Source organism: Carassius auratus, chromosome 27 (genome assembly GCF_003368295.1).
Source record: "Carassius auratus strain Wakin chromosome 27, ASM336829v1, whole genome shotgun sequence".
NCBI lineage: Eukaryota > Metazoa > Chordata > Actinopteri > Cypriniformes > Cyprinidae > Carassius > Carassius auratus.
This window is the reverse complement of record NC_039269.1, coordinates 17,887,393-18,025,547: the sequence shown is the minus strand read 5'-3', so window position 1 is coordinate 18,025,547 and position 138,155 is coordinate 17,887,393. Positions and strand designations below refer to the sequence as shown.

The 138,155-nt window shown below is 36.0% G+C and overlaps 8 protein-coding genes and 1 pseudogene across 12 annotated transcripts in view; 6 read left to right on the top strand and 3 right to left on the bottom strand.

Annotated features, from left to right (window-relative positions):
• Window positions 1-23,311: 23,311 nt before the first annotated feature.
• LOC113046329 (probable G-protein coupled receptor 141) lies at window positions 23,312-24,696 on the bottom strand. Its single transcript, XM_026207219.1, has 2 exons — window positions 23,946-24,696; window positions 23,312-23,353 (listed from the first exon to the last, which is right to left on the bottom strand). The coding sequence occupies exons 1-2, from the start codon at window positions 24,591-24,593 to the stop codon at window positions 23,312-23,314; spliced, it is 690 nt and encodes a 229-aa protein (XP_026063004.1). The 5' UTR covers window positions 24,594-24,696.
• A 799-nt stretch (window positions 24,697-25,495) lies between these two features.
• On the top strand, window positions 25,496-35,702 carry LOC113045734 (retinol dehydrogenase 12-like). The gene is made up of 8 exons (XM_026206339.1): window positions 25,496-25,777; window positions 33,588-33,679; window positions 34,092-34,207; window positions 34,368-34,523; window positions 34,660-34,764; window positions 34,961-35,170; window positions 35,262-35,454; window positions 35,571-35,702. The coding sequence occupies exons 2-8, from the start codon at window positions 33,657-33,659 to the stop codon at window positions 35,671-35,673; spliced, it is 906 nt and encodes a 301-aa protein (XP_026062124.1). The 5' UTR covers window positions 25,496-25,777; window positions 33,588-33,656; the 3' UTR covers window positions 35,674-35,702.
• A 2,484-nt stretch (window positions 35,703-38,186) lies between these two features.
• Window positions 38,187-47,160, bottom strand: LOC113045733 (oxygen-regulated protein 1-like). Its single transcript, XM_026206338.1, is given in 5 exon segments — window positions 38,187-40,289; window positions 40,291-43,649; window positions 43,786-43,942; window positions 45,280-45,959; window positions 46,975-47,160. Coding segments are annotated over 4 exon segments (6,288 nt in total). The 5' UTR covers window positions 45,949-45,959; window positions 46,975-47,160.
• Window positions 47,161-48,962: 1,802 nt separating this feature from the next.
• LOC113045732 (transcription elongation factor A protein 1-like) lies at window positions 48,963-53,374 on the top strand. The gene is made up of 10 exons (XM_026206336.1): window positions 48,963-49,171; window positions 49,695-49,757; window positions 49,855-49,960; window positions 51,644-51,743; window positions 51,886-52,031; window positions 52,299-52,355; window positions 52,475-52,629; window positions 52,709-52,855; window positions 52,939-53,010; window positions 53,111-53,374. The coding sequence occupies exons 1-10, from the start codon at window positions 49,097-49,099 to the stop codon at window positions 53,117-53,119; spliced, it is 930 nt and encodes a 309-aa protein (XP_026062121.1). The 5' UTR covers window positions 48,963-49,096; the 3' UTR covers window positions 53,120-53,374.
• A 3,402-nt stretch (window positions 53,375-56,776) lies between these two features.
• LOC113046415 (regulator of G-protein signaling 20-like) lies at window positions 56,777-65,773 on the bottom strand. 4 transcript variants are annotated; one of them, XM_026207268.1, is made up of 5 exons: window positions 65,386-65,773; window positions 59,482-59,645; window positions 58,984-59,073; window positions 57,471-57,705; window positions 56,777-57,375 (listed from the first exon to the last, which is right to left on the bottom strand). In XM_026207268.1, exons 1-5 carry the CDS (start codon window positions 65,590-65,592, stop codon window positions 57,187-57,189), a joined length of 885 nt encoding a protein of 294 aa, XP_026063053.1. In that variant the 5' UTR covers window positions 65,593-65,773; the 3' UTR covers window positions 56,777-57,186. The 4 variants fall into 4 exon arrangements, with proteins under 4 accessions (XP_026063053.1, XP_026063054.1, XP_026063057.1 ...); XM_026207269.1 differs by having other exon boundaries at window positions 58,984-59,061; XM_026207272.1 differs by lacking the exon at window positions 65,386-65,773 and adding an exon at window positions 61,131-61,230.
• Window positions 65,774-71,206: 5,433 nt separating this feature from the next.
• Window positions 71,207-111,247, top strand: LOC113045731 (V-type proton ATPase subunit H-like). Of its 2 annotated transcripts, XM_026206334.1 has the most exons (14): window positions 71,207-71,313; window positions 71,892-72,025; window positions 78,501-78,600; window positions 78,792-78,881; window positions 79,725-79,838; window positions 84,012-84,116; window positions 91,300-91,353; window positions 92,380-92,477; window positions 93,758-93,950; window positions 100,819-100,997; window positions 101,076-101,201; window positions 103,207-103,308; window positions 104,828-104,941; window positions 111,053-111,247. In XM_026206334.1, exons 2-14 carry the CDS (start codon window positions 71,922-71,924, stop codon window positions 111,117-111,119), a joined length of 1,446 nt encoding a protein of 481 aa, XP_026062119.1. In that variant the 5' UTR covers window positions 71,207-71,313; window positions 71,892-71,921; the 3' UTR covers window positions 111,120-111,247. The 2 variants fall into 2 exon arrangements, with proteins under 2 accessions (XP_026062119.1, XP_026062120.1); XM_026206335.1 differs by lacking the exon at window positions 91,300-91,353.
• An 11,588-nt stretch (window positions 111,248-122,835) lies between these two features.
• Window positions 122,836-125,564, top strand: LOC113046414 (kappa-type opioid receptor-like; annotated as a pseudogene).
• A 5,680-nt stretch (window positions 125,565-131,244) lies between these two features.
• Window positions 131,245-136,023, top strand: LOC113045730 (charged multivesicular body protein 5-like). Its single transcript, XM_026206333.1, has 8 exons — window positions 131,245-131,377; window positions 131,497-131,601; window positions 133,003-133,049; window positions 133,161-133,254; window positions 134,443-134,514; window positions 134,621-134,729; window positions 134,801-134,916; window positions 135,028-136,023. The coding sequence occupies exons 1-8, from the start codon at window positions 131,312-131,314 to the stop codon at window positions 135,076-135,078; spliced, it is 660 nt and encodes a 219-aa protein (XP_026062118.1). The 5' UTR covers window positions 131,245-131,311; the 3' UTR covers window positions 135,079-136,023.
• Window positions 136,024-137,295: 1,272 nt separating this feature from the next.
• Window positions 137,296-138,155, top strand: part of LOC113046413 (BAG family molecular chaperone regulator 1-like) — a 2,951-nt gene continuing 2,091 nt past the window's right edge. Inside the window, exons 1-3 of the mRNA XM_026207267.1 lie at window positions 137,296-137,387; window positions 137,719-137,844; window positions 138,080-138,155. The exon at window positions 138,080-138,155 is cut by the window's right edge and continues 7 nt beyond it. Coding sequence (XP_026063052.1) covers window positions 137,351-137,387; window positions 137,719-137,844; window positions 138,080-138,155 — 239 coding nt within the window. The 5' untranslated portion in view covers window positions 137,296-137,350. The remainder of the gene's footprint in view (window positions 137,388-137,718; window positions 137,845-138,079) is intronic.

The following is a 138,155-nucleotide window of genomic DNA, read 5'->3' as shown; positions in this document are numbered from 1 at the left end:
ACCGAGACTTGCTACTGCCAATGCATCCACAACATGCTGTTGTGAGCAAATAAGAAATATTATTGCTGAACATATAACATATATGAATAACCTCCATAACTTGATCACACCGTAGCAGATCTATACAGGTGGAGCTGGGGAAGGTGGAGGTTTTCTGAAGTGCGCTGCTACTGCTACAGCAAACACTAGCCAAGTATTTGAATGTTAAGCAGCGAGCTTATTGGCTACCGATACAAGAGTCATTATGTCATATTGAGTTAGACCTATCGGACTATCTAGAGTTTTATGCCAGAACTTTGTGTATGACCGAAACTGAAATGTATTTTTATTATACCCACAATTTCATTATTGAAACTGCCCTTTTGAAGAGGATAAGTCAACGAATGTAGGGGGTTAGGAAATGTACAAGCTGGTAATCTATATTTAGGAAATTCAGCATGTGAAAGCAACAATACTTTTGCAATTTTTTGCAGATTTTACACGCACATTATTACAAATTGCAGTAATATCATTCAAACTAAAAAAATATGCACACACACACACAAACACACACACACACACACACACACATATATATATACAGTAAATATATATATACATATATATATATTCAATTCAATTCAATTCAAGTTTATTTGTATAGCGCTTTTTACAAAACAAATCGTTACAAAGCAACTTTACAGAAAAATTATGTTTTTACTATATTTAGTAGTAGCTAGTAGTTTGTGCACATTTGACAGGATTTTAGAAAAAAATAAAAATAATAATAATACAAGACGTAGTCAGCTAGACGATGAACTATCAATATTATTAATTAAGTTATTATATGATTCAGTCACACATTTAGCAATAATTGTTAGTTCTGTTTGTTGATTCAGGGTTAGCATCATCTGGGGTCCTCTGAGGGTCAGGATCATCTCTTCTCGGGTGTTCTGGATCCAGACTGGAGCTTGTGTAAATCCTAGTTACCACGGGATGTAAATCCCGTGGCGAAACATAGAAACAGAATACAGACATCATTAGCATAGCTGCTGATCCATCAAAGTAAGATTAGTTTAACCCAAGCTAATGAATAAAAATGCACCTTTGATCAGATGCAACTACACTCACAATTAAAAAGATACATTATTCGAATGCTTGGCGAAAGAGATGTGTTTTTAATCTAGATTTAAACAGAGAGAGTGTGTCTGAACCCCGAACATTATCAGGAAGGCTATTCCAGAGTTTGGGAGCCAAATGTGAGAAAGCTCTACCTCCTTTAGTGGACTTTGCTATCCTAGGAACGACCAAAAGTCCAGCGTTTGTGATCTTAGGGTGCGTGATGGGTTGTAGCGTGGTAGAAGGCTAGTTAGGTACGCAGGAGCTAAACCATTTAGGGCCTTATAGGTAAGTAGTGATAATTTGTAACTGATACGGAACTTAATAGGTAGCCAGTGCAGAGACTGTAAAATTGGGGTAATATGATCATATTTTCTTGACCTGGTAAGGACTCTAGCTGCTGCATTTTGGACTACCTGTAGCTTGTTTATTGAAGAAGCAGGACAACCACCTAGAAGTGCATTACAATAGTCCAGTCTAGAGGTCATGAATGCATGAACTAGCTTTTCTGCATCAGAAACAGATAACATGTTTCGTAGCTTGGCAATGTTTCTAAGATGGAAAAATGCAGTTTTTGTAACATTGGAAATATGATTTTCAAAAGACAAATTGCTGTCTAATATAACACCCAGATTTCTGACTGTAGAGGAGGTAACAGTACATCCGTCTAGTTGCAGATTGTAATCTACAAGATTCTGTGTAGTGTTTTTTGGTCCAATAATTAGTATCTCTGTCTTATCTGAATTTAATTGGAGAAAATTATTTGTCATCCAATCTTTTACATTTTTAACACACTTTGTTAGCTTAGATAATTGGGAAGTTTCATCTGGTCTCGTTGAGATATATAGCTGAGTATCATCAGCATAACAGTGGAAGCTAATTCCGTATTTTCTAATAATATTACCAAGGGGCAACATGTATATTGAAAATAGAAGGGGACCTAGGACGGATCCTTGTGGCACTCCATATTTTACTGATGATAAATGAGATGACTCCCCATTTAAGTAAACAAAATGGTAGCGATCGGACAGGTAGGATCTAAACCATCTTAGAGCCTGCCCTTGAATACCTGTATAGTTTTGTAATCGATCTATGAGTATGTCATGATCTATGGTGTCGAACGCAGCACTAAGATCAAGTAAGACTAGAAATGAGATGCAGCCTTGGTCTGACGCAAGGAGCAGGTCATTTGTAATTTTAACAAGTGCAGTTTCTGTGCTATGGTGGGGCCTAAAACCTGACTGAAATTCTTCATACAGATCATTTTTATGCAGGAAGGTGCTCAATTGAGCAGACACAACTTTTTCTAAAATTTTAGACATAAATGGAAGATTTGAAATAGGCCTATAATTTGCCAGTACACTAGGATCTAGTTTTGGTTTCTTAATAAGAGGCTTGATAACCGCCAGCTTGAATGGTTTTGGGACGTGACCTAAAGATAACGACGAGTTAATGATATTGAGAAGCGGTTCTTCAGCTACAGGTAAAAGCTCTTTCAGTAATTTAGTGGGTACAGGATCTAATAAACATGTTGTTGGTTTAGATACAGTGATAAGTTTATTTAGCTCTTCCTGTCCTATATTTGTAAAGCACTGCAGTTTATCTTTGGGTGCGATGGATGAAACTGAAGTGTTAGACGCTGTAGAATCTACATTCACTATTGTATTTCTAATGTTATCTATTTTATCAGTGAAGAAATTCATAAAGTCATTACTATTCACCGTTGGTGGAATATTTGAATCAGGTGGCATCTGGTAATTTGTTAACTTAGCCACTGTGCTAAATAAAACCTTGGATTGTTTTGGTTGTTTTCAATGAGTTTGTGTATATGCTCTGCCCTAGCAGTTTTTAGAGCCTGTCTATAGCTGGACATACTGTTTTTCCATGCAATTCTAAAAACTTCTAAGTTAGTTTTTCTCCATTTGCGTTCAAGACTACGAGTTACTTTCTTGAGAGAGTGAGTATTACTGTTATACCATGGTACAGTACGTTTTTCTCTAACTTTTTTCAATTTGATCGGGGCAACAGCTTCTAATGTATTAGAGAAAATAGTGCCCATGTTGTCAGTAGTTTCGTCTAATTCATGTGTATTTTTGGGTACAAATAGCAGTTGAGATAGATCAGGCAGGTTATTTGCGAATCTTTCTTTAGTGGCTGGAACAATAGTTCTGCCCAGACGGCATCGCTGCGACATATAGTTAATATCAGTGATACGCAGCATGCACGATACAAGGAAATGGTCTGTAATATCATCACTTTGAGGTACAAGATCTATAGCAGTAAGATCGATTCCATGCGATATATTTAAATCTAGTGTATGATTAAAACGATGAGTGGGCCCGGTGACATTTTGCTTGACTCCAAAGGAGTTTATTAGGTCAGTAAACGCAAGTCCTAATGTATCATTTGTATTATCAACGTGAATATTAAAATCTCCCATGATTAGCGCCTTATCAACTGTAACTAGAAGGTCTGAGAGGAAATCTGCAAATTCTTTTAGGAATTCTGTATACGGCCCTGGTGGTCTATACACAGTAGCCAGAGCAAGAGATACATTAGATTTCTTTTGCATGTCTGACAGAGTAACATTTAGCAGAAGTATTTCAAAAGAGTTAAACCTGTATCCTGTTTTCTGGGTAACATTAAGAATATCACTATATATTGTTGCAACACCCCCGCCACGACCAGTCTGACGGGGCTCATGCTTATAACAGTAGTTTGGTGGAGTAGACTCATTTAGACCTATATTATAGTGCTTCTGGAAAACTGACAAATCCAGTTATTACTTATTTCTCAAAAAGTATTGCTTATTGTATCTTTTGAATATTGCCTTATTTCCAGATGGACTGAAAATTTTTTTTTCAATATTATTCCTGAAAGCTGCATAAAGTCAGCCAATCAGATTACAGTTTACCAGACCAAGAAAGTGCTTTCCAGCCAGTCATTTAACAGAATATGGGTTGTCAGTGGACATGCTGTCTGAGGCGAACGTCCACAAATTTTTTTAAGAAACATTTTTTTGAGAAAGATTTGCCATAAAATTTGTGGAATAGCATATTTGTAAAAATATGAATCGTTTTGGGATGATGGTTTCTCTTTTCAGGCATGGTAAAGGACATTTTCTGTTTGATCAGTTTAGATAGCTGCTGCCTTTGTCTGTAAAAGTATTCAGTGCAGACGAAAATGTTGGCATGATGTTATGTGAGAGGCACCACTGTATGAAAACACTGTTAATCCCATTTCTGCCAGCCATCAGCCAAAGCAACACACATAGAGACAGCGTGTCTGGAGGGGGGCTTCCGCTGTGGAGCAGCGGACACAGGCGTTCATTCACTCCGGTGGCAATGAGAAGCATTGGAAGTTTAGTGAATGAAAAGGCAAACACTTATTTCCCTATACTCACAATTAACTCCCATCCCATTATAATTCATGATCTGGAGATAAATCTTTCTTTGGTTTAGAGTAATGATTAGTAATGATTTTATGCTGTCACGGTAAATAAAACATACTCTGGGACCACGAGACGGGCACTGGCACCACTTCTGTTATACGTAATACAGTCAAATACTTTAAGCAGTGATAGTCTGAAGTGTTAGTCCAAAATTATAAACCGCTTATAATTTGAAGAAGATCAACTACAGCAAATCTAAACTTTAAAAGTAGCCTATTTAGCTACATATCCAGCTCCTAACAAAAAGCAGCTACACTGACAATATAACTTTATTTTATAGAGAAGACCAATCGCATTGTGGGTTTTAATGGGAATCCAAATCAAAGTACAACAAGCAGGGAAGGAACATGAATAAATAACAAACAGGGAAGGAACAGGAATGGGAACAGGAACAGGAACTAGGAAGGCGAGGAAACTGGGTGACGGAAAGAAAGGACTCCATACAAACAATTGGAAACAGACCGGATTATATAGGCAGGGTAACGACTATCAAGTGAAGACACCTGAGTGCAATTAACAGGAGCGCAATTACTGTGATGAAGGGACAAGGCTTTGTGGGAATTGTAGTGCCTGCGGTGAGGTGCTTATGGGGAAGTGAGACCACTAGTGGACACCCAGGGAAACAGAGACCAGACAGAGTTGAAAACATTGTGACAAACAGCAGCATTTCCCTAATATGTCATACAAAAATGCATTTCCCACTGCCACTCACAAGAAGACATTTTGCAACACATTTTAAGACATTTCAGCTCAGTTGGGCATTAGGCTGAGTGCACAATAAAATGTGACAAGATTACTCCTCCTTTTGGCAGGAGAGATGAATGTCTGTTTGTTTTTTAAATGAAGTTAGATGGTTTAATATCTGCAATGAAACACATTAGCTCAGAAAACACTTAACATTGTCAGGTGTATTGCCGCTCAAACCATGTATTAAAAGTTTTAGAGAAAACCTTTCATATTCAGTGCTTATTAAACAGCTGCATACATCATTTATGCTGTATGCTGACCAATATAGAACATGAGTTTTTTTGTGAAAATAACAGCAATTTTATATAATCTAATAAAATAAAAAAGACAGGCTGCTAAGACAACTTCCTTGAGACTTTTCTTAAATTGTCATGCATTCTCTTTACACAACACTTTTCTTGTCGTATCCATGGTGACTAGGCAATTATATTATATTATTATATAGATATAGACATAGGACATTACGGTCTAGCAAAAAAGCAATGAAAATGTGGCATCTGTTATCTAGTCAACGTTTATTATAGCTAGTTTTTAGCTTTCCAGTCCTTTGCAGCGATATCAGAAGACAGTTATTTCAGTGGCAAGTTTTACTTAAGGGAGCACTAATATTTTCTGCATACTCTTAAAACAATCTATGAAGCAATTGTTGCAGTGATGCAGTTTCCTTCACATTAATTCACTTTATGTTGCAGGGGGTTTTATGAACACACAAAAGTCTTTTTTCAACCACTTGGGTGTAGGGCTAAATAAAACCTCTATCAGCTGGGGTTACTGGTTTTTACACTTTATGGCGGGTGCTGACTGGTACCACATGATGATATTTTTATTACATTATATAATTAGTCATAGTTTACTGGAAATGGCTTCAACATACCAGTGCAGGGATGTAATTGTAGTCGTCAACCAACATCGACTTAAGGACATCATGTGTTATTTATATATTTTTATAGCAGACAAAATGAACTTCGTATTTACATCAGAAACATTCCCATTCACTATAAAAGGAACAATATAAAGGTGGGGCCAAGATAGCACTGTTCCGAGCAGACATTCTGTGCTCTTAATCCTCAGACATCAAGATTTGCATGCAATAAAGAAAACTACTTTAGGTTTATTTTATGTCAATAATGTTTTGGGACTGATATTCACTTTATTTGAAATCTCTGTCATATGGGCAAATGCAAAGCAAAACATCATTCTGAGGCGAGCATGGAGAAAAAAATATTGTGCCATCCCAACTATTCCATGACAGATTTAACCTGTGACTCAGCTGACACTGTCGATCCAGAGAAAACACTGATCAGGTCATCACGCCGAATCGAGGCAGTAATTAAAGGTACAGGTTGTAGGACCTGCCACTAGAGGACGCACTACCAAAACAATAACAACTGCCTGGTTTGATGACGCTAAGAAGGAGTGTGGAATGATGGTATTTGTTGTCTTCTACCCAACCGCTGACAGCCATCAATCAGACGGAAAGATAAATTATGTATTTATCGCGAGTTCAATGATTTGCGTGAGTAGATTACATACAAAGTCAATGCAAAGACGCGATCAGACTATGAATCAGACACGTCCTCACGCGGGTCTAGAGACTCAATGCCCGCGTTTGGCGTGTATGCCCCATAATACTAATCTGCCCCATAATACTAATCTTGTTGATCGTTATAATAGCATACCTTTTCTGTAAAGATACAAATCAAAACAACTCACCTGTCTAATAAAACACAAGCAAGATCGACATCTCTTTCTAGTTGAAGTTTCTCGCGAAGCTACTTCCATATTTGTCCACGATACTACTGTCATGTGATTTCTACATCAGTAAACATCAGGCGGTAACAAAGGTTAACTAACGTCACTGACAGGCGACTGCATTGCCCCGTGTCATTGTTTAGAATGGGATTTTTCTCATGTTTAACAAGTGGTTGAAAACATTAGAGATATTGTTAGTAATCAGCTGGACAAAATATATAACACTAGTTTAGTGGTTTTTGGATATTTTACTGCAAATATCTTACAAATTGTACAATTAAAGCAAAAGGAGCCCCTACCAAGTATTGACTACATGTACAGTAAATGAACATACTTTCCTTCTGGAGTCGATTCACATGTATATGCTTAATGAGGTATTTTCTCCTTATAACCCCGAAAAGATCTTAAATTACACTTTCAGTTTTTATCGTACAGATAAGAGCAATATATCAATCGAATCTGTAAAGGGTCGACTTTTATTTGTATACATACATAATAACAACAAAACTTTGTGCATTTATAAAATAAAGATAACAAACAAGGTGTGGTGTCTGCAGCCTTGGTCTGCGGTGACCTTCATTTAGAAACGCGTCATTAAAATTAACTGTAACTCAGTGAATACTCAATGGAGAGACATTAGAGATATATCTATAGCCATTCTGTCCCAAGGCCGTTACACCTGGAGGCATAACCAAGTCCTACCCCAATTGGCAGTCATTCTGAATGGAAGGCGATCTTTTATCAATGCCCTCCCTCACCCAACATCCGGACACTCACCCACTATCCCCTTCGTGAGAGCAGGGCAGTGTCCAGCAAAACCAGCCGCAAGATTGGATAGCACCCTCTTGGACACCGCACGGACCGGAAGATACAAGTGGCCCTAGATCAGCAACTCAAGTTTCCACCTGAGATTTTAAACACCAATCTCAGGCCGGATATTGTTTTGTGGTCAACTTCACAATATAAGTCCCTGTTCATCGTGGAACTAACTGTACCAAATGAGGCTGCAGTGGGAGAAGCGTATGAACGGAAAAAGCTGAAGTACACTGATATGGCTTTTGAGGCAAAACAACTAGGTTGGCGTACACAGGTACTTCCGGTAGAGGTTGGCTGCAGAGGATTTGTGGCCACATCCATAGTCAGGCTCATGAATGGGTTGGGAGTTCGGGGACAGCCCTTCAGGAAAGCTATTAGATCACTGTCGGAGGCAGCAGAGCGAAGCAGCAGGTGGATCTGGATAAAGAGGAAGGACCCCAACTGGGCTGCAAAAAACAATAAGGAGGGGTAAAAGCAGAAGGGGGCTCACCTGGGAGGCCAGGTGTTGCCGTTGAGCCCTCTGGAGGTGTCGTGGGCCTATCAACGAAACACTGGTGAAAGAGGGTGCCCACCTGAAGACCCTGATGATGTTCTTACCCCTCTCCCCACTTAAAATTAGGAAGTGCTGATTACTAGGGATATTAACATTAAGTCCTATGAGCTGAACTATAGAAAGCTTGATATGTCTTTTAAACTAAACAAGTGCTGCCAAAAACAAATATTTTGCGATAAAGTAATCCATATGAAAACAACGCAATGTCCATCTTTCACGTACCCCTTCGTTATATCTGCGACCACGCCCACGCGCTGAATGCCCTATTGAGATTATAATGTTTCACTGAAGCGCGCGGCTTATAAACGCCCATATAGCAGCAAGACTGTTCTTCAAGTTACCATATACTTATTTTACTGTTTGCTTTGCGATGAGAGGAATAAGGCATGATTCGCCCTAAGAATATGTGATGAGGATAACATCAGAATTTGAGTTTTGGATTTCCTCAGAAAAAGAAAGAAAGAAAGAATTAAGCACTTTATTCAGCAGAGATCATAAACTTGAGTAAGTCTCTTTTTATTGATTGATATACTTGTATTAGCTTTCACATAATGTGTAAACATTTTAGTTAGACTTTTTCCAAACTATAATTCCTGACTAAATGTATAATCAAGTGAAACATTATGAAGTTTCAATAACAATATACACTATACCATACAAAAGCTTGATGTAAATAATATAAATGTAACAAATAAATGTAACTGTAACAAATGTAACAGACAATGCTGTTTTTTCAATTTATCAAAAAAAAAAAAAAAACCTGAAGAAAAATATTCTCAGCTCTTTTCCATTGCAATGTGACGTCACTTAACACCAAGTATGTGTCTGTCATTGATTGTGTATTGTTTAAGTGTTGATCCTGTTCTCACCTTTTTTTTTTTAGTTTAACACTTTGTGAGTCATTAATTTTATTATGTTGATTTGTGTATTGTTAAGAATACAAACAAGACTGGTTACCATGTTAAATGTTTATTGCTTTCAATCACCCACTTACATAAAATAAACAGTCATACTTACATACTGGAACATTTTCTCATATTAAACAGAAGAAACCCGGGCATCACACTGACACCATTTTTAAATACCTGTTTCCCACCAATAGAAGGCAGACTTAATTGGTCTCATGCCAGAGGGGGAGATTGGTGTTTGTTTGATTCTTGGGTAGGATACTATAAATATTCAAATTAATCCTGATATCAAAGGGTTGAACATTTTTTGACCATGGGATTAGAGTTTCACAACTTGCAGATGATACAACCCTGTTTTTAGAAAACACAAATCAGGTTGCAAAAGTCATTGAAATCATTAACACCTTTTCAGAGGCTTCTGTTTTAAAGTTAAATATTCCTAAATGTGACTTTGTTTTTTTGAAAACCTTGTAACCTCTGTGAATAATATACCTATACCTAAAGGTAATGTGAAATATCATGGCATATTTCCAAGAATATCTCTCTTATGCAAGAAATTAATTTTATTACTAAGATTAAAAAAGCAAAATTAATATTCAACAATTGGCTTCAAAGAGATCTATCCTTCCTTGATAGAAATCTTTTAATAAAAGCAGAAGGTCTGCCACTTTTTTTCAGTATTTGTTCATGACAATACATTTAAACAAATGAATAGTTTATTATTTAACTTTTTTTGGAAAGACAAGTTCTCTGTGGTAAGGAATACCAAACAATATTTATAAAAACGTGCGAGGTCTTACATTTCTGTTAACTTTTTTTTCTGTTAACCTTTCCCCTTCTAAACTCCTAATTAAACTTTCTAAATTGAACAGGCACTTTTGGCATGGAAGCTTTGTTTTGTTCACAATTTCTCCCTGCATAAAGTGAAGCTATGGAACAATGATAGTATTTTAGTAAAAATTGGCATGAAAAAGGTATTAATTATCTTTGTGATATACTAGATCCTCAAGGGAATGTTTACTCTTACCGTGGTTTCATGTTTAAATACAATTTCCCTGGTGTTCATAAGGAGTTTCTAACAATTGTTAAAGCTATACCAAATGTTCTTGTTCACTTCATGAAATGCCAAATCATTTGAAGTGATTGTTAAAAGGAAGCAGAACTTTTTGGTTGATCACAAGCATATATATGACCCAAAATGTGATAATAAACTTATAAGAAATGTGTTTCAGTCAAGGAAAGGGAAATTCTAAAATAGATAAGATTATTGGGAAAAAAACACGGCTCTTACCTTATAAATTCTGTGTCTCCAACAAAGTAAAATATTAAAATGTATGGATTTTACATAATTTATACCCCACTAATGTAATTATATCCAAATTTGGTAATCCACATTTGAATTGTAATTTCTGTAATTTCAGTATTGAGTCTATTTTTTTTTAATGCCCCCTTGTGAAGGAATTCTGGTCTGAGTCAAAATTATTTTCTTCTAAATCCAGTGAAGACATTGACTACATGTGATCTATTTTATTTTTCTCACTGTAAACATAACAGAACATATATAGGAAATGTCTTTATTTTATTGGGAAAATATTATATTCATAAAAGTACATTTTCTTCAACATTCCCAAAATGACATAATTTTCTTGGTGATTTGAACTACCTAATTATAACAGAAAATATTAGAAAATATTAATACCAAAAAAAATGTCAAATTCCTGAAACTGTATAAAGATCTGATGAATGCCACATAATTTTGATTTACTACCTCTGGTATTTCTTATTTTATTTATGTATTCTCATTTATTTTGATTATTTTTCTTTGTGTTCTTATATTATTTCTGTATCCATAATGTCATCCAATGTTGTACTAAATTGTTGAAGTTAATGGTTTATACTTGCAATAAAAAATAGAAAAGAAACAATATAAAGATAAGAGAAATAAGTGCTGATATTATAAAAGTCAATTTATAGTTAGCATTTAGCTGCTCTGAAGTAAATATTTCACAAGTCTTTGTAAAAGCCGATTGAGGATAATTTCAACGCCTCTAGATGGAGCTAAAATACAAAAAAAGTATTCTCCCTTTGCAGAAATTAGTACGTAACCATGGTTCCCTGAGAATAGGGAATGAGACGCTGCGTCATCTAGAGGGAGCTATGGGAACGCTGTCAGCGTAACCGATGTCTGAAGCATGAATGAAATAACGACAATGAATTTGACATTGGCAGGCGGAAACCTAAGACATAAGCAAATGAGCGACTGCAGATATAAAAGGGCACTTGTACACGGGCATGATTCCGAAGCATGGCACAGAGACGCAGTGTCTCGTTCCCTGTTCTCAGGGAATCATGATTACAGGCGTAACCTGAGACGTTCCCTTTCAAAAGGGAACTCCACTCTGTGTCCGCTAGAGGGCGCTATTGGAACTCAACGCCAGAGACAGGTAGTGAGGCTCAAATAAAAAGAGCCTACTACTCACATTACTGCCTAAGTGGAGCTCTGGGGAGCGGAGGTTTGAGCAAGATGACTCTCTTAACCTGGGTAGGGGAGCTCTTAAGAATGGAGGTCTCAGCATAATGACTCTCTAGAACGAGAGGGGACCTGACTACACTCAGCGCTAAAGACAGTTAGTGAGGCTCACAAAAAAGGAGCCTACATACCTAAAGTACTGCGCAAGTGGAGCGGAGGCTTCAGCAGGATCACTCTGTTAAACGAGAGAAAGCCTTGCACTCCACCCTCTTAAGGGCTCCAGCGGAGCTCTGGGAAGCAGAGTACACTGCCAATGACTCAGAAGCTAGAGTAGTAAGCTAGGAGTACTAACCATACTCCTAAGTGTCGTAATTGGCACAAAGGCCCTCAGATTAGGGGAGTACTCGAAAGCTCGCCTGAAGAGCGGCTCATAAAGGAGGCCCACAAGAGCCTAACAACCTAGCAGCCACAGAGCTCTGTTGAGAGAGTACTAGGAACTGTGATCTCAGCACAGCAACCCTCAAGGGAGGGGAGCTACCAGGCTCAAGAACAGCTGAGAGGATGAGGAGGCTCAGAGGAAATTTATATATATATATATATATATATATATATATATATATATATACATTTTTATTTTTTTACCAAGTCAGGAGCCTCCTTCACCAATACTGTAGATAACCCACATTATACACCTGAGTTGTGTGTGTGTGTATGTGACAACTTAAAAAGTCTTTCTGTTGACAGTGATGGGTCTGTTGTAACTTTATGATTAACACTACTGATGTCATGATAAATTCACACCCACAGCTTATCAGTCACTGAATTAGCTGTATCACTGGTGGTTTGACAGTTTTGTTCCAGATAAAAATAAACAAAAATGTGTTTGTAAGTAAACAACAGATATCATTACAGAATTAAACATATGCATTTAACTTTTTTTCCCCTGCAAATATATATATGCACGGGCACGCTATGTCTTTACACATAAAAATAAATGTGGAAAGGATTTCTCTGAAAAGGAAATAAAAACCAAAGGAATAAAGACCAAATATGTCATTTAAATCCATCCGACGTAAATACTGTAAATTATTTAATGCATTGTAGACAATAAAACACCAGGTTATTTCCAAACATTCTGTCATGCAGAACAATTGTTATTAGCTTATAAGGTGCAAAAGCATCAAAAAATTTAAACCATTTGGAAACCAATTCACAATATCAAAAACAATATACAATATAGATGCTATAAACAGTTAAACCATCCCCTTGAATTTATAAGTTTGCATACATCTCTACCAGCAAAAACAATCATATCAAAGCAGCTGAAAGCAGTGACAGCAATAAATACTTCATTTATATGATGAATTTCCTCAGTATTCCGTATTCCTTTGGTATTTGGTATGTCTCTGGTATTTGGTATTCCTGTGGTATTGTCATATACACTCACATAATATACTCTGAATCCTTGATAAGGCACAAAACTAAAAAACATGACCAACAGGAAAACACAATTTTTCAATTGTGCCCAGAACTCTTGACGTTGACATGTGGCCTTTCCAAATGTCTTACTCACTTTGATTAGAAAATAAACTTGGAAAAATGCTAGCACACTCCAAACCAGTATTACTAGTGTAGAAAGAATATAGTTAAATGTCTTCGCTCTATGATCGTCGAGAGCCTTACTGAAATGAAAGCACGGAGTTGTATCAGTGTGTTTGTCTCCAAAGTTAGAAAAAGCTGGGAACACAGAGCCGAATATGATCAACCAGACGGTTGCGCTTGCAATCGTGGCATGAAGGGTGCGATGAAACTCTAGCTTGTGCCGCTGATTAGAGAGCTCCACATAACGCACAATTAGAAGGGAGACATAGAAGAAGAATGCAAGATACATGTGGGCATGGATCATAAGACTGACAAATCTGCAGAGATCACTGCCTATAGTCCAGTTTATATCAGAAGCATAATAGTAAATGCGAAAAGGCACCGTGAGAAGGAAAAAGGAGTGCACTGATATCAGATTGATCACAGACACTTTGGTGAAAGAGAGATGTCTTTGAGACTGTAGCATACAGGACATTAGTACAACATTCAGAGTCCCAAAGATAAAGATGAATATGTATAAGACCAGAAGAGCAGTTTTGAAGTCCTTCGGCAGGCCATTTGGGTTTGCCATGTTGTTTCTGACACTTTGGAGAAAAACATTTTGGTTTTTACTTGCTCTCAAAAAACAAAAAAAAATAAATAAAAACATAAACTCACATTTATCCCAAACTCCTTTCCTGGTGAAATGTTTTGGCCCTGAAATATTCAAGATCAATTAATCACATTTCTTCTTTTGAATGTTTATCAAAATTGATGCTTCAAAAAATAAGGAATAAATACATACCAAATCTATGTAGGCTACTGTAACTGTCTGTATTAGTCGGGACAACCTGCATATGTATTTGTAGAGGTTGTTTTTTTTTTTTTTTTACGATGCTAACGTTAAGGTTAGTTTGAAGAATAATACTGAAACAACTATTTTAAGCATTTTTTCCCCTTTTTTTCCATGAGAAAATGAATGCTGGTACTTACTAATTTACGAGTAGTATCAATCATACAGTGAATGTCAATATTCCTTCAGCAACAGCATGCAGACAGTTTGATGTGACAGAGACAGTTCATAAATTTGCTTTTGGTGCCAAAAGAGTTGAATACGAATGTGATGTCAGCTTGTCAGTTCATGTGTTAATCTTCTGTAAGTGTCAAACGGCCAGCCTCCAGAGTCTTTAGGAAACACCTCCTGACTGTTATTTGTCACAGTAGAGATTAAAGTTCTACAAATCTCTTGCAAAAGGAAGTCAGTGAGTTTTATAACATGTTTCCTTTCTGAATCTGACCTTCCTGCTCTATTTCACTCACTATACCCAGACAGCATATGACTCCGCACAGGCAAATCTTACAGTCTCGTCCGTTTCAGTGCTGTAACACGCAGCCAGCTCGGGCGGGGTTTCAGGGGGCGGGAACTGCGGTCTCAGTGCGGATCCAGACGGGTGTTCTTGGATCCAGGCAGCGTCCGTGGAAACGAGCGCGCGTTTTTTCTGGAGTTCAGAACAGAAGACGACAAGACGGTCGAGAAAAATACAGACTGCTCGCTGTTATCCTCAAAAACCTCACTAAGGTATGTCACACGTGCGATCAAACTGTTCTACTGATAAATAAATCAATAATTATGCTGTGTACTCGATAACCTAAATATTTGGTTTTTTTATTGATCCTTAGATCTGTGTTGGACTGTAATGTTGGTTAACACTAAGGTCTATGTTATCAGAGGACTTCCAGACAGTAGCGTAGCCAGAAAAGAGACTCTGGGTGTGCATATGAAAAGCTGGGTGTGCCACATTTATTGTCAGATTTCTGTGCAAAATTATGGGATAGTATTTTTGTCGCACTGCTTCCGTCCAACCATACTCCTATGGTAATTTGCAGGTCGTGTCAAAATGTAGTTAATTGTTAAATGTAATAATTTTCTTCCAAGTACGAAAATTCTGAACTTCTGGTACAATACTTGGACATTTCCAATCTGGCAACACTGTCTGTTGATGTCAGGCGGCAAGGAAGTCGACCGGAAGTTGAAGTCGGCTGCGTGCTGCCATCTTGTAGCAGAACTTCACTTGCGTTAGCATTCTCATTGACTCCCATTCATTTTGGCGTCACTTTGACAGCGAATAACTTTACATCTGAGGCGTTTAAAAACTCTGCTTGTCCATTATTTATTTCTAAAGATACACGACAATGTATAAAGCGCTCCATTACCTTCTATGTTACATTATTGCCCCGTAGAAACAGTTTTTGTAAAAAATAGGCTAACGATTGCGTCATAACCACTCGACTCTCTGTCGCATTACCGTACAGACAGGAGGAGAAGCTCGCAGGCAATTAACTTAATATGGCGTACTGGCGTTACATTTTAAAATACTATACAAAATAATTAATCAGAATACTTACTCCTGCTCACTCACACCAAAGAACTCCCCACTCAAGCTCGCAACGATGGCAGTTTTCACGCACAGCTAGAACATTTACATCTGTCAGACAGGTTGCTGACGTCGTCAAGCTTCATTTGAGTCTGCGCGTCAGAAACGGAAGTGCTAAAAAACGCTAAAAATGGGCTTCAATTGTCTCAGTTGAGTTCCACTGGAGTCGCTGTGTCCATTTCTTTTAATGTGTATGGTTGATGTTGGGCCTGGGGAGGGAGAAACATCCTCATCAGGTGTAAGGTTAGGCCTTGTGTCCAGCTGTCCATCATGCCAAGGTTTTTTTTTGCTAAAAATAAAATTAAGAAAGGAGCTCTGCGACATATCGCTAGCTAGCAATGTGCAATCAAAAATGATCTGTTTATATCATAGACTGCTGGGGTCACAGTCAGCTGCTGTTTGCTGATTGGCTGGCAGTCCAAATGTCGGCAGATATATTTTAACAAAAATAATTTAAAATAACATTTTAGCATTTTTAGCATTATTGCACCATATATTGGATTCTTATTTCTGTGCCCCTGAGAGTATGATTTAGAATGTTCAGTGGCGTCACAGAACTGCCAGATTCAAACAGCTTTCGCGCGTCGGCTGGGACGCGCTCAGCGCTTGTCATCACAATTAATATGCAGTGTTTTCAACCACATAATGTTTATTTTATGTTTCATACATTTGAATATACATAATCACTAGTAAAACAATACATTGGTAGTTTGTAAAATACACACTGATGTCTATGGAAGCAGCAAAAACTATCTAATCAAATGTAATTTGCCGACGTGTTTTATTCATATATCAGACACACATAGCAGAACAATAAAGTTTACTCTATTCTTCATCCAGTTCAACAGCCACTTACTTTCATGTATTTCGCGAGAAACTGGGGAATTCAAGTGCTGTATGTTAAATCCGGCTGACTGAACTGCAGAGCTCATCTCGTTATAGATCAAGATAACTTATAAAGGTGTTTAAACGAAGAATCGGAATATTCAGATAGTTGACATGGTAAGCAAGTTTGTGTATATATTTTAATAAAAAAAGAAAAATTAAATAAAACGAATACCGATACATCTGTTAGTGGCTGCGGTGTGTCACGTGACAATCATGACGCGTCGCCATGGAAACAAGGGGTCAGTTAAAATATTTGTAATTTACGCGTGACAGGGTTGATTTAAAAAAAAATATATATTCTAAGTAAACAACAATAGCCCAAGTTTAGTAAAAAAAATATATTGAGACAATAAAAAATATTTCTGCATCTATTTTTAGGTGTATTTTTCAGAGGTTATTAATATAGAATTTGTCAACTGTTCGCCAAGCTTTACGCCAATTCAAATACAAAAAGACCAGAAAAAGCTAGCTGGAGGATAAACAATGTCATTAAGTATAATCCTAATATAGTTATTTGAGACTCTGTTGTGTATAATATTTGTATTACCGATAAATATACTTGTAAATACTCTTGATGTCTTCAAAATTCAAATCTTTCTCCTGTGATGCATTTCTGAGAAGGATCAAATCTTTTTGAGGGATTGCATCCATTACAACTGCAAATTCCTTAGGTTTAACTGTTATTATCAAGCATTCTTTATATGTTAATAGAACTCCATCATTGTTTAGGAGCTGGATAACTGTTTTCAAACCAGTAATCAAAATATAAAGATTTATTTGCTTTGTTGTTCCAAATATAATCCTTGGTGAGAAATTATGTTTGTAGGCCAGAGTCCATGCCATAAGAGCTTGTTTATGAAATTTAGCATGCTTCACCAGTATTTTTTCAATTGAATAATTGCACTTATGTAAAAAATTCTAGGTCACCCAATTGCTTGAACAAATAGTTGGGAAAGGAGTTCCAAATATAATATTATTACTAATGTGGATTCTATGAGCACTGCTAGAAAAATACATTCTATAACTTCCTCCAATTTTAAATCATCATCACAAAACAACTTGTAATCATCATCAATAATTTTGGCTTTATCTTTGACACTATTTAGAAAGTTATTCAAATCAGAAGTATATAAATCTTTATACAACTGAGCAACAAACTGAGATCATTTTTTGATCTTCTATAACTGTATTATTAATTGGCAATTTATTTAAAGAAGTCAATTCACCATTCAGTTTTTCCAAATTAAAAAAATATTTAGTATTATATTTAGTAATACTCTGCTTTTTCTTCGTAAATGTAATGCAGTTGTTCTTGTAATGATGATAAATCTATTAATTATTGCATATTTAAATCACCTTTACTGGACAATCGCATTATTTCTTTAATGACCTTATATTAATTTTGTCTATACCATTAAAGTTCCTAATTTCATATTTTAATATCTCCCAATATGGTCCATAAACATTTATTATTTTAGCCTGAGTCCAGTGTTTGTCAATTTTGAAGCCATTATTTAAATATTATGATCATCTAATAACTTTTTATTCAATTTCCAATAACCTCTTTTGAATTTCGGTTTAACTGGTCCATGTACATTAATAAAGATTGATGTACCCTATATGGTCTGTTAAAACTGATGGCTCTATACACACAGACTGGACACAACAGTCCAGTTCATGCGATATTAGGAAAAAAAGCAATACATGATTGTTTAGAATAATCTTCGTTATTCCATGTATACATCCTTGTGTCTGGATTTTTGAGATGCCAGGTTTCAACTAAACTCAAATGGGTACACACATATTTGATTTCACAATGAGTTTCATTGCTTCTTGATGGCCATCGATCTAAATTTTCATCAAATACACTATTAAAATCACCTCCCCATACAATATTGACAAGGGGAAATTTATTTTTAATTTGTTTCAATATTTGTTAAAAAAAAAAAAAAAAACTCATTGTTAAATTGTCTATTATTGGTGGCATATGAATTCTCAAGAGTGTAATGAGTTTGATCAATGTTAACATGTACTATTACCATTCTACCTAAAAATTCAATTTCATGGCTTAGGACTTGACCTTTGAAGTTTCCTTTTAATATAGCGACCCCTGCAGATTTAGTGGTGAAATGTGAAACCATATGTCATTTCCCCATTGACTTCAACACATTTTTTCATCTTCTTCACATGCATGCGTTTCTTGCACGAATTAAAAATCAACACCCTTTCCTTAACAAAATAAAAATAAAGATTTCCTTTTCAAAACTGAAATAGACATTTTACACTCATCCTCTTTTAAACTAAATTATTAGACAAGGGTCCATGTTGAGTATTGTTAGTTATATAGCATATCTTATACTTAATGTTCTGCTGTGTATAAACAAAATGTTACAACCTGTAAACATAGTTTTGCTTGAATCTGAATATTAATATAACAATTTTTTTTCCCAAGTACAGCACCTTGTAATTCTAACATAAAAACTTTCGCTTTCCCTCTTTGAATGCCTTTTCAACAAGAGGCCATAACTTGGTGCATGCTTCTTTATCTGCAGTGGTCAGATTCTCTTTGAAACGTAGACGTTTCTTTTGCAGATATTCATTCGTTTTCGCATTTCTCCACACCAAGTCTCTTGTCATCCGAGAAAGAAACCTGATGATCACTGGTCACGGAGTTACATTCTTCTTCAGCTCTGGAAGTTTACCAATCCTGTGAAAAACCAAGTCTTGTGCATTATAAGGAATAATATTCTGAAAGTTTTACAGTATGTTTGATTCCTTTATCTCAATTAGTGTCAATTAATTGAGATAAATTAGAGTTCAATTAAAGTGGATACAGTAAATAAAACATCAAAAATATGGATTAAGTACTATATATAAAACCAATAAAGGCATAAGTCTAGTGCATTATAGGGAATATTATTCTGAATATTTTACAGTTGGTTTGATACATTTATCTCAAATGGTGTCAGAGTTGAATTAATTTAAGTTGGTACAGCATATAAAACATATAAAAAACATGGTTTCACTATTGTTTTTAATAACAATAAAGGCATAATTTGAAAAAAAAAAGTATTGTGCATTATATGGAATAATATTCTGAATATTTTACAGTTGGTTTGATTCCTTTATCTCAAATAGTGTTAGAGTTTAATTGAAGTGAGTACAGTATATAAAGCAAATGAAAAATATGGATTCAGTACTGTATATGAAAAAAACAATTGTCTTATTTTTTTTGTGGTCAAACAGAATAGTTAGCAAAAAAATAATTATACTTCTGCACATAAATGTATTTCTGTCATGACAGCTTTTGGAGGGAATGGCATGGTAATGTACATGACAATGTTTAATGTATTTGGTCTTGGCTAAATAGATCTGCTACGCTGTTGCTGCGACAGAGCAAGTACCGAGACTTGCTACTGCCAATGCATTCACGACATGCTGCTGTGAGCAAGTAAGAAATATTTTTGCCGAACATATAACATATATGAATAATCCCCATAGCATAACTTGTTCACACAGTAGCAGACCTATACAGGTGGAGCTGGGGAAGGTGTAGGGTTTCTGAAGTGTGCTGCTGTCACCAATAACTAGACAGGATTCAAGAGCAGATGCTAAACAAACAGTTTATTGGACAATGCCAAAAAATTAAATGAAAAAACAAAGAACAACAACTTCGCTGAGGGGTTTGTGGTCTCTGTAGCACAGGGACGAAATGGGCAGCCACCTAGACGAATCCCCACGGAGGAAAAGGTAGGAAACCCGAAGATCCAGACACTGGAGGAACCAACGACCAGGAGCAAGAGGACAAACACCAAGGATCTAACACTAGGGGTGACCCCGAATAGTCAACGAATCTATGCTTTAATTCGAGGAACCTGATACGACTACCAATCTAATAGTTGAATATTCGCTGGGTGTTACTGATTATGCCATTTTGACTATATGGGGGAGCTCAATGTCTGATTTCACATGGAACTACAGATTTACTCCCAATAAGTTAATATACAGCCTATTATGATAAAGCTGTAAGAATCTGAAGAGAAAGAAGCTTCAAATTAATATTTTAAAAGTGCGCAAACAAATCCAGCCACCTCTATAGATATATGTTTCACTTTCCATAATCTGTGACTGACAGAGGAGCATCTTTGCAGCTCAAACTACAATGCAGAATATTAATAACTATGACTGGGACTGTTATATACATACTATTATAATGAGAAGACCATTATACTAAAACGCTGTGAATTTTTAGAATTTAGCTGCCATGTTTCTGCACATTGTTTCATGAAAAACGCTTCCACAAAAGGAGTTCGCATTCAGAGCCCCGCAGATATGCTAATGTGCATTCGGGCCCTTTTTGCAAATAGCCTATAAGTCTTAATATTAACGTAATGTTGTATAAAACTTGCGATCAAATGCATCACTCCTACTGGTCATCTTCAGCGCACATAGCTCAAAACAGAAGTGCAGAACATTAACTACTAACGTTTTAGGCTAACAAGAGCACTATTGTGAAAAAAAATTGTTTATTGTTATGGTTTCGCCGAAAGTGTTAGCTATCTGTTCATCAAAACACAAAACATTATTTACCTCGTTTATATCTGCAAGGTGTTCGTTACACATTTTCCGTGTGTTAACATCAGTAATTATGTTAGTCCAATGTCTGACTTGACTCTTGTTAATGTATTTTGCCTCGCCCCCAAACATTTAATTCGACTATCGGTCGAATATCGGCAAGATTCTAAAATTCCAATTTGACTATGAAAATCCTTAGTCGGGGACACCCCTACTGACAACACAAGATGGGGTAATGCACATTATATAGCATGGCAAATGAGCCACAGCTGGAGCTGATCGCTTGTGATGATAATTAGCCATACCCACTTACCACACTCACGCACAAAAACAGAAAACAAACCACAGATGAGATCATGATCCCATGAACTGCGACAGTACCCCTCCTCTTAAGAGCTCCTCCTGGCGCTACCCATTGATCTTACCTGTAGATTGTAATCCGCAATAAGGTAATGATCCAATAGGTCTCTGGCAGGAATACCATAACCCATAACCATAACCCTCCCAGTCCACCAAGAACTGGAACCCACGTCCCATCTGCCTCGAGATCAGGATACGATTTACCAAATAAGTAGTTTCCCCATCTACGAGACGCGGTGGTGGAGGAACGGGAACAGGTGGATTAAGAGGTCTAGGGGGTTTTGGGAGCCTGGAGAAGTTTTGACATACCCTGACTTTTGTGCTTTTTTCAGTTGCTCTTAAAACTTATACATGGCTAGAGTCTGACAACACTGTATTCACAACAAACTGTTAATAATATGTAAATAGCATGCATGTATGTGATTTTGTTTTTGAGAAAACAATGTTTATGCGTGGTTAGTGAAAAACTAAAATTTTGAAGTAACTGTAATTGTATAATATATTCAAATAGAAAGCAGTCATTTTAAATAGTAAAAATATTACTGCTTTAGCAAACTGGTAATGACTAGTATTGTGAAATGTTGAAATTTGACTTACTCATGTTAATGATCTCTGCTGGATTAAGCAATTCATTCTTTTTTTCTGAGGAAATCCTAAACTCAAATCCTGAGGTAATCCTCAGTTCATGTTCTTGTGAATTATGTCTTACTCCTCTCAGCGCGACACAAACAGTAAAATAATAAAAATAAAAATAAACTTGAACAGTCTTGTTTTCTGTATGGGCGTTTACACACTACAAGCTGACACTGACGTGACATTCAGCCAAATATGGTGACCCATACTCAGAATTCATGCTCTGCATTTAACCCATCCAAAGTGGACACACACAGAGCAGTGAACACACACACTGTGAACACACACCCGGAGCAGTGGGCAGCCATTCATGCTGGGGCGCCCAGGGAGCAGTTTACTCATTGTGAACATAACATAGCATATATAGGTAATGTCATTTTTTATTGGGAAAATATTATATTCATAAATTTACATTTTCTTCAACATTTCCAAAACAACATAATTGTCTTGGTGACTTGAACTAATTATAACACTAGAAAATATTAATACAAAAAAATTGTCAAATTACTTAATCTGTTCAAAGATCTGATTATTATTATTTTTTTATGTATTCTTATTTATTTTGATTATTTTTTCTGTCTTCTTATATTATTTCTGTATCCATAATGTCATCCAATGTTGTACTAAATTGTTGAAGTTAATGGTTTATACTTGCAATAAAAAAGGAACAGTTTAAAGGTAAGAGAAAGAAGTGCTGATACCATAAAATAAGTCAGGTTATTGTTAGCATGAAGCAGTTCTGAAGTAAAGTAAATATTTCACAATTCTTTGTAAAAGCCAGTCGAGGATAATTTCAGCGCCTCTACATGGTGATAAATTAAAATATATATATATATTCTCCCTTTGCAGAAATTATTATAAAAATAAGTTATTAAACTGTTTGCATTGCTTTGAAATGACTTGTTTTGAATAGCATTTTGTGTGTGTGTGTGTGTGTGTGTGTGACAACTTAAAAAGTCTTTCTGTTGGCAGTAATGGGTCTGTTGTAAACTTTATAATTAACACTACTGATGTCATGATAAATTCATACCCACAGCTTATCAGTCACTGAATTAGCTGTATCACTGGTGGTTTGACAGTTTTGTTCTAGATAAAAATAAACAAAAAAGTTTTTATAAGTAAACAACAGATATCATTATAGAATTAAACATATGCATTTAACTTTTTTTTCCCTGCAAATATATATATATGCACGGGCACGCTATGTCTTTACACATAAAAATAAATGTGGAAAGGATTTCTCTGAAAAGGAAATAAAAACCAAAGGAATAAAGACCAAATATGTCATTTAAATCCATCCAATGTAAATACTGTACATTATTTAATGCATTGTAGACAGTAAAACACCAGGTTATTTCCAAACATTCTGTCATGCAGAACAATTGTTATTAGCTTATAAGGTGCAAAAGCATAAAAAAATTTTAACCGTTTGGAAACCAATTCACAATATCAAAAACATTATACAATATAGATGCTATAAACAGTTAAACCATCCCCTTGAATTTATAAGTTTGCATACATCTCTACCAGCAAAAACAATCATATCAAAGCAGCTGAAAGCAGTGACAGCAAGAAATACTTCATTTATATGATGAATTTCTTCAGTATTCCATATTTCTTTGGTATTTGGTATGTCTGTGGTATTTGGTATTCCTGTGGTATTGTCATGTACACTCACATAATATACTCTGAATCCTTGATAAGGCACAAAACAAAAAAACACGACCAACAGCAAAACAAAATTTTTCAATTGTGCCCAGAACTCTTGACGTTGACATGTGACCTTTCCAAATGCCTTAATCACTTTGATTAGAAAATAAACTTGGAAAAATGCTAGCACACTCCAAACCAGTATTACTAGTGTACAAAGAACATAGTTTAATGTCTTCACTCTATGATCGTCCAGAGCCTTACTGAAATGAAAGCACGGAGTTGAATCAGTGTGTTTGTCTCTGTTATTCTGATTATTTCCGTAGTTAGAAATAGTTGGGAACACAGAGCCAAATATGATCAACCAGACGGTTGCGCTTGCAATCGTGGCATGAAGGGTGCGATGAAACTCTAGCTTGTGCCGCTGATTAGAGAGCTCCACATAACGCACAATTAGAAGGGAGACATAGAAGATGAATGCAAGATATATGTGGGCATGGATCATAAGACTGACAAATTTACAGAAATCACTGCCCAGAGGCCAGCCTGTGTTAGAAGCATAATAGTAAATGCGAAAAGGCACCGTGAGAAGGAAAAAGGAGTGCACTGCTATCAGATTGATCACAGACACTTTGGTGAAAGAGAGATGTCTTTGAGACTGTAGCATACAGGACATTAGTACAACATTCAGAGTCCCAAAGATAAAGATGAATATGTATAAGACCAGAAGAGCAGTTTTGAAGTCCTTCGGCAGGCCATTTGGGTTTGCCATGTTGTTTCTGACACTTGACACTTTGGAGAAAAACATTTTTGTTTTAACTTGGTCTCAAAAATGAATATATATATATATATATATATAGAGAGAGAGAGAGAGAGAGAGAGAGAGAGAGAAAGAGAGAGAAAGAGAGAGAGAATTATACAGTATGTTCATTCGATGCTGTTACAAAACAGTGTGTAAAAAAATGACTTTCAGATTTAAGATGTAACTTAAATATAAGACATAAACTCACATTTTCCCCAAACTCCTTTCCTGGTAAAATGTTTTGGCCCTGAAATATTCAATATCAATTAATCACATTTCTTCTTTTGAATGTTTTGAATGTTTATCGTAATTGATGCTTCAACTTTTGTTGTTGTTTGTTTTTCACGATGCTAACATTAGGGTTATAATAGGGAATTAGGGAATAATACTGATACAACTATTTTAAGCTTTTTATTTCCGTATACAGAGTTTGGCAAGAGAAAATGAATGCTGATACTTACTAATTTACGAGTAGTATCAATCATACAGTGAATGTCAATATTCCTTCAGCAACAGCATGCAGACAGTTTGATGTGACAGAGACAGTTCGTAAATTTGCTTTTGGTGCCAAAAGAGTTGAAGACGAATGTGATGTCAGCTTGTCAGTTCATGTGTTTATCTTCTGTAAGTGTCAAACGGCCAGCCTCTAGAGTCTTTAGGAAACACCTCCTGACTGTTATTTGTCACAGTAGAGATTAAAGTTCTACAAATCTCTTGCATAAGGAAGTCAGTTTGTTTTATAACATGTCAGTGTTTCATTTCTCAATCTGACCTTCCTTCTCTATTTCTCTCACTATACCCAGACAGCATATGACTCCGCGCCGGATCGGTTTTCAAACCTGCAAATCTTTACAGTCTCGTCCGTTTCAGTGCTGTAACACGCATCCAGCCCGGGCGCGGTTTCAGGGGGCGGGAACTGCGGTCTCAGAGCGGATCCAGACGGGTGTTCTTGGATCCAGGCCGCGTCCGTGGAAGCGAGCGCGCGTTTTTTTTCTGGAGTTCAGAACAGAAGACGACAAGACGGTCGAGGCAGATACATCCTCAAAAACCTCACCAAGGTATGTCACACCGTGCAATTAAACTGTTCTACTAATAAATAAAATAAAGTTTCATTAAAAAGATTCGAGAGGAGCGCACACTTTAGATAATCAATACTAGGGTATAAATACAGCTGACTTACCGGTCTCCGTTGACGGTTTATCAGCATAACCCCATCTCCACCCCATCTCCTCCACTAGAGTTCACTTTACACTTTTATATGGGGGGGTTACTCTAGGTTCGGGGCGGGCCATTCCCGAGCTCGGAAGATGACACTCTGATTGGTTTATTGCACGTTAAGCCCAAAAAAACACCCATTAGTCATTAAGAGAATAGGGACAACCGGTTTAGAACATGCGCCCGGGCGCGCCAACCGTTTTTCTGTCGTTAAAATAGCAAAAGTGGATTTGTACACGTCCTGAGTGCACCTGCGCTGTGCGCTTTACACTGCGTTTAGATCGTCAAATTAAAATAGAAGACTGAAATAAGAGGTTAAAATCAGATCAGACCCAGAAGAATTAAGCTCTGATTAAGAATTCCTGTTCATTTTTGTTACGTTTTTGTAGCATTGTAATGTTTTGTGTAACCAAGTGCTTTCTGTTTTTAGGGTTTGAATGTAGAAATAGGCCTAATAATAATAATAATAATAAAAATCCACACACAACCTCTCACAGGCCTCTCTATTTCGGATTTTAAAGGCCTAGTCTCTATTTGAATCTAAAATAGAAAACATGTAAATAAAAATGAGAAAAAAGTACTATTTTCAATCTGAAAAATGGGAGTTTTTCGACCTACCGTTTCAAAAGGAACAGACTACGCATGCGCATTGCAGAGCTACACAAGACGAGAGTTTGAGATTAAAAAGTATATTATTTTTATTCTTTCTTTTTTTATTCTTTTTTTTTTATATATTATTACAATGTTAAATAACTATTTTCTATTTGAATATATTTTAAGATGTAGTTTATTCCTGTAAATTTTCAGCATCATTACGGCAGTCTTCAATTCATGATCCTTATGAAATTATTCTAACATGCAGATTTAATGCTGGATTTTTTTTGGTACTCAGTTATCAATAATGGTTCTTATTGAAATAAAAATTGTTTGGTATTTTTATATATGGTATAATATATATATAAAATCTTTGCCAAAAGATTATTTCTGTTCACGGTATTAATTGAGTAAATTCATTGAGAAATTGTCCATCAACACTATGTAACAATCTGTTTAAATTTCAGGTTCCACCCAAGAGCCGGTACTGTCAAATAGTAAGGAGAGTCCTTTTTTTTTTTTTTTTTTAGTGTTCAGTGGAGGTTCAGTTATTCAAGATATTTGAATGCCAGAATGTAGCCTATAATTGAATATTGATAATAAAGAGTGCCTGATAATGTTACAGCTAGTGCTGTTCAAAACATACTGTTTGTTAGGGCCGATTGTATCTTGCAGCTTTCTGGAGAAAAGCTCAAAATACTCCTTCAAATAACTTCATACTCAGCATCCTGAAAAATATACCTTTTATGAGTCATAGTCCTATAGCAATGCTATAACAAGTCTGTGTGTCATTTCGCCACAAACTATTTTTCATCTCAAGTCGGTGGTTAAAGGAAGTGTGTGACACTGATGTCATGTGCACTAATTTTAAACTGAGACTCTTATGTGTAAGGCTTAAACATTGCCTTCCTTGCTTTCTAATACTAAATTAAACAAATGCATTCATGACATATTTGTGTAATATGCAATTAGTTGTGTATATTTTATTATATACAACAGGTGGCACCTTTCCCCCTTTCTTTTCTTCTTATATTAGTTATTATACTTCACACCTATGGGCAGTAAGCAGAATGAACATTATCTTCGTTACACACAAAGCAGGACAAAATTACTTGATTACAGGAAAATAAAAAATGCTTACCATGGAAAACATTTATGATGTGGAAAAGCATATACATTGTATGCAGAATTATTAGGCGAGTCAATATTTTGATCATATTTTTTAACCACTTTTACCAATTCCAAACAACATAAATCACTTTTAATTTAGTTTACAATCATATAACTTATAATTACATAATCAATATGAACTGGAAGTGAAAAATGCTCACTGTTGCTCCAGAAAGAAACACAGTGCATTAAGGAGGTGTAAACTTTTGAACAGAATGAAGATGTGTACATTTATCTTATTTTGTCTGCGTTTGAATAAATAAGAAGATAATATTAATTAACTTACAGACACAATAGGCTCTTTAAACTAAATTGCCACTAAATTGGAAAAAAATGCCCCTGCGCAAACAAATTAATTCTATTACGTCTGTTGCTAACAAAGTGTAAATTAATCAAAAGTTTACACTTTAGGCGCTTTTACAGTACTGCATTATAACCAATCCCACACAATTCTGTTGAGTTTAGGATTACAATAGCCAATCAGAGTCGGTCCCTTTAAACATATTTTACATGACAACCGTGTCTGGTTCTTTCCTAAAAAGACAGGTTTCTGTTGTTTCTATTTAATAGATTTGTCTGCTTTTAGCCTTACCCTTATTTTAAAGATCGTGTTTATGCATTAATTTAGCAAATTTATGTATGTGTGTACAGCTGTCTGTGTGTTTTTATTTTAGGGTGCTTTCGCTTTGGTTTGGGGGTGCTTGGCATACTCAAGATTGAACAAAACTATACTTTACAATACAATACTCTACAATACTACAATTTCTTTATAGAGAAATCCTAATACTGTACACGAGTCATGTTTTTCCCTTACAAAAATTAACCATGCTTTTATTAGCCTATATAAAAGTAAAATAACCTTGTTTTGTTTTGTTTTTTGCAAATGGATTTGTATTTATTTTTAAATTAATACATTTGTAAAATAATTTTATATTTTTGGTTACCACAGTTAAACAATAGTAACAATTTTCTCTGGATTTATAGTTAAATATTAAAATGTTAATTTTCATAAGGGTTGTGTTGTTGTCTGTCGTAGCTCCCCCTAAACCTATAAAAAAAAAAGATTTTTTTTCAGCTAAATTACTACTGTAACATTACAACAGATAATAATGATGTCCTTTATATAGACGGTTTCAACGGCAACAATATAAACAAACGTTACTGCGCGTGCCCGTATTGTGGACCTAACTGATCTTCCGGTAGACTTCCAAATAGAATAAATAACAACAGCCAAGTCCCTCTAGAGTAGATATTTTTAATAACAAACAAAATATGTTTGCTGCGTGGATCAGGCGGACTTAATGAATATGCAAATTCATTATTTGCCAGCAGGAGATGTTTTAAAGCATAGACATAAAGCGCGAGAAATAGAGGTTTCCCCAGTAACAGCTGTAAACGAAGCAGAGCTACGCTGACACGCTGCTTTATCAGGCATATAACATGCAAGTCCTCCTCCAGAAATACAGCGATATAAAAACACCTGTGCCTCGCTTTGATATTTAAACATATAAATGTAAGGAATTATTATTAATAAAAGTGCAGTACGTATAACGTTACTCATGTTTATTCAAAGAAGCCTTTTTGAAAATTGATCAGTTTTAAAATTGTGGCGAGTCTCCAAAAATAAAATAAATGTATGGGAAACACATCCCACAGTACAACCACCTGAGCCCAACTTCAGTCTACTCATCACCTTAACTTTAACTGCGTTTGTAGAAGGCAAGGCACTGCAGCCAACAGACCGGAAGTTAACTTAGGTCCAGGCGCGTGGGCCCGATGAAACCGTCTATAGTATTTTGAGTGATGACTGATGAGCAACGTGCTGCTGCTTAATTAAATAAAAAAACTAAGACAAAAAAGCATCTTTACAGATGAAACTGATCTGAAACCCTGGACAGTAGTTCTGCTTCTCTGCTCCAGCTGTGCGCTTCCACAGTCCACTCTATTCTCTCTCTCTCTCTCTCTAGCATTGATTACTCTGGTCCAAACCGTTTGGCGGAGGCGCGGAGAGCGCGCGAGTCATGACTAACACTTCATGATTTATTAGAGATTTAATTATCAAATGGCGGATTCGTACATAGTACATTCGGCAAGCAATTATACAATAATGATATTAAATAGTGGGGCAAAATCGGCTGCCAGGCCACAGGGAATTGTCCCGGTACTCCCGGTGTCCTGTCCGCGCCTGATTTCCACATATATTGCATTTTTGGGGCTTAATATTCACAGACACTAGTCCATGTTATGTTTTGATTCAAGTGTACTGACCTACTTTTGATTTAGTCATCCAAAATGTGGCATATTCCGTCCGCGTTAGGCATTCCGTTTTTATGACTGGATTCTGCGAACCAGACTGGATTTCTAATCCCCTTTGTAATTGTTAAAAATTTCATAACTAACTGTAATTTAATTACTAATATTTTCATAGTAACTGTAACTAATTACAGTTACAATAATTTTGTAATTAAATTACGTAACGCCGTTACATGTAACTAGTTACTCCCCAACACTGCTAACAACACAGTATTAATAACCAAGTCTATTTAAACTATATAAACTGGGTCATGTGTGTCTATATACAGTATGTGTTTGTGTATGTACAGTAGCTATGCATGCATGTGTATATATATATAACAATAACATTTTAGTCCACATTTAATGTTTGTTTTTTGTTTTTTTTAGAGAGAATGAAAAGGTAGGAAGCATCTGTAAGCTGTGGAGTCAGATGGAGCCTCACATTTACACCAGAAACGCCATTGCAGATGAGTCTATTACAACTAACCAACTCAAGAACACAATGGTGACACACATTTATAAGAGCTTCCCCTGTGATATAAACATTAAATAAATAAGCAGCACAACTGTTTCGAACACAGAGCTTCGATCAAAGCAATAAATAATGTTTTGAAGTATGTTAAAATAGAAAACCGTTATTTTAAATTTGATCAAATAAATGCTGGCTTCATAAGCAAGAGACATATTTCAAAAATAGTAATGTGACCAAACTTTTGAGCAGCTCAGTCCCCTTATTAAGCAGGCAGAATGCTCTCAGGTGCATCCTGAATGATAGAAACAGAGAGGGGCACTGAAGAGAGAGACATGTATCACATTATATTGTTTGGTATGTTTATATATATTCTTTGCCAAAAGATGCTTTTATTTCTGTTCACGGTATGCTCCATGTTAATTAAGTAAATTCATTGAGAAATTCTCCAACAACACTATATAACATATATAGTATAACATATATAATAATCCGTCATGATCTCAGTGGGGTCTGAGGCTTTTGTTGTCCTGGAACACATGGTTTTGTTTGGTGGCTCGCCAGGTGTTTCACCATCACCGCTATGTTTTCTCCGCCCCTCTTGTTATACCTGTTAACGTATTCTCTCTCACCTCCACCATGTTTTACGCTGATTATCTTCCCTTTATCATGCCCTTGTGTTTGCCGTCTTGTGTCAGTCCATGTTAAGAGCTCAGCTTTCTTCTTGCTAGTCAAAGTTTTCTGACTCAGCCTTGTTCATTTTATTTTTCTCTATCTAAGTCGGTCTGGTGTTCCTGTTTTTTGTGCTTTTTTTCTCTGCCTTGCCTCTCGTTACTCAGAAGCTCGCACCTACCAGGTGGCCTACTCTACTCACCTTGCTCTCAGCATTGCCTTTGGATTCCAGCAACGGCTTTCCAGCACTGACTCGCCACCGTTCCCCCCGCTGCTGTGTGGCTGATGCCGGAGAAGTCTCCACGCTTGTCTCTCTTACAAATTGCTGGTGGTTTCGTGATCCAGCCGATTAAGTCCTCTGAGTTTTTGTCAATAAACATCTATTATTCATTCAACCCCAGTTGGATCCTGGTCTTGCTTCTGACACAACCTGTTTAAATTTCAGGTTCCACCTGAGAGTCGGGACTGTCAAATAGTAAGGAGAGTCCTTGATTTTTATTTTTTTTTAGTGTTCTGGAGGTTCAGTTATTCAAGCTATTTGAATACCAGAATGTATAATTGAGTATTGACAAAATATTGAGTGCCTGATAATGTTACAGCTAGTGCTGTTCAAAACATACTGTTTGTTAGGGCCAATTGTAGCTTGCAGCTTTCTGGAGAAATGCTCAAAATAATCCTGAAAAATATAAATTTTATGAGTCATAGTCCTATAGCAATGCTTTAACAAGTCTGTGTGTCATTTTGCCACAAACTATTTTTCATCTCAAGTCGGTGGTTAAAGGAAGTGTGTGACACCGATGTTATTTGTACTAATTTCCACAGTAGAGCATGTTAATAAACATGTTTTGTTTTTGTTTTTTAGAGACAATGAAAAGGAGGGAAGTGTCTGTAAGCTGCAAATGAGTCTATTACAACTAGAATCAACTCAAGGACACAATGGTGACACACATTTATAAGAACTTTCCCTGTGATATAAACATTTCCCTGTGGTAATTATTCTCATTGTGTAGCACTGATTTAAAGTTAACCCAAAAATTAAAATTCTGTCATTAATTGCTCACCCTTATGTCATTCTATACCCGTAAGACCTCAGTTCATCTTCGGAATACAAATAAAGATATTTTTGAAGAATTCTGAGACCTCTCGGCATATCTGCAGATGCAGATGACACAGAATAGCATACGCTGTTTACGTTCAGTGCATGGATATTCTACAAAATGGCACAAGGGTAAAATCAAGGAGACAAATATTGTTATTTTATTTGCCGACAGAAAGTATTATTATTGTTGAACCCATGATGTCACATGGATTATTTTACTAAACTCCTTGCCATGTTTCTGGATCTTGATCATAGTAATTACATTGCTGTCTATGGGAGGATCAGAGAGGTCTCAGAATTCATAAAAAAATATCTTAATTTGTGTTCCAAAGATGACTGAAGGGCTTATGGGTTTGGAAAGACATGAGGGTGTGTAATTAAGGAAAGAATTTTCATTTTTGGGTGAACTAACCCTGTAAGCTTAGTGAATAATATGTACAGGAAGTACTAGAAGTAGAGATTTGTACTACTTGGGGTAGTGTTTTAAATAAACTTTAATTTAGCTTTTTTGTGCAACAATTATTAAAAGGAAATAAAAGATGCACACTGCCACATCCTTTGCATTTTTTTGTTGTTGTAGTAATTCAATTGTTTTTATATGAATATTGTTTTAATAGATAGTTCAGTACAATAACTGTCTATGCATCTAAATCAGTACTTTAAACTTTTTGTTTCTAAGAGCTTTGTATAACAACTTAACAAAAAAATAATAATTCCAGTGGCATAAGACAGTAAAATATTTCATGATCTATTATGTAAGATGCTTGTAATGATTGCTTTAATGGTATTAATGATTTCTGCTTAAAAATAGTAATAATCTACTTATATGATTTGTATTATCCGGGAACTGTACAAATACTGTGGCATATGGACATTACTTTTTTATATGCATTTTCTGGAAATCTGTACTGAAATATGTATTGTGGAAAGCACTATACAAATAAACTAAATCTATCTATCTATCTGTCTGTCTGTCTGTACAGTACTTGTGGTCACCTTTATATTTCATGATTTTTTTTAGAGGAGAGAATCTCATACTAATTAAATTTTTCTAAATGATTTACTCCATGAATTAGTATTCCATTGTACTGCTCATATACACACAGATTGTACTACTCGTATACAGACTGGTTTGTCACCTATATCAGTTTTATATGGTTATGTTTTTTTTTTAGGCTATGCATATACTTAGGTTAAAAACCTGCAACAAGCTTCCAGAATCCACAAGGAATGCATTCACGCTGAGTTAACAGTAGATCGGTGCTTTAAACCGATTAGCTGTGGATTAGTCTGTTCAATTTCTAATCCACACCAATGCACTGTGGCTCATGTTAAACAATGCACCGTCTTTCAGTGCAGTATCTGCAAACAACTCCAGAGGGAAGTCATGTGTTGTCTGTAGTGCATCTATGCATTGAGCAAGATGTCCAACATATACACTCTGAGGTAGGTTTATAATTTCTGTCTTTTGATGTAAACTTACAATTGAAATAAGCAACATTTCTCACTTTTCTTTATTGCTGCTACAGTAATTTATGTTTTAGTTCAGTTCAGAAATGTTATAGCCTATCATGATTATTGTACATGCATGCAGATAGTTTAAATCTGTCACTGTTTATAAACTGTTTTCCCCCCATTTATTTATTTATTCATTCTCTTGTTTAGATTTTATTATCGTTCACCATGGACTTTATAATGGAATAACCCAGTAGCTCAAAGTGTATCTTTTAAAAGGCCTGGCCCATTTGTTGTATCTCTTTGTTAAGAATTGCTTGTCAAAAGAAGATCGCCATTAAAATTTAAATTCTGTCATTTGCGCACTGTTCCTTTAACTTACATTTATGATGCAATTGCACAGAGAAATGTTTGGTGGCCAGTGGTCATCTAGCAAACGACTCGATGGCAAAACAGTCATTATAACTGGAGCAAATACTGGCATTGGAAAAGAAACCGCAAGAGACCTGGCAGGACGCGGTATCTCATTTATCTTATTCTTGTGTGAAGTTATGAGCCTTTGTAATGTATATCAGATTATAGAAACTAACCACAACTAAAAAAAACATGAAATGTATGTTACCTAAATTTATTTAGGATACCAATTATAAAAGTCATGGTTTTTGGAGTTGTTTCACAGGGGCCAGGATAATAATGGCTTGCAGAGACCTTGACAAAGCAGAAGGAGCACAGAAAGAGATCATGGAGGACTCAGGGAACCAAAACATAGTGATCAGGAAACTAGATTTATCTGACACTAAGTCAATTAGAGAATTTGCTGAGGCAATCAACAACGGTAAGTGATTTATATAAGAGTTTTACACCAAAATCTGTGTATTTGATCTAACAAATCTTGATAATAGCAATTCCCTCAGAAAATACCTCTCTCCAACAGTAAACCAAAATAATTACTAAAACGCTCTTGTTTTCAGAGGAAAGAGCTGTTCACGTACTCATTAACAATGCTGGGATCATGATGTGTCCCTACTCTAAGACAGCGGATGGTTTTGAGATGCAGTTTGGTGTCAACCACTTAGGTAAAGTGTTTTTCTTGTTCATTCAAAGGCAATGTGTCAGAGACCGCTTCGTTAATGCCTCTCTTAACATAATGCACGTTACCAATAATATCCCTTTGCATATCTTTACCTTTGACTTGCTGCATGTTTAATGGTGCATACTTATTGTATATGAAGTGTGCTGTTGAATAATAGCTTAAACTTTTATGTCAATTAGGTCACTTCCTGTTAACCTTCCTGCTGATTGATCTGCTGAAGAGGTCTGCCCCGTCAAGAATCATCATCCTTTCCTCCATGGCACATGGTTGGGGCACAATAGCTCTTGATGATATCAATAGTGAGAGGAATTACCACAGTAGGAGGGCATATGGTCAGAGTAAATTGGCCAATATCCTTTTCACTCGTTCCTTGGCCAAAAAACTCAAGGGTAAGTAATCTGGAAAATTAAATAAATTGGAAAATTAATGGGTACTTTGCCGGGGAGTACTTTTTTTATCTATCATGAATTGTAATTTCAGACACAGGTGTTACAGCTTATGCAGTCCATCCAGGAATTGTGCGAACAAAACTTAAAAGACATATGAATCTCGGACTTCTGATCATGTGGAAGATTGTCAGACCTTTCACAAAGACCCCAGTGCAGGGAGCACAAACTACCATCTTCTGCGCAGTGGAACCAGAGTTAGACAAAGAGAGTGGTGGTTACTACAGGTATTGAATTGTGTCATACTAAATTAAATACAGTGGCAGAGGCAACTGATATAAACTGACTGGATCCCATAATGGATTTTTGTTTTGTTTGTATTTTTCTTTCCCATTTTCTACAGCAACTGCAGACCTTCGAGATGCACCAGAGCTGCTAGAGATGATGAAATGGCTGAGAAACTTTGGGAGCTCAGCTGCAAAATGCTGGGAATAGTCTGGAACTAAATGCAGTGTTTTCCGTACACAATTCAGTATATAAATTCAGTATTATTTACAATTAATTCCAACATGAACACCCAAGAAAAAATGCCATGACACAAACTCTTACCAACAAATGCTTATTTCTGAGTAGGTTGTTTTATTTTAAAGTTAGAATTAGAATAATAGATTTTCCCCCATTCATAAACCTCCATTTGCATTATCAAATGTTCTAGACTCTTGATATAAGTACATTAAACGGTGAGCATGTAACAATTATACACTGCACTTAAAGTCAATTTTAGCTGTTTGACCTTCCACAAGGAATATTTCCTTAAACCCAACACTGTTTAACAACAGAGTTTTTTTTTTTTTTTTTGACAGAATCAATTTGACAGAATCAATTACACAAATACTTTAGTGTTTGTTTAATCTCTTTTCAATGTTTTGGTGATTTCCCAGACTTTTTTTTTTTTTTTTTTTGTAAAATGCAATCTGTGTTAAGTTTAATGATGCAAATCAATTCGGGATAATGAATGTTACAACATGTATGCATGTATATTACAACATCTTTTGTGCTGTAGGAAATAATAATATAACACTATCATAAATGTATACAGTTAATCTATACAGTTTAATAAACTTGATCATTTGTAGAGGTGATGCAATTTTATTTGATATTAGCACAATAAAAATAATCACATTTAATGTAATAATGATGACAGCTGCCTTTTGATACACATATCCATTGTTGTACACCATATTTTTAAATTGTGTTCTTCCTCAATGATATTGTGCTATTATATTAATACTGCATTAAAAATGTATTTTTTAAAATGTAAAAGATACCCTCAAAATAATCAACCAATTCAAATAATAAATATTTTCATTTTAACATGTAACACACTGCTAAATGGGCTTATAGATCTACTGTTTGTCAGTGTTTCATGTGATCTAATTAAAACATGAGTCTACAGGACCAACAATGGCACAAAAATGTCAGAAAACAGCACATTGTTCACTCTTCTCCTATTCTCACAAAATTAAATAAATAATAGGTAGTACCACATTAACACTGCCGTTAGTAATAGCAAATTTAGGACAATAGTAGTTCCTTTCTTAGGTATTCAGTAGTTACTAAATAAAATATGCGCATTGAATACTACTTCTTAACTGTGATCAATTAATAAAGAAACCAATTAATTATTAACCACAACAGTAAAGTGTCTAAAAGTAAACTATTGACTTGTTTAAGACAATTATTTAGACATTATTATATACAACTTATTTATGATTATTATATCCCCCCAAATAAGTTGGCTATGCAGGTTGAGATTGTCACTACTATACACTTACCAAAGAGTAGTTTATATCAAACTTAAACACAGAATAATAATGATAATGATAAAAAAATTATGAAGGGAAAATGACAAGCCCATGATTGGATTAGTTCACTATTATGAGCTGTATTCACTGTCAGTTCAATACTTCTCCGACTCCAAAACACCTGCATTTGGTGACAGTATCTTAGGAAAGAGTTCTCTTTAGGATATGAATATAAACAACATCTTCCAGATTACAGTGTCTGTTAGAATATCACTAGGGCCTCACAGAAATGTATGGCTGTACAGTATGTGTCAGATATAAAATATATTAAATAACTTAATTAATTACTTTTGAAATCAATGTCAACCCCTCATTATTTACTCAAGCATTGAGTATGACAAGGTATGACTTGAGTAATTAGTGAGCGGTTGATATCAATGCTACAAGTCATTTAATAAGTGTTTAAAAATGTTACTGTTCTGTTTAGTAATTCATTGGTAATACTTTATTAACTGGTCATAGTTAGCAAGTTCTTAATGAGGATATTTTTATTTAGTAATTACTCAATATCTACAAAGGAACTACATTTGTCCTAAATTTGCTATTAGTTCCCACTCAGTTAATCTTGCTTCCATATTAGTTAGTAGTATTTAAGCTCAGTGTTGATGTACTGTAGTACTATTACTTTTTATAGTTACTTGTTAACAACGGACTGCTCAAAGAGTGAGGCAACACATCTTGAAAAAAATCAAGATGTGTGTGTGTGGGGTTTGGGGGGGGGAGGGGGGGGGGGTTGTCAACCATATTTTAGGGCTATGCGTTATGTTTTTTTTTTTTTTTACCCAATAAGAGACAGGTCCACATTAGGAAACAAATGCAAAAATGAAGTTCATTTATTTTTCTTTATGAGAAATACCACTTAGGTTGTTCAATAGATTCAAGTAAAACAGATGTGCAATATAGCCCTTGTGAAATGAAAATACATGTCTGAAATAACCCCAAACTGTTTAAAACAGGCAAATGTTAATGACCGAAAGCTTAAATACCAGCAGGCACCAAAGTGAGAAAATTAAAGTCTTTTCACTGCGGTTAAAGACAGTATGCCTTTACATTTTGCTGTTCAAACAGTTTAAGCAAATAAGCTACTACCAATAAATTAATCTGACAATACTTTAAATAGAAGTGCTGGTGGCTGGTTTATTTTCCCTTTAGATCTATAGAATTGGGCAGTGTTGCCCACATCTGAGATTTAGACCCTCCCTCGACTCCTCCTCTTGTACTCTCCGACTGTCTTGACTTTGAGATCTGTTAGTACCAGATCCCGATCCCTCCTGAGGATGAACTTTACCATCAGGCAGTTTGAACTCAACAGATGCAAATGAAGACATACTTCCATTTTTCTTTGCCCACATTTTAGAGGACTCACCCATCGGAGAAACCTTAAGTTCCTTGTTTCTTCTAGCGTTCCCTCCACTGCTGCCATTATTGACACTTTGGGCATCTAAGAGAGGATCAGAGTCACTGCTATGTGCCATATTGAAGTATGTACACTTTGGTGTAGGGGGTTTAGCCATGTCCTCCAGCTCAGAAGAGGATATTACAGCCAGAGGCGATGCTTGGTTCTCACAATATGGGTAGGCTGAATCCTCACTTTTGTTGTCCTGAGCCGTGTCAGCTGATGTTGTGTCTCCATTTCCATACATCCCCATAGTTGCAGGAGGAGAGTTACGGATGAGGTGGTTTTCCTTGAGAAGCCACCTGCCTTTATCAATCAGCACTCCCTCTCCAGAGTCCACATTGTCTTTTAAAGCCATGCACTGTACTGATTTATAGTCTTCGTCAAGTGAACTTTTATCGCTTGGTGATCTACTGTGGGATACTGTCTCTTGGATTGCGCTTTTTGTATCCTGAAAAGAAGCAAGACTGCTGCTTTTTAAACTTGGACTGGGAGTGGGTTTTGATGTCATCCATGTGGACGATTTCATCAAGCCACTTTCTTTTACATGGTTTATTATTTTTGGCTTCTCTGAACTTCGTTTTATGATTTCTTGAAAGATACGTAATCTCTCCGCCTCCTCTTCTCCACTCTCTGTAAAAAGCTCCTGCGACTGGTACCCACCATTGTCGGATGTCTCAGGCCTATAATCAGACAAATCTGATGTATTTGGGCTCGGGAGACAGTTTTGACCATACTGATTATCTATCTTTTGGCAAGCCATAAACATATCCCTCATTTTGTGTTTGTCTGGCTCTATTCTGAGGTTGCCATTTGAATCACATTTGACAGTCAGGGTAGAAGACAACAAAGCCGAATTAATTAGGTCTAGCAGCTCTTGTGAGATCTCAGTTGGATGTAGTAGATAATGATAGCCATGCTCCATACCTAAACTCTCAGCTTTCTCAAACTGGTGCTCACTTTTACTCATACTGCCATATGACTCCCCTTCCACAGAATCGTTATTATCAGTACAAGAGTCTCTAACACTATTCACACTATTATGAGAATCAAGAGAAACCGAGTCTTCTTCTTCTACATCACACTCTTCAGCAGAACTGTCCTTTTTAGTCAGACTACCTTTCTCTAATGTCTGGACTTTGCAGGGTTTGGAATCACTTGTGTTTGGCTTTGTTTCTGTGACATCCTCATCCGCAACCTCAGGATCAGAGATTGTAGAAGAGTCTGGTTCAGCATCTGGATCTACTCGTTCACAAACTTCAGAGTTCTCATGGTCCACTTCATTAATGTCATGATCTTCCACAAGCCCATTTTCAATCTGTTGTGTTTTCACGTATTCAGCTTCATTAGTCATACTATTTTCATCATTACTACCATATTGAGTACTGCTGTTGCAGTGTGGATCATGATCCTCACCTTCTGAGATCTCTGGCACATCTTCTTGTTGATTTTCATCTTTGACATCAGGAGACATCATGTAATCATCTTCTTGGCTGGATGACTCTAATGTTTGCTCTCTACTTTCACCCTCTGTATCACAATGAGGTGATGTTGTCTCTGAGTGAATGGAAATACATTCTGATGAGATGGACTTGTTTTCTTGTTCATGTCCTCCATCACTAATTGTTTCCTCAAAATCAGAAAGTTCAGCTTCCTCTCTGACGCAGTCCTCAATTGTATTGTGCTGACTGTCCTCATTTAGCTCAGCTGCCTCTCTGTCTGAAAATGGCACACACTCAGTTTCTGATGCTGGACATGAGCATTTGGCATTTGTGTCTTCGGGTTCTGAAGCATCTGATTGCTTGCTATTTACCCTGATGTTCTGAATGCTGTCCTCCTCCTCTACATCAGTGTCTCGTTCTTTCTATGATCTCTGGCATTCCATTGTCCTCTCTGTCACAAATATTGTCTTGGTGATCAGAGAGCTCAGAAACGTCTTCTACATCTACATCTGTTATTTTTTGTTCTGATGTTGGAGAACGATTTCCATCACCATCTTTGTTTTCAGATTCAGAGTCTTCATGCATTACCCTTTCTTGCATGTTCTCTGCATTCATCTGGTTGTTATCAGATGTTTCTAAAACCTCTTCTTTACTTGAATCACTACCATTACCCTCAGGTGACTGAATGGGCACTGCTATACCAGAATCTTCATTGCCCATGTCCTCATCTATAGTTTCGGAGTCAGGGGAATGAGCTTGGATTAAACACAATTCCTGAGATTCTTGTTCCATTTGATCATTGGTTTTGTCATTGTCTTGGTCAATATTCTCCTTTTCCTCTTCCATGTCAGCAGCTTTCTCTAAACTACCACTTAAGGAGCCATCTTCATTTTCCTTTTCTTTACCTGAAATTTCACTGATGGTATCATCATGTTTGATTGGGTCTTCTTGATTAAAATACTGTAGTTCTCCTTCAACAAGAGATGAAATCTCTCTGTGAATATCTTCAGGCATGTTCAGTTCATCCAGTAACTGTTCTATACTAAAACTGCACTGTTTGTCCTGATCTTCTGTTTCTCCTTCTAAGTCCACTTCTACGGCAAACTCCTGCTCTGAGAATCTTGGTGACAGCGGAGGACTCTCTTCAAAGACATTTTGGTCCTGGAAATCTCTCCAACTTTGTTTTAGTTTGGATGAAGTAGAACTTTGAAGACTGGTCAAGCTGGCCTTTACCTCATCTTCATCTTTAATACTGGATATTTTTTCCAAGGACTGCATTACCTGCAGGGCCTCAGGACAGACATTCGAGTTGCTGGCTTGTGATTCATTTTTGTAGAGGACTGAAAGTCCATCTCTCAAAGTCATCAGTGACAAGAAAGACAGAAGAGCTCTTGAGGGAGACCCAAAGGCAGAGGCCACCTGAGAGGAAAAATCCGGGAGGCTACTCGACTTTTCCCTTTCCAGAGCTGTTAAGCGGGTTGGACTCAACGCCTGCTTGATGGACTGAACAGACAAACACAACTGCTGCAAAACTGGTTTCATGCCTGACTTAACTCTGACCTCTGTATTTTGTGATGTCCCAGAAGAGTCAGGAGGGGCCAAGTTCTCAGATGACTTGTGCATTCTTACAAGACCTTCCTGTTCAGAATGTAACCTCAAAATTGGCATCGATTTACAAAATCCTCTCTGCCTCTGTGGTTCGGTTGGCTCTCCCTCACACATTATTTGTACAGGTGGGCGAGAAGTTGGCCTCTCATCAGCATTATCTTCGAGAGCAGGGCCTTCAACATCTACGCGATCTATTTCAGGGTTATTTTTAATCTCAGAGCCATCAGTGGAGTCACTCCCTATCTGGAAAACTGCTCTTGGTACAATCTCTGGATAGCTTGTCTCATCATGGTAGGGCAAAGATTCTGGTTCAATTTTATTTAGCCAGCTTTCAACGTATTGATTTACACTGGAGGAGGATAATTGTAGCACAGGCAATGATACACTTTCACTCAACTCCTGTTTTTGTTTAGAGGACTTTTTTGATCTGACACCATTCATTGACCTTTGTTTCGGTAGCCTCTTTATTGGGGCTGGCGACTGAATGTCTAAACTGTTCCTCTTTAGTTTAGGCCCATGAGAATCATGGTCATTTGTTTTCACTTTGTGGGAAATGTCTTTAATAGTTTTATCTTTTAACTTGAGATCTTCATCTGACCGACTTTGATTCCTTGTACTGAGATTAACGTCTCTAATCTTTGGAGAACTTTCAAATGTTTTTGTCTTCTTATTTTTGTCTCTTACAGCTTTGGGTTCACGTCTGTCACTTTCTGCTGAGCTAGTCTTTTTCTCTGATACTGTGTGGCTTAGTGTGTCTGACGTCAATTGTAGGTCTTTTGAAGACCCCGGAGCACTGCCCCTTATTTTTCTCACAAATCCAGATGATTCAGAAGAAGTACTTTTCTTAGATTTTTTGGACTTTGGTGCATTATTTTTATTATTACTAACAATGCTTTTATCTTCAGAGACTTGTTCCATCGCTGCTGCTGGATGGATAATTTCCTTTTCAGTCCTTTCAGACATACCCTCAACCAATGTTTGTTTTTCATCATCGGTGAGGATGGATGGATTGTTGTTTGTCTTTTTTGGAGGTGTTGAACAGGCAGATGATAATGATAGCATATTGGATTTTGCACCATCCTGGGAGTTGGAACTTGTGGACTGCCTAGTGAGATCTACATCGCAATCGTTACTTGACGAACGGGGTCCTGAGTCTGTTGAGCCTGGCTTGATTTGAGGCAAAGCTTTTGTGTGATATCCAGGCTTGTTGTCCATATACACCTGTGTATTTGCATTGTAATTGTCACACGTACCTTGTGATTCATATATGTGCATCACAGTCTCTGTTATTCCCATCGTCGCATTGTTTTGTAGCTGAAGAATCTGTGCAACACCTGATGATCTAAAGGAAGTGTCAGACTTTTTCTGCTTAGCCTCCCCCAATTCACTCTTCCCAGATTTTGACACAGTTCTTGTGCTGCTGCTACTGTTGTGACTGACCACACAATAACCCTCCGTCAACTCTCCTTGTCCAGTTCGCTCCATGTATGAGTATGCACCTACGGTACTCTCCTGAACTTCAGTCTCTGAAACAGTTTTGATGTTTTCGACTGAGGCCTCTTTTCTTTTTTGTCTGGGACCTGGAGTGGGTAGCCTTCTATAGATGGACTTGGGCATTTCAGATGATGTATCACTGCCATAATGTTCCTTTTCTTCATTGATGAATCCTACAGATTTGTTAGCGAGTGTATTGATTTCTTTAGAATCTAGGCTGTGAGGTCCATTCGACTCTTTGCCTGAGTCATTGGTTACTTCTAATGAGTTTACACCTGATTGTGGCTTGGAATTGCACCTCTGCTGGTTATTAACGGAAATGCGACTCAGTGTAGTTGTCCAGTGGATCATTTCCTCTTGTTTTATAGTAAGATGCACCTTCATCTCCACTGTCATGCTGCCATCTTCATTGACCCGAAAAGATTTTTCAATGTCGTCTTCAGTAGGCATAATGGGGCAATTCCTCTGCTCCACACCATTCGTACAGTCACAGGTCTCCATCTCATCTGATCCCAATGGCTGACTGCCTTCGGTTTCCATTGATTCATTATTTGTCCTGTTGTGCTCTGTCAGATTTCCATTTAGTGACTTATTGATCTGCTCTACAAGGAACCTCTCAGAAGATAAAGAGAAATTCCTTGATCTTGAAATAGTCCCAGATGGAATCTTTTTTTCTTCTTATGGGTGAATGATCCGATATTATTAGAAGACAGAAGATGGAAAATGACAAGTGGGAAAAAAACATAATTAAACTTGAAAAGCAAAGCAAAGTGCTAAACAAAAATTATTAAAAATAAAAAAAATTTGGCTCACGTAGTAGTGTCTCAGTTTGTGTTGGATGAAAAGATTCAGATATCCTTGACTGGACTTTAGTAGAAGCTTGGAGATCATAGATTCCTGTTCTGAAGGGTTCATTACCAGCTGCAACAACAATCCCAGAGCACAAGATGAGGGCAGGAAGTCCTTCAACCTATAAACAGAACATAAACTTATGTGCATACAAGTAAATAACATTATTCATTTTTCAGAAACTTTAGGACATTAGTTTGACAGCTAACTTGAGTTTATAAGTCCGTCATGTGTGTGACATTACTCAAGACACCATTGGGACATGAGTTATTATAGTATACTCTCTCTCACAGCTGGGGGTAAGAATTTAAACATCATGGCTTAGTACATCAAGGACTGACGGAATGACAGTAACGAACAGTGTTAGGTAACGATGTTATTTTTTCAGTAACGGGGTAATCTAACTAATTACTTTCCCCATTGTTACAACGCCCTTAACATTACTGGACGTTAAATGTGGTACATTACTATGCATTGATTTAATAAACTATGTAATCCGAACACACCCCTGGCTCACACAGCTAGTGAGGAGGTGGCACATGCGTCAGGAGCAATCCGATGAAAAGTTGCCATTTTCAAGGTGGAGATATAAGCACTACTTCAAATTCATTGTGGTCAAAGGCAAGAATGTGCATGTAATTTGTACATGTAATGTGTGACACACGCATCTACAAAGCTAGTGGCCAAAAACACTTTTCTTACAAAGATAATACTTGGAAGTGCAGGATTCTGTTGACGTGCAATAAATATCGAAAGTTATGTACAAACACCTGTCTGTTCTACTCATTTCAACTGACTTGTGAAAACTGCTAAAAAAATAAATTGAAATTCTTTGACATATAGAAACTTTTTTTTTTTTTACCCAAATAGTTACATGTAACTAGTTACTTTTATTATAGAGTAATTCAGATACTAACTCAGTTACTTTTTGGAACAAGTAGTGAGTAACTATAACTAGTTACTTTTTTAAAGTAATGTTCCCAACAGTGGTAACGAACAAAGACATAGTATACTTTGAAGCTTAAAAGCCAAAAAGATCAAAATACTGCACGACAACATCCCTAGACAACACATTCAATGACAAGACAAAGCAAAACTGTCTCAAAAATATTTAAAGACAGGTATTGAATAAGAGCCGTTAAATAGTTCTAAAATCTTGTACAAAAGCAAAGCATTACAGTGTAATATCACAGCATTTTAGATCATTTTCTGTTAGTCAAAGATATTATAATTGTGTTTACATAAAATGCATCAAATTGAATGTACTCATTTTTAGAAAAAATTGATGATAAAAAAAAGAGTAATTCATAATTTTTTAAGGCCACAGTGATGTGTGAAATAGAGAAAAATGATTTCAGTAACTCATAGTATTAGCAGTTTGAATTCTTAACTAGCTGCAGTTACCAATGTTTGCTATAATTTTAACTAGGAAAACATTTATATATACGATATACTTACTCTTCTGCCATCTTCTGTGTAAAGCTTCACAACTGGGAACTGCATCACTTGAGAAAGATAATCCAAAAGAGCATTAAAACTTGGAGCTGTTCTTCTATGAAGAACAACTACTCGCTTCATACTTGGATCCCTGTTTTTGTACACTGTCAGTCTCTTTGGTGTTCGTACCATTACTCTGTTTTCTGCCATTTTTCCTGCCCTTGTGGTCACTTCATTTCTCTTTACTTGCTGCCGGACCAGTTCCCTGCGTGCTTGACGTCCCGCACTGACAGGTCTGGTAGTGTTCCAAGGGACCTGTCTCTTATGGACCTCATCCAAGTTAAAAGGCTTGACCTTTTTCTGATCTGAGCACAGATAAGAGCTCCCATCCTGCACATCATCAAGGGTGCGGACAACATGTGTTCCCCTGGGTGTCGTTATGGTCCTTACCCCAAATGGCAGAGGCACTTTCTTGGAGAGGGCATCTAGAAGGGCATCAAAGGTTTTAAAAGTGCGGCTGTTGATGACCATCCGGTGCCCTGTGAACTGAGGGTCCCCGCTCTTGTAGAAACATACTCTCTTAGTAGTAGTGGGGTCTGGTTGGGGGTTTAGTGATCTGGAAACCAATGTCTGCACACTCCCCACAGATATGTCAGGATGGGGTGCATCATTAATGTGTGTTGTGCTCATGTTAAGAGATACTGAAAAAAAAAACAATAGTTTAAAGTTTTCTTTTTCATTGTGCATAATAAAAATATAAATTATGAATTGCATGGCATAACATTGTTCTGTTCTTACTATCAGTTTCCTATTAGGTTTAATTCTACCGCACTGAAATTGCTTCCAAATTCACTTTGTGTCACCCATAAAGCAAGTGTTTTTGTAAATAATTGTACTCTGGGGGACCTTCAGCTAATGACAACAAAACACAACCTTTAAATTATGTGATATGCTCTTTGTAATGAAGGTTCTATACTTTGCAATTGTTACAACTACAAATGCATTAGAAAAATCAATCTGTAGTTCATTAGCAGCAACAGCTACATTCGTCTTTCAGGTATTGTTTTCAATTTTTCATCCTAGTCATTAATGAAATGGCTTCCTGCAGTCAACAGTGAAATGGCTTCTCTTAAGGACTAGAAGAGTTTGATCAGGAATGTTTGCTTAACATGATCAGGTATAAGAATGGAAGTCACTGAACAAATGCTAATGCTAATATTTACTGAACTCAAACTAGAAGAGATCAAACAAATAATGTATGTACACACACACACACAATAAAACAACCTAAATCCTAAAAAAAAACTCTAGAAAAGGTATTATGGAAACCGATCACTATTCCTAAATGTAATGTTATCAGAAAACATCCTCTTTATACAGATTGCTTTGTCATTTGGGATGGACAGTCTCATTCAATTGACAAAACATGCTCCTCAATAATTTTTCAGTTCAGTAAACCATTGCACAACAGCCACAAGACATGTTCTGGAAAGCATGATTCAAAAGCACACACATATATAAAGCCCAAACTAAAATTTCCTTCCAATCTGCTGCAAACTAGTTACATAAAACAATCTATACAATGTATCTTAGAGCAAACACCAAAACGAATACTACCTTATGATTAGCTTGCATCAAGAAATATACAGAAAGTGCTACTAGTTTCTATGTTACTATTTAGATGAACACACCAAGATTTGAAGCCACTCATCCTACCTTATTTCACATTTTCAGGAGGGTTGAGTTGGTGAGTTTGTTGTCCATCAACTGAAGAGATTATGAGCAACGCTCAAGGCTATTTTGGGACGGCAGGCATCAGAGTCGATTTGTGTAATCTTTGGTCACGATTAAACAGCATTTTAGAGACAGAGCATCAAGAATACTATCATTTTAAGCCTTCATATATTAAAACAAATGTAAAAACACAACCTTTTTAAACTTGTTGTTTGTATAATTTAATTAACATTTAATTAAATTGCATATTTAGCCTATGAGGTTTCAAACAGTACAGTACTGATAACCATAATAACAGTAAGTGTGATACTGAATGATATACAAACATAAAATATCATAATTAAGCGACAACCTCCACGCAAACCTTTCATCTGATCTCAACTGTTTACATAGCATAATACTTGCATCTTTGTCTCAACTGACTGTATAATTAACTAAACAAATTACACTTGTACACAATGTTTTAATAGCTTTCTCTTAAACATAATGAGACATGAAGTATTTTGTTCTGCTGTGTGTGATATCCAGCAGATGGGTGAAGGTGTTTCTAATTTCTCTCAGAGCTATAAGCAGATTTAATGCCTCTGTTAATAGGGATTAGAGTGGGGTGAAGTGGAGAGGTTTTATGCTGTAGCTGACTATAAGGGAAAGGGAAGCCTCAGCTGGTAAAGCATGTGTCTCTCAGTGGGAGCATAACTGTGACTACGGAAGCACAGCAGGAATATTTTGATTGTGATTGGTTTACAGCAGAGCAACACCATTTATAAATGCATTACATCTGGGGAGATGGTAATCTTGTATCACGTGAATCAATCAGCGTGAGATATGAATATGTATATAATAAAAATATGGACTTTACTTGCTGAATCTGTTCATTCTTTAACTTTTATAAATTTTTGTTCATAATGAGACATTGCGCAATGTTTGTTCATTTATATTCAGCAGTGTCTAGTAATCTCAAGGCTCCCCGTCATGTCTCAGATAGTTTTAAAGGATTTCATTATCAGCATGGGGTGGAGATTAGCCTTGCAGTGTTTCTAAGGAAATTTCAAGCAGTTTGGTTTCCGCGAACAGTTTTGCTCACTGATCAAGCTCTTACTCTATTCTATAACTATTGTAGTTGGGTTTCAGAACAGTATAAAGAACAAACTAGCTGTCATTCTCAAAACGTGCCATAATAATTATTGATTTTGTTGGTTATGTAGGTTTAAGAGCGAAACAAATTCACCGGATGTGGAATCACGTTGTCTTGATCTCTAAGGATTAGAGGCTTGCACACATGCAAGATGCTGAGTAAGACAGACATGGGATTTTATTTAATAACAAGCAAGCACTGGGAAAGAGAAAGTGACAGCGCATTTAACTTCAATAACATAAGGAGCAAAGGGTTTTACATTTAGTTACTGACTATATATATATATATATATATATATATATATATATATATATATATATATATATATATATATATATATAGTCTTAAACATTCTCACACATCCATTTTAATTCAAGCATATAAGGCCCGAGTACACATACCAACACACCAATATAATTCGAAATGCTAACCAAAACAACTGGTTTAGTAATATATCCCCATTAACTGATTATAAATGCATTGCCAGTGCTACCTTATCCGACAACAAAACCTGTTGTTGTTATGTTGTGTCAGCCGTCGTAGTAAAACGAGCACGAGCGCCATCTAGTGTTGCAAACAGAGGCCACCGGAATCTCACCACACGGTACTTTCAGATCAAATAACTACCAAATCGCCCCATACCATACAGCTCAATATATTTTCATTCTTGTGCACAACATTTGAAACAGTTGTGTCTGCAATTTCAAGTGGTTGTAAGGATACACTATATTAAATATATTAACAGAACGCGCGTTCGTTTCTTCGATTAGTCTTGCCTGCGCTTACGTCGATTTATTAATGGCGCTGCTAGTCAACGGTTTGATTAGTGATGTCTGGGCTTTTCATAGAAACGCCTTCCTGCCAGAGCTGTTGCGTACGCCGCCGGTTTAGTGGTGTGTTCGCGTGTGCTTCTTCGTTTTTTACATTTAAACTCAGTTTAATTTTTTTATTTTCCTCTAAACATCTAAAATGGGTAAGAAAGAAGAGGAAGAGATAATTCGGATCGCAAAAAAGATGGATAAAATGGCACAGAAGAAGAACGGGGTGAGGTGTTTTGTCATGAATGAATTCCCAGACGAGGCTAACGTAGCAAGCTAACAGCTATATACATGAAGAAGAACTGATTTCATAATCTGTAGCGAAACTGGGGAGCTGTTTTCTTAAATAGATTTAGTGATTAATGCTTAAATGTAAAAAATATATAGTGGTTTAGTTTGTTTTTTAAGAAACTCAACGCTTAACGGGCAAATTAGCAACATTAACGTTAACTTAGCTATTAGCGCGGAGACGCATTGGGTCAGTCAGCGGGAGGCAGTAATGCTACTGATTTCTTCTAAAATGATAATAAAAAAATTATTCTGGCGTTCAGTATGCTTATGTATATATAACAAAGCAAGATTTTACACAGATGGTGTCGGTAAAAGTGATGTTATGCTAATTAGATGTTATGCTACATAGTTGCTTCTGTTGACGTTTCATGCTTGGGTATGATTTAAGTTTATTGTTTCTATCAGTTTATCGTAGTGCAATGTATTTTACTAAGTAGTGTTCATTTACTTTTTATTAGGTTGGTGCACTGGACTTACTAAAGGAACTAAAGAATATCCCCATGACCCTGGAGCTTCTGCAGGTATGTTGTATACTCTGTTGTTCACTGCTCATTCATTCATGCTTCAGTACTCAGATAGAATTTAAAGAGAAATTTCTTCTGCTTTTCTTATGAATAGTCTACGAGGATCGGGATGTCAGTCAATGCCATCCGCAAGCAGAGCACAGACGATGAAGTGACCTCACTGGCCAAGTCCTTGATCAAGTCCTGGAAGAAACTGCTGGGTAAGTGTAATAAAGAAAAGGGATGCACCCGTACCATTTTTACAGAACCGATCCAGTACCAAAGATTCTGAGTATCAGCCGAGACCGATCCGATACCACCTCTGTTTTTATTTTTTAATCAACATAGGATTTCTACATCTCATTGTTTACTTGATCGTTACTTTAAACATAATCTACTAAATATAGACAACTTAATTTTAAAAATAATAAATGAAAAAAAAAAAATATAATCATAATCAGACAAAAATACTATTGTAAACTAGTTTAGCAGCAAAAAGTTATTCTAGAAAAATCATGAGTGCACAATAATTTGATAATCTAAACATTATTTAGTGGGGAACAAATATAAGTGAACACATGTAGGACTAAATCTGGTGAAATGTTCCATTGCTTTTTTTTTTTTTTTAATGTAAAATACATTCATGAAAAGCTCTCTCTCTCTCTCTCTCTCTCTCTCTATATATATATATATATACATATACACACACTAGAAACTAAAATACATTTATTTTAAATGTATATGATTGGCATATGATAGATAGGACAGAACAAGAATGGCTATTCATAATCTTTCATTGCACAAAAGTAATATAATACGAAGGCTCAATACAGAGTGAAGTGCTTATGCGCATCCTGTGTGTAGAATAATGCACTTGAGGCAACATGGAGTCACAGTGCTCAGCATAAAAATGTTCAAAGTCAAAAGTGAAATGAGATTAATGCGTAGTGTATTAAATCTGTGCAATAGTTTGATCCTTTTCTTTTAACAGTTTTAAATCTCATTTACTGTGTGCTCTTGGAGAAAGTTTCGTTCTCTTGACTGTTGAAAACCAAATGTGACTCGCAGCTTGAATGCTGAATGGAGGATGACAGACAGCCGCAGTGGAGGGAAAAGTTTACATGAACTTGACTTAAATATTCCTCTGCACTTCACATTAAACTATGGAAAGGCTTCAGAACACTTGGAATATAGTGCACAAAAACTTTATGCTGCTTTATAATGTTTTTGTGCCTTTCGTACGGCTTAATAATAACAGATTAATATACACACAATAACGGATTTGGATCGGTCTCGGCCCAGTATCAGAGCTGATACCAATATTGAGTATTGGATTGGTACATCCCTAATCAAGAAATAACACTGGCATTTTCATTTCAATCTATATTTAAGCAAAAAATTTATTTTAAGCATTTCACACAAGTTTTCCCTCCATCTTTACAGTTTGGTTGAATTCCTCATATGTAGTTTCTTGGTTATTAAGAGGTCGTAAAATGCTTGAATCTGCATGTTTATATCTAATTTATACTGCCATTAAAGTATCAATTCCGTTCATTGCACTGCACACAATTTTTTTTATATAAATACATTTTTTCTTATTTGTCAAATACTTTCTGGGGCTTTGTGCATAATATGTATAAAACTGTATAATTCCAAAAACTGTAGCTGTTGCTGTTAATATAATTTCAAGTTTCTTTTTTAGTTTCTTGACTAACATTTAATATAAGTCACCATGGGTTTGTGTTGTTGTCATACCATTAATTGCCTGTATGTGGTAGCAACTACAGGTTTCCTTTTGTAACAGATTTCCTACTGAGTCACCACAGAGATATATATAGGCCAGTTTCTGATCATTGTTAGTATTACACTGATGAAATTTTTGACGAGTTTGTTTTGACATCCAGATGAACCTGCTGCGGAAAAGAACTCGGAAGAGAAAAAGAAGGAACGCACAACACCAGTGGTTTCACCGTCTCAAGCCAGCCCAGAACCCAGAGAGGAGAGGTACCAAGACCATGTTAATGGTCATAAAATTATTATCAAATTTAATAATCACATTATTCTTGATCTTAGGCCCTAAATACTGCTTTATCAAGCTTTCACACCCTCTTTAACTTTTTCATCTATCTTGTTATTTCTCTCTCAGCTCGAGCAGTAATTCTAGCAGTAAGAGTGAGTCTGTGGATGTTACACCCAACACATTGATAGCCACTTTCCCACGAGCACCAGGCACATCTGACTCAGTCCGTATCAAGTGCAGGGAAATGCTGTCAAATGCTTTGCAAACAGGAGGCAAGTCATGGCAGGCAATGTTTCCGCACACACATTCTTCTCCTTGTTAAGTTGCCATACAGTGTCTTGCCAAGTGTATTTAGACTTGTTACTTATTTTGTTATAAGTCATTCATAACATTCAAACTTCAGTGAGGGTGCAAAATACATTAATTACTTTAATTAATGCTTATGTAACGTTTATAAATAATTAGGAAATGATTGATAATTGGTCTATAATATATCAGTACGTTTTAACATAGTTTGTGTTGTCTTATTTTTCTTTTAGATGACTACATTGCGATTGGTGCTGACTGCGATGAACTTGGAGCTCAGATTGAAGAATATATCCTTTTCGTATTCATCCCAAAAAGTAGCAATTTTTATTGAAATGTGAGCAAAGTCTAAAAAATACTAGTTGCCAGCATGCTGAATTTCACTCGCATTTCCTTGACCAGCTTGTACGTATCTTTTTGGAGTTCAAAAATACTGATATGAAATACAAGAATCGTGTACGAAGCCGAATTTCCAATCTTAAGGATGCAAAGAACCCCAACCTGAGAAGGAATGTGCTGTGTGGGAATGTGAGTCCAGAACGCATAGCAAAAATGACAGCAGAGGTGAGTGACAACCAGTATTAAGTAATTCTAGGAACATGTTATCTCTCATACTGATGGTATGGAAATCTAAATCCAACAGGAAATGGCAAGCGATGAGCTTAAGGAGATGAGGAAGACTCTGACCAAAGAAGCCATCAGGGACCACCAGGTGTCCACTTCTGGAGGCACCCAGACTGACCTGTTCACTTGTGGGAAGTGCAAAAAGAAGAAGTGTACCTACACCCAGGTAATCATACACAATGCTTTATGAATATTGGTATAGGTTTTTATATATACATGTACATTTTATAAATGCACAACTTTCTTTAGGTTCAAACTCGAAGTGCTGATGAACCTATGACAACATTCGTCTTCTGCACTGAATGTGGAAATAGGTGGAAGGTATGTTATTCCTTTTGCTGTTTTATTTTGTTGTATCCATTGAGGAATTCAATCGATGAATATTTCATTAACGCTGTCTCTATTCAATCTGTTTCCACAGTTTTGCTGAAGCTGGGGGTTGTTCTCTGTGTTTGGAGATGTAGCTAAATTCCAGGACCACGTTTCTGTATCATGGACAACAATTTAATGGCGCACCTGATGTACAAAGGGCCACAATAGATCCCATCAACCGCTTGTTTTATTATAATGGTCCACAAACTCATGTCCTGTGTTTTAACTTGACGTTTAGCTAGGCCATAGGCCTTTGGACTATGATCAATGTTGTTGAATTTCTGTTTTCTTTTACCATCACTTTTTATACGTAGTTCAAAATTTTGACAACATTCATATTTAGATAGTTTTGCTTTGCTCTAAAGAAAGCTAGTCAAAACTTTAATTTTCCTAGACAAACTTGCCCATTTTAAAATAAAATGCTTTTAGCGTATGTTTGCTTTTGGTGACGACTCAAGATTTTTTGAAAACCTTGTTCATTTGGAAGCTACTTTGAGTCTCTTTGTCACTCTGAATTATACATATTTATATGCATGATTTACAAATTTTTACTGTGTACATGGCTTTTACTTTCAGGAGTAAAATGATTTAAAGCTTGATGGCAATTGTGATTTTATAGATGCTACATTATACATCTGAGATGGCTGATTTTTCTTATCAATTCTCTTTTTTGTTGGTGTTAGGGTTAGAAAATTAATAGTCTTATAGATCAAGGTATCTGTAGATTCTTTTTTTTTTTATTATTATTAAAAAAGCATTGGAAACTTTAATGCTTATATCAGAAATGTAGGCCTCTTATGAGTGCAAGTATAATATAGAACAGCTTTTTATAATAACCTTTTGTGCATGGTATAGGGATCTGAATTGCTTTTTTTCTGTGAGGTTGATTTCTCCAAAAAGGGACATTATTTAACAAGCAAAAAACAGCATTCCCCATAAAATAGATGTATGATGATGAGATAATGTGTTGTAAAGAAAACACATATGTTTTGGCAATGTTACTTTTGACATCAGCAGTCAATACAAAGTGGATAGTACTTGCCATTTGCGGCCAGATGACATGTTGCTCAGTTTAGTGAATATCTATCGCTTTCTTCTCAAATGATTTAGCTGTAGTACCCACTACCACCTTGATGTCCTAACAAGCCCCTTGCATTAGCAATATCTCATCTGAATACCAAACGACCCTTTGGTGGTTGTTCTTGACATCCTTTTGTGCATATGGAAAACAGGAGGTTTATATCATCCCTAAACCGCTGCATCTTTGCTCATCATTTACTGTAGTTTAAGATAAGAAGAGCAACTCATCCATTTTTAATAAGAAAATATGTTTACATTATGAATGCTCTTTATATATACACTAACTTTAGTCCTTAGGAACTGTTAAATGGGAAGCACACTTGTTTCAAGGTTCTTTTGTGAGGTTCTCAGGTGCATCCTCTCCAGGAGAGTGAGTGGGCAGCACCGTAACTGAAGACCAAGCAGAAACCCCTGTGGTTATTCTGAACATTTGGATTCATTATTTACTGTATGTGTCAAATGTTAAATATAGATCAAATAATTTTTGGAACTGGTAATTTTTTAAATAAAAAAATATTTTAGACCTGTATTTTTATAAATATTTCTAATTAATTGGCAATTTAATGTATTGTATATGTACTATACATTTATTTTATAAATGAGGGCACTGCGTTTCTATATTATTTAGTAATTTCCCAACTTACAGAACAGTATGAGTAAATTAGACCGCAATGTAGGGGTGAGAAACTACACCTCGAAGCCAAGTTCCCATGATCCCACAAACTCATACGTCAATCCACATTCTGCAGTTTTGACAACAATCACACATTTTCAAATTATTGTGCTTTATTGTATCTTAAAGATTCCAAATGCCCACAAATTATTATTTTTCTCAATTCATGAAAACAAAAAAAACTAATCTGATTACTGTAAACATTCACATATTATTAATAAAAAAAAATATTCGAATTTTTATGTAAACTGATTGGAAAATAACACTTTTTTTGTATACTTTACAGAACAACAACAAAAAAGAGATAAAGAAAAAAAGATTTATAGGCAGTATAACTCCAAACCATTGGCTTAGCAGGATTCCTCAAATCTTACCCTGGAGGGCCAATGCACTGCAGAGTTTAGCTCCGACCCTGATCAATCTCACCTACCTGTATTTTTTTTTATGATCCTGAAGACACTGATTAGCATGCTCAGGTGTGTTTGATTAGGATCAGAGCTAAACTCTGCAGGAAAGTGGATCTAGTCGGCCAGATTTGAGGATCCCTGGCTTAGACTGTGTTGATTGAGGTCGATCTATGTCAGCGGTTCCCAATCCCAGTCCTCGCGCCATTTAAGTTTTCTATATTCGGAACATTAATTCATGGATTTACAATGCACCGCTGCCTGAAGTGCCTCCACACAGATGAGTGTCACATCATATACCTCTAAATAAATACAATTTAAATTAATGTCTTTCGAACTGGAATCATGACGGAATATCTGGTGAGGGCGCGAGGACTGGGATTTGGAAACGCTGATCTATGTGGTGAATCCCTCAGCTCAAATTGCACATATCAATTGCACATTTCATATTAAGCTAATCTAAGACAAGTAGAAGCACCACCATGAAATACATGCTGATGTACATCTGGACTCAGATCAACAATCTTAATGAATTGTAACACATCCACTTCAACGCTTGACAAAACCAATGGTGTTTTTCACTCCAAAAGCTGGAGGCAATAGCTCAATTCAGAAGTCACCACCATGCAGGACAAGTCATCTCATGAATGATCCAAAGCCCAGAGTCTACGTACTCAATGTGGCAAGAGTTTAAATCAACTATTGCCAAAAAAGAGATGTCACAAAATTGAATGTCAAGGCACTTCCCAGAGTGAGGATCTTGTCTTTGAGCGACATGAAAGTCAGGCAACAAAGTAATTCACAGAACTAAAAATATAGTAAGAACTTGGCAGCTCCAATTCTAGTCCGTTGTATTGGAGAGAAAGCTAATCGCACAGTTTTACTGGACTTGGCTACTTTGGTGTCATCTACTTATGAGGGTCCTAGCAATAAAACCTGCACCTTTCCATTCAGGGCTCATGTTTAGCTCTAAAACGCATTTGATACTGTAATACAATACCTGCATGTTAAATCACTTCTATCCGAGGTCATTCGTATAAATATTAATACCTCTACATACTGTACACTAATGAAGCTTTCCGCCTTCATAGTGTCTTTGGGTTGAGTACATGCAAGGAATAGTTGCCATGTCCAACCAAATCTTAGTTGAATCAATGAATGCTATGATAGAGAAAAACACTTATGGATAGATGATACTTATGTAAATACATTTTTTATATTTTCTAGCAGTACAAAAGGCAGGGGAAATAATTGTACTAAGCTGAGATATGAAATTTGATTTTATATACCTCTTTAAATACATGTTCCCCCCTTCAATTATAATTTTTAGTTTTTCTTTTTATTTCTGATAATGATGATTTCTCATTGGAGATGCCAAGTCATTGTGATAGGGATTTTTTTGATAAAGTAGATGAAACAATACTGTTCACAACATGGCATCGAAGTGTTGCCTTGACTTGAGCTTTGATTCTCATACGCATTTTTCATAAACGGCAATACTTGTTACCCATAATTCCCTTTTCTTTAAATATTGTAACACAAGAAAAAAAATGTTGAAGAACTGTAATACAAATTCATAAATATATCTACTGTATATACTGTATATAGCCCACGATTGGTATCACATCTTCCTTCGAACATTAATACAAAAACAAAAAAAAGAATTCCAACACAAATAAAATAGATTATTTTCTTAAAAACATCGAAACGCACTGATAATCCTTTGGAGCATCTTTTGCTATGCTGATCTGTAGCAGTACTTGTGGTGTTGAGCCCTCAGGAAATTTGAGACATTTTTTTAAAAATCCAGTGACCTGGAGACCTGAGCGTCTTTTTTTCAGGTACAGATCGCTATAGCGGTAAAATCCCTGGGAGGACCCATGCTGGGGTCCTTTTAAACATATTCTACACAAGAAAAAGTAACGAACAAAAGCTAGGGAGGGGGCATTCGACCGGGATCACAGAGATCTAAGATTCCACCGACTGCTCAGAGACCGTCTTAAGCAGGTTTTTGTATGCCGACGAGTTCATGAATCGCGGATACGAGTCTCTTTGCATTAGTGTGAATATCTGGAGCTGGGCATCGTCAAACGTGTGGGATGTTGGCTCCAGCATGTTCCTGTTTATAACCTCTCGAACTCTAGAGTCGAGGCTCACCTGAAAAAAAGCCCAAAAAACAAGAATATTAACCACCCTGATTATACAGGAAATGTGATTAGGTTGTTTCTAGATGTGCTGATGTGTTCTCTCACCTCTTTGGGTGAGAGGATAGAGATGTAGTCTTCATATATTATCCGCGCCTTCTCCTCTATGATGCTCTTATTGGTTTCCTTACTGAATTCCTCGCAGGCCAACCAGAAGAGCATGTTTTCTTCACTGAATTCTGTGCGCAGAAACTGCCGGAAGGCACTTCTTCCAGCGGGGCAGTGCATCAGTTTGTCAAAAGATTGCCCCCACAAGCAGACCTCCTCCGCAGTCGGTTTCAGACTGCCAAAAAACAGAGGGGTCTTAGTCAACTTTGGCAACAAACACATCACTAACAGTATTCTTCTGTTCTTCACGTCTATTTTTTCATGAAATACTGTTAAGGCAAAAAATATTTGAGGTGTAATTTGTCAGAAATGTTAATGTTGCAGAACTATAATAATTCATTTAAATTACAACAAATAATATTTTGGGGTAATTTGTAATAAAGTTGCTTACTACAGAAAAATAGTAATTAGTTTAAATAAAAATAAAGAATATTTTGAGGTAATTTGTCAGAAAATTGCATCCTACAGAAAAATTGTAATGCAGTTAAATAATAATAAAAAAATATATTTTATGTTTAATTTCTCGGAACATTGCATCTCACAAAATTACAGCAATTAATTTAAATAAAAATACAGAATATTTTGGGATAATTTGTCAGAATGTTGCATCCTAGAGAAAAAATAATAGTTCATTTAAATAAAAACAAATAATGTTTTGGGGTAATTTGTAAGTTGCATCCAACAGAAAAATAGCAACTCATAAAACAAAATGTATTTTAAAAAAAACAATTATGAGTCATTTCTCAGAATGTTACATCTCACAAAACTACAGCAATTAATTTAAATAACAATACAGAATATTGTGGGATAATTTGTCAGAAAGTTGCATTCTACAGAAAAAATAGTAATTTATATAAATTACACATCATATACACATATAATTACACATATATATATATATATATATATATATATATATATGTGTGTGTGTGTGTGTGTGTGATGTGTAATGTATCAGAACCTTGCATCTCACAAAACTACAGTAATTAATTTAAATAGAAATAAAGAATATTTAAGGCATAGTGTGTCCGAAAATTGCATCTTGCGGAGCTAGAGTAATCAATTTAAGTAAAAATTATGAATATTTTATGAGTAATTTCTCAGAAAGTTGAATCTTGCATCAAAGTTGCAAAACTATATATATATATATATATATATATATATTTTTTTTTTTTTAATAAAACAAAACTAATACAAAATACAAAAAAAATTGATTATGAAGTTATAAAAGCCTTTTTGGGTTTCAATATTTTACAGAAAATGCTTGTATTTTATTTATTTATTTTTACATATAAACATCCAATAATACCTAATTAATATAACATTATAGCTATTTTAGCTAGCCAATATTTTACGTTTTTTTTTAAATGACCTGCAAGTTACTTTGTGTGTGTGTGTGTGTGTGTGTGTATTTTACTAAACCTCTTCCAAATAAAAGGCTAGAATGACTGACCTTTCCTCAAAGTCTGCATTCCCCTCTGCTTTAAAATCATACGAGGCTCTCCGGTTCCTCTCATCTCTGTCTTCATTCCTAACAGTGAGACTGCAAGGTAGTAAACACATCATGATCCCAAGACACCTAACAGTAGGCATTAGGAAGCCTTGGACTATCTTTCCCCAGCTCAGTGTTCAGTTTATATCTGTAACTGGTGCTCATTATAAGCTCACAGCCAGAATATCAAGAGCTCTGGTGTTTTTCAAAGCAGATGTCTTGGGATCTCAGACACTTCAGTAAAAATTACATCATACTTGCAGAATGAGCAAAAACAGTATTAAAATCACATCTAAGCAACAATCCAGGTATATTTACTGTAGTGTAGATAAGTAATAATCTTGTCAAATGCAATTATTTTCTTATAATACAGTGATTTCCTGGCCATTAGTTTGGCCTGAAACAAACCTTGTTAGATAAGATCTCACATTAGCAGCGTAACGAAAGAAAAACTCCTACCAGGAGCAGCTGCAGCAACAGCACCAACAGAAGCAGCAGGCATTGGAGCCACGGTTCCCCTGGCTGGGCTGCTCGTTCTGTCCTGGTGCTGTGGTGCCCGGCACCAACTCCTGCTGCACCGACATCTGCCTCTTTCGCATCTCCATCCGCTCTGATCCCATGGGCTGCAGGAAACAGGATGCAACTGAGACGGAGCCAATACAACTGCAGCCACAGAGATCAACGGGATGAATTAATGGCACAACAAACAAATGTAGGGTTTAAATATTGGAGGAAGTTATTTTCCTCAAGTCCATTTAAACATTTTGTGGTTTCCAATGGAGAAAAAAAAAATATCTTAACGAAACAACACATATGCACGAAAGTGGCTTCCATTAACTGACCGTGCTAGAAAATAACCCCACAAGATGCCGTATTCACATAGAAATTAGCAGAAGAGGACATGTTTTAGCTTGACCAGAAACCCAAATGTCCTAGCATGTCACAAACACTAACATGACCTAACATATTGTCATACTTAATTCAAGCATCTCTCCATAGCTGCTTTGAATAAATGGATACAACCCATACATAAAGACTTGTCTTTTCTTTTCTTTTTTTGTAAAGGCTTTTTAGGTTTTGTGTGGAAAAAGTCATTTTTAAAACTAATAACTGATAGATTACAGTTTCTACCATATCTGAATCATAAGCATGTTGATGAAATAGCTTATTATCATAAGATAATTATCACATTCAGTGATACAGTGCTTAACATTCTACAAACATGCTTAGGCCTACAGCACAATAAATTTAGACTTGTTGCCATGTGGGTGGGTTTCTCTCTGTTTCTTCAAGCTTTGGTGTCTGCATCGATTTAAACAACCTGGCTTTAGGGTTCAAACAAACCATGCATTGGATAAAACCCGAAGGTTATTTTAAGCAAATGTGTAAGTTCCTGTACCGAGCTGTCTTTAAGAATGCATAGATACAAGTTATAATTGTTAGGCTACACGGCTCCTGATCAATCGTTTTGTTCTTGCTGTGATAACTCCAAAGAATCGGGGAAACAAATTCCTCGCTTGAGCTGAAAGATGTTGGAATATTTGGGGGTAGGAGGGGACGCATCACGCATCTAGCTGCAGTAGGATCCCTTCAGCACTGATCACAGCCTCGGTGCATAAGAAATGCTCGAGCCGTGATTGATAGTAGCTAATAAACACGATTTAAAAAAAGAAAGAATAATAATTTGGTATTTTGCGGATTTTTTTCTCTGCATGATTTCACGACTAGCAAACGATGATGATAGCACTGGCTCACAGATAAGCCTGATATTTTCTGCTAGATTTTACAGAAGCAGAACGCACGAAAATTATAGCTTTAAATGTGAACCGCATCCTTAAAGATGGGGCGCACTGGGAAAAATCAAAAGACAGCGCATTCTTCTCAGAAACAACTAACAGCATTTGTATCGCATATCCTCGCATTGCAAAGTGCTACCATGAATTCCAGCTACAATAGCTTTTTATCGCCCAGGACAACCATCGAAAAGACGTTTCTGTCAAACATGACATGTCATCTTCAACAATCAAAATTAAAGATCGTTTTCTCCACAGATACCCTGTATAGGCCTACTTAAAAAAAAAAAAACATCTTAGGATCCCCATACTTACAATTTCACCATGTATGCCCAGAGATAAGAGATATTCTTTGCCTTGATTACATCCGTTGGCATAAGGATTTTTTAAAGACCGGCTGTTTTTTGACAATGCGCATGCGTGTCTCTCGCGAGCTGTGGCGGTGCTAGCGTAAATCCTCTGGATGTCACTGATTCACGATGCACTTATATCTAACGGTGAAATACGACATATTTAAATGTTTTCCTGCATTCTTGCGGTTTTTACTTTCAAATTATTTGCACACACAACGCCATGCATCCGCATGCGGTTTGTCAATCGCGAATCGCGAACGTCAGCTAGTAGCCTAAAACGCTTTTTATTGCTTCGTGTGTTTAATGGAGGAGGATGTATAGGTTTAACACTGTCACCAATGAAAACGAGTGCTTATGCAGACCGATTGTGTCCCTGTGAGCCTCACATAAGGTGTCAGTAACGTGTTATTGAGTGTGACTGACAGGGTTATGGTGGACCATGGACTTAAAATGTGAGGAAGACCCCCGCCCTAAGCACAGTAACATCATAAGGAGGTTCCCTTTCTCGTCAGGAACCAGGGCTTTCTTTTAGAGTCTCTGGTGACATAATAGTTTCTGTTGTAGCCTACTCTTGGATCAAATTTGTGCATTGTACAATGTAATAAACATTCACCAAATTCTCTCAGGAACTTGGTCCGAAATTACCCAGTCTCTGATATGGCTGGAATGTTTTTTATTTTTACATGGAATATTCAAATTCGAAGTTCTCAAATTACAAGCCTCTTCCCCCTTTTGCCTAAAACATACTCACTTATTTATTATCTAATATGGTTCATAGATTGAGATGGTTGGATCAAATATTGGTGAGAGAATAGAAGCGGATCGCAGCACAACGGACTCTGTCCATGGTCCTGAATTCGCATCAACATCAACAGTAGCAACCAAAAGCATATATAAACTCGTCGTTCAATGACACTGCAGTAACTCATTATATTGTAAGCATGAGAACGGTTATAGACTGATATGAAATCGCATACTTCAACTCAACCACATGACGTGTTCATTTGGTGACATAATTAGCAGTCGCATTCAGTCGTGATTACCATCTTTACTGGTCTACGGCCTTTCATTGGGAAATCTAAGGGCATTAGTGACATCTGCTGGAGCTCTGAGCAGAATTCCTGGTAAAACAAATGTTAGTAAGACATCAAATATGAATCTGCTGTGCATATCATAAATGCCGTATTTAAAGGTGATAATGTGCGATGAAAATAATATCCTATCCATCGGAAATACTTGAATAACGTGAAACTATAGATCTAGATGTAGTATATGTGGAGATAGAGCCATTACATCCGACCACTGTGTAGGAAAAGAGAGTGGGAGAGGCACAGCTCTTTGCAAACACTAGGTGGTACTGTTTGACCGTTTGTATAGGCCTATACCCTTTTCCCAAATAACTCCAGTGTTTAATGACTAGGGCTGCATATTTTAGATTCATTTGCATCACTATATATCAGTTCTGATAATCCTTTTAGTGTGCTTTAAAGTTTGTTGATTTTAGGTTGTGGCCTGTTTTGAAAGAATGTTGTAAAACAAGTAGTGAAATTGAATGTTCTAAACAGTCTTAGACTAAATATAAAATATCACCCGGTGTCACATTCAGAAATGGAGCTCAAACAAGCACCAAGAACATTAGCTTGTGTGTTCAAGCACCTTCTAAAAATGCACACACTGGCTTAAGCTGCTCTATCCAAGACAGATGAAAAGTTTTAATGCAAACATTAGATATCTGAAATCATTCTTCTTAGTGTGCTTATTTTTTATGCAAACAGTAGCCTTCCAGATGGAAATCAAAATATATAGTCAAGAGAATACAGTAAATTGCTCATTTAGATTGGCATCAGTAAAGCTAAAAGTCTATAATCTATAAGTTGACATATGGCCCCCTCGGTTTCTTCAGAGTTATGACTTAAATACGACTACATGTAATTATTTTTTATGTATTTTACTATGTGACTGTTTATTGAACCAGCATTTTGTAACAAAGTGCAGGATTTCTGTAACCCCGATACATATTCTTATAAAAAGTGAAAGGTCTGTTCTGAAATGATTTTGTATCAAGACCAATTCCTTAATGCCAATAGCGGTGCCAAACTGTTCTTTCTGACCTTTGAAAAAGAAAGGTCAGGAAAAACATAAACTGAGAACTCTCGAGGAGAGCAGAAGCTGGTCTTGAGGTTCGTGCCATTTTCGAATTGATCTCTATGAAGGTCATTAGAGTTTCTCTTTTATGAATTTAAGACATTCATTAAAAATACACCAGATGTCCACCGCTGTAAGTTTCAAGGCCAGTCAGGTGTTTTATATTAAATTGACTGTGACATCATCTAACAAAGAGCTTTTTAATCTTGATATTAGTTCCTTTGAAAGTGTTCCTTTCAATGAGAACAAGCTCTGAATCCGAAACTGTCATTTTTCCTCTGACATAATTTAATAACTAAAAGAGACTGTCTAATTTCTATCCAACATGCTGATGTCAAGATGTCAAGATGTCAAAGGGCAACTATGTAGGGCTCAGTCTAGAAAAACCTGTCACATTTACTCAGATGTTTCACAATGATGAGTGTGATGGGTCATACTTTAATCATTATAGCCAATTCAGAAAAATATGTATCTCCTGACACTTTTTTTTTTATTTGTATTTTTTTTATATTCTGTGTAATCTGCCACCAAGTGCCTAAAAACAAAACAAGTTTAAAAACATACATTTTGCATATCAGTAGTACCTATTGTGTCTAATTAAGGGATAGTTAATCTCGAATGGAAATTACACTCTTATGTCGTTTCAAAAAAAAATTGCCTATACAATAAACTCTTTGGGGTCCATTCTTGTTTTGGGCATCACTAACTTTATAGACAAACTGAAACCTTATACAAATTGATCTGTTTGTGTTCCACAGAAGAATTTAAGTAACATGAGGGTGATTAAATCTTATTCATTTTTAGGTGAACAATCACTTTAAAAGAAAAAGCATGACTATAGCGCAATATTTTTTACATACTAAAGATAGTGAGATTTCAGAATTCTATGTTCCTATGATCAATAAAGCTATGGAAATTATACTTTAACTGTATAGCCCAAGGAGGATTGGCACCCTGGTGCACCCTGGCGTCTCTCAAGTTTTTTTTTAAGGTGACATGCACATAAACTTAAACCATGATATGCGTCAGTTTAAATATGGCAACGACACACTCACTACATCAAATTTGTATTTAAACCCAAACCATACAATTACTAATCCTCAGTATCACCTCAAAACAGATTGTTAACTTCAATTGACAACTATTATAAATCCCACTTAAATGTTATAAATGCATTAATCTGCAGCCTATCCTGTCACCCAGCTTTAAATGTGGACTTTAACAAATAAAGGTATTATAAACATTGACATATTTTTTTTAATGAGCTGTTAAATAAATTTCTGTATTTTAACATAAGAGTGGGTGCCCCCATTTAACTTGAATATGTGAGACTTTCGTTATCATCAGCTTCCAGTTATTTTTACAAAACCGCTTGTTATGCTGCTTGTTACTGCATACTGGCATGTCTTATTGTAATATTTTAATTTATTGCCTGACTAATAAACACATTGGATTATAGCTCAAATAGTTTTATGGTTTACTGCACTTCGTCATTCTAGTTGTTTACCTATAGCGGTTAATGAATTTGAAGTCTTGCTTCACAGAAAATAGCTTACTTCCATGTTGCACAATATTATATAATCACTCTTCTAATTCCGAAGTTGAACTGACAAAGTATTTTTGATGTTTGTCGTGATGTCTGAATGTTTAAAAATAAGATTTCATCAAAAACTCACAGTGTAGATCTTTTGTGTTCAATCGTGTTGGTGTGAAGCTATTAGTTTTAAATAAAATGTGTTGCGTAAATTGTGTTGCACCTACTTGATTATGCAATCATTTAGTCAAATACTCTTAATCCATTTTCAGACAGGAAGGCTTCTAGAAATAACCTGATCACATCAAAGAGAGCTGCCTCCACAGACAATAAATAACACCCTGAAACCATTGGTATAACTCTATGGACATGGAAAGCATTTGTTACTGTGAAAATTTGTACTTTCTCATCATAGTCAATATAGCTGTCAAGAATGACAAGATGCTCTTTTTTAAAGCTCTTGTGGCTCTCATGCATGGCTATCTTTAAATAATTAATAGTGCTGACATGATTCAGGTTGGAGCATACTCTGACTTACCTGAAAGGATATGGGATCCTTTGATCTGTCCTCCGTATTATCATTCTCATCCTCATTTTCATAACTTCCTCTCGCAAAGTAACCCTCATCATGCTGACAGGCCAAGAGAAGATGCCGTAGCTGCCCCCACATCAGAGAAAGATGAACGCTCTGTACCACAGAAGAGGGCTGGACCTCCCACCTTAAGATGATTCTGTTACATGGCATAGCTCATCTAAAGCCTTTCAGTGTTGTTAAAGAACTTACACGTTCCCAAAGACCCAAAGCCATGAGGTTTCTCATGATCCACTGCAGTTTCACATCTCTGGTCAGCAGGTATCTTAACAAAAGGAACTTAAACAGAAGACAACAAATGAGAGCAGCACTTGGTGAACAGGACAGAAAAGGGATTACACTTGTGCATGTCCCATCGAGTCTGATCCCTCAGTGGTTTAGTGCACTTCAAAGGCTTAGGACAGATTAAACACAGGATGTGTGCGCCTGTCGTTCACAGCCATGAGTGTGTGGCGTGAGCGACATTTTGAATAAAGTGGATGCATTTATAGAGTACAATATAAAAGAACATCACAAGTCAAATGTGGTTAAAGGTTCAATTTGTAATATATTTGCAGCAAAATATCCAAAAACCACTAGGCCAGTGTTATATATTTTGTCCAGCTGATTACTAACAATATATCGATATATATATATATATATATATATATATATATATATATATATATATATATATATATATATATATATATATGTATATCTCTAACTACTTGTAGATCATGAGAAAATTCCCATTCTAAACAGTGACACGGGGCAGTGCAGTTGCCTGTCAATGACGTTAGTTAGCCTTTGTTTACCGCCTTTACTGACGTAGAAACCACATGACAACCGTGTCGTGGACAAATGCGGAAGTAGTGTCTAGCATCCAGCAAACCAATAGCTTGCTTTCAAGCAGTTCCTTATTTACTTCTTCTTGCATGTTTAATGGTGGGTTGTTACTTATTTATGGAACATAATTACTGTTTACCATCTGCCGCTGGTTCTGTCGACAAGGACAGCTCCCGTAAACGTAAGCCAACTTGCCAACCAAACGACCCAAGAAGAGTTTGGGACAAGAGGAGAGAAAGAGCGAGGATAAATATCGGTGTTGCATTTTCTAGATGGAGAGAGCTTCGCGACAAACTTCAACTAGAAAGAGATGCTGATCTTGCTCATGTTTTACTCAACAGGTGAGTTGTTTTTATTCGTATCTTTACAGAAAACGTATGCTATTATAACTTTAAACAAGATTGGTATTATGGGGCATACACACCAACCGTGGGGCATCACATCTCTAGACCCGCGCGAGGACGCGTCTGATCTATAGTCTGATCACGTCTTTGCATCCGTTAAATCCATGATTTATCTTTCTATCTGATTGATGGCCTTCAGCGTTTGGGTAGAAGACAACAAATCTCATCATTCCACACTCATTCTTAGCGTCATCAAACCACGCGATTGTTATTGTTTTGGTAGTGCGTCCTCTAGTGGCAGTTGCTACAACCTGTACCTTTAACTTGACAAATTGTTACTCTTTCATTAACTTCTATGGTTTCTGTACCTATAAAGTCATGTTAATTAATGTTTTTGATAATGTTATAAATAAATCTTAAAAACATAAATTTTATACTAATGCCAAGCTATTTTATCAGGAAGAAATTGTAAGTCAAATATATATATATATATATATATATATATATATATATATATATATATATATATATATATATATATATATATATATATATATTAGTGGTGGGCCGTTATCGCCGTTAACCGGGCGATAAAAAAAATATCGCCGTTAATCTATTCTCAAAGCTGGGTTGGGAGCTGGGTCTATACGAAGCAAGCTATGATGACATTCACCTTGATATTTTATATAACTGACTCGCTGAGGCCAGCCTAAAAAGATGCTCAGGACAGTTGACAGGCCACTGCTGTGCATCGCCACGAAAGCTCATCTTTCTCACGTGTTGTTAAGCCGTACCGCTTGTCGATTTAAACATTAAAGCATCCAAACACAAGACACGGAAAAGCTGAACAGAGTAGCGCGTGCCGTTAGGTGCGCACGAGAGAGAGAGAGAGAGAGAGCCGCGTATCACGGACAGCGACACTGAACCGAGCTCTCTTCTGCGAAGTTCACCTCGAAGTTCCTCCTGCACCCGAACGACTGCAAATCGCAGTTTGAACAAACAAAAAGATGTGAAAGAGCCCAATTCAACACCACGGTGTTCTGGTGTTCAGGGCTCGCGCAGAGAAAGGCGTCTAAAAACACTTGAACATCGAATTTGCTTCGTTTTTGCTCTTGTGCCGACAAATACATACAAAATATGTCAAAATATCCACCTTGGAAATTATGCTAGAAAAAACTGTCAGTTATTTATTAACAGTGGTGGACAGTAACGGAGTAGCTTTACTTCGTTACTGTACTTAAGTACATTTTTCAAGTATCTGTACTTTACTGGAGTAGTTTTATTTTGAGTAACTTTTACTTTTACTTCACTACATTCCAAAGCATAAAATCGTACTTTTTACTTCACTACATTTCATAAAACATGTCGTTACTCCCTATAATATATCACGTGCTCCGACACAGAAGCGGTGTCTCTGATTCATCATGAACGAACTGAGTCTTTTCAAAATAAACTTTTAAATCGGATCGCAAATCGCACCAAATGATTCGTTTACGAATTAGAATGATCCGATTGCAGCTGTTCTGGAGTCAACCACTCACTGATTCAAATGAACCGTTTAGTGCGAGTCAGTAAGAACCGGGAGATCTTGTGAGCGCGCGTGCGTCTGATGCTGTTGCTAAAAGTAAGTTATTAATGTCGAAATTTAGGATTAATTATTGTAACTGAAAATCATATTTAGGTCAAAATTGACAGTTGTTTGGGAACTAAATCCGCTGTAAAGAGTGATATATTTAAGCCCACTGAAATGCTCGAGTGCAGACGATGCAGACACATCAATCAGCGTCTCTGCGTTTTAGGTAAAAACAAACAAACAAACAAACAAACAAAAAACCCCATTAAACTAACACAGATTAAATAAAATAACTCGTGCATGTTCAAATTCCCCGCTGCCGTAATATTAACAGTTTTATTAAAATGCTAGCATGTCCTATGTGACGTCTGTTTTTATATTGTTTATCAACAGTAACGTTATATTGTTTGGATTAACTAGACGAGTAGACAGACATGAATGTTTATTCATAACCGTACTGAAAATAAGTAAATATTGTTAGCTGATGCTAACTGTCCAGCTAACAAGCTTGCTGGTGCTAACTTGAGGTAATTTTTATAAAAAATGCCCAAATATTTTTATTCAACATATATATATATAGAGAGAGAGAGAGAGAGAGAGAGATAGATTACATCTAGGGACAAAAGAAAGGATGTGATGTTCAGAACTACAGTAATTATCAAAGTGGGGAAGAGATGCACCCCGTTTGGCCATGAGTGTTTTTACACCACAGACAAGATTTGAGAAGGAAAAAATCATTATGAAAATATAATTATATTTTCCTTAAAATGTTCTTCCTAACTTCAGGCCTTATTATCATCCCTTACGAAAGGAAAATATATTTACCAATATATTTCTTAAAATATATTGTGATATATTGTAATATATTATTTTCCCTTTTTATTTTCTAATATATCATATATTTGAATACATTTAATAATATATTGATGATACATATATTATATAATATATTGAAAAATATACAAATGATTGCCGCTTTCATATTGCAATATATTGGAAAAAAATTAATATATATAAGAATATATGCCTAATATATTACATGATATTTTCCAATATACTGCAATATATTTTTGTTTCATAAGGGATGTCATATATAACTGTGATGTTCTGTAAAACAACAAACTTTAAAATACTTTGTTCTTACTGGTGAAAATCAGATGGTCATCTCTGTTTTCTCTCAGGTAAATCACAGTGTAAGCTTCACAGTGAACATTACTCTCGTCAACGTAGTCCATATAAACAACAAAAATATATCTTGACTCCATATAGTGGTTATTTTGGAAAAAATCCCAGGTATTTTGAGCAGTAGGATTATAAAAAAAATATGTGCTAATGTAAAATTAAATTAAGTAACGTTAGCCTATATAAAATTGCAAACATCTATCTTTCAGTACTTTTTTACTTAAGTACATAAAAAATCGAGTACTTTTGTACTTTCACTTGAGTAAATTTGAAAAAGGAGTACTTTTACTTTTACTGGAGTAATATTTTACTATACGTATCTGTACTTTTACTCAAGTACTTGATTTGTGTACTTCGTCCACCACTGTTTATTAAGTGGAAGTAAACAGTTGAGGAAAAAAATGGGATGTGTATTATATTGGATGCGTTCATCGTCTCTTAAAGTGACCGCGCCTAATTTAGCTACTGGCTGCTGTAAAGTTAATCCAAGAAAATTAAAATGTAAATCACTCACTGCTCTTCACTGAATTACTTTGTAGTTTTAACAGTCAAACCAAAAATTATTCAGACACCAGGTATAATTTTTGATATATATATAGCAAAACTGTAATAATGTGAGAAATGTTGAAGGTGTCTGAATAAATGTAGGTTTGATTGTATATTTCATTTTTACATTGAAGACTATCCAGTGCTATTATTTGGTTTCTGTACCTTGACACCTACAAACTTAAAAAAAACTTAAACATTGGTGTGAAACAGGAGTAATGTTGTTTGCACCTTGTGCAATGTGGAATTAGTTTACAGCTTTTTCAAGCAGTTTGTGATGCATTTTGGAAACAGGAGATGAGCCTCTTTTCTAATGCACCACCTAGCTTGATAAACCCCTTCTCAAAGACTTACTGTTTGTCAATTTTTTTTGGGTAACACACATATTCTGAATGCCGTCGGCAGAATTCGAATGAGCCATTTTAATCTAGATTAATCTAGATTAATCTAGATTAATTTCAAGATCACAGTGAGATTAATCTAGATTTAAAAAATTAATCTATGCCCACCTCTAATATATATATAAGTCGCTTTGGATAAAAGCGTCTGCTAAATGCATAAATTTAATCTAATATAAATTTATGCATTTAGCAGACGCTTTTATCCAAAGCGACTTACAGTGCATTCAGGCTATCAATTTTACATATCATGTGTTCCCGGGGAATCGAACCCCCAACCTATATATATATATTATATATTATTATTATTATTATTATTATTATCCGGTAAACCATGAATGACTGAAAAAGTCAAGTAAATTCATTGGTAAAAAAAGTGGGATCTTTGAAAAATATTCATCTCTTAAAACTTCTGGAATTTTAAATCAATAATTAATATATTAGAATTACTTAATTACAATATTTTTTATTATAATTTTTTATTCAGTTATTAACTTTTAAATGTGTTATTTAATTAAAATTATTTCAATCATAATTATTGTAGTTAATTATGTCAATCTGGTCACTGGTTGCTGCAGGCTTAGAATATTGTTGTGTAGCTACAATAGGGGTGCTATTCAAAAACTACTGATATACATACATATGACTGTTTTATATACAGATGTATATTAAATTAAACTATGGACATTTATTTACAAAAGTAGGCGTATATTATGTCACAAATTGCTCTATAAAGCACGACTCAAATTTATTTTGTGTTTGACGTTATGGTGTTGCTTATGAACGCGTCCAGTGTTCATTTCATAGAGGGCAGTTACAAATAAACTGAACAGTGAACGGATTTTAACGGATTTAAATGATTCGAACTGAGCTGAATCAAAATCCTCACCATTGCAAAGATTGTGCTCTTTAAAGGGTTAATTCGCTGGTCATCTCACATGACAGCATCACGTGACATAGATCCCGTGACGTCTTGTTGCAAATTTGACAGCAGAGGCAGTAGGTAAGCGAGAAATCAAATATATTTATAACATTTTTACTAGAATTATTGCTTATCGGGTTCACAGATAATTACCAGATAACTGTATAGTAACGTCTGACTAAACGCAAAGTCTAGGCGGTACATTTCCAACCCGCTGTTCTGCATTAGCAGTTGTCAGTGGCTCTATCCATCAGTATTTTTGTTTGTGTGTTTTGAAGACATATAACGAATTGTATCCAATTATTTTGAAAAGATTTGTCCAGACCTACCGAAACGTTTAGTTAATCTCATCTATATTTTAAGTGAATTCGCATTTTTTTCCCTCTTTCACCCTTAGCTAACGTTAGCTGATACATTAACCTTGCTAACGTTACACTAAATCATTTTAATAGTGTTTATTAGTAACACACCGTAGTTTTTTTCACAGAAATCTTGTGTAAGGTTAATCTTTGTTAAACATTTTTTTTTCCATTGTGTTACCGATTCTAACCACTTTTCGAGGTGATGTGTTAGCTGGAATGAGTATGTTACAGATGCTGCAGCATTTGTCATAGTGGCCTTTTCAGGGACAGCACATCACGATTTGATATTGTGTTCAGTTTTAAGGTCCTAATATACAAGATCTCAAGATGGATATCCGAGGGGCAGTTGACGCTGCCGTCCCCACCAATATCATCGCTGCCAAGGCCGCAGAGGTCCGAGCAAACAAGGTCAACTGGCAGTCCTACCTCCAGTGAGTACATCTCAATACCACTTCTGCTTTAATATTCATCTCCTAGATCCAATGGAACAAAAACATCTAAAATCTGGAAGCATTTTTGGTTCTTATTCTGCATACTCTGTCACAAGAGACAGATTTTTTGGACCATATGATGCCTAAAATGCTGTCTTTGTGGGCAGCTCACTAGTTTGAAGAGGTCACTGACTACAAAACAAGAACAAAACCATTTGTGTGTCTTCAGAATTGTATATCTTGAGAATTTGGATCTTGGTTTCGTTCTTTGTTACAGATCAAATAACTTAAGTTAAATTAACTTAACTTAATTTCCCTGGTGTAATGCTTCTCTAAAACAGGAAGAAGTTCTAGATTTTTTAAGGAAACTGACTTCTTTGTGTCACTGTCTTGTGACAGTTATGATTTAGGTAGTGTGTGTGTGTGTGTGTGTGTGTGTGTGTGTGTGTGTGTTGCTGTGTCTGTTTCTGTGTGGTATGCATAACGTTAGTCCTCCCTTAATGTTATTTACCAACCAAGTCAACACTACTTCTATTTTTAAACGATGCTTCTAAAGGTAGTAAATTAGGCTTGAACAGAATCTAGGTGATTATAGTTATATTTTCTAATCCGTATGTGATATTTACTGTTTACATAGTAGTATAGTTAGTAACTCTCCCCTGTTATAAAACACAGAAAGCTTTTCAGTGATGTCAGGGTCTTTATATTATTGGCTTATGCATGTGAGACAAGTTGACTTTTACATGTTGTCCAATGAAAAGACACTGAGTTTATTTATTTTTTGAATTACAAAATTCCTGTCTTCTGTTTTTTTCTTCTTCTGTCAAATGTGTGTGTTAATCGCTCTTACTTTTCTGAGGTGTTAGGGTCAGTTTTAGAAAGAAATTACGAAAATAATAATTTTATGTAGCACCTGGAGCAATAATTGGGTTTTATATATATATATATATATATATATATATATATATATATATATATATATATATTTTTTTTTTTTTTTTTTTTTTTTACAAAATAACATGTTTCAGATCTTTATCACATAATCCTGAAAAAGTTAATTAGGGTTCCCATAAAATTATCAAGCAGGACAATCGTTTTGAACATTGATAGTGATAGGAAATGTTTCCTGAGCACCACATTTCTGAAGGATTGTGTAACATTAAAGACTGGAGTAATAGCTGCTAAAAAAAAATTCAGCTTGGCATCACAGCATTTGAAGTTGTAATAGTTTGTTTTTGCTATATTTTTGATCAAACAAATCAGCCTTGGTGAGCATAAGCAAAGACTATAGAATAACCAAGACATGTCACTCGTATAGTTTTGAAGGGGGAAAATGCAACGCTCAATATGGCCTCTCCATCTCAGGAAGCACCGTCTTCTGAATGAAAGAGCCAATCGCTGATCGGTAAAGTCGGCGCATCACTGCAGCTGCCGTTAGAAGTCCTGGTTGCTATAGAAACAGTCAACATTCTGAGATGTGCTCGACACTGGCTGATATTCGCTTGTTAAGTCTGACGTCACATAGCAACGCTTCCATGTCCAAATGCTCTATCAGTTATCACGAGAAAACAACAAAAGGTGCTAATATAAATTCATAATGTGATAGAATACTAGCGAAAAAGTTGTAATCTTAACCTTTAACTCCATACCAAAGTCCCAGGCAGACAATGAAAATCAAAAAAAAAAAATATATATATATATATATATAAAAATTATTTGTGTTTGGTACGGTGTGAGCACGGAGACTGTAGTGTATACGGTAAGTTTGAAAGCATGGAGCTTAAATTATTAATATGTATAAAAAGTGCTCATAAACGGCTGCTGAGGTTGTATTCTCAAGTGAAGCGAGTTGAGGCTTGGACCCGGAAACAGTGCTTCTTTCGTCATCACTTAACAACCGAATAGCCTGAAAAATAATGAGCAAAAGTAACATAATTTATGACACAGTTGTTGTCAGATTTCTTTGGTTATTTCAAATATGAAATGTATTTGTAAGCTTAGTGAACAGTTTTGAGAATTTGATGTTTCCCATTCAAAAAGATAGGAGTTGCACTTGCATGCCAGAGAGGCATTTCAAAGATGGCTTCCGAGTGACATGACATGTCTTAAAAGGACTTTGGCATTAGGTGCTTCTTTCAAAAAATCCTACTGACCTCAGACCATTCAGACTTAAATGGTAGGGTTGTTGTTAAATTTGTGTTGCATTATAGTTGTTATTTTTATACTGCTATAAACCAGGCAATGGGATAGTTACATAAATATGAAGACAATCAAATTTCAGTTAGAATAAATTGCTTAACAAAGTATATTAAAGACTGAATAATGAAGTATAATAAAGACTGCATAATGAAGTATGATAATCAGTCTATATTTGTAGTTTAAATCAGATGCATATTAATGCAGAGGGCATGTGGCAGGTGAAATTACAGTTCAGGAAGTTTCAAAACTGTTATAAGTCTTCTATCAGCCAATAAGTTGACTGAGCAACCATCCCTTGAAACCACACAATCATAAGTCTAAACAACAATGGGAAAATAATATATATAAAAACAACATAATATAAATTAATAATCAATACATTTTAAATTGTTTTATTTTTTCATTTTATTTTATTTTAAATGATTATATGATTAAATTGATTAATAAAATGATTAAATAATAAATTATTATAAAGGAATGAATGAACACATTAAGAAAAAATGAATATAAGAGAAAGAAAGAAAGAAATGTATGGTTGCTTTCTTTGCTTCCGGCTTCACTGCTATTCGGACACTCTTGCTTACTGCTCTGTTCTTTGCTCCCTTTTTATGTACCTTTTTCAGATTTCTCTAAGATTTTAACATCAGCAGATCAGCACAGTGCTCAAACAACACATTTTGGGCACAAGCACTAAACTAAAAGCTTTCCGGGACAGGAATAATACTATGAAAAAGAACACTTTGCCTCCCACTGGCAGCAGCTTACATTACGGAGACGGGAAAACACAGCTGCCTACATTCAAACTGACAAGAAAGAAAATGCATCTTGTGGAAACTACTTGCTGCATTAACTGCCACATACTTCTACAAAGGATTGTGATTCTTGAAACAAAGTTACTTGCCAGACTTCCAAAACAGGTGGAACACACAGCAGACGGTCATCATGGAACTCCTTTATTGGTATTCTACCACCCCCTATACATCTTGAGAATAGATTTGAAGCATTAATGAATGTGGGTAAGGAATCCCTAAATGGGATTGAACATGGATTGTCTCAGGTAGCAGCTAACCTTGCTACTAACAGGCATTACAGACAGCAGCGCAGTTGTGCCCAGGACCCGTATAGTGGGTGACTCCATTATCAGAAACATCAGTAGCAGGACTACAACTACATGCTGCTTTCCTCAAGCAACTGTCTCTGATGTGAACAAGGAACTTCTTAACTTTCTAATGAAGCACAAGACTGCAAATCAAATCATCATCCATGTGGGGAAGTATGATATTCAGAAAGAGCAGTCAGAACTCCTTAAAGGGGGGGTGAAATGCTCGTTTTTACTCAATATCCTGTTAATCTTGAGTACCTATAGAGTAGTACTGCATCCTTCATAACTCCAAAAAGTCTTTAGTTTTATTATATTCATAAGAGAAAAATAGTCTGTACCGATTTTTCCCGGAAAAACACGACCGACTGGAGGCGTGACGTGTGGGCGGAGCTAAAGAATCACGAGCGCCAGTAGGCTTTTGCGTTGAGAGCTTTGGAAGCTGTGACATTACGTGAGGACAAAACCAACCAAAACAAACCATGGCTAACAGTCAGATTCAGCGTATATTTATGATCCAGAATCAGATCCAGAGACTGAAATTTAACAAGAGCAGCATCAGCAACAATGTCTCTATGTGGTATGTACTGAAACTGTATATATTTGCTTAGCGGTTTTGGAAAATGACTAAGTTCCACTTTGTCGTCTTTTTTTTTTTTTTTTAAGATGTACATGTGGAAAGTGCAGTTTGATGGCAACGTCGCATGTTGTTTACTTGATGTGCTTACGCGCCGGTAGCTAAGTTAACAACACAGAGATATTTGAAGCAGTTTTACTCACCGCATGCGGTTCCAACACACGATCGTGACCCTTTTTCGTTGGGACTGCATTATCCTTAAGAAATAAACGATGTGCAAATCCGGCGTCAAACTGGGCCTTGTTTGTAAAACAAGCATCTTCGAAATGCAGGGAACAAACAAAAACACTTGCACAACTCTGTTGATGCTCTGTAAAAATAAACTCCATCCACTGGTCCCTTAATGCTGTTTCTCTTTTGGTAATCCGTGCAGGGTTGTCTTGACCTGGCAACCAAAAACACACTTCTTTTGTGACATTTGGCGACGCTCTCGCTCTGATCAGTGATTGTCTGTGCTCAGCCTCTCAGTGCGCTGCTATACGGGAGCGCGCGCTCTTCCGGCAGATGTGCCCTTAGGAGCCATATAAGGAAATCCTGCTCCATCTAACGTCACACAGAGCCATACTCGAAAAAAACTTTCCGAAACTTGTGACAAACCGGAAGGAGTATTTTTGGAACAGAAATACACCTTCAAACGTAAAACTTAATTTTTGAAACTTTGTCCATGTTTAGCATGGGAATCCAACTCTTTAACAGTGTAAAAAACTCAGTATGCATGAAATAGCATTTCACCCCCCCTTTAAGAAGGATTTCAGTGAACTCTTTGAAACACTTCAAAGGCTTGAAGTTCAGTCATTCATCAGTGGACCACTCCCAGCAAGGGGAACTAATGTGTTTTCATGGTTGCTTGGGCTGAAAACATGGCTACAAAGAATCTGCAGTATAAGAGTCGACTTCATCGACAGTTTCAATCTTTTCTGGGGCCATAGACAATTTTTTATACTGAATGGCCTCAACCCAAAGAAACTTGGTGCAAGAGTGCTAAAAGACAATATCTATTTCTCCCTCTGTCATCCTTCAGTATTATATGCCAATCCATTTAACCTGAATGGCACACACACACCTGGACAAAGTATGCGTGATGACAGACCATCATATCAGCTTCTAAGTCGTTATGGGGTGGACACATGCGGGACAAGCGGGAACCCAGTGTGCCTGTAGCTTTCTATATTTCTGATTTATCACATGATAGAAAGTCTAAGGCCTTCTTAAACCGTAAGTTTAACACAAACAACCTGATTTTATGTTTCTAAGTGAAATATGGCTAGAAGACATCTGCAGTGTAACAGTCCTCAATGAAACCCACCCTGCTAAAACTCAATAAAAACTGCAGTTTTGAAGCCCCTTCTGAGAAAGAGCAATTTTTTTGAAAAGGAAATTTTTAAACAACTGAAAAACTACTTAAACTCAAATGGACACCTGGACAATTTTCAATCTTGTTTCCAACCGCATCACAGCACAGAGATGGCACTCATTAAGATTATGAATAATATTCACTTTAATTCTGATTCTGGCAAAATATCAGTGCTGGTACTAATAGATTTAAGTGCTCCGTTTGACACTGTTGCTCATAACATACTTCTAGAGAGACTGGAAAACTGGGTCGGACTTTCTGGGATGGTACTCAAATGGTTGAAGTCATACTTAGAAGGCAGAGGTTATTACTTGAATATAGGAGAGCATAAGTCGAAGTGGACGTCCATGACATGGGGAGTCCCACAAGGCTCAATTCTTACACCGCTTTATTTAGCCTGTATATACACCCACTATGTCAAATAATGAGAAAGCACCAAATTGCCTACCACAGCTATGCTGATGATAGAGTCCTGCAACGGGCATATATATATATATATATATATATATATATATATATATATATATATATATATATATATATATATATATATATATATATATATATATACACATATATACATATACATATATACATATACATATATATATATATATATATATATATATATATAATTTTTCTGTTAATCATCTTTAATGGTTTTAAATTAATTTTAAATTAATTTTAAATTGTTTGGAAAGTTTTAAATTCCTTGTTTTATTGTTGTGATGGCAAAACACACAGTTTGCATTTGACAATCCTTAGATCCTTCATTAAACACAATTAGCATATTACATATTAGATCTAATTAGAAAATTTTATTTTTCGTGAGTAATAATAGTCAGAAGTAAAAAAAAAAAAAAAAATACTGAGTACATATTGATTTTTAAGGTGTAGACTTTTGTTTGGGATCAATAGGACAAGTAACAGTTTTATCAGTGGGCCCAACCCATCATCCCATCCTTATTATTGAGTCCTGCAATCTCTCCACAGATGAGAGATATATGATTTACTTGTGTTTGCTCTTGAGAATGGATATACTGGATCTTTGACAGATTAAAACAGTTAAAAAGCAAGTGAGAGTAAATACGTTTAATAAAAAGAATGTGAACAATTGGTGCACTTTGCTGGATTGCTTTTTTGTGCCTAACTCTCTTTAGTCATTGGTGAGTTTAATGGTTTTCAGGGGCCAAATGATCTCAGCTGAGGACTGCGAGTTCATCAAGAAGTTTGAGATTGCTGGGTCTGAGGACAAGCAAGCAATTCTGACAAAAGATGGACATCAGGTGAATAGGACTCTTCTAAAATTAGTCTTGCCCCTACCAGTCTTTTAAATAATTAGTTTAAAAGAAGAAATGTACCACATTCATTTAAACATAACAGAGCTAGATCATTGCCTTTGTTTTTAGGCTTACATGTTGTATTTCTATTGAAGTCTGTACATTTAACTAATTCTTCTAACATATTTCTTTTGTAGTGTGCAAAAACCTTCCTCAACCTTATGGCTCATATATCTAAAGAGCAAACAGTTCAGTACATCCTGACCCTAATTGATGACACACTGCAGGTAAAAAACACAATATTTTGGAGAAATTAAAAGTCCAACTCTGTTGTCTGTTTTTTCATTGTCAGTCGCACTTAAAAGCTTCAGAGTGTTCATTTATAAGGCATAAACTGACCCTGTATTATCTTTGTTTGAATGGTGTATAGTGCATTGAAATGAAAAATGCAGACAGTTACATGAATATTGCTATGACATTTGCTTTTTGTCTCTTCACAGCCTTGGTCTTGCCAATGTTCAAAACAGAAAAATGTCACGTCCTCAAACTGATCTTGATTCATGCTGTCACTCTGTCAATTGCCTAGATGCAGATTGATGCTCTAGCTTTGCTGTTTCGTTGTATATTTTGTCAATGTTATCTTTTAAACTTGTGCTGATAGATGGCCTTCATAAAACCCACTTTCAATTGCTTTTATGGAGTCTGTGGTTACAGAGTATATACTGAGTATTTCTGTATTCATTCAGTGACTTGTCCCCCACAGCTCATTTAGCCTGTGCATCTATGATGTGATCTTCTTTTCATATGCAAAGTGGGTATTATTCTAAAACAAAGATAAAACAGGCTCATCTTTCAATTTTAAAAATCAATTCATTTTATAAATGTGTCTCTGGGGAAGTATCATGTGCATGATGTAGGGTGTATTATGTATTTTTCAAGGATGCAACAATGCTACTAAGTATAGCTCATTTTGTTGTTGCGGTGAAATGGAAGTACTTCACCCCTGCAGATGTAGTCACTGACTTTTTTAATGTCCATTTGTGGAAAGCTTTTAACTATATATCATAAAATGTGTCTGAGATCAGTTTATTTTATGTTGCAATAAATGGGTCTTCTGCTCTACTATGCAGGAAAATCACCAGAGAGTGAATATCTTCTTTGATTATGCCAAGAAGACTAAGAATACAGCCTGGTCTTATTTCCTCCCAATGCTGAACCGTCAAGACCTCTTTACTGTTCATATGGTAAGTTGCTATCAGGCAAAAAATAAATACACTTTTTATAATATACACTACTGTTCAAAAGTTGTTTAAAGAAAATGATGTTAAAAGGATCCTGTTCACAAAAAAACAATATAGTGATTTTAACATTTGTAAAAAATGTTTTGTGATAGAATGCCCTTGTGCGAAGGAGTTACCATGAATATTTAGTGATTCACACATGAGAGACAGAGAACATCCCATAATGGGCCATCAATATGAATGTGACTGAGGCAGATAAGAGAGTGTGAGGAGAGTAAAATAATGTGGGCTTTTTATTATTTTATTTGCAATATAGTATAATAAAAAATATACACAGTGAAGGTCAAGGAAACATTATTGAATATACTGATCTGAACATTGAGATTTGAACAGCAACACACCTTTGTGCCAAACATTTATTCATAGTGTTAACACTCACACTACTTTTATACCTTGTGGTTCTCAAACATCCTGGAGTTGTGAGACATTTAGACAATGAAACGACACATATTTCAAAATCTTTCACTTGATTGCATATTTGGAGTCAGGAATTATAGTTTGGGAAAAGTCTAACTAGTAAAATGTGTACAAGTTATGTCACAATAACTCAATAACAACAGATGCAAGTAATCTTAAAGGGTTATTTCACCCAAGAATGTAAATTCGTCCATCTTCTACTCACCCTCTAAGCTTCCTAGGATACTTCGAGGGTGAGTAGAAAATGGACAAATTTTCATTCTCTGGTGAACTAACTCTTTAAGCTATCGTCCACTTGATCTAGCTGCGCGACTCATCGCGTTGTGTTCTTCTTTGAAGGAGGAGGTAAATTCTGGGTTTTTCCTTTCAGCGCATCTTCCGCCAATAAACAAAAAGTAGCCAGGTGTTTACTGATGAAGTGGGCATTTGTGGAGCTCACGTTGGTTTCATACAAATTACTAGGACTGGGACGATAAATCGATGAAGAATCGATTTGTGGATTGATTCTTAGATTTTCAGAATGCATCACGATTCCTCTGGAATTGATTCTGAGGTTAGATTTTAACAGCAGCTGGCGCTCTAATCTAGTTTTTATCTGCACACTCAACTGCTCATGAAGAAGAGTGCTAAAGAGCGCTTGTGCGTTCGGCTGAGTCATGTAATTTCACTTCTTAGAGCATCTTAGAATGCTTTTATGATGCAAGATTAATGTAAACACAGCCCACTCTGAACACCTTTGTAATTCGCTTCAACCTTTTCAAATTTTTTGAATGATTATTTTAGTTTCAATTGTCTGTAATGATTTGGAAACGAGCAGAATACGGGTGTTTCTAAAGCATGCAGTGCCATCTGCTGTTCAAAACTAAATTCAAGAAAGAATCGCGATGTATTTGGAAAATACCAGAATCGATGCTGAATCATTTCTCTATTCATGATGCATCGATTTATTTTCCCAACCCTACAAATTACTTTAACAGAGAATATTTGTTTTGAACTTAAAGGGGGGGTGAAATGCTATTTCATGAATACTGAGTTTTTTACACTGTTAAAGAGTTGGATTCCCATGCTAAACATGGACAAAGTTTCAAAAATTAAGTTGTACGTTTGAAAGACTATTTTTGTTCCAAAAATACTCCTTCCGGTTTGTCACAAGTTTCGGAAAGTTTTTTCGAGTATGGGTCTGTGTGACGTTAAATGGAGCGGAATTTCCTTATATGGGTCCTAAGGGCACGTCTGCCGGAAGAGCGCGCGCTCCCGTAGAGCAGAGCACTGAGAGAGCACAACAGATGTTCACTGATCAGAGCGAGAGCGTCGCGAAATGTCACAAAAGAAGTGTGTTTTTGGTTGCGAGGGCAAGACAACCCTGCACAGATTACCAAAAAAAAGCTTAAAACATTAAGGGACCAGTGGACGGAGTTTATTTTTACAGAGCTTCAAATATCTCTGTGTTGTTAACTTAGCTATCGGCGCGTAAGCACATCAAGTAAACAACATGCGATGTTGTCATCAAACTGCACTTTCCACATGTACAGCTTAAAAAAAAAAAAAAAAGACGACATAAAGTGGAACTTAGTCATTTTCCAAAACCGCTAAGCAAATATATACAGTTTCAGTACATACCACATAGAGACGTCCTGCTGTAGTCATTGCTGCTGCTCTCGTTCAGTTTCAGCCTCGGGATCTGATTCTGGATCATAAATAAACGGTTGAATCTGACTGTTAGCCATGGTTTGTTTTGGATGATGTTTTTTTTTTCCTCACGGTAATGTCACAACTTCCAAACGCTCTCAACGCAAAAGCCTACTGGCGCTCGTGATTCTTTAGCTCCGCCCACACGTCACGGCTCCAAACGGTCGTGTTTTTCCGGGAAAAATCAGCACAGACTATTTTTCTCTTATAAATATAATAAAACTAAAGACTTTTTGGAGATATGAAGGATGCAGTACTACTCTATAGGTACTCAAGATTAACAGGATAGTGAGTGAAAATGAGCCTCAAAGACATGAGAAATATACAAACTGTATATATATATATATATATACAGTTTGTATATTTCTCATGTCTTTGAGGCAAGTATTCGCTGAGATTCAGGTTGTTTTATTTTCGTGTCTGTGAAGAGAGGTGACAGAGACCGAGACGACAAAGAAAACCCCCTGTTTATTTTCGTTATTTTACAAAAGAACGTTGTTTTGTTGTTATTATGACTATACATAGATAAAAGTATACCCTTTGTTGTGAGACCAACCACACTAATGTTGAATTCAACCCCAGAGGGTTAAATAGGAAACAGTTGATTTCAATTGTAATAATATAATATTACATATTTTCATACTAAACTGACAACAGCCATAGTAGGCAGAAAGTGGTTTATTACAATTATGAGCTAAAAAATAATCACAATATTCCCTAAATTATTTGTTATAGCAGTGAATTTAATTTAATGTTTTTAAGAGGCTCATTTGACCTATTTTCTTTTCTAAAGAAAAGTAATTTCAGCTACACGCATAAAAGCTTAAATTTCGCAATTAAATTTCAGGAGTGTGCAGGTGGTGTTTACTGATGGTTCAGCTGCATTTACAAAACACAGTCAGCGTGAAATATGGACCAATATCTCACAACCCTTTTCTCCTGTATGAAAAATGTTTCCAAGTAATTACTGAACAAAGTTAGCTTGTCCTCCCCTCTCTCTATAATTACTTTGGAATGATGTCAGTTCCTAAACAGAAATATTGCAAGTTTCGGGAGTTGTCCACATTCTTCCACACATTATTCTGCTTAATATAAAATAGCATTGTGTTTTGTTCTTAAAAGTAATAAATTTTTTTTTTTTTTTTTAACCGAGCTAGATTATTAGGTTTACTTTCAGAGCTAGTTCTAAACCTTTTGTTTGAGTGCCCATAGTTAGTATGGGGTCTATCAATAATACATCAAAGAGATATCCATGCTTAGTTTCGAACATTCACTCAAAAGAAAAATATTTTCCCAGGATACTTATATTTTAGGGATACATACTTCACACACAGCACAGCGTGAAGTCAGTCGTCACAGTTTAATTACCCTTCAGGCAGACGGCGGTCGCAGGGTGCTGAACTGCATGAGGATTGTATTGATTCCCCTTGCCATCCTCACCTCAGCTCTTAATGAAACACTGTGAAGTTTCTCTTTTGCATGGCAAGCAGCGTAAATGTCATGTCTTCTGGAAACATCAGAATAGCTCTCAATGCGTTCATTACCATAGCACACACAGATACTGGGAGTGATACAGCTCTCAGTGAATCACTTCATCTGACCAATAATTCAAGCCTATTCTGCAGTGGTTGCATATTCATTAGTCTGAAATGTTAATTTAGGATGTTTAATTTTAGGTTGAATGTTTCAGATGGATGCAGCGCAACAGTTGCCATTTACTTATCTCAATTAATGGTGTTAATTATCCTTTGGCCTTTTGCCACTTTTATTCAGAGGAAAACAGAGAGAGGACAGGAAATTATGTGGAGAGAGACTGAGAGCAGGACTGGGAATATCTATGAGCTCTATACAAACTTTATTTCAGCTTATTGAGCCCAAACAAGGTGTACTAGGACACAGCCCCATCAAGACATTTTATATATTCCCATTTTCAAGCATCTGTATGAAAGCCACATATAACAGAAATGCATTTTCCAATCACTGATGCGACATTTCTCTTCTTTGCCTCAGGCTGGACGGATCATAGCAAAGCTGGCTGCCTGGGGACGTGACCTGATGGAGGGCAGTGACCTGAACTACTACTTCAACTGGATTAAGACCCAGCTCAGCTCTCAGGTAGAAAACAAAGAGATTCGATCCTAAAATCAGCAGACCTTCACTCTAACCGATTAAAATGTCATGATTAAAATCATGTCATTCCAGACCTGAACGACACATTTTTTGTTTGTTGTTGAAACACAAAAGGAGATGCTGTTTAGGAGAATATTAGTGACTGAGTCTCAGTGACTGTTTCACTGCATCCGTTTCATACAATGAAACTGAATGGAAGCTGCTGATGCTGTTTTGCTTACTATCTAACTTTTTCTTTTTACGGAAGGAAAAATATACAGTATATACGGTGGTGGCCAAAGTTTTAAGAACACTAGTATTTTCACCAACTAAAAAAAAATATTTAAAGGGGTCATATGATGCAATTTTAAATGTTTCCTTTCTCTTTGGAGTGTAACAAGCTCTTGGTGCATAAAAAAAGATCTGTACAGTTGCAAATCCAAAGGAGATATTCTTTTTCAAAGTTAAAACTCTGCCAAGCCCCCCTAAAACAGCTCTTTTAAACACACCCCACGTCTATGTCATTATGTGGAAATATTTGTGTTATGCCACCCAAATGTTCAAACAAAGAAAGAAGGCATGGTTTCAGTAACCACATTTAGCGTTGAAGCAGCAATGTCTGAGAGATGCTGTGTGTATCTAGGTGAAAGCAAAAGCACTTTATTTTAGGGGTGCACAATATATATTGGCCGATGATTAATGCACATCTCGTCAGTAAAGCCGGTTCTCTAATCAGCGGTAAATTCCATCAGGTGCGTGATTTCACATAGAGCAGCTGTTACTAAATGGAGCTGTTATTAATTGACAAGCTGCGCAAATTCACGTTCATTATCAGCTTGGATTTGCACAGCTTGTGTTGAATGTTTGGAAATGTAAACCGATATTTCCTACTGACACACTATAGCAAAAGATAGAAAAATAACTGACTTAAAACCATTTATTAGCTGGTGAAAATTCTGGTGTTTTAATAATTTTGACCACCACCATGGGTGTCGTTACGCCATATTTTTCATATGAAAACAGCAGCACACTTCGGTCGGCTCTTCCCCATCTATCAGCATGTTATTCAATCCGCAGAGCAAGAAACAGGGGACAAGGTGTGTGTTTATCGATAGATTGTTATAATATCTGCATCTGTGCAGTTCTTTTATTCTTCATAAATACAGTTTACAAAATATCACGGGAGCATTTGGTTTCCCATCTACTGTAGACTAAGTTTACGCTGCGTTCAACTCTCGTCACACCACAGCTGTTTCCTCGAGTGAAAATTAAGCACATATGAACGCATCATCGCCATTTTCATTTGGAAATTTAACTTTCAGTGTAATACAGATTACAGTGCATGTGGTTAAGATATTTGCGTGCTTGAGCTAAGGAAAGAGGGTTGTATTAGAAATGCAAACAGTAACATTTTCTGCATGTACAGTAAACGTGTGTGTGTGTGTGTGTGTGTGTGTGTGTGTGTTAGAGAGAGATCATGAAGACTTGTATTTGGCCTATTCAGTTATATTTTATACATGAGATTTAAAGAGAAAAATCTATAAAAACAAAACAAAACAAAAAAGCTCATGCTGCACTGAAACTCTCATTTCTCAGCAGGCTTTTATTTCTTGAAAAGCTCTTCACCATGTCTAAAACACATCTGCTTCTTCGTGTCAGTCACAGAACATAACCTACTGTGTCTGGTTCAGTGTTGCCTCTGTGCCTTATGATGTAAATTTTCCTATACAATGAAACTTCAAAAGATGCCATCGCTTTCTTCTGGTTTTCAATCCTCCTCCTTTCACTGGAGTGTGAAAGGCAAGCTCAGACATAAAAGAATTTGTGATGTGCCAAAGCACTGCCCGTGCGCTGTGTTCCTTTAAAAAAATTGCCTTTAGGTTTTTAGGGATTTAAATAGGTAGCCTTCATATAGAAGGAGGTTATTTGTGTCAGTTTTTTACTTTAGTTACTATCAAGAGCAGTTAAAGTAATGTTTGTTATATTGCTGAGTCCACTTTGAAAATGTAAGATTCAAAGTCTAATTTATATCTGAAACAAAGGTTTATTTATTCATTTATTTGGCAAATTTAGAGCAAATTTTTGATTGAACACTATTTGTGTGTGTATAATATATATATATATATATATATATATATATATATATATATATATATATATATATAATATTATTATTATTATTATTATTTTTATTTTTTTTAATTGGTTGAATGTAAAATCTTGAAACAACAAAGGCTTGATGAAGTAGTGAATATTTCTATCATTTATATACTTTGTTTTACAATTAAATATCACCCAATTATTAGATTTGTGTAGAGTACATATTCTTAAGCCATAGTGATATCCAAATTTGCAACCCAATAATCTTTTGTTTCGATTATTATTATTATTATTACTTTTTTTACTTCATTCCTTTGAATTCATTCACAGATTTTTTTCTGGATGATTCATAACCAAACTGATTTGAGTGATTGTATTATATCATATATGAAACCAAATAGGAAAGGTCATTGAAATGTCATGGTAAATAGCTTACAAAACAGGAAGACAGCATCAGACTTTCTGAGCCCAGCTTGTGTGTCAAACACTTTGCAGCACCTGCACAGGAACGAGTGAATTTGTATGTACTGTGCCACTCCTCGTATCCTACACGTACACAGTAGGGGGTCAAGATCTGCAGAGGCAGCCGTGTCAGGCCACTACTGCAGCAGAGTGCTTTATATAAAGTGCACAACAAGAAGAATAAACCGAGAAGTGCCTAGAGCACGATTTGATCCTGGATCCTCCTGACTCAGAATGAGCTGTGAGCTGTGAGCTCGGCTGCAGCAGTCCAGTCACAGATACAGATTAAGAGATTCACTCAGGGCGTACTGGTGCTAAGTGCACTGGGTTGAGTCATTTACCACCAGCACATGGGAACCAGGGGTCGACCTTACTTGTGGTGGTACTGACTTTTTTGCTTTTAAAAGAAAAAAGTGATGTGCCAGTTCAGCATGGATTTCTAAAAGTTTTGTTTGTGTTACCTGCTTGAGAGAACTGGTGAAAAAGCACCTTGAATTACGTTTTTGTTTCTTTTATTTCATGCCCCACAATACGTTTTTGGTGTAGATATGTACATATATTTATGTCAAGCCAAGCCCGTCAGTGTACCAGGCAGGAAGTTATAAAGTAGCAAAAGATAAAAGCTGTTTTCCATGTGTATCTGAGTTTTGTCCTAATCAGTCGCAGCAAAGGGCAGGATGTTTTGGCAGTTGCTAGTATTTACAATAATGCATCCTACAGTGAAATCTAACTGGTCTAAAATTCTGCTCTTACCAGCTGTACATTAAACATCAAATATCTAATAGTTGGCTGTGATTGTGTCACATAACAGTAGTGTGTTTAGAGAACCTACTGGACAGAAATATAGCTTTTCGTTTTGTCACACCTTAGAACACAGTATGAGTTTTTGTGTATTTTGTTGGATTTGAATGTATTCTTAATCGTAATCATTTTAGATGACCTTCAAACATATTTTGTGTCATTTCACAAGCCAGAACCAAAATCCATTTATATCAGCTATTTTATATGTAGTTCTCAAACAAAATTGCCATTCTTCTCTCTTTAGACCAAATTAATTAAAGGGGGGGTGAAATGCTATTTCATACATACTGAGTTTTTTACACTGTTAAAGAGTTGGATTCCCATGCTAAACATGGACAAAGTTTCAAAAATTAAGTTGTACGTTTGAAGGAGTATTTCTGTTCCAAAAATACTCCTTCCAGTTTGTCACAAGTTTCGGAAAGTTTTTTTAGAGTATGGCTCTGTGTGACGTTAGATGGAGCGGAATTTCCTTATATGGGTCCTAAGGGCACGTCTGCCGGAAGAGCGCGCGCTCCCGTAGAGCAGAGCACTGAGAGAGCACAACAGATGTTCACTGATCAGAGCGAGAGCGTCGCGAAATGTCACAAAAGAAGTGTGTTTTTGGTTGCCAGGGCAAGACAACCCTGCACAGATTACCAAAAAAAAAAAAAACAGCATTAAGGGACCAGTGGATGGAGTTTATTTTTACAGAGCATCAACGGAGTTGTGCAAGTGTTTGTGTTTGTTCCCTGCATTTCGAAGATGCTTGTTTTACAAACAAGGCCCAGTTTGACGCCAGATTTGCACACCGTTTATTTCTTAAGGATAATGCAGTCCCAACGAAAAAGGGTCACGATCGTGTGTTGGAACCGCACACGGTGAGTAAAACTGCTTCAAATATCTCTGTGTTGTTAACTTAGCTATCGGCGCGTAAGCACATCAAGTAAACAACATGCGATGTTGTCATCAAACTGCACTTTCCACATGTACAGCTTAAAAAAAAAAAAAAAGACGACATAAAGTGGAACTTAGTCATTTTCCAAAACCGCTAAGCAAATATATACAGTTTCAGTACATACCACATAGAGACGTCGTTGCTGCTGCTGCTCTTGTTAAATTTCAGCCTCTGGATCTGATTCTGGATCATAAATATACGCTGAATCTGACTGTTAGCCATGGTTTGTTTTGGATGTTTTTTTCCTCACGGTAATGTCACAGCTTCCAAACGCTCTCAACGCAAAAGCTTACTCGCGCTCATGATTCTTTGGCTCCGCCCACACGTCACGCCTCCAGTCGGTCGTGTTTTTCTGGGAAAAATCGGTACAGACTGTCTTTCTCTTATAAATATAATAAAACTAAAGACTTTTTGGAGTTATGAAGGATGCAGTACTACTCTATAGGTACTCAAGATTAACAGGATATTGAGTGAAAACGAGCATTTCACCCCCCCTTTAAGCAAATTAGAAATTTGAATCAAGGATTGAATTTGGAAAAACTGGAATAAATTATGGCAATTTTCATTTTTTGGTAGAGATACAAATTAAACTCATTTTTCAGATACAGTAGGTTTCCTTAAGTTTACATTTATTTAACATTTTTTGTTGGTCAACATTAACGACACAGATAGGTATTCAATTAAGAATTATTCAGTTAAGGCATGCATGTAATAGCCTTGTAAGAAAAAGTGATGAGGACGTTGAAGATCTTGATGAAGATGTTTATTGCAGTATAGCAGAGACAAATTACAGTTTGTTTGTTTTTTTAATGGCCCACTCCACCCCTGAAATGAAAAAAAAAATTTCAAAAATGAAATTCAGGCCCTGAATAAATGTCTACAAGTCCTTATTGGATCATCACTATAAATAATTCTACATGATAAAAAAGAAGGCTTTAAAAAGATTGGTAAAGGTGATCAGGTGATCGATTATCAGCCTCAAAAATCTTGATCGAAGCACCCCTACATGGAACAGCTCCAAGTAGAATGTCACATAACGTCACACTCAGAATTGTGGTAATTACGACATGACGTGTGATCAGTTAAAAAATGTTAAAGTCTTAATGACCCCAAACTTTTGAACAGTCGTATAAAGTACAGATGTCATTTTGGTTTAACAAAATAAAGTGTGTATACAATGAATTTCTGGGGGGTTCACAAGAAATCAAAGCCATATTTGTAATTTAAAGGTTTACTCCACCCCAAAATGAACATTTTGTCATTAATCACTTACCCCATGTTCTTCCAAACCTGTAAAAGCTTTGTTTGTCTTCAGAACACAATTTAAGATATGTTGGATGAAAACCAGGAGGCTTGTGTGACTGTCCCATTGACTGCCAAATAAATTGCACTGTCCAGAAAAGTATGAAAGACATCGTCAGAATAGTCCATCTGCCATCAGTGGTTCGATCTGAATTTTATGAAGCGACAAGAATAGTTTTTGTATGTGAAGAAAACTAAAGTAACGACTTTATTCAATAATTCATCTCCTTTGTGTCTCTCTGCATCACCGTGACATAATTTTGTAGAACATCCCCTGAATGCAAACTGACAGTGCAATTTACAGTGCAAGTCAATGGGACAGTCTCTCAGGCCTCCTGGTTTTCATTCAAAATATCTTAAATTGTGTTCCAAAGACAAACAAAACTTTTAAGGGTTAGAATAACATTGGGTAAGTGATTAATGCTAAAATCTTCATTTTGGAGTGGAGTATCCCATTAATTACTGAAAACATCCCTCTTTTGTGTACTAACACATTCGTTTTCCAATTGCTTTCATTAGAGAATGGCTTTAGAGTACGTTCTTGAGCTTAATGGAAAGACCCAGTGATACACTAAAATATAACCTTGAGATAGAGTACTGCATTCGATGGGTTTATTTAATGCTGACATGAAAGGAGTGAATAAAAGCATAACTGGGTTCACTTTGTATGGATTTAAAAAAAAAGTTTTGTATTAAAAATATACTATAAATAGTCTGTTATTCTCCAATAGATTTGATAGATACAATTGTTTACATTCATTTTTTATTAGATAAAAAAATAGTAAAATTATATTTTTCTTTTGAGCTTGTGAAATAATTTAATAATGAATGAATGGCATCTAATGAAATGCCTTCAAAATTAATGAAAGAACGCTTGATGTTTTACAAAAACTATTCAATTTATTATTTATTAAGTTACTATTTCATACTAGTTCTTTTATTATGGCATCCAATATAAGCAGTGTTTTGGTCCTCTGCTAAATGAGAACACTACGTATGTATGTATTCATTTTCACTTCCCCTACAAATCACCTTATAGTAATAGAATGTTGGATTTTGCATGCAATTGCATATTTTAGCCCTAGGGACCTCTGAATTAATGAACGTTGAAAATCATAAATAGAAAACCTCTCAAAGCATTTCATGTTTATTAGACCTCTCAGAGTGCACTCCATAAATTTGTTTCATTGTAGCTAAGCTGTGCTGGCTGTGAATAAATGTTTTCAATGAATCTGGAAAAAAATCCCGTCTATTATTCTTTGCTGGAAATGAATATAAATACCAGTTTGATTATGTTGGGGGTATTTTTTAAATACTGATGCAAAAGTGTCTTTAACATCCAAATTGTGATTTAGCTCTTGTACCAAGCTTAAACATTTCATTTTGCAGTGCAGCTGAGACTGAAATCAATTCAGGGCCACTCTCCCACAGAATTTTAGACGATTGCCTGTCATGAACAAGCCATCTCACTCACACAGGAGTCATGCCTCCTGTCATTGTCCAAGAATACCGCTCTAGTTCGCTGCAACAAGAGGCCCTAAATCACAGATTTTTTTCTTTCTTTCTATCTTTTTTTTTTTTTTTTGGTAGAAACTACATGGTACAGGTGCTGAACCTGGAACAGGGACCATCTCCCCCAGTGAAGTGAGTATGTCACAGATGAAGGAGGCGGGGGTGTGCCTCACCTTTCAGAGGACGAGATCTTCACCCCTCTCTTTTTCGGGATTTGGCACACGCTGTTTCTTGTCCAATGCTCCCCCCCCCCCCCCCCCCCCCCCACATTCATATCCACTGTGAATATTTTCACTTTTTCCTACAGCTGCACTTCTCTAATGCAACACCTTTTTCGCCTGTAAGCATTCTTATAAAGATTCTTTCCTCTCTTTCCAATGGCTGTGGTCATAATCCAATATTTCTGCTGTTTTTTTAAAGATACTAGACTTGATAGATTGAAAGGATCACCAGAAGGCTTTTGTCTTGCACTATAGCAATCTTCCTCTTTCATTTCTTTTTGCACTTTTTAGAGTTCATTTGAAAAGAAAGGTTTTTTTTTTTTTTTTATCATATGTCGTGAGTCAAAATCTGCTGGCGCATAGCAAGCAGCCACAAATTTTCATTCAATTTTCTCTCATGGCTCTTATGATGTCTCCCTCCACTTTGCTATTCTTCATGACCTGTCTCCCTGTCTCTTCTATTCTCTGGACCACTCTGCTTTTATGCATATAGTGCTGATCTACAGTATCATCTTGCCCAGTTAATGACTGAGTCTGTTCTCTTCTCTCAGCCGCATATCCTCTAACATCTCTCTATGATTCACTCACTCTGTCCTGGTTTCAAGTCTGCTGCTTTCTCTCTGCTGCATTGTGGGATTGTCTCTTTGATCCAGCATGTTACCCAAAAGGCGTTTTTTAAAAGTCAGAAAGTCCTGCACGTGCATAAGTGAATGCAGAATTACAGAGAGTGTAAATGCTGCTTGAGCAGCCTAGTTTCATTGTGTTCCTTTGCTAGTTCCTGAAAAGGACGGGCTTATTTCATGCATCCATTTCCCTGCTTATCTGAACTGTTCCGTTCTCCGTGTTCTGATGGTGTTGTCCTTTTGTGTTTGTGTGCATGTTAATTTGTGTGTGTGTGTGTGTCGTGTACGTGTATTTTTCCTTCTGACCCTCACAGAGCTCCCAGTACGTTCAGTGCGTCGCTGGTTGCCTGCAGCTCATGCTGAAAGTGAATGAATACAGATTCGCCTGGGTGGAGGCCGACGGAGTGAACTGGTAATTCTCACTTCCGTACTAATATTTAGGTCATGTTTTGGGTAATATTGCACATAGTAAACAATACCTAAGCTCTTTTTGTGTTATGGTTATCTAGTAAGTATTACCTGGACCGACCTGGAATTAATCGTATTTGTAACAAAATTGTATTAAATAATATTTAATATTAAATGTAAAGCTTTAGTTTCAGTTTGGAGTAAGAGTTTTTTTTATGATTTTGAAAGAAGTTTCTTAGTTCACCGAGGCTGTATTTGTTTGATTAAAAATACAGTAAAAACCGTAATATTGTAAAATATTTTTGCAATTTTAAAATAACTCTATTGTAATACATCTATTGTAATACATTTCTATTGTAATACATTTTAAAATGTAATTTATTCCTTTGCTGGCAAAGCTGAATTTCTTCAGTGTCACATGGTCCTTATAAAATCATAAAAATATAATATGCTGAATTGGTCCTTAAGAAAAAAATATTTTTATTATCAATGTTAAAAGCATTCAAAAGAACCGCATTTATTTGAAAATAAATCTTTCAAAATATTATAATGTCTTCACTGCCACTTTTGATGAATTTAACGCATCCGTGCTAATAAACTTATTGATATCTTAAAAAAAAAAAAAAAATCTTATTGAGATATATATGTACCTTATATATTATAAATCAAGTGTAAATGATATGTAAATTATAAATAATTTATGTTTTTTTAATTAGTAATTATATTTATCATTTAATTATTTCATTAAATATTCATTAAAATATTAGGTTGGCTTGGACAGTTTTTAAAATCTGTAACCAGTAGTCTGGAAGAGTCATAGACTAGGCATGAAAATTGATTGGTCAAACCCTGTGACACATTTATTTTTCTATTTTTTAAGGTTGCAGCACGCAGTTAACAGTGTGCTCTACTCACGCCCCTTTTATGCTGCCCATCCCCTGCCGTATCGAAGAAACAAATCTTGTAGAACAAGAAAGCATCTCTCATTGTCCTAGCAGGTTTTAGCCCTGTGATCATAAAAGTTCTTTTGTTTTCTAGAGTACAGACAGCGTAAAAGACAGGATAATGAGGCTTCTCTGAAGATAATTTTCTTTTTCTTGCCTCTCAAGTAAAATTTCTTTCATGTAATGGTCTCATTATACATCACAAAAATGTGGGCTTTCATTTTCCCCCTCATCAAACCATCAGGGCTAAGTTTATGAAGAGCATCCTCTCAGCACACCATTAGGGGCGAGATGCCCTACTGTTTACTAACTTCGACTGTTCTGTCTGTCCATCTTTTAGCATCACAGCAGTGTTGAGCAATAAGTGTGGCTTCCAGCTGCAGTATCAGATGATCTTCTGCGTGTGGCTTCTGGCATTCAGTCCGCAACTCTGCGAACAGCTGCGACGCTATAACGTGGTACCGGCACTCTCCGACATCCTCCAAGAGTCTGTCAAAGAGAAGGTCACTCGCATAATCCTGGCTGCTTTCAGGGTACGTGTCATGAAATGCTTCTTCAAGCCGCAATCATTAGCCATCCAGTCTCCTTTCCTGACTTTGTGAATGCAGTAGTGTCAAATGTTCTTTTTAAAATCAGCCTCATGCCTTTTCTCTTTCCAAAAAACAAAGCATTAAGCAATTTTAGGACCCTGTTTAGTATGGCTCTTATTTCAGCCCTCCTAAAAATCTGTGATTGACTCAGCTGCAGTAAACTAATAGGTAATTTCATACTGAAGCCACCACTGAATCCTCTCAGATACACACTCCTACTCCATCACTCAGCCGGATGCTTTCTATTACAGTGTAATCACAGAATAATTTGCAATCAAATATGCCACTGTTACTAGTTCCAAAAATCTGAGAACACCAGCTGAAATGCTTATATTATTCACCTAATGGATCCTCTGCAAGTGAATGGGTGCTGTCAGATTGAGAATTTAAATGGCTAATAAAGATATCACAAAAGTCCACAAGTAATGTACTGTAAGAGACCCACAAGCTACATATTTGTAAGAAATACATCAAGACATTTTTAAACCTTTTTTTCCAACTAAAATATGATTCCTCTATCCATAATATCGCTTCACTGAAAAATAGTCATCTCTGCTAAATCAAGAGAAAAATATGCAGATATCAAGAGTTGTTTCAGTTTTTTTTTTAACAAACACACAGCTTTTCACTTCACAAGACATTAATTCAAGGACTGGCATGTGGATTTTTGATGGCATCCAAAATTTCTCCTAATCTATTCTGTTGAAGAAACTTGGATGGCCTGAGGGTGAGTATATTTTGGGGTGAACTATTCCTTTAATATACTCGTTTGTTTTCTTAGCATTTTGTTGTTTTCATTTCTTAGCATTTCATTTAGTTTTCCCCACATTTGCTTATTTAATTGGTGACCTAGAACGGCCTTTTTTAAAATGACACTTTCAATTTTTATAATTTTTTTTCTAAATGTATCCAAATTCTTTATTTATGTACAGGTCGAAAGTAGATTTTGAATTCCATATTTTTCAGTGTGCTCTTAGACTTGTCAACCCCACTGAACATCTACCAATGAACAATGCAGTTTTAATTGGTTTATTTTTAAAAACTGGTCATTAGAGTATAATTTGAACCATTATGACCTCGCGCACTTAAAAGAGAAACATTATCAGAGCCACAACATATTAAGACACTTGAAAGACACTTAACCCCAATCATGTACAGTACAAGGCACCATTGCTGCAATTAGAGTCTTTTAAGGAAATGGATTGCAAAGCATCTGTTAAATGAAGATAAGTGAAGGCACCATGTAAACATATCTCTAAAAGTACTTAATGAGTGATCATTAAGTCTGATGCCAGACTGTTTAACTGACTGTTGTTGTTGTTTTTTGGTGCACAAATAATGAATGAAAAAGTGTGTGTGCTGAATCCATTACAGATGGATGGGTGTTTCTGTTTTCTCACTTTTTTTAGATCAGGGCATTGCTCAGCAGAAGGTGTCCTCTTCAAAGTCCATTAGCGGATCACTCACTCTTTTATTCTGAAAGGATTTAATTTGCCCAGAATGTACTAAGAACCCCATTATTACCTTATTAAGGTTGCAGATTGACAAAAGCGCTCGTTTTAATCTCTTCCACACGTCATAGCGTCATCGCCTATTCAGTGCTTGGTTCTTAGAGACTATAAATGGAAAAAAATAACATAAAAAAAACTCGTCACCCCCACATTGCCCTTCCTGCTAGTGTTGATCATTTGAATTAGGATATAGTGCTAGACCAAATGTGGTCCCAAGGCATTTTATCTTCTGTCGGGCTTATTACTTTTCCACTGCTGGCACATATTTGTTTAATACATAGCCGAGGCACAAAAACAGGCTGCTTGTTACTCTTATTCTGCATTTCATTTTCCTGCACATGTCGTTCATAGTGCTGGCTACATTTAATGTTCAAATTAGCCCTGAAAGCTGGGCTCTGTTGTTGTCATTGGAGTTGTGTAATGAATTCATTGTCCATGTCGCTGACAGTATTGAATTAGAGTGCAGCGCTTCATTCATCTCACCTGCTGAAGAGCTTATTAAGTTGTCCTGACCAGGTATTCTCTCTCTGTGTCTGTCCATGATTACATGGCTTCCATTTTGCAGCTATCAATGGATCTGCCTCTGCACTTTTGCCATTATTTATGTTCCACATTTGTACACTCTTCCCCACTGTTATATATAGTATTACCTAAAGCAATACTTTAAACACTCAGGATTGAAGATATTGGGCTGTAGTTTAGCCTTGTTGTGATTCTTTATTGTAGCTGATCATAGGTCTCTCTTTATTCTAATACAGAAAATATTCTATATTCTTATTATGTAACTTATTATGTCTTTCTGTTCGTGGTATAGAGATGTACAGGAATTAAGTCACTTGGTCTGCGTCTGTCCGTCCATCCGTCCATTTGTCTATTGGGGTTGAACAATTAGTGATTTTTTTTTTTAAAGTCGACTTTTATGTGATGAAAGTCGAGTCGAAGTCGACTAGTGGCTGATGACATCATTAATGAACAAATAAGTCTGGAGCTGTGAAAACATCAGTTATCAGTTATTTTACCTTTGAGGTCGGTTTATTTCTCACAGATTTCTGCTTGTTCTAAATCAGATCTCTCTAGTAGTAGTGACGCTGTGGGATTTAGTGATTAACAAAATGCTTGAACTTTTCAGTTTCTAAGCTATTTTATTGAGAAATCACAGAACAGCGTTGACAGTACATTTTTGCGCTGAATGATTCTGTGCGCGAGCGATCTGCACATGACGTACGAGCTACTGTCTGTAGTCTATTTGTGTGCGTTACAGTGCAGCAGTGCATTAGATTAGAACAGCAGTTAACTTACCTGTACAATAAGCTGTTTAGAATGTGCGTTCTCCCGTTCAATTTCGAGCATCCAGTAATATTATCACACAACTTGTGGACCTTTCGGAGTATACATTTATTTTTCATTTGAACTGTTTGGAAACGGAGCGTAAATGTGGAAGTCCTTCAAACATTTATTATCCTATTGTGCCCTCTATAGGACCGGCGAATAGTCAACGTCAAGCTTAAAGCGTCATGGCAGAGCATTGAAGTCGATTAGTCGGTGCAACCCATACTGTCTGTCTGTCTATCTATCTATCTGTCCGTCCGTCCGTCCGTCCGTCCGTCCGTCTTTCTATCTTTGTCAGTGTCTGTCTGTCTATCTATCTATCTATCTATCTGTCTGTCCATCCGTCCATCCGTCTATCTGTCTGTCAGTTTGTCCGTCCATCCGTTTCTATCTATCTACCTACCTACCTATCTATCTGTCTGTCTGTCTGTCTCTCTCTCTCTCTCTCTCTCTCTCTCTCTCTTTGTCTGTGTCCATCCGTCCATCTATCTATTGGCCTGTCCGTCTGTCCGTCTCTATCTATCTGTCTGTCTGTTTGTCCGACTGTCTATCTCTCTTTGTCTGTATGTCCATCCATCCATCTATCTTTCGGCCTTTCTGTCCATCTCTATCTGTCTGTCCATCCGGCTGTCTCTCTCTTTGTCTGTGAATTCGTCCATCCATTTATCTATCAGTCTTTCTGTCCATCTCTCTCTCTTTGTCTGTCTGTCCATCTATCTATCTATCTATCTATCTATCTATCTGTCTGTCTACCTATCTATACGTCTGTTTGTCCATCCTTCTCTTTCTCTCTATCTATCTATCTATCTATCTATCTATCTATCTATCTATCTATCTGTCTATCTGTCTATCCGTCTATCCGTCCGTCTGTCCGTCCATCTGTCTGTCTCTCTCTCTCTCTCTCTCTCTCTCTCATATATATATATATTAGGGGTGTAACGATACGCATATTCGTATTGAACCGTTCGGTACGAGGCTTTCGGTTCGGTACGCGGTACGCATTATGTATACCGAACAGTTCGTTGGACTAATTAATTATATATAAAAAAAAAAAAAAAAAAAGAGAAATATAATGATATGCGTTCAACAAGGTAGCCCAATAACCCAAACGACGTAACAGGCAACGTCCCTGACACTCCTGAAGAAGAAAAAAACACCAACTTATAGTTATATGTTTATGTTAGGCTACTCAGTCAGGCGCTTGCTCACTCAGCACGCGCTGAAGGCTCGTTGCAAAATGGCCAATGCATTTAACAGACCAGAAATAGAAAATCCTCCAATAACCAACAGGTCTGGTGTTTGGGTGCACTTTGGATTCCCTGTAAGCCATGGTGATGGCAAGAGAGTGGTGGATAAAAAAACAACGGTATGTCGCATCTGCTACATGACAATAGGGTACACCAACACCCAAACACCAGACCTGTTGGTTATTGCAGGATCTTCTATTTCTGGTCTGTTAAATGCATTAGACATTTTGCAATGAGCCTTCAGCGCGTGCTGAGTGAGCGAGCGCCTTAGGGGCCGTTCACATATCGCGCCTAAAAACGCGTTTTATTTGTCTGTCTGTCTATCTATCTATCGGTCTGTCTGTCTGTCTCTGTCTGTCTGTCTGTCTGTCTGTCCATCCGTCTCTCTCTCTCTCTCTGTCTGTCTGTCCGTCCATCTATCTATCGGTCCTTCAATCTGTCTCTATCTGTCTGTCTGTCCATCCATCCATCCTAGTGTCTCTCTGACTGTCTTCTCTATGTATCTATCTATCTCTCTGTCCATCTATTTTTCTGTCTTTGTCGTTCTATCTGACATTCTATCTAGCATTCTATTTTGCTGTCTGTCGTTCTATCATTCTACAGTATCTAACAATCTAACGCTCTATCATTTTCCAATTCTCAATGTGAGTGTCTTTTTTAACAAGTTAATTTACTCTGATGCCAACGAACCTCACTTACTGCTCATTCATCAATGTCTTATTTCCATAGAATGAGAAAGCCATGTGTAAGCATTCATAGATGCAGAATGTCACAGAGGAAGGTGTAGGACAGCACTGTGCTAACAATTCATCATCTTGTTTACCGCAGCTGTACATTGGGCTAATCAGATTTCTGACCTGTTCACCATGATTTATTATGTGTTGCAAAACAAGCATTAAAAGGAGAGAAATTGTGTTACAAATGTATGAAGGAGACTTCCTCTTTTGTGTCAAAGAAAAGTCACATGGTATTGGGTGCATCTGGAATTGGATCTGATTAAGGATGTGACTTGCTGAACATTGTAATTAGAAAGAGAATGAGAATGGCTATGAAGCTTTTGTTTGGAATAGAGAAATGTGTCCGGCCTGCATAAAAAATGTATGTTAGCTTGCAACAGGACTACCAATACCAAGACCTGTCAGACTGCCTTAGAGCAGTCCGCAATGAAACAAAACGTTAGGCTGCTGCAAATTAAAATGCCAGCACTGTTCATCGCCTCTTTAGAATGCATTACTATTGTAATTCAACACTGCAGCTATCACTCTATTAGGAGTCTGTCACTGCCACTTAATATAAACTCTTCCTTTGCAAGCTTACCTACTCATCTTTTACATCTTTGCTGTCCTTCATATATTCAACAGTATGACATCCATCCTGCTGGACAGCTGAGCGTTCACTCACTCTAATTGTTCAATTTCGCCAGGGGCTTTTTGTTGTATAATAATGTCACAATTCTGGTGATTAAAAGCTGCTTGAAGGCAATCAGATGCCTAATTATTACTTGGTTTCTACCTCACTAGCTTCAAATTGAAATTGTCTCATTAAATCTGATTCAGGCCCATTCAAAATGAAATCTGGTTCTTCTGTTTCATCAGTAATCAATACTTCACCTGTTTGAGAGGTCGTCGTCTTAGGCTGCTTGAGTGGAATGAAATTTATATGTACCACCTTGAGTCTATCATAAAACCTACAGCTAGACTTTACTAAACCAGCAGACATTAACGGAAAATATGATTCATTTATTCATTTCCTTTTCTTTTCTTTTTTAATACTTCTGAGATTTTAATAATTCATTATCATGTCCATTTACTGATGATATTTGTTAGAGTAGCAGCATGAGTTGGTTTGATATTTCACCCAATTTGATCTAAGCAATTTAACTTGATGCCTACCGGTAGCATCTGGAAGAACAACTTAAGAGGAATTTTTCAAGTAAGGCCAGAAGAAGGGGCATGTTTTCAAAGAACAACACCTAATTTAGTACGGCTAAGACCAAAAGGTTTAAAAATGAAGTCAAATTTTATTTTAGCATTTTCTGTCAAATGAGCCATGTCCATTTAGACTGTAATGAATTCTGAGAAATAAAAGCACTCTTATTCAGATATGGCATGTTAATTTTCTCATCAAGTGTTCAGTGAAGGCATTCATTTTTTGGTTGTTGAAAGGGCCGTGTCAAATGGGTGCAGGTAAAACATCTTTCCTCACACTACGCACAAAGCTTTCCATAAGAGTAGAAGTTTGAAAAGAAATGGTGAATGCATATTTAAAATTTAGAGCACTGACTTTCTCTTTACAAGAGTCTGAACAATTCAAATAGTAATTTTTTCCCCCCAGTGCTGTGAAGTATCTTTCTTGCTAGGAAATAGTCTTGAATTTAGCTATTCAACCACTGTGGATCTAAAATTAAAAAGTTCTTCAAAGATATATTGGAAAATATATCATCTTTATTACTAAACTCCATGGTGACATGGTATCCACCTTCAAATGAAATCTGATAAAAGAAAATGGTGGTTATAATTTAAATATTGTCACATATCCATTTCTGAATTACTGCACTCGTCAAAGTTTATTTGAAATGAAGGAATGTTTAAATATGATTGATTTCATTATAGACATCCGATTAAATTTGCTTGGATTGATTTCAGTAATCTTAGTACTTGTTATCCACCTGAAGTTTTCTCCAGTAACACCATTAACATGTTTGATGTTTGTTCATTGCTGAAGAACCTGCTGGAGAAGTCCGCTGAGAGAGAGACCCGTCAGGAGTACGCTCTTGCCATGATCCAGTGCAAAGTGCTCAAACAGCTGGAGAACCTGGACCAGCAGAAATATGATGATGAGGACATCACTGATGACATTAAGTTCCTCCTGGAAAGACTGGGAGAGAGCGTTCAGGACCTCAGGTAGAGCCCACATACTCTCTCAAGATGTTTTCAACAGGTTGCTTTTTCCTCATGTTTATACTGCTTTCCCTCTTGCAGTTCTTTTGATGAGTACAGCTCTGAGCTGAAGTCTGGCCGTCTGGAGTGGAGTCCAGTACACAAATCAGAGAAGTTCTGGAGGGAAAACGCAGTTCGTCTGAATGAGAAGAACTACGAGCTGCTGAAGTAAGAAGCATCTGGTGTTAGGAGTAGGGGTGTTGTATAACTTGCTGCAGTGTCAACCACTGGCATTTAAAATGCAACATTATTCTCAAATGCGCTATAACTAGTAATAAAGAGGGAAAGATCACTTGCCATTTGGCATCTACAGCGTTCTGTCACGCTTAATCATAGAATGTCATAGAAAATCAGATTTATTGTCTGAATTTTGTAATAAAATCAACAGAATTTGAGATTGAAGCTGAAATTTGGTCAAAAATAAATATTTTTTTGTCCTTCTCCACAAATGCTTACTTGTGACTTCCACTCCAGTCATTTACCGGTTGTTTGAAAATTGAGGCCAATCATTTGCTGATAGTTTTTTTGCTGATAGTTTTTTTTTTTTTATAATTAAGAATACTGTAATGTGAAAGTGGCTGCTTTGAAACATACATGCTGTGTGAATTGATATCGTTCACATGTGTGACCAGTCATAATGAGTGTTTTCAGTTCTCCCTGCTTTTAGTATAAAAAGATGTTAGCAGGGGTCAAGTGTTCAGAGAGGGACTGAAATTATTTTTGCAGTATTGAGCAAATGGTTCAATTACTGTTTTGAACCTACTGTACTGTTTTTAAATAAGTTGTTTTTACTGTCTGAATCACATTGTGCGTGTTCCTCTCCTCCCCCTCTGGTGAAGGTTGCACAAGTGGAAACCAAAGCCGAGTATCAGTTGAAACTCTCATATTCATTGTCTCTCAGTAGTTTAATCATGCGTCAGCTCGACCCTTTTGACAGCTCCGTTTAAATCCTAATCTACTCATCTCATTCCTCTCATCACCACCCTCTCCACAATCAGCACAGGCTCCATTTCAGCCCTCAGCTATTTGTTTCAGTTTAGTTCGTCTCTCTTCTTTTCCTTCCCTCTCTTGCTCTCAGTGTGCAGGTGATTTGTAGTGTTGAAACCCTCTCTGTCAGTATAATTTCACGCTTTCATGCAACATCTCATACTTGACATTGTTTTTGAGCAGAAATAGATTGAAACTATATTCCCCAGAGCAACAAGTCTCTCGCCTCTCTAAAAAATAATTTTCTTAAGCAGTGTTTTTGTTGAAAATATCTCAATAAAAAATCATCCATAAAAAATACTTTATAAGATGTATTTTCAATAATATATGATGAATTACAAAGCGTAAATCTCACAGAATGTATATTTCTATTCAGCAAGGATTCATTATAATAAGCATATGTGACCCTGGACAACAAAACCAGTCATAAGGGTTAATTTTCTGAAATTGAGATTTGTACATAATATGAAAGCTGAATAAATGAGCTTTCCTTTGATGGTTTGTATTGTTTAAAGTTCTCCAAATGAAGTCCTTAGCAACGCGTATTACTAATCAAAAATTAAGTTTTTATATATTTATGGTAGGAAATTTACAAAATATCTTCATGGAACATGATCTTTACCTAATATCCTAATGATTTTTGGCATTAGGAAAAAAAATCTATTGCTACATTTGGCTATTGCTACTAATATATCCATGAAGAATTATTTCTGACACTAAAGACTGAAATATATCTGCTCTAAATTCAGCTGTGCATCACAGGAATAAATTACATTTTAAAATATATTAAAAAAGAAAACCGATATTTAAAATTGTAATTTTTCAAAATATTATGTTTTTACTGATCAATTCACTTCTTTCAAAAACAATTAAAAATCAGACGTTTTTTTTTTTTTTTTTATTATTCTTTTCTATTAAATGTATCTGGATGATGTTTAGATCTTTTTATTGGAAGACAAGGACAGAAACACTGTTTAAAGGAAACTTGTTTTCAGTTTTCGCATATTTGTTTCTTACTGAGCTAACAGAACCTCTAATGTTTTCCTGGACTGTTGGTAGACACCACATCTCCAGCTGTACAGGACCCTTGGATATATTTGCTCAGCGTGGGTTTAGTGTTGCCCTGGAGGTGTTACTGATTGCTTTTGGGGACCTGAACTGATTGTGTGTTTGTGCTTCCTGCCAGGATACTGACCAGGTTGTTGGAAGTGTCTGACGACCCTCAGGTTATTGCCGTGGCAGCTCACGATGTGGGGGAATACGTGAGACATTACCCTCGCGGCAAGAGGTGAGCGAGTGTCCTTCATCCTTCACCCATAAGTGACCGTTTCTCCGACTCTGCGGCTCTGCAGTTTTATGACATGTTTCCCAGTACCCAAATATCCTGTAGCTCTGTACGATTACAGTGCTGAAAATCGCCCAGGTTAGAATTATTACCATCTGGGGCAACTGCTTGCATGCGATGATGTCAGTTATCAATTTACACTTACATCACTTCAAAGTGAGCAGCATACGAACTCGTCCAGGCTGACCTATTGCAAGATATTGCATAAGCTTATCATTTATATTGTCGGCACGTAGCATTCATGATCAGCCAATCAATTTTAAAATTAAGAACGCTATATATAGTTTTCCTCTAAAAGTAGAGAGATCTGCCAATCGTGTCCAGCTCCGCTGTGAGTGGCTAATATCCTCTCTAAACCAGACCACCCCCCCCCCTGAGGTCAGCCACTCACAACGCACACTCTCGCTTTCCTCTTCAAAATGCCCCTATCGTTCAAAGAAACCGCGCTGAATCTATAGGGACTCATTGGTTTCATCAACCCTGCTAACCCTGTAATTAGACCACTCCAGAACAAATTAGCTTCTGCAGGTGAGCAAAAGAGTTGCATTCAGTTCCGACAAGTACCGAGATATCCATTCTTCATTCTATAATTGTATCTGTCTGTCTGTATCTGTAGTACAAATCCCAAAGACAGTCCTCAAGTGGGAGCGTAATGGTTTTGTCAATAATATTTCTTACAGAAGGTAGCATTTTTCTACTGTGAGCATTTCAGATCAAGTTCAAAATGACTTGGAAACGACAAATGGAAAATTGTAAGTGCCATCTAGCAGTTCTTAGAAAGCACAGTGTTAGATAAGCTTCTCTTTTGGAATCTTTCATAAAGCATCAACAAGAGCCTGATTATGCAGCTCGGTATTTGTGGATGCTTTAATAACAGCTCTAATAATTTTGTTTTATTTTAAAAGGATTAATTTGTTGACACTTTCCCTCTGAATATTTCTAGCTGCATCAACGAATCAAATTAAACACATTGTGGTGTAACAAATATGATTTTAACGGGTTTTTTTTTTTTCAAATGACATTTTATCAAATATAAAGTGGCCGAAAATATTAATTTATGAATTGTTAATTGTTATGTATGTATTTATGTACATGCATACGACTTTATTAAAATGACATTCTAGCATGGTAGTGGCAAGTTTGCAAGATGTTTTCATTTTCTTTTCTTTCTTTTTTTTTTTTTTGAAAATGCCACATTCACATTTTTGTCACATTTTCTTTGGAAAATTACTTAGAGATAAGGACTGTTTGAGCTGATGACAGCTTTTTGAGTTTTGTGATTTTGTTGGTCTTGCACTGAAATGCCTTTTCATTTGAATGATTGGAATTGCCAAAAATAATGCCGCTGTTGTTCTCTGTCATTCCCAGAGTTCAATTGAAAGGCATAGAGGCCCTGTGTTATTTCCCATCTTGCAGAACATAATAATCTGGAACTGCATCTCTCTGCTTCTCTGTCCTTTAGGGTGATCGAACAGCTGGGTGGTAAACAACTAGTGATGAACCACATGCATCATGAAGACCAGCTTGTCCGCTATAATGCCCTGCTGGCTGTTCAGAAGCTCATGGTGCATAACTGGTACGTTTAACCTGTTAAATGTCACCCCGTCCCGTATACGGGACGCCTACGTTGACTATTCTATATTACAATCAAATCTAATCTAATCTTGACAAACTATATAACGTTGGAAAGGTCTAAGACTCCCAAGTATATATTTTACCAATATTTTTTGTTAAAAATTATGTAGGGAAAGTTATAGATTAATTTATGACAAGAGTGCACCCTCAGAAATCTACATTACAAAAGGAGTTTTGACCTTTGTTTAAAAAAAAGACTTCCTCGTTGCCTTTTTCTCTATCACATTTTAGAAATCATCAGAAGTTATATATCACTTGAAAACATAAAATCTCAAAATTCATCCTTTAAAACCCATTTTAAAATCAGACATTGCATTACCATGTAAATGGTACATCAAAATCATGTTACAAAATGTTTTCAGTCATGAATTATAAAAAATTAGGTTTGTATCATGCACATTCATGTCTATCTTCAAAAATGTGAGTGACGGTTATCAGGTTAACTTTGTATGCATTCATGAATTTAAAATTGATGTTCAGCATTTATTTATTACATGTTGCCATTATTTCTTTATTTATTTACAGGATATTTGCACAATATCTTTATCCTCTTTATCCTAACATCTTTCACAGCAGTTCTGATTGTTGTATTTATTCCTCAAGCGAAACAGCTCCAGTGTTTGTCCCTGATGCAACACTGCCCTCAATAGTGACCTGGAATAGAGCTTTATCCTAATCTCTCTTTGCCACACAGAAGTAATCTTTCTTACTTCAGTATTGCATAATATATTGAATTATTCAGTGGACCACTGTGTCTTTTCAGCGTTATTTGATCTTTGATTAAAACCCAGGGCACAGAATAAGCAGAAAAAAACATGATTAACTTCTCCAAGCGTCTTCGATGTGTTTGTCAGAGCGACAAACTGTTGAATCAAGACTGACGAGGCACTGGCTCAGGTTCAGGAATAACAAACCCAGCCTAACACTAGTAGCTCATTATTGTGTCTGCTTTCATCCTTAGGAGCTTCAGGATGATAAACCTCAAAGACGCAACACACAGCATGCGTATTTAGAGCACAATAGACATCTACTGGTGTACATCCACTGGCGTCATGAATAGTAATTGTCCGCTGTCAGCGTTTCATTACAGTGGCTTTAAATCAGCTTTCAAATTGAAAGTTTAGCGCCAAATCGAGCAGAATACAAGTCACTTTAAATGCCGCCTGAGTGGTATAGATCACACCTGCAAAGGGAGAATGTGCTCCATAAAGTATCTCCGAATAATTCATCTTTATCATCGGCTGCACTGCAGGAGATAGAAATTTATGGAGGAAGATGCTCAGGGAAGAACTTATATGTTTGGTATTTATATGTGACCCCAGACAGAGGGTTTTATGTAGCTATTTATGTATATATACACATACGAGACCATTTCAACAGCTCTTTAATTTCCTTGCTTAGAAACTCTTCCGTCTGCTAACTCTGACTCAGTGGATCATGGCAATTATTAGCCATTAGCTAAATGGCTCACATGCAATTTTCAGGATTAATTGTGCATAAATTTGAAGCGGTTTGACGTAAGGCTTAGCATGTCACCACCAAAAAGAAGGATAAAAAGCAAGAGGAGCAGTAAGTTTTGATTGTCCTCGGGAATAATGTAATGGTTGCATCTCGGTTCAAGGCTCTCAGATACAGACCCAGAGTTAAAAGCGAACTATTAAAAATGGCAATTGGGCTGAAGAGGCAGAGAGTGCATGTATTATATGAAAATCTGAAGGGAGGGAAGGCCAACTCTTATTTGTATTCTTAATTGGAGGAGGAAATTACAGGGGATGTAATAACTGGATGATTGAGTTAAGATTTGGTGAACGTGGTTTCCAAGGTGCTCTTAAGAAGAGCCATACAAGATGGGCCTTTCACAGCCTCTCCTCAAACGCCGTCTTTGCAATCCAGTTGCATTCACGAGATTTTTCTATTGGTGAGGGATGTCTTCTGTTATCTAGCATGGTTTTGAGATGATGTTCCATAGAGGAACATCCAGTTTAGATGTTCTAGTAAAGATACTAAAAGGTTATTTTCCTTTGTTGTTGCCGTTGTTGTTTTAGATTTAGAGCTTTTTTTTTACTTAGCATGTGTGCGTCCAGTTTATTTTCCCCTTGAGAGATGTGGTGCTGCCACCACACTATGGCTGTCGCTTTTTCCCATTCGCACTCCATAGAGACTGTTTGGTGTCATGGCAACAGCCGGAGGAGAAGATGTTTTAGTTGGCACAGTTCTAGATGGCCGACTTTGCACGCTGTTAGCTTATTGTATCTGTACCATCTGGGGTAACCCCTGGAGTTGTGCCGCTGTGCGTGTGTAGAAATTCAGCCAGCGGCTCCGCAGTCTTGAGATGTCGGATGACACAGTGTTTAATCAATATTTTTTTTTTCTTGTTTGTTTTGCTCAAGCCTTTACGCACTTAAGGACTTCATCTGCAGTCTGTCTGATGCAGCTTAGCGTGACATCTCTCAGAGGTGCTTCGCTGTTATGAAACTTAATTTTATTCGGAAATGAAAGTCCTGATCAGAATAACAGAAAAATGATTAAGCAAGAGTTCACTGCAAGACAAGACCAAAGATCATTACACCTTTGCTATGTTATGTGCTTCATATCTTTATCATTTAGAAATAATTTATACAGTGAATGTGGAAAAATTTAAGAGAAATTGCATAGACATCCAGGTTTAAGACATTATAATATTTATAACGCATACTATCTATCTATTTAGATACATGTCTTTACTGTTACTTTTTATCAATTTATCCATACTTGCTGATTTTTTTTTAATTTATTTAAAAAAAAATTAGAATGGTAAAATAAATGTATATAGAATATTTAATTATACCAATTGTTTTATAATTTGTTATATTTTAAAGCATCATGAATACACAGGCATCAACACTTTATTATTATTTCTATTCAATATACTTTACATATTGTTTATCCAGCTGGGCTCAGGCATCTTGTCCAAAATTTGTACAGTCAGTATAACAAAGGTGCATGAGAGAAAAATTTAAATGTTTAGTGTAACCTTAAAATCATGATTGAAAAATTCTGTTAAAATCGGAAAACTTAATACAGAGTACATTAGCAAATTTGCTGTAATAATAACTAAACTGGCACATTTACAGCAATGTTTAATAATGTGGCCCTATAACTCCAAATGGAATAAAGTATGCTTAGATATTTAGCAATATTTACATTAGTTCTATTTCTAAAGGCTTTATAATATTCTTTCATTTTCAGCATGAGACGGAGGTGCCTTGCCTTGAGAATTCAGTATAACCGTTTCTTGAACTCAGGAACTCTTCAATTGAATAATTGTAAAAAGCTTCAGTCCACAGAGTAATAGAGCATTCATTTGAATCCTCTTAGTCATTAAAGTCTCAGACACCTGAGGACGCAGGTAGATTGTTAATCGCTTCTTCAGTTATGTATTTTATTTTGTAAAAATGCAGTGTTGTTGATGTCTGGTAGAAAAGCAGAGCCGTCTCTTTCGTTTCAGATTTCAAAATCAGCCGCAGCTCTTCCAACACAAGGGCGCCATGGGTCATAGTCGTATTTACCACAGGTTGAATTAATAAGGCCACACTCAGTCTATGAGTCTACTGGGTGTTTCTGTATATTCGGGATGAATGAGGATCAAAACTTGCCTTTGGCAGGTTTGATAACTTTTTTTGCTGTTCGTTATAAGACCTTGACATTGAAAAAATGAAGGAATCAGTTCAAGGTGTCAGTGGAGAAAAAGTTGAGTCTCTTGAAGACATCACGCTGACACCGTGACCCTCACATACTTCTTGGGGTTTGGGTCGATTGCAGGTTTGGCAGAAAATTGAATGCAAAGTGCAGCTGATTGAGCCCAGTGGAGACTTCGCTTCAGTCTGATTGTTGTCTGCTTCCTGTTTGTTCTGGAGGACCGTCTTTGTGTGATTTTTGTTCGATGCCATTCAGTCTAAATGTCTGCGACCATAATGAAAATGTAAGATACAAAGTCTATTTTAAACCTGGTAGAACTTAACTAAATTATGCCTCGTAGTGCTTTTTGGTAGGAAATGAAAAAATATTTCAGTATAATGAGTCATTTGTGAGGTAATGTGTTTTTCTGCATAACCGTTTTAGACTGCACTAAAATTTCTACATTTTTTATTTTATTTTTTTATTCAAAAGGTGAGGGGCCATTTTACCCTTTAAAATGAAGACCTTTATAAAAGTTTTCATAGGGCATTTTAATATATGAATGTCATCTACTGCTGATCTTTATATTAGCTTGAAGCTTTACTTCAATTAGCACAAAGCAGTGCAACTAATCTGACATTAATATTCAATTAACTATGTTCCACAGACAGACCTTATGGTGTGTAAACTATTAGCTCGTCTTCTGTCCATAGCATTTTATGAACTTAAAGTGCCTAAATTCAACATTAAGTACAATCAGTTTTCAGGCACTTTTCTTTTTATCAGCCAAAATGTTTTTGAAGTACCCCTGAGATTCTAAATTCAAATTTTGATAATTTAACAAGCATTCATTCTTATGGTTCTTTTATGCCAGTTAAAGGTCTCATGAATCTAATTTGCTGCTTATTAGTAGTCAGTAAGGTATTGGATAGGTTAAGAGATGTTGATGCATGGTCATGCAGGATATCTGCTTTATAATTACTAATAAACAGCCAATATGTTAATAAAAAGCATGTGAGTTAATAGTGAGAATTATTGTACCCATCTGGTACAATGCTGAAAATGTAGAGCCACAAAAATATTAGAAATAAAGTGCTGTGTTCCCAAATGTATTAGAAGCAACCTGCAGAGATGGAGTTCATATGAAGCAGCAGTGCATCAGACTTTTGAGATTTCAGTTTCATTTTTAATTAATTATGCAACCCTATTTATTTATTACAATTTTTAAATTGTATGGCTTAATTATTTATTTTTAGCTTTTCATCAACTCACAAACCCCCTGCAGTTCCAGGAAACCCTGCTCTGCAGTTACTTAATACTCCATATCTCCATAGCAATCTTGTTTTTGCAAGCTAGCTGTGAACATATTAGCTCAATTAATATACTAATTGGCAGTCAAGCTGTTATTAATTCTCATATTGAATGCGTTTTATATCTCTTCTGCTGGATCCCCAATGAATCAGCCCTCTGTGATTCTCTCACTCCATCTTGCCGCTGATGTACAATAACGCGTCACTTATCTGCTTTATTTCCATGCAGATACCGTAGTCAAACCCAGTAGCTGTTTGACAAGCTGCCAGAAATGACAATAATTGAATGACAGGTGTGCGCTAATGTAGTCAATTTGCCCATAAAGAAAAAGAAGACCCCAACTCCCATAGTTGTCTCTAAACTCGTATGACTTCAGAGCCTGCTAGATGAACTTCTCGACCCTCCGTGCATCATACATGTTAGATTTTCAGCAGATGTGGTAATTGCTTCCTTGGATGCTGTTTATTCTGGCATGAATGATGTGAGATATTAGGCAACTATTGTGTCTCGTATCTGAATTCTATACCCCTTAAAAAGCTCTGCAATCTTTTCCAAAGCACCTGAGGCCTGAAGGAAAGCACAACGTTTAAAAAAGGTCACAGTTAAGGAGAAACCGTTATGAGGTTTGACATAGAGACAGGAAACGCTGACGGCTTTGGCTCGACATCAAGATGGTGGACACTTTGAAAGGATTTAAATGACAGATAGCATTTCCCAACAGCTGAGAAACCACAGGTGCCATTCAGAATGAACTCTCTCTAGTGAAATGGCATTTTCAGTCATCAAAGAGGAAGGAATCAAATCTTGTGAAGATTATTCAGGAAGGCAGGGGTAATTGAATATAGTCAGATTGGAGAAAGAGCTGTGGTGGAGCTGTAGGAAAATGCTGTGAACAAACCTTCTCTCCTTCTGCACGTGTGACATTTTATTTCTTTTTTTCTCTCACCGAGCTTAAAGTGGCGGCTTAAAAACCTGCTATTTTACTTCCATAAAGGCTTTAGGAATATCCGGAAATACAAAGAGGTGCATATCATAAAGATAAACAGGCATAATCATTCTGTGCTCTTTATGTTTTGTTTTGCAGGGAGTATCTGGGGAAGCAGTTGCAGTCCAGCGAGCAGTCGACTCCAGCTGTAGCTGCCCGAAGCTGAACTGCACCTGTGCTTGTGTGTGAGCCAGTCTGTCTGATCCTGTGTTCTTGGTCTGAATGTAAATCTGTGCTATAGAGAATCAAAAGATGAGTTGATGTACTGAACCATAAATTTATGATTTAATACTTCTTTGTTGTGCTCTATGTCTTTGTGTAAAGTTGTGCGTCCTTACAAAAAAATCACATTAAGAGATTGGAACAGTTCACGGAGTTATATTATAAAGCAATAAGCACCAAGAAGCCGTGGTTTACAGTGAATTTATAACAGCTAAGGGGTGTTGTTAGCCCTAAAACCACTGCTTCACCGGGCTTATTGTTTTGATAAAACAGTTATTCCATATATGTAGTAAGGTTGCACAGAATAAAACGGCAAATAAAATGTATGTATGACAGTATTCGTCCACCAAATGATGTAGTTCTTCAGAAACAGCAGTGGAAAAGACTATAGAATACCCAAGACATGTCACGTGTATAGTTTTGAAGGGGAATATTGCCGCTTAATCGCAGGAAGCCCCGCCTTCTGAATGAAAGAGCCAATCGCTGATCAGTAAAGTCAGCGCATCACTGCAGCTGCCGTTAGAAGTCCTGGTTGCTATAGAAACTGTAAGCACTCTGATGCTCTTTGGACTGAGCATGCACACATACTGATCTACCTTGAGAAATACGTTTTTTATAATGCTATTTGAGCAAAAGTAACAACATGTATGAGTTTTTGTCAGATTTCTTTTTTTGATTGAAATATGAAATTTAATCGTAAGCTTAGTGAACACTTTTGCAGAATTTGATGTTTCCCCATTCAATGAGATAGGAGTTGTACTTCGATGCCCAAGAGGTGTTTCAGAGATGGCCGCCGAGTGCCATGACATGTCTTAAAAGGATGGCTGTGGTTCCAACAAAGTGGTGACCGAGCAACACACAGAAGTAAACAAAGCTGTATGTTTGTAGTGTCATTTACAACAGCTCAACCAATCAGAGTCAAGGACCAGAACTGTTTTATAATATGTTATTTATGTCTTTGATGTAAAACAATATGAGTATGCATTAAATAAATTCTACCATAACAAACGTTTCCATTGAAGTTTGTTTGTTTTATATCAATTTTCTTATGTTTTATATCAATTTTTGTTCAATTGAAATCTCAAGTCTTTGTGGTTAAGTCTGTCTGTAGATACAGTAAATAGATCGAAACAATCTGTGTGGTTCTTTCTGATAGATAAACTGACTGGCAGACAGAATCATATGTCTGATTATCTCAAATTAGTTTTTCTCAGAATAGATTGAAAAATCATCTGAAGTTACGCTATTTGCACTTCAGCCCAGGGGCTTAAAGAAAGACAGATTGATTTTCTGTGATCTTGCTCAAATATCAGATTCATATGATAATCCTTCAATATCAGAAGTCCCTGGACCATATCATTCCTTTCAGTGTACAACCACCTTCAGGTCATAATCTTATTTTACTGTGTTTCACAACATTTTGATTTTGAAAGAGCCTGGGAAGTCATCTGTAGGAAATAAAATAAATTAATCCATGGCAATGGTTTTGCAATTCGACCCCTCAGTGTATAAACCGTACTCACAAATTCTCAAACTGTCCCCTCTGTTTAATAAATCGCGCATACAGATTAATAAACTGTAGCCACGAATTGTGTATTACGACTGATTTTTACTGCTTTGTTCCTGTTTTTAAAGTCATTTTGGATCAAATATTTTTCTAAATGTATATTTAAATGTAATAATAACAATGGTAGCCTGATAATAATAATAGTAGTAGTAGTGACAACAACAACAATAATAATAATTATTAGGATTCTTTTATAAATGAGGGCACATAAGAGTAATAGTTTTATCATAAAATAATTAATGAAAACTTTATTTTTAAATAACATTTTACAGTGTTTTACTGTGTTTGTGCACTATTCACTATTCTCAACATGAAGACTTGTTTTGGTGATTTTATTATACTAACTTTTTTACCCTAAAATTTGCCTTTTTTGAAAATTCAAGAAATTCTCCATTTTGAAAAATACATTTTATACATAATGCAAGTGGTCTGGTTGAATCTGCCGGCACATACTGGGGGCGGATATTGATTTTTATAGATCATATACTTTGCTCTAAGGGAATATGTTATTAACCTTTAGGAGAGCTTTGCTCTTTTGAAATGATGAATGTGTCTTCATAAACAAGAATCTGAAGTGTCTTGTATCAACACTGTGAGCCTCAAATCGAAAAAATATGATTTAATAATTTAATGTTAAAGAAATTAGCATTTTTCATATTTCCCATCCTCTTTCTGGTGATGTATGCCAGACTTCTTATGACTGCTTATATTGATCTGCCTCCATTTTTAAGTGCAATGCCCACAATCAAGATCCAGTCAACAACCATTGCACAGAACCAAGTCTCCACCAAACATATTTTCTTTATGGATAACCGTTATGCTCGATGTACAGAATTTTTTTATTTATTTATTTATTTTTTGTGAAAGTTTATCAAAAGTTCTCCTGTGTTTTTCAGGGTCTCTTACATTACACACAGTTCTAAAACTGTTCAAGGTAAATATGTAGGTGTTTTTTCTTCTTCTTCCATTCCACTGCCCTGCTTCTTTCATTTTAAAGGCAAAAACATATTTGCGTGAATGGCCCGAAACATCACAGAAATTTTAATTCCTCATGTTGTGAGCTTCTCAAATATTTCCGATCAGATTCATGCATTTTATTTCATGTCACTGTGGGCCTTTTTTACACCTTTTATGATAAGGTGACACCTGTGTCATTCGTAAACACAAACCCATTTGCCAATTTGCTGCATTCCTTGTGCATCCCATTTTTTAAATAACCTCCCAAAACCTTTTCCATACACGACTGGGCAGAGCATCAGACGAGAGCAGATGCAGCCACTGGGTAATTTGTGTTCAGTCGCCCTCTCTTCTCTCTCTCTCTGTCTAAATGGAAAACAAGCTGTAGCTGTAGTACTATCAGTTAGCAAATAGTCCGGTACTCTGTGTGCTTTGTGGATTTCCAGATAGAGATAACCTTCAAAACCTATAACCACCACACTATCTGACAGATCCACAGCATTTGTGGTTATCAGCTGGTTCGGATGTGTAAGGGCTCATTCGAATTCTAATAGGGTCATCTTAGGCCTTGTGAAACAAGGTTGTTAGTGGCATTATCAGATGTCTTATTCGACCTTATTGGGAAACTTGTTTTTTTTCTTTCACACCTCCGTCCTATTCAGATGCTGCTTTTGTGTCAAGAATGAATTGACTCACGTCTACGTTCCCACATCTCAGCGGCGCTGTATGGCATGCCAGTGCTTGTGTGACACTTCCCACACTGAGTGGCTGCTTTATGTAATGTGCGACGCAAACATCCTTTTGCCATAATCAATGATGAATTTGTGTAAGGGCTCTCGGAGGCATGTCACTTTTGAGAACTCTTTGCTGATGGCTTTTGTGAAGTCTTTTTCATGCTGCATATAGCATTCTTAAGGGCTGTTTTTATAAACGGTCTCTTTTAGGGACATTAAATTACTGAGCTAGGACAAAAACTAACTTCTAATTGACCCTTCGCAGGGAGTTTGATTTATAGGCGATCTGACCAATCACAACTCTGCATCTGCCAGTTCTGTCTGAGAAATGAATCTGACAGGTTTAGATTAGACTAATTTTAGTGGAATTAAACTTGAAAAATGGTGTGTATTGACATCTTTCTGCAGTTAAAGCAAGATACGTTCCTTCGTGTTTATTTTAAGTTATTACTAGTAAGGAAGAGATGATAGCAGCAGCAGCAACAAAGGTGGGCAATTTTTTGTGAAGTGGCTCAGATTTCGCTTAGACTACATATGTTTCAACTATGGCAAAAATGCCCTGTATTAGTTTTTATCTCATATATATCGCATGATAAGTTATATCACACCAGCAGCAAAAGCAATATCACACAAGTTCTGTTCATGTCAAACATTTACAAGTATAGTTCACCGAAAAAAAAAAAAAAAAAGTATTATTTACTCACCCTCATGTTGTTTCAAATCTGAATGAATTGCTTGCTTTTGTGTAACAGAAAATACGGTATTGGTAAAAAAAAAAGTTGTTCTGGTTACCAGTGACTTTCATTGCATGAACAAAAAATACAGGTATGTTTCTCAAATTATCTTTTATGTTCCATAGTTTATGTTAGGCCACTGTAAACTTAACGTTTATGTGTAATAAATGTATCAAATAAAATATTTCTTTCTTAAGCTACTAATTGTAATGCCTACTTGATACTTTATCAGTTAACACAATAATTGCTAAATAATCTTTTGTGGGTATTTTCACAGCCACATTTAATTAGCAATTAATTAAATTAATTGCTGCACCATTTAATCAATCGGATTAAAAATGTCAGCAAATTGTTGTTTCAACAACAATCCCCAGTGCTTGCGTTCAGCTGCATGTTGGCAGCATTGGCTTACCGAGCCACTCACTGAGGCTGTCTGTTGAAGATGTGGCTTTGTAATACAGGTGGAATATTATCGACTAGTCATATTGACCAGATTTGTCCGCTCTTGTTGACATGGGTCACAGATTGCCTGTTCCCATGGTTACAATTAAAACAGTAGCAACAGCAGTTAAGAGTGATTTCCCCTCTCATCCTGATAGCTGATGGACTCTGACACAAAGATTTTTTGTGGTATTTGTTGTTTTCAAAGTTGGCAGATCTACCTTTTGTGTGCGTCAAGAAGCTGAATCTAATCCAATCACTGTGATGGAAATATCAAAATTCATAATGTGCTCTTCTCATGTGTATTGTTAAGCATAATGAAGTACTTTCATTATGCTTAATCATTTTTGTACAATCTAATTTCACACATATGGGCTGCACTGTCTTTGGATATTGGATCACATTTAGATGCTTTGTTACAGTCAGTCTGCGATTGAGTCCATTTGACATTTTGCAGCCATAGCCTCTCCTTCTCCGATGAACCTTTCACTAACAACAGGAGTTCCTATTCAGCTCCTGATTGCTGAGATCAGGGCCATTTCATGGCATGTCGGTAGTGAAACTGCCTTTAACCCTGCAGCATCAGCCAATAAGCTCATTCATTGAATCATACTGTTATGGAAATCAGACACATGCAGGACACATTTCTCTGATATTTGTTATTGACTGTAGACAGTGTGCAATTAGTCATCTTCTGATGTCTCAAAAATATCTCGAATTGAGAAGATAATCTGGGGATCAGTAAATGGCTTAAAGATATTGATTTAATATATTGATATTTCTTTAGAAGTCACAAGGACTACTAGGATGATTTTAATGGACTTGCATGTATCTGGTATGCTATGATTTAATATGCTGACTGTTCCTTTTGCTTTTTTTTATCCTATTTTGTTTGGTTTGGGTTTCAATTTATTTTTCTTTTCTTTGTTTTATTTTTATTTGGTTTCATCCTGAGCTGTTTGTTTCGATTTATTATTATTATTTTTTTTTGGTTATTTGTTTTGTGGTTTTTGTTCATGTTTTTTTCTTTTGTAATTTTTTCTTTTTTCCTCTTATTTTGTGTATTTTACTTATTTTATTTTTTCTTATGTTTTTTTATTTGCTTTTTTCTTTTAATTATTTATTTTGTTGTTTTTTTTGTATTTTATTTTTGTTTTAATCCTGGGTTTTTTTTTGTATTTCAATAATTTTTTGTAGTTAATTTGTAGGTTTTTTATTGTGTTTTTTTTTTTTACTTTTGTGTTTTGTATTTTGTTTCTGTGTATGCTGTCATTTTTTCCCAATGTTTTTGTTTTGTGTATTTTAATTTATTATTATTATTATTATTTTAGTAACGTTAATTTAGTTTTTTTGTGTTTTTTTTTTTTATTGGACTTACAGTAATTACAGATAATCATCAATAAAATGATGTGGTTAAGTGTATGTCTAAAGCCAGCAGTCTTAAAACTGACTTTTACTTGCTTTTAGGCAGGTTGCTATTTATTACTGGTTGATATCGTAAAATGCAGAACCACAGAGAATAGAGCTCAACCATAAATTTCTCCTCCAATATTCCACCATCAGCACTAATGGCTGTTTAAGAGTGCTCAATCTTCAGGCCTGTGCTAGGATGACACGGACTTTGATCAAGCTTAGGCACCATCAGGTGAGTTATCTGTGGCTAGCCTTTATTTGGAGAGCCTTTTTACAATGTCCAGGCGGGCTGGAATGGAACAAAATCTGAAGTTTGTATTCCTTTTTATCCTTGTGTGCATGATAAACAATCGCCCATTTCCAAACAAACATGCTCAATGTGTTTGGGATTCACAACAATAAATGCACATACATAAGTGCACATACAGCGGAAATGTTTTCATCCTGTGTGCAGTCCATATGCAGCAGTATAAAGTGATGTGAACGTCAACATTACTGAGTATACTACTGTATATAGAAACAATTAATCTTGGAAAAATTTAATTCTTTCCCATAGATTACTTCCATTCTGACTCACTTATCATTGTGACATTTGATAAAGGACAGAATGACTATTTTGTTGTACATTTTGGGCTATGTCTGCATGTCTAATAACCACTTGACTTGGTTTATAACTACCTGACAGATCTATAAGGACTGCCATTAAATCTATTGTTCTTAGAAGAATCCCTTTATGTAACTGTGAGAGGAAGTGCTGATAACCTGTCTGTTATAGTAGCTTACATGATTGGCTGTTGATGTTGCTTCTTATTATTTTTCTCTGGTACAGTGGTATTCAGAATGCTTAAGGACTGTCTCTGATTTCCTTGCAGCCAGCATTCTTGAGTCGTCATTGTAACACTTCATTTGTATTTGTGAGGGCACAAATAATCATTTCATGGCTGGAAGGTCTGTTTGGCATGAAATCATGCACACTCAGAACTGTTGCACCTTGGTGAATATATATAAAAAAGAAACTTTGGTTCCCATGGAAACTGTTTCTAAACAAACCGATGCCTTCACGGAGTAAAGTCATTTCATTCTTCAAGGGCACTGAAAAATAGAAAGAATAATCCCACTATTTCTCTCTTTCTACCTCTCTCATGCTTTCTCTCTTCTTCAAATGCAAAAGAGAAAAAACCCCAGCATATCCATAAACCGTCCTATCCATGCTTTTTATTTTTGGTCAATTTCAACAGGTTATTTCTCGCTCCACTTAAGCTACAGATGTCACACATTTAAGAAATGATACCTTATAAGTGTAAAGCACAGCATATTTACACTTACATTAATTCATTTAGCAGACACAATTATCCAAAGCGACTTACAATTTGGGCACATATTGGCATGTTAATATATTTATTTGGATTTGAACAGATTGTACAGTTTCCTCTTCGACAGTGTGTTCAACTGCTAAACTTGGATTTAAAAGACCATATCATAAAATAGAGTCTCATAAAGTGTTTTTTTTTTCATCTTGTCCTTGACTTGACCTTGAGAAAGAATTGCTTACAGTTACATTTTTCCCTTTTGGTTCTTTATAATATTCTCTTCCATCTGTGCTTGAATTCATCATTGGTAAATGTTCAAAATATTTTTTGATATTTTATGTAAAAAATTGTAATGTGCTAGTTTTGTTTGTACATTAGCATTTAAAAAAACACACAAATAATGGGACTTCAGAATTATTCTCTACCCTTTTCATTTCTGAACGATTTGTGCTTTTTTTATCATTGGAAAATTTGTCTAAATGGAATTCGTGTGTCTGTTAAATAGTAATTATGTCATCATGTACAAACCTGCACACAGGGCAGGTTGGACACACTGCCATTGGTTTTTCAGTCTTGTAAAAAGTCATGATGACCTTTCTTACTGGTGAGGCATCTATGTATGTGTGTGTGTGTGTGTGTGTGTATATATATATATATATATATATATATATATATATATATATATATATATATATATATATATTGTAATGATGAGCCAGAGACGTCAAACAGGTCAAACAGGCAGAAATCAGGAATGGCATCAGGTGTGTCAGGGATAACCAGAGTCGAAACCAGAAACAAGCAGAGATCGGGGCAGGCAGCAGAGAATCAGAGTCAGAGTTATCAGTCCAAAGATCAAACACAGGAATAACAAACACAGGGAGAAACGCTCGGAAATGTTAGACAGAGTAAAAAAAAAAAAAAAAAAAAGTGTGAAACAACTGAAAATATTTTATAAATATGATTTCATATTTTTAAAATACTTGTTGGCCCTTTTTCCTTCTGTTGTGGTCCAGCTCACCCCTAAACCATCTCGATTGGGTTCAGGTCCGGTGACTGTGGAGGCCAGGTCATCTGGCGCAGCACCCCATCACTCTCCTTCTTGGTCAAATAGCGCTTGATGCATTCAGTGTGACTCTACAATTTTCATAGTCATGAAAATAAAGAAAACTCTTTGAATGAGAAGGTGAGTCCAAAATTTTGGTCTGTACTGTATACATATACATAGATGCCTCACCAGTGGCTATTTCCATGAGCGTTTATATGTAACCCTATGCGGGACGGACTGTGAATACCTAAGAGCAAACTGACTGTGTTTGCAATCATAGTTATATGCATATATGAATATAAGTATATCTGCAATAGTCTTTAGCTGATGAGTTCGATAAACTAACACATTACAACAAGATAAAGGCGTTAGCTTACTTAAAAAAACCAAACTTAAAACTTGTTACCATACTTACAAAATCTGTAATATTGAATTAACACATAAAAACAAAACAAAAAACTGATGCATTCTCACCTCTGAAAGATTAAAGTATTTAAAGAATTTAAATCTCTGAAGAGGAACTGATTCTTACATTGACTGTTCCAAGACGGCGGACACATTGGTGTATCCGGAGCAGTCGAATGTGGCTCTAAATACACATCTATGAATCTCCCATCATGCCATATTCTGACCTGAGAGCTGCAGCATAGAGGAAGATTATGACTCATATTTTGCTCTATTCCTCACATATGTCATTATGACTTCAGAAGATGTGGAATGCGGAGTTAATGACAGCTTTCAGGTAGTGTTTTTTTTTTTTTTTTTTTTTGTCTTGACGGCTTATGGTCACGGCTTTCGGTTTTAACGATTCTTAAAATCTTTTTAATTATTTATTATTGTTATTTTTTTTTTGACTGTTTTGTGACTTTGTTTACTGTGTTTACATGTAGTGATTTTTTTTATCTTCAGTTTTTTATTTTTTTATTGCCAAAATAGTCATCAATTAATGATGTGGTTAAATTAATATTGTATAATATACGTATAATATTTTGTAAAAAAACAAACAAACAAAAAAACAGCAGAATAGTCATAGTTAGGTAAACTAACCATTTAATTTGTTGTCTTATATGTGGTTTTATAGGTTAATAATTTTATAATTTATGATATATTAGTAATTAATGTAGGCAGAATACTAAAAACAGTATGCAGAATGTGACAGAATATGTGGAATACATCCAATCAACTTATTCTCTGCTGTGTAATATGTACTGTATATGTCTATGTAGAAAAAAAAACTTGCATGGGAGAAATACAAAGACTAAATGAAATAACTGATTAAAAGCCATTTTCCCTCCACACAGCTGTGTCCTTGAGTGGGATTTTGTGATGTCTGATGGAGCTGTAATTATCTACCCCTATAAGCCCCCTTTTCCTGAGGTTACGGCGCACAAGTACTGGGGGAAAAGCATTCCACACAAACAACATCTACCTATGTCTCTTAGCAACATGTGAAGTACTCCTACTTTTGCCTAGAAAGAATGAAATGAACAAGAATCTGCATTCACAGAATGTCATGCTGATGAACTAGATGTTTATTGTGTCCATTACTGGCATGACAAGACCGTGTTTAGATGAGTAAAATCAATACAGAATAGTAAATAGTAACATTAAAGAGGGCCATTAGAGCTCTTGCTGTGGTCGACCCTTAGTCATGTATTTTGTTTTCAAAGTTGTCAGGAGGAAAAACTAGCATTAGTGCTTTCATGAAGGAACACATTTGGGTTTTGCTGAACCTACTTTTTTCATTCCATTTACGTTTCTAATATTGCAATCTAGAATGGTCAACTATTTATTAGCAACAGAATAATAAGGTGAAATCGCATATTAAGCCTGCATTAGTCTTCTGCTTCTCAACCTTACTTAAAGAGTATTTTATAGCGTTAATAAAGTGGCCTATTTTGGAAAATTAAAAAGTAGGCTACTACTGTACTTAACTTGATAAGCTGACCACCATTTTATGGATTTTTTTGCCCCCTTTTAAAACTAATATTATGAAGCATGAGATCACATAGTCTATAAAGTACCTACTGCTGTAAAGTGACACTGTCCAGTAGTAACAAGGTAGGCAGCATCTCTCTTGCCTCTTCTCTGTGAATGTGAGGGGGAGTAAAGGCAGGTCAAAAAAAAACTCACATGAGAGGAGGTGGTGCCTCCAAGACACTGTGATTGGCTGAACATGCTGTTTGGCGCAGATGATGTCCATAACAGGTTCACACTGAAATTAATGAAAATAATGAAAATCAACTAATACACCCACTCAAACATCAACTAGACTGCATCTGCATCGCTACTATATACTGTAAGCAATAGTTCAAACAACAGTTCCTTGCTGCTGTAACCTCAGGCTTGCTTAGTTGGGGACGCTTAATTTCCAGCGATATCGTCGACTTGATTGGACAGATACTATTTAAACTGAACGGAGCTGGATGATGTCATACAAACTGAATTCAATGATTAACTCCCTTTAACTGAAAATTGAGTGTTTACTATTGTCATTTTGCATTATTTACACACTATATTCCTATATATTGTGGTACAGTTGCTTTGACACAATCTGTATTGTTAAAAGTGCTATATAGGCTTAATAAAGGTGACCTAACTTGAAAGAGTGAATGTGAAAGAATAGTAAGTCCAAATTCACAGTTTGTAAATATTCAAAAGAAGTAGGCCCCACTTAGCCCTATTCAGTATGAGAAGTTGGATATTTGAATATTACTGAACTACAACACCTGCCGCGTTAATTAGGCAGTTGAGGAATTTAATTAGGCTATCAGGAAATAAGTTGATTTTTCATAATAGGCCTAATAGCTGAACACCACTTAGTGTTAATACATGAAGTACATATAAAATAAGAGTTAGCCTATATATATATATATATATATATATATATGTGTGTGTGTGTGTGTGTGTGTGTGTGTGTGTATATAGCCAAATATAGTTTTTATAATTATTAATTGCTGTTCCCCTTCCCAGAAACCGTTTGAACATCAAATGGAACATGAGCATGAATTTATACTGAAGGCTACTACAAAACGAGATGGACTTTGCCTCTTCTTGTCAATCCTTTACCCTAATACGTCACTTGCCCACAGAATTACGCACATCCTTTTCTTACAATAGTACTAATGCGGTTTTCCCATCTTCGTCTCTTTGAAGAAAACATAAAGACGACTCACTCTGAAGAACTTCACCTGCTGCTATCTTTATTGAAACTGTTATCTTTATTTGAAGTTCTCTCGCGACCGTGTGCGCGTGAAATGTCTCCAGAGATGAAGTTTGGCGCGCTATCTTATGAAACATTAAAACCATTTAACCGACAGAAGTGGCGTATGTTTTCAAGACATTTATCAAATTTAGAAGACAACTTCATTGCCGCCGATATAGGCGAAGAGTCGCAGTAAGACACTACAGGTGCTTAACGGACCGTTTCAGATGGAGACCGTCACATGAGATCTGATGTCATACGGGACGCTCGCGCGGCGGAGGCAGCTGCTCTCGTAAGGTGGCAGTCAGTCAGTCATCAGTTGAATAGGAGCGGGCCAAAGAAATCAACGCATTGCGCACAGACATCATTGTTGTTTAAAAACCTTGGGATTTTCAATTTAAATTTGGAGTTTGCAGTTTATAATAAGGTAAGTCTTTTATATTTTATGTTTTACCAACTGTGTAAACATAAATGTTTTGGAGTAAAGTGCAATACAGAATCAGATATCAGCATATATGCACTGTATCTATTTTTTTTTTAAACAGATGCATACTGAATAATTATGTTGGTTAAACTGTCAGTATATATTCCCTTCGTTTATGTATTTTTTTTAATGATTATTTTACCATTTTTATGCAATCTGTATTCTAAAGCGACTGAACTTTTCCAATGACTTGTTTAGACATTTGCTCTCATTTTGCAAATAAACAGACGATGGACAGCAACGTGGTGCAGATTTTTAAGGAGGACAAATGCCCCTCATCGCACCTCGAGAATTGTTTACCCAACTTCACATGGCAGTCTGCTGTCTCGGACATTTATAACTATTCACTGAATGAAAGCTGGACGAACGAGCAGGAAACTATGTCTCCTATTATTCCGATCATCACTGCCGTGTATTCCGTGGTGTTTGTTGTAGCACTAGTGGGAAACTGTCTGGTGATGTATGTCATTATCAGGTAAGAAACAGCATTGTACTAAAATATACTGCCCTGCATTGATTATACAAGTGACTTTAAATATAATTTAGAAAATATGTATCTCACTTTTTAATAGACTTATTCGTTTATAAACAGTCATATGAGACGTTTTTGATGGGATAGTTCGACGAAATACCTGTTTTACGAAAAACATTTAGTCAAGTCCTCATTGGCAGTTTGGCTCCCCTCGGTGGATTGAAATATGAAGGCACAATGCAGTCAAAATTACCTTGACATACAGCTTACTGCTTTGAGCAAAGACTGTATCTGCTCACATTCTGTGTATAGACGAATAAAAATCATACTAAAACAGGGCAGTCATGTATATGGCACTTTAATATCGCACGATTTCTGTGCTGTGTAAAGATGGTATTATTTGTCTTTTAAAACATTTGGGATAAAGAAGTTTGTGCTTGTTAAATAATGTATCTCAGCACAAGCTGTCATGCTGCAAATCGCACTGATGGGTTGATTTTCAATTATTTTGCCACTCTGTGGCTCAATCGATTTTCCCCACAGATACACTAAAATGAAAACCGCCACAAACATCTACATCTTTAACTTGGCTGCTGCAGATGCCTTGGTAACCACCACCATGCCCTTTCAAAGCACAGATTATCTGATGAACTCCTGGCCATTTGGAGAGGTGGTGTGTAAGGTGTTCATCTCCATCGACTACTATAACATGTTTACTAGTATCTTGACCTTGACCATGATGAGTGTGGACCGCTATGTGGCCGTCTGCCACCCCGTCAAGGCCCTTGATTTCCGGACACCGATGAAAGCTAAGATCATCAACATCCTCATCTGGGTGCTGTCCTCGGCTGCTGGGATCCCTGCAATGGTTCTTGGCAGCACTCAAACAAATAATGGTAGGGATGAATGATATATACTGTATACACTACAATTCAAAAATGTGGCATTGGTAAGCTTTTTAAAACGATTTTTTAAAAGAAATATCTTATGCTCAGTTAGAAATAACTGTTTCTATTTTACTGTCTTTTAACATGTTATTCATTCCTGTGTTGGCACATCTAAATTTTCAGCAGTCATTACTCCAGTCTACAGTTTCACACGATACTTCAGAAATCATTCTAATATGTTTATTGGGTGTGTAAAAACACTATCTATCTAGATGTCTGTCTGTCTTTCTATCTGTTTATCTGTATGTCTGACTGTCTATCTATAAATCAGTGTATTATAATCAGTAGTGGCATCTAATTATCATTTAGGAAGAAATCCAAAATATCTTACGGTAAATGATGGCACTGTGAGTTCTCTACTCCATCCTAATATATTTATTGTTCCTTCCCACAGGCTTCATTACGGCAGAGATGATCAAGCTGTCCTCACTTCTGATTAATAATTAACCGCCGTTGTTATATTTCTTCTGCAGGCACTACAGAATGTGCTCTGCAGTTTCCAGACCCGTATCTCTACTGGGACACATTGATGAAGATCTGCGTTTTCATCTTTGGTTTTGTGGCTCCTCTCCTCATCATCACGGTGTGCTACACGCTCATGGTCCTGCGTCTCAAGAGTGTACGTCTGCTGTCTGGCTCCCGGAAGAAAGACCGCAACCTGAGACGCATCACTCGTCTAGTGCTGGTTGTGGTGGCTGTGTTTGTGGTGTGCTGGACGCCCATACACATCTTCATTCTAGTCAAAGCTCTTTCGCCTGGAGTGCCGGAGACCACTGCGGTCATGGGGGCATACTTCTTCTGTGTGGCGCTGGGATACACCAACAGCAGCCTGAACCCCATCCTGTATGCTTTCCTTGATGAGAACTTCAAACGCTGCTTCAGGGACTTCTGCTGCCCAGGTCGGACCACAGGGGATGGGCATGGCGTCAGTCGGGTCAGAAGCACTCTTCGTGAGCACACGTGCCCAGCAGAGGCCAAAGGGGACAGAGGCAAAGGTCGGCCCGTATGACTAGCCGTGGAGCTGTCGTCATTTCATGGTCAAGAGGACTCAAATGACCTGGGACTGACACAGATCACCACCGCCATCTGAGAAAGAGATTCTGCCCTTTGTCTTTAGAATGGGCTAACTATTGCTAGAGGAAAAAGGGATCTTTTATCAAAATCATTTACCCCTTTCAGGCATACAGACTTGACTGGAAAATTACCGGCAAATTGCCGTAAAGAGATCATGTGTGCGCAGACCCTTTAAAAAAAAAAATCGTTCCAGCAATTTACTGGTATGAGAAGTTGTAACATTACCAGTAAATTGCCGGAATGATGCTGTGTGTGAACGCAGAATGAAAACGAGTTAGAGAGAGACGTCTACTCCTGGCCAATCCAGAGCCAATTAAATTCAAACTTTAATGGATGTAAGATCAGTCATAATATTCTGACACAGATAGCGCATTTAGTCCATACTGTGTATTTCAGTTTGAAGTCGTCTAATATGATGTCTCTGGGCCAAACGAAGCTGCATGAATGTGAACGTTTGACACAAAAATTAAAACATTTTCGCATTTTCCCCTCCATGTTTACAAACACAACACCGGGAGGCACATTTACGTTTAATTTTGCCATTAATTTTCCAGTTTTGGAATTTGAAACCAATGTGTGAATGGTGCTTTACTGGAAAAATGACGGAATGCCTTTGGTCTTGTGAACAGTGCATTTTGCCGTAATTTTACGGCAATTTACTGGTATTACTGTGTGAAGGCGTTTCGTATTTCCATATTAATTTTTTTATAGGACGCTATAAGAAAATGACTGTAAAACTTTGAACATTTAAGTTTATAGTAAAACCCCATACATTATATTTTATTAACTGATATAATGTGAAAACACCAACCTACTGAAATTTTTAAATATGTTTTATGCTTTTATAATATGTTGACAACCACCAAAAGCACAAGATGGTAATTAGAATGCTACATGATGAATCAAAGCTTATCACAGGTAGCTTTTCCACAAGGGGTTAATATTAATATGAATATACAGAAGATTTACATGACTCTAAAATAATGCAGTAAACATTGTTTTACTGACATAAAACCCTAATGTACATAACTTATAAGAAAAAAACTAAGCCATCAAATGTGAAGTATCACACGGGAATGTCAATTTACATTTTTTTAACTGTTAATGATAGGATCATTTGTGTTTTTTATTTTTTTTTTACTTCCGCAAACTGTAAATTTATTAACTGTCCCATTATTAATTGCTCCTGATATATAGTAAGGAAAGTACCCTTAAGAAATCACCAGGTCTTTTTCCGTTAAAATATGATAATGTTTTATAGTGTATCACCTCATTCAGATCTAGTTTATTGCTTTTTTTTGAATGTCCATTGACCAAGTATGTGATTAAAATCTGGTCCCTCACAATCAAACCTCATGCTCAAAGATCCTTTTGCGTAACATGTCCTTTGGGATATATTAGGCACTATATTTCAATTCTAACTTATAGTTTCGCTTGAGTAGATATTAAAAAAAAATTGTGTAGCCAAAAACTGCAAACTGTATGTATGTGTCTGTTTTTGAACTGTAAATACATACATTTACACAGTGCCCTCCACTAATATTGGGCAAATATATGAGAAAATGCTGCTGTGAAAATAAATCTGCATTGTTTATTCTTTTGATCTTTCATTCAAAAAAATTTACATAATTCTTACCTATTATTGAAATAAAACAACTAGAGTCCATTTCCCAAGATAACAGCTCTAAGTTTTCTTCTATAATGCCTGAAGAGTTTGGAGAACACCTGTTAAAGATCGGGACCATTCCTTCATGCAGAATCTCTCCAGATCCTTCAGATTCACAAGTCCATGTTGGTGCTACTTCTCTTCAGTTCACCCCACTCATTTTCTACAGGGTTCAGGTCAGAAGATTGGGACGGCCATGACAGAAGCTTCATTTTGTGCTCAGTGACCCATTTCTGAGGTTAATTTTGATGTTTGTTTTTGGATTATTGTCCTGTTGGAAGATCCAACCACAGCCCATTATAAGGTTTCTAACGGAGATAGTCAGGTTTCATTTTTTTTATCTTTTTGTATCTGATTGAATACATTATGCCATGCATCTGAACAAGACGTCCAGGAACTCTGGCAGTAAAACAGGCCCACAACATTAAAGATCCAGCAGTATATTTAACCCTGGACACTGGGGACTTTTTATCCCTGTTTGAACTAAACCCATCTAGTGGGTTTGCTGCTCAAAAGCTCTTTTTTTTTTTTGTTTCGTCTGACCATAGAATCCAGTTTCATTTGCAGTTCTAGTTGTGTCTGACAATTGAATATGCTGGAGTTTGTTTCTGGATGAGCGAGGATAATTTTTCTTGAAACCCTCCCAAACAACATGTGGTGATGTAGGGGCTCTTTGATTGTTTAGGCTTTCAGACCCCAAGTCTCAAATTATCTCTGCAATTCTCCAGCTGTGATCCTTGAAGAGTGTTTGACCACTCAAACTCTCCTTCTCACCATGCTTTAGGATGATATAGACATGTCCTCTTCCACACAGATTTGTAATATTTTTATTTGATTGGAACTTCTTAATTATTGCCCTGATGATGGAAATGGGGATTTTCATTGCTTTAGTTTTTTTCTTACTGCCTCTTTCTATTTTGTGAAGCTCAATAATCTTATTGGATTTGGCCTTTGTGTCCTCATATTTATAATCCTGTGGAACAGGAAACCATGGTTGGACAATTTCATGCTTAGTCATCCTGGTGTGCTAAAACATGTAAATATCAATGTTAATATATTACAGAGATTTTTTTACTCAAAATAATTTCTAGGGGTGCCAATAATTGTGGCCAACATGCATTGGAGAACTACAATTATTTCATCTTGAGATTTTCTCCCCACTTTCAATTGTTTTACTTCAAGGATGTGTTAGAATTGTGTGAATGAAAGATCAAAAGGATAAACAATGCAGATTTATTTTTACAGCTGCCTTTGCTCATATTTAACAAGGGTGCCAATAATAGTGGAGGGCACTGTATGTATGTATGTATATATATATATATATATATATATATATATATATATATATATATATAAATGTATAAATCAATGTATATTAATCAACAGTGTCACATAATTATCACTCAGGAAACTATATATCTGTAATGGTAAGGGAAAAACGATTTAGTCTACAGCAGTTTAAGTAAAGTGAATGTAGTGTTTTCAGAACTGCTTACTGTTTGACAAGTGCTTTATATTCTCCGTATTTGATTTAGATTGAAGGATTATATCTGAAAAGGATTATGAATGATTATGTATGAAGGATTATGTATTTTAAGTAGATCTAAGTTGCCTTAGAGGGAGTCTACAGATTTATATGTTGTTGTTTTTTGGGAATAGGGCTTTAAAACAACCAACAAAAGGACTGAATCTACTTCTTGTTCATGCTTAATACAATGTATTATCTTTTCTCTAGACCTACAAAAAAGATGTACATCTCAATTGCATGTTTGACAATGAAAATGTAGTGATTTCTGAGTAATGTTTATGTAAATGCAATTTATGATGAAAAGGAAATACAAAATCAGTTCCATGGTAGAAAACAGTTCAAATGTACATTGTTTTTGACATTATTGATGTAACAGTTGATTTTTGTAAGTATTTGTAATGTAACCTTTAGGTTGTGAAGGCAATACGCCTTGACATTTGTAAAAATGCAATCTTTTACTGTAGTTCTGTTCCTTTATTGTGACATCATCAGTGCTCTTGCCACAACAGTATAGGAATTGCTAAATTCTTTTGAAAAATGTAATGCCCTTTGTGCCTTTGGTTTTTCATAAATCAATATATATGACATTTTTGCTAATATTTGGTCATCTAAGATGCTTTATGGTGTTATAAGACAATGAAGTGCAGAACGAGAGAAGTTTCTGTTAGTTCCACTGTACTTTCAGTAATGTGCACTATTATATCACAGCAGATTTTAAATGTGTTAGCAAGTTTTGTTTCTCAGCTGGTGTTTCAATATGTGCAATTTTTGAAGAAAAAAATAATAATTTGAAATGAGATTAACTTTGCTATGCCATCAGTTGTACCTTGCTTGTATAATATTACCTGTATTTGAAAACTATATTGTCAATAAATTGAACTGTAAGAATCAGTGTTGAGATCAGTCATGTTCTGTTCAGAGATGTCAGTCATGGGGGTTTCATCCATCACGACTGAATGATGCATCCGAAAATTCATTTAAGACAACAAAGCCAGATGAAAGAGGCGCAACCACGTAACAAAGCCAGTATCCCCATGGCAACTTATTGTGCATCTTATAGTCTATTTCAAACAGCAAGAGACACATTCTTTTTTCCACACCTTTGATGCTTGTCAGCATTATGAGAACATCTCAGATATGTCAAAAAGGAAGACATGATAATCAATGGACACTGTCTATAGCCTTAATTCAGAAAAAAAAAGAAGAAGATTTACTCTCTGTAAACTGGTGATATTTTTTTATGAAATGTTATGGAATTAATATAAAACATCTGATTAAGATTACATAAATGTTCAGTTTATCAAATGATACTGTGACTTTCTTTCTTTCAGTGAACATCAAAGGAGATATTTAGTAGTCCAAATACAAGTGGATAGGAACCATCCTGCTAAATTTCTCACTCTTTTTGGAATGTAAACTTACAGAATTTACAGTCCTTGTAAACGTGCATTAAATATTTTTTCATACAACATGCTTTGAAAGTTAAAATGATGGAAGGCTTCATGGAACAGAAAATGAGGGGTTCTATTTACAGAGTTGTCCAGAACCTTGTCAGATTATGTGCACATTAACAGTTTTCAGAGACGGTTCTGTCAGTACCCAGTTAAATCTAGTTCTTGGTAAGTCTGATGAAGTGTTAACGTTGCCATGGTAGACATTAATGGATAAACATAGCGCTTCAAGGTCACGCTGTGAAACTGTGAAACATCTGTTTATCAGAACGACCCCAGAGAACGAACATGTAGCCTACAATTCATTTCCATAGAATCTGTGTGTAATTACAAATATATTGTGAGAGAAAATTACTTATCTGTACTTACACCCTCCATAATGTTTTTTTTTTTTTTTCAATTGAAATACTAGTCTATGTTTCCTGACTGGAATGGAGTGAATTTACATCATCAGATCATGGTGGTTAAATAAACATGATAGGTAATATGTACCTGAATGTTGCTAAAAAATAACATTAAAAAAATGTTTTTTTGAATGCAGGAGTCAGATGTCTCAGATTGTCTAATGTAATTAATCAAATTCATTAATTTATAGATAACTGAAGTTAAAAACTCAATATATTTGGTGTTCAAAGTTTAATTACGCATAAAAACAAAAATAATAATTATTAGGCCTATTATTTACAAATTATAATAATAGCCCAGTTCAATTATAAGTGATGATCTTATCAAATCAGTTATGAAATATAGGCTATCAACCTGATAATAATAAACCAATGGTTGCAATGTTTAATGAGGTAAGTTAACCATTTATTTATTCGTTCGTCTCCTTATGTTGGCTGGTTTAAAAAGATATGTGACGAAACAATTTCAAGGGGAAAATGAGACGAAAGAGAAACATATACTTCAATAACCTAAGAATAACTGAATTTAGGGAATTTCTAAAGCTTTACCATTGGGAACCAACAGAAAAACAGCGGATGATAATCTTCAACCGTGACTTTTATTATGGTGTGTACGGTATTCTAGGACCAACCGGAACAAGCCCGCTGTGATCAGCATTCAGATACCTTAACAAAGTAAATAAGTGTCAGTCCCGTTAAAAATGAACCGAATTTTCGGACGGAGCAAACAAACGCCTGTTCCTAACCTTTCTGACTCCATAGGCAATGTAAGTAGTGTATTGCTGTGACTGTCTCCCAGAACATGAGTGCAGCATCCTGATTGGTGTTTGCATGTCAGACATGGATGTAACGTTACTGTGGATGCTGTGTGCTGTTCCCATTATAGGTGGATACGAGGATCGAGTCGATCGATAAGAAAATAGCGAGAATCGACGCAGAGCTAATGAAGTATAAGGACCAGATGAAAAAGATGAGGGATGGACCCTCAAAAGTAAGCATCAAAAACTCGAGTTCATGCAATGATGCACCTATTCTAACAACAGTATACATGCAGTTGAGATCCAATTTTTCAATACGTTATTATCAACAAAACAACCTATTAATTAATTGAAATTTTTAATTGAAAAATAATAATGAATGTCTTAGTTTTGTATGTCCTCCTATGATAGCAGAACTCGAGCCATTATACATTTTCTATCATTGAGATACTTGAATAATTTTTATTCATATTTTGAATTCGTTTTTTTTTTTTACTTTTTTTTTTATTTAAAGGGATAGTTCACCCAAAAATGAAAATGTAATGTCTATCCGCTTACCCCCAGGGCATCCAAGATGTAGATGACTTTGTTTCTCGAGTCAAGAACCTGTTGCATCGTTTTTTTCGGTTCACCGTTTCTTTCGGACATGACCGGTTTGAGAGCTTGAGTTATGATAAGTTATGATAACTGACTTTATATATTTGAATGTGTATTTTTTTTATCCCGGCTTGGGACAATAAACTTGATATCATTACGTCATCGCGAATGATGTCATTACGTCAGGGCGTAAAAGAACCGATTATTTTTTAAACAGTTCATTACAGTTGATCAACAGTTCATTAAAACGAACAGACCAAAAGAACCGGTTCATGGAAAAGAACCAGACTTCCCATCACTAGAGTGCGTCCTTCTATGCGCGTTCTGAGAAGCAGGCGTGTGAGGTGTCTTCTTTTTCTTCTTGTTTTATGGTGGATCGCAGACTAATAAGTGCATTACCGCCACCTATCTCTCAAGTGGACCATTGACACTCTATCCACAATCTCAATTAGGAGTGTCAATGGTCCACTTGAGAGATAGGTGGCGGTAATGAATCAGAGTTAAAAATCAATATAAATATTGTTCAGTTTCCTGCACAGACCGATCATTTTTTCTCTTAATACAGCAGTGTATCACGAACCGCAGGGTTTCATTTGGTTCTGTTTGTGTATGTTTTTATTCGTTTTATTGTATGTTTAAGCTGTTATTCCCATCCACTTACATAATAAGACTACAACGGTTTGAGTGAAAAATCTTGGTTTGTGTTCTACTGAAGAAACAAAGTCCCTTACATCTTGGATGCCATAGGGGTAAGCAGATAAACATCACATTTTCATTTTTGGGTGAACTATCCCTTTAAGGCTTAAGTCATTTTGTTGAGTTTTTGTCTTTTTCTTTTTTAATTTTACTTTGTTATTGAAGTAACGTATAATACATTACTAATATTATACATTATATTATGTACTATTAAACATTATATTATCTTTAGAAGTTTTCAAGTTCACAAATTTACTTTATTATATGTGGTCTCAGATATTTGGACCCCACTATAAATCATTCAGAGTTCTGTAGGCATGAAATTAATAATCTCTTTACAGAATACAGTGAAACAGAAGGCAATGAGAGTGCTGAAACAAAAGAGAATGTGAGTTTTTCCCTCTACTAATATTCATTTGTAATTGTGAAATGTCTATTTCAGTATCTAAGTTTATGTTTTATAATAATAATGTTAAATTATTTTCACTATCTTATGCAGGTATGAGGGTCAAAGAGATCAGCTTTCCCAGCAGTCATTTAATATGGAACAAGCCAACTATACAATCCAGTCTTTAAGGGACACAAAAACAACAGTAAATTTGTGTTATTATCCAAATTATTCCAAGCAATGTTAATGCATAAAATTTTTGTTTGTTTATTTATTAATTAAGATCCAACTTTTTCTAATGTGGTATTTTCCTAATATATATATATATATATATATATATTTTTTTTTTTTTTTTTTTTTTTTTTTATAATATACAACAATAATGGTTGTCCAGAAGACAATTATTGACACCTTCCACAAAGATAGTAAGTCACAGAATGTCATTACTGAAAGGGCTGGCTGTTCACAGAGTGCTGCATCAAAGCATATTAAATGCAAAGTTGAATTTGGGTAGGAAAAGGTGCAAAAGCAACAGGGATGACCACAAGCTTGAGAATACTGTCAATCAAAGCCGATTCAAACACTTGAGAGAGATTCCCAAGGAGTGGACTGAAGCTGGGGTCAGTACATCAAGAGTCTCCACGCTCAGATGTCTTCAGGAAAAAGGCTACTAAGCCAGCACATCAGAAGAATCTTACCTAAGAAGAAAAAGAATTGGAATGTTGCTCAGTTGTCCGAAGTCCTCTTTTCAGATAAAATAAATAAATAAAATATCAAGGTTTGGAGGCTGGAGGAAGACTGGAGAGGCACAGAAACCAAGCTGCTTGAAGTCGAGTGTGAAATTTCCTGATGATTTGGGATGCTGTGACATCTGCTTGTGATGGTTTATTGTGTTTAATGTGTTAATTTGCTGACAAGCTTTATGGAGATGCTGATTTCCTTTTTCCAGCAGGACTTAGCACCTGTCCACAGTGCCAAAACACTTCCAAGTAGTTTGCTGATCATGATATTACTGTGTTTGATTGGCCAGCAAACTCACCTGACCTGAACCCCATATGGAATCTATTTTCATGAGAAAGATGAGAAACAATCTATCCAACAATACAGACAATCTGAAGGCTCAATAGTGCCTCAGCAGTCCACAGTCTGATCACTTCCATGCCACACCTCACTGATGCTGGAGCTTGTGCTAAAGGAGCCCCGACCAAGTTTTGAGTGCAGAAATGAACATACTTTAAAGAACTTGAACTTTTCTATTTTGCTAATTCATTTTGTGTCCATATTATCAGTACTAAAATATGATATTATTATTATTTAATTTTTAATTTAATTTATTCATTCATCCTTATTCATTTTAACTGTTAGATTCTACATATGTTTTATTATTTTGTAGGTGGAGGCAATGAAGATTGGAGCAAAAGAAATGAAGAAAGCATATAAACAAGTGAAAATGGATCAGATTGAAGTATATACACTAATCATTTTGATATTGGCTGTTTTAAAGCAATGTTTTTGATTGATGATCAGTGGTAATAAAGTACACTTTCATTACTATTCTTTGTGACTGATAGGACCTGCAGGATCAACTGGAAGACATGATGGAAGAGGCCAACGAGGTGCAGGAAGCTCTCAGTCGCAGCTATGGCACACCAGAGATCGATGAGGATGAACTAGAAGCAGGTACTTCTGTCTGTCTGTGTGTGTGTGTGTGTGTGTGGAGCTTAGAGCTTCACTTTTTTTCTCTGCTACAGAGCTGGATGCTCTGGGAGATGAGTTACTGCTGGATGATGACAGCTCTTACTTAGATGAAGCCTCGTCTGCACCCTCCATTCCTGAGGGAATGCCTAGCGACACTAAAACCAATAAGGTACAGATTCAATTAATACAATTTCAATGACAAAATCTTCATATTCATTATCATTCGTCATTATTTGTCTTTGTGATTTACTCACTGCATATATGTATTTGTATCTCTCAGGATGGCGTTCTGGTGGATGAGTTTGGTCTACCACAGATCCCTGCCACATAAGAATCTGTTCTCTGAAAAGTGTTTTTTTTTTGTTGTTTACAGCTGGAGGAGGAAGTTTTTCTTGTGCTGGTGGTATTGAATGTGTTGTATTCATTGCCCATGCAGTCTAGCACATAGTATTGTAACTTCAGTTTAATGTTTAACATGATCACATGAAGTGTGGTTTTCCAGGTTTATTTAGAATTTGGTCATGTTAACATGTTCGTCTGATTTTCATAACCCAGTGAATTCTGATGAGATTACAGTTTTTACAGTAGATATCCAAGTAAAACTCCTGGAATATCCATTCATTAATCAGAGTTTTGGATTATTAATTTTCCATTATCTAAACATACCTTTATAGTAATGCATGTCCAAACGAAAATTAGATACAAACAGTTTGGGGATAGTCAAGTTATTGAAGAAATGTATTTTTAGAGCATGGAGATTTTTTTTTTCTCCAAAAACATTACATTAAAATTCTCATTACATATTAACTTATTAATTATATTAATTACATATAAACATATTATTCTTAATAGTAATTTCACATTTTCTAATTAATATTATTGACTGTATGCTCTTGTTAAGATGGAGTGTGTCTTGCTTCATGCTGGACTCTGAAACTTGTTGAATTGTTGACACTGATCAAGTATTTCAAGTTAATAGTTCTGGGAAGCATGAATGAAGAATCTGCATGGAGCAGCCATCCGCTATTCCAAATATTGCTTGGATTATTAAAATGACCTGGTTTTATTAATAACAAACTTCATTGTTAGTTATGCATCAAGATCTGAAATATTTTGAAATGTGAAATGCATCACTGGAGCCTGTAAGAGATGCAATAAATGGTGGTATTTGAACAAAGCTGAGCATTTTTGTGGAGCAAGTAGGCTATTCATGCAGCAATAACACATTTTAGAAGAAAAACAAACAGAACAAGAGGATAGACTGAACAAGAGGTATTACAGTCACATTAATTACAACATAAAATTTTTGCATTTACAATAGTTTCATCAAAGTGTTTGTGTAGTTTGATTTACAAAAAGCCCCCTTTTCCTGCGTATATGGTATTTTCCTAATTGAATAATAATTGCATAATGTATTGTTTTTTACATTCTAAAATGACATTCTCAAAAAAAGAAAAAAGAAAAAACAGTTCAGTTATCTATAAAATGTTGTTGTTTTTTTATCCTTTCGAATTATTATGGAGTAAATACAGTGATACAGAAAGACTATGCAATTGCAATTATGTACATATTAATACAAACACACACGCACACACACACACAATATATATATATATATATATGCCAGGGAAATAAAAAAAATAAAGTAACATAGTTTTTTATAAGTCTTTTTAGCGTTTCTGTTTTATAAAATTTATTTTATAAAATTTTAACAATTTGGCTTAGCTTTAGCCCATTTCCAAGTAAAATAATTACCTGTGTAAGAAAATAAATTGTACTTTTAGGAACAATGATGTCTTGTTCATCTTGTTTTTTATTTTATTTTATTGCAAATATAATCCATTAACTTCAACAAATAAATACAACATTGGATGACACAAATAAATAATAATATGTAGATAAGACAAAAGAAATACAGAGGTAGTAAATCAAAATTATGTAACATTCATCAGATCTTTATACAGTTTCAGAAATGTGACAATTTTTTTTAGTATTAATATTTTATAGTGTTATAATTAGGTAATTCTGCATAGTCGCCAAGAAAATAATTATGTCGTTTTGGGAATGTCGAAGAAAATTTACATTTATGAATATAATATTTTCCCAATTAAATAAGAAAACATTTCCTATATATCTATGCTATGTTTACAACGAGAAAAATAACAAAATATATCACACATAGGTAATTCAATGTCTACACTGGATTTAGAAGAAAATTATTTTGACACGTCAGACCAAATTTCCTTAAAAAGGGAGCAATTGAAAAAAAAAAAAGATGAATTAAATGGATCAATAGACTCAATACTGAAATTACAGACATTACAATTCAAATGAGCATTACCAAATGTGGATGTAATCTCTTTAGTGGGGTATAAATTATGGACTTTAAATGTAGTTATTTTCCTTTTTTGGGGACACAGAATTTATAAGGTAAGAGCCATGTTTTTTTTTTTTTCAATTAATCTTATCTATTAAATAATTTCCCTACAGAAGGACAGATGGATGCGGCGCAGAAAGCGGGCGTGACGTACACACATGCGTCACTTCCGGTTGCATGTGTATACACTGTAAAGTTGTGACTCGTTAGCTAATAGTGTGCCGATATGGCGGAGAACACTATGACAGTGACAGTTGCTTATGGTAAAGATACCCGACTACCTTTTTATATTTTAAAACATTAATATATATCGAAAATAAATGTAGTCGATATTTATATCGAGACTTTAAACGGTACGACAGTGTTGAAGCTAGCTACCAGTATTTGTACATCCCTCTAAACCACAGGCGTTTATTCCAATATTAGTTACAATTTGACGCTAGCAATGTATATTTTGAGTTTCCAGGTTAATTGTAATCTAATTTCGTTTAGCTAATGTTTAAATGTCAATGCTGTATTTGCAGATAACGGTGCCAGTTAGCTCTCTGAATCATTTTGAATATCAAACCTGTCTTCTTGTTCTCCTTGTCTCAGTCACAACCAAACACAACATCACTTTAACAGCACAGGATGGACATGAACCTCTGTTAAAGGATTTGTGTGAAGCGCTGACAGAAGCCACGGGAGTACCAGTACCATCCCAGAAAGTCATATTTAAAGGTAACACAGTATACACTCTTCATGTGCTTCATGCGTTACATTTACTCAACTGCAAATGGCCACCTGTGTTTGGGTATAAACTACGGAAATTATCATTTGTTGAACTCAACAGAATGATGCAGTGTTTGAAATAAAAGCATGGTTAGTCTGTGCCAGTGCAACAGTGACATTGTGTTGTTGAATGAAATAAAATCTGGATGACTGGAATTGTAACATTATGTTGTTCCGGTTGTAGGGAAATCCCTGAAGGAGATGGAGGAGCCGCTGTCCAGCTTTGGAATAAAGCAGGGTTGTAAACTGATGATGATTGG

What these genes read in the sequence shown, in the direction of transcription:
- LOC113045732 (XM_026206336.1), top strand. Translation starts at nt 49,097, where the DNA reads ATGGGTAAGAAAGAAGAGGAAGAGATAATTCGGATCGCAAAAAAGATG. An exon ending in GTCCTGGAAGAAACTGCTGG is followed by an intron (nt 49,961 to 51,643) that starts GTAAGTGTAATA and finishes TTTGACATCCAG; the next exon opens with ATGAACCTGCTGCGGAAAAG. An exon ending in TGGAGCTCAGATTGAAGAAT is followed by an intron (nt 52,356 to 52,474) that starts ATATCCTTTTCG and finishes ACCAGCTTGTAC; the next exon opens with GTATCTTTTTGGAGTTCAAA.
- LOC113046329 (XM_026207219.1), bottom strand. Translation starts at nt 24,593, where the DNA reads ATGTCCTGTATGCTACAGTCTCAAAGACATCTCTCTTTCACCAAAGTG. An exon ending in AAGGATTCAGAGTATATTAT is followed by an intron (nt 23,354 to 23,945) that starts GTGAGTGTACAT and finishes ATTTTTATCTAG; the next exon opens with AACAAAACTGTCAAACCACC.
- LOC113046415 (XM_026207268.1), bottom strand. Translation starts at nt 65,592, where the DNA reads ATGCCATGTAACAGAATCATCTTAAGGTGGGAGGTCCAGCCCTCTTCT. An exon ending in AGGATCCCATATCCTTTCAG is followed by an intron (nt 59,646 to 65,385) that starts GTAAGTCAGAGT and finishes TGTTTCCTGCAG; the next exon opens with CCCATGGGATCAGAGCGGAT. An exon ending in CTATCCTCTCACCCAAAGAG is followed by an intron (nt 57,376 to 57,470) that starts GTGAGAGAACAC and finishes GCTTTTTTTCAG; the next exon opens with GTGAGCCTCGACTCTAGAGT.
- LOC113045731 (XM_026206334.1), top strand. Translation starts at nt 71,922, where the DNA reads ATGGATATCCGAGGGGCAGTTGACGCTGCCGTCCCCACCAATATCATC. An exon ending in GAGGCCGACGGAGTGAACTG is followed by an intron (nt 92,478 to 93,757) that starts GTAATTCTCACT and finishes TCCATCTTTTAG; the next exon opens with CATCACAGCAGTGTTGAGCA. An exon ending in TAATCCTGGCTGCTTTCAGG is followed by an intron (nt 93,951 to 100,818) that starts GTACGTGTCATG and finishes TCATTGCTGAAG; the next exon opens with AACCTGCTGGAGAAGTCCGC.
- LOC113045730 (XM_026206333.1), top strand. Translation starts at nt 131,312, where the DNA reads ATGAACCGAATTTTCGGACGGAGCAAACAAACGCCTGTTCCTAACCTT. An exon ending in TGAGGGATGGACCCTCAAAA is followed by an intron (nt 131,602 to 133,002) that starts GTAAGCATCAAA and finishes ATCTCTTTACAG; the next exon opens with AATACAGTGAAACAGAAGGC. An exon ending in TGAAAATGGATCAGATTGAA is followed by an intron (nt 134,515 to 134,620) that starts GTATATACACTA and finishes TGTGACTGATAG; the next exon opens with GACCTGCAGGATCAACTGGA.
- LOC113045734 (XM_026206339.1), top strand. Translation starts at nt 33,657, where the DNA reads ATGTCCAACATATACACTCTGAG. An exon ending in TCCAACATATACACTCTGAG is followed by an intron (nt 33,680 to 34,091) that starts GTAGGTTTATAA and finishes GCAATTGCACAG; the next exon opens with AGAAATGTTTGGTGGCCAGT. An exon ending in CTTGGCCAAAAAACTCAAGG is followed by an intron (nt 35,171 to 35,261) that starts GTAAGTAATCTG and finishes TTGTAATTTCAG; the next exon opens with ACACAGGTGTTACAGCTTAT.